The sequence below is a fragment of the Lipophrys pholis genome, assembly GCF_963383615.2.
Source record: "Lipophrys pholis genome assembly, chromosome: 2".
In the NCBI taxonomy this organism is placed as follows: domain Eukaryota; kingdom Metazoa; phylum Chordata; class Actinopteri; order Blenniiformes; family Blenniidae; genus Lipophrys; species Lipophrys pholis.
This window is the reverse complement of record NC_137636.1, coordinates 16239149-16383327: the sequence shown is the minus strand read 5'-3', so window position 1 is coordinate 16383327 and position 144179 is coordinate 16239149. Positions and strand designations below refer to the sequence as shown.

Genomic DNA, 144179 nt, shown 5'->3' with positions numbered 1-144179 from the left:
CTAACTACATAACATACATTTACCAGATGGAACATTGAGATATTTGGTGTTTTTGGAAGCAATAAGGTCTCGATACCTTTAAAAATGTTAATTACTTTTTTCAAGCATCTTGCCTTTTTTATACCCAATGACCTTTCTTGTTATCACTTTGTTACATTAACATTCTATTTCATTAATAGATTATTTTCACAATTCATTTGAATAAAGTGAAACCTATAAAACCACGGCCCTCACTTTGGAGACACCAGTGGAGTAACAGCCAACGGTAATCCATCATGTTATTCAACAGCTTTCAGCAGCCTAGTAGGAACTTGTCCTGCACGGTCAGATAAAGTATTAAATGGCAAATAAAGGTTATGCTGAGTTTACTTGCTCTCCTCTCGCCAGTTGGCGGTTGTCCAGCAGACTCAGGACTGCTCGAGCCTGTTGGTGAGTCCGGCTTGTATAGGCAGAATCTTCCAGGATTGATTACAATACTGTCACAGAATGAGAGATGATGGCTCTAAAGAGCTCTATCTTTAGCTGTGGGTAAGGCCAACACTGCTCCAACCTCCGATTGGCTCTTGAGGGAAGAATGGTGGGTTTAGGAGGACGGGAAGGACAGATGAAGAAAAAAGAAAAAGAGTCTCAACATGGGAAAATACTCACCTATTGTGATGCAAGAGTTATTGTGGCAAGGATATATGAGCATGACACAAGAAAAGTTACCCAAATCATGATGGAATGAAAGTGTATTTGTCGTTGTGAATGCCACTGGTGAGCAATATCTGCCGTGGGTGTGCATTTATCACCAACACAGTGGTAAGGCTGTCAGCGAGGAAGACAAAGCAGAATTCTCCCTAGCCTCCCTCTGTGTGTCCACCTCCCCTCTTGGGCTCTGTTGGTTTAACCCTGGTGGGCAGCAGGCAGGTCTGACAGCACCCAGACACTATCATGAGATTTATGGGGCAGTCTGAGAGTGGAGAGGAGATGACCACTCAGATCTGACCCCCCGCCATCTTATCAGCCACTCATCAAGAAGTAGAGACCACTCAAGATTGATCATTGCTTACTCGTCCAAGCCTGACACAGAGATACCGATGACCATTGTTAGTCATGGTAATTTAAAGAAATGACAGAGATAGTGTAGTAATAGTAGATGTGAAAACCAGTCTATTACATTGTGGTTTGTTACAGCAGCATCGCCATGTCAAGTCTGCTTTTACCATTTGTGCAGGTGTTTGTTGGCGTAACCAGAAAGTTCAATGTTCTACTTCTTGGTCATTTGTTGTAGTGTTGCATCAAAGTGTAGCATATAAAAACATGGTTCCTAATATACTGTTGTTCTGGAATATTACAAACATCAGTCTATACATCTCTGATCAATTTATTCACAGAGCAACTACGAAACCTTACTTGTAAATGTGTGGTGAGATGAAAAATCAGTGACATTGTCAAGCTAAAGTTAATACTTACATCTTTATAAATATGACATTTATTGAACTGCTGTTCATTGAATTGTATTAATTTGAACAGCGGAGAGACTGTGTTAAACTGGATCGGGTGCACTTTCTCCTTCATCCATGGTCAACTGGGATCAGAACCAGCGCCTGTGACCCTAGTCTGGATAAAGTGTGACAGAAAATACATAAATGAATGAAAGGACAGATGGACGCTCCCAATTTTGATGGTGAATATTTATAAGTATACTCAATAAGTAAAAAATAAAAAAATGTTTTACATAGTTTTTAGAAATGGTAAAATCTTACACTATGCACATTTAGTGTAGCTAGACTTTCTCCAATTCTCATTTCTTTCGATCATGCCCTTCTTGCTTAATCATTGATTCACATTTTTTGCTTTTCAGGCTCCAGTTTTTGGGATTTCTGTATCACTACCAAAATATCAGGCAGATTTTGTGGCTATTGGCAGTTTATGAGCACAGCGTGTCATTCTGCTGGGAAATCACCTGCAGTTCTCCTCCACTCCTCCTGCATGTAAATGTTACTAATTAATCATATATACAGAACGATTTGGGAAATAATACTAAACAAATGGCACATTAGAGTGTATCGCTACACTGATTTTAAGTCCTAAAGATCTTAAGTCCTAAAGATCTTCCTAAAGAACAGTCAGGAGTTGGAATTTTCCAAGAGCCCTATAAAGGGCAAGTTTCATTTAACCTTTTTCTGTACTATTTGATGTTTACTTTTGTCCCAGAGTGACTTTAATGTTCACGTATTTGTCAACAGTTTAATTTACTTTGGGTGCCTCTGCAATGTTGTAAATCAAGTTTGTAGTTTTTTCTCTATTCAACTCCATGACAATTCAAGTCTATAAACCAGTAGATGCAACAGTTGTTTTCAGTTCTGTTATTTCAATTTTTTTTTTGTGTGTTTTTCTGTGCTGTCGACAATTCAATTAAAATCTTTCAAAGGGATAAAAACTGCTTTGTTCACGATCTTGATTATGATTGATTAGTGAAACACAAGCCGCAGAGTATTTTAGCCCCTGAGAGTTCATGTTTGATACGTAGCTGTCGTTTTGTTGCAATTTCTACCCTTTAAAAAGCAAAGTTTGTATATTGTTGAACCCATTTGATCCTCGGTTCAAACGATGCATGGAATTGGCCATGCAAAAAAAAGTGTGAAGACTAAACACTGCTTGGGAATGAAAGATTTTATGTTTTATCCAGCAATCTGTAAGAAATGTGTGCCCTGCCCTAATTTGAGGGTCACATTGACGGGGGGGATGAACTATTGGGGCAAGATGCGTTTAGTGCCAAAGTTGAATTACAGTCTTCATCCTGTAGAGGGAGTCCTGCACGAGGCTATGAAATAATACAGAGTTTGACGACCCATAGCACCCCATTCACGCAGAACTCTGAAAGCTACAGTAGCTGTCATTACACCCCTTTAGCCAAAGTCTGGTCCTCATATGAAACCAGTTAAAAAGAAATTCTAAAGAAAAAATATCTGAATACATAACTGAGGTATACGATACACATCATATAAAGTTATAAAGCAGGCCTCAACCTCATGAAGTGAGATCCCGTTAATTCAACCATAGTGGATATTATACATATACCTGGTGATTTCTTTTCCAATTTGAAGAAAAAGAAACATCTTTTTCCACAGAGTTCACCACAGAACATCTTTGAAAACAAGCACGGGGCTGGGTTTAAGGTGATGTAAACACAGATCTATTTCTGTGGCTATGACACACCGTGGTTTCACTGGAAAGGGAACAGCAGCCTAACGTTACAACAAAGGAGGCCACACAGACAGTAGTGGTTAAAGCATCTCTTTAGACCCAGACTTGGACAGACGGATGGATGAAGGGATCGAGGGATAGATCATTGAGGCCAAGTACAATGAATGCACAGAAATGCTATAGGCCTCAAGATCCTAAATTACACTGCAAGCTTATTTCCAAGCAAAAACATAAGTGGATATGGAAAAAAAAAACAATTGCATGCTCCTTCTGCTTTATGCAAGAGTCTTAATGACATGTGATAGAAGGCCTTCCATAGGGTAGTGTGAGGGAGTTACAAGTAAAAAAAAAAAAAAGTAGAATCTGTTATAATTTGTTCTCTTTGTTAAGACTTTTTAACGTCACATCCACTGTAAAGAATTAAAAAGGAAAAAGAACGAAAAACAAATGTGAGCGCTGGAGAGGAAGAAACGAGCCAGATCACTGTGGTAAAGTCACCCTGACACAGAGACACAGAACAGACAAAAAGCTCCCTCTCGTAAACTGCAGTCTTTTGCAATCTGGTTCACCTCGGAATACAGTGACACTCACACCACCACATGCACACACGCTGAATCCTTGTACAGTAAATAGCCAGCGTTTTATTGTGCGTGTGAACACTGAGTCGGGGAGGGGAGTTTTAATCTGTGGGTGTATCTGCGCGTGTGAGCTTATGTTATCAGTAGTAGGGGGTTCTTTGGCCACCACAGTGCAGGGATCGATCAGACAGAAGACAGAGGGCAGACGCCACCCGAGCACTCCTCCTTTCGGTGAGCCTTGGCCCACCCAATTTACGCCATCAATCAATGGATTAGGTGCCAAAAACTGTCTTCCCTAATCCAACAACCTCCCTCTCACCCCAAACACACAAACATATCACATCATATCTTACTCACTTACAATGCTGACCACATTGTAGCGCATCCACAAAGAGCAAAGGTGAGTTGATTGTGTGTTAGATGGTGGGATAAGACAAATATCAATATTAATCTCAATGTAACACATCTACACAAAATCACACAGTAGTACTAGGAGAAAACTATCAGCGTTATGTATGAGCACTTCAAAAAGCAATCGATCAAGTCTGATGTTTTTTTTTATGTCAGGCCACAGACCAGCAACATTTTATCCCTTTTTGTGATACTGTTGGCGATACTTAAACCCATTTCTACAACATTTACACGTCATAGACTATCCTGGAAAGTAAAATTGTGTTGCATCTGTATCAACATTTCTTACCAATCAACAAGACTAATAGGCGTCTTACTGAATTTTTGCAAAAGAGTAAACAACAGTGATGCCACATTACATACATAAAGCAACACAGTCTGGTGATACAGTATAATGTGCAGTGTACAACAACAACAAAAAGAAGGTTGTCCTGAATTAGAAAAACTAAAGTGTTTTAATTCGAGATAGGGACACTTATATATATGCAATGTACTTGTTTAACCAGTATAACCACAGTTTGTCATAGTCGTAAATATTTTCAAGAGAAATGCATGCAGGGGGTCCACTGATTGGGAAGAAGAGAAGCTTTACCAAAGTGAAGAGCCTAGAGACAACAGGGATTTTGTTGTAGCAGATGTGTAAACTAATAGTGATATAGACTCCACATCTATGGCACATTTAACTGCTTCAGCAGCCTCAAGGAGCTTTTACACTGTCAAGTCACATTCTCCAATTCATGCATACACGCACGTACAAACGGCGACAGCTGCTCGACTTCCATCGGGGGCATGGATTCAACATCTTTCGCAAGCAAACTTCAATGGTCAGACGGCTGAAGATTGGGGATCAAACCACCAAAATTAGGTTTGGAAGCTGACAAGCTCTACCAACTGACACATGGATTTTAAAATTCCTGGAACTCTGCATCCTTAGCAACTATCTTATTGTTTTGCACAACAATTTAATCATGTTTTCTGTAACGCTCATTAAGTCAGTTTTGAAGAAACTGGGAGAAAAATGCAAAACTTATCAGATATGGTCACTTGCCCAAAAAAGGGCAGATGATCACACATGCACTCAAATCCATGCTGACATGTGGAACAACACAGGCATGCCATTCTCCTCATCACCTACGTAAATGTGGGGGAGCAGGAAGATGGAGAGCAGATGATGTGAGCAATGTCTGAGTGGCCTTGAAAGGAAGAACATGACTTGTGTAATTTTGTGATCCACACAGATCAGAGGCCAATGCGTTGTTCACTGTGATGCATCCTGTGCTTTTTGGACTATTGAGTTTCAGCTGAGTCAAGAACAGTGTGCTTGGTTTGTGTGTGAGGCAGTATAACGGGGAAGGCTTCCATTCAGAGGGAGTGTACAACCAACAAAGCCAAAGAAACAACAAATGAAAGCTTTGGAGGAGAATGGGGTCTAATAAATCTAAGATCACTTATTCTCCTACGTGTATCTCTGGGGTCTTTGCAATGGCTGTGCACCATTTTTAGAAAGGTGAAAAAATTCCCAGCTCACAGCAGGCACATGCTGACGATGATGAACTGACCACAAAAGCATTATCAGATTCATGAACAGATAAAGGAAATTTTCTTATTTATTTATTTTAAATGTACTTTAACAATTACAGGACACTGATACGCTGATGTCATCACTAGGTACCCCAAAGAAAAATAACTTGGTCATGAAAGCATTAAGCCGCAACATACATACTTACACACAAGCACACAAAAAAGGTTTATGTATCTGGTCCAAAGAAAAAGTGTCATGCAGTAAAAGCATTCCCTGATACAGACGCTGATAAGAGTGACACAAAGCCTCCTGCTATGGTTACAGTATTTTAAAGACTGTCTGAGATCATTCAAGGTAGGACACGGCTACGCTTACTTTTTCCTTCATGTCACCTTTTCAATTTCAAAGCGCAGCTTCTGGTTTATTTCCAGTCTGAGCCGAGTGTGACGCACATTTGAAATGGCTTGGGAAATAATGATAGCTTGGTTGATGTCTCAACAGTGAAGACACCCACATATTGTACAGTAATGGAAGCAGCTTCAACCAGCAATGAGTGCTGACACCGTGCAGAGAAAATGTCAGTGATTGAATACCCCACCAAAAAAACACACACGCCTACACATCTCTTATGTTTGCGCTATATTAACAATTTCTTTGCATTTGTCTTTGACTGAGCTGCTGTAAATTTTCCGAATGTGAATATTAGAGTTTAGACTATTTCACTACAGCCTTTAAAGGAAGATATATCATATTTACAATCTGCCTTGTAATCTCAAATTATTTAAAAGATCATAATTATAGTGTGAATGCACTTGGTGCCCCTAGTGCATATCTGATTCAACAGGCCAGCAGTCTGTCCTCACAGCTAAACAGTGAAGTCATGACCTCTGTTAACAGAGCCTCTTCATTTATCAGCTATGTTGTTATTGCTCTGACACAAAGGGTTAGCAGTTCAGATAATGTAATTTATAAGAGCAAGGTTTAAAAACTTAATAGAAAACTGTTGCATCATCCTGCGTGTGTTCTTGTGTTCTTGTGGTTGCGTGTTTGTGGCTATGACGTACACAAGTGATTGTGTTGAACTGCCACCGCTTGCCTACTTTTATTTTCCCTGCAGGGATTCTGATAGTCCTTCAGATAAGGCCCATCTCCATTTGCAATCACAGCTCCTGAGATTGAGTCTTTTTTCTCTAATAAGTAAATTACCCCTAATACCTTCTGTGCCGTACTTGGCTGCTCTCAGTCTACTTTGACCCTCATGGAAACCAGATGTTGCACCAGCCTGCCAGTACATGCATGCAACATCTAATGTACGGAGGGGGCAACAGACAACCAGCCCTCAAAGGCATTTACATCCATATGGATGCACATCCCTCCAGTCGATGTTCATTGACAGCTGCTCCTCTTTTTCACCCTTTACAGACCAAAATGAACCTTGTAATATAACTTCAGTATTTCCAGTTTTACATCTTTTCTTTCATTCAACACCACTTTCCCCTCCATACGTCTCTTTAGTTTCCTTTCTGTCACCATCCCTCCTGTCTTTTTATAACTGCAGCCAGCTTCATCCCAAAGGACTCATTTCATTCACGCGAAAACAAACACAGATTCTGTATTGAGGTTCGGGTCAAATCCAGTTGGCTAATGGAGATATGAATCGATCGTGGGGCGCAGCAACACAAGTTGAGGAAGGAAGGGGGACAAACCTTTTGTTGATCACTTTCCCCACCTGGAAAACGTATTTATTCCCACTGCTTGTTTGACAGTCCTCAACAGCTGTGTATCGATGGTGTAAACACTGTGATGCTGTTAACTATTGCTAATGATATGTCCTCAGTTTACAGACGCATCCATCATGGGTTGACGATAACTTCTGGTTTTGGACAGTGGAAAGAGAGGGTTAAAAACAGATACCATATGTGGTGCTCAAAGTTTGATCATTACACGAATGCATGTGTGAGAGGCACTTGTGGAAAACGGTGTGTGTGTGTGTGTGTGTGTTGTGGTGGTTGAGGGTGGGAGGGCAGTTTTGTCGATGCTCACACTCACTGGCTTCCATGACTGCTGCTCCATGTATGCCAATGGACGTATCATGTGGTTTCCAAAAATACAGAGTTATGGACACACAAACACTAGACTCCCCCCTCCCCAATACATCTTCCACCTCACACGGAGCACCACCTCCACCCTCGACAAAACAGACAGCCAGACAGTCAGCACAGACACAGCGAGAAAACACAGTCTGACCCTCCATGTGTGCTGTTGTCTGTGACCCGTACCTGTTTCTGTGGGTTTTACAGGCGGCTTCACACCACCATGTCACGCATCGCCACACTGAAGGCCTTCGAACACTAACGCTTTGTGCAGACACAGTAGTGTGTGGGAAGGGAATCCTGCCACACAACACAGTGTGTTCATCTTTATGTACATCTCCATCTTCTCATTTCAAAGACAGTATTGGGCTTGATTGGGTGTGTGTGGGAATAATTTGTAGGGCTATTAGACACTTTAGAAAACACATTCTACTGGTTACATCACAGCATTTTGCATGAATGTTGCCATTAAAAATTTGCATTTTTGTGCATAAAACAAAATAAAATATACCCAGGTTTAAAAGTTATGTTTTCAAAGGTTAAACTTTACACCATCCATCATAATAATAGTTCAATAATAAACTCTATTGAAATGTGTAGTTCCGTATTTAAAAAGACCTAACATAAAACATATATTTTCAGCTAGTTAATTATTTATCTGGTTTAATTACTCTGTGGTATTAATACTAAATTAGCAAAATCTCAAAGTCTTAGTTTTTTTTAAAATGCATTGCAAACAATGACTCTGGGATATTAAAGAAATATTTGTCCCTATACTCATTCAATTGAAGTTAAATATGAATACAAATGTCAGGTGTTCACACATTGTCTGTTTGTTGGTAAATATTATGTTTCATCATTAAAAATCTCAGGGATGTCTAGAACCAGACGTATGTGATCTGTGCTCTCCTGATCACGATCAAGTCTGCAGCTTGTGGAATAACTTGTCACCTGGTGTCAACTTGCTTTTTGTTTATTGTTACCTGTCTGATCTTTTTCTTTCTTTCTACCTGTAACCCCAGCTGGTGCAATCGGAAAGCCACCACCTCCAAATCTGGATCTGTTGGAGGTTTTTTGCTGGTAAAAGGAGTTCTTCTTTCCACTGTAGTCTATCTTTGTTCATGTAAAATTTTATGAGAAGCCTATACCGTGCTACATGAATAACTCTGTGTAGAAATGAATTGTAAATATAGATTTTCAAGTTTTTCTTTTGTCAGTTTGTACATTTTTCACTAGTATGTCAGCGTATGTTTTGATGGACAGATTCAAGTTCTCTGTGTGAGTGTGTTTGTAAGTCTGTGTATGTACGGACATCCTCAGTGGAAGACAGTGATCCATGTAGCAGTGCAGGGCAAATGAGGCCCATCTGGAAACCATTGGCAGAGACTGAAGCCCTGCAGCTACAAGAGCTTCTGCCCACTTTATCCTTTGTTCACAGGGCAAAGTCTCTCTCTCTCTCTCTCTCTCTCTCTCTCTCTCTCTCTCTCTCTCTCTCTCTCTCTCTCTCTCTCTCTCTCTCTCTCTCTCTCTCTCTCTCTCTCTCTCTCTCTCTCTCTCTCTCTCTCTCTCTCTCTCTCTCTCTCTCTCTCTCTCTCTCTAATTTTCCTGTGTCTCTCCATTTGGTCATCTTTTCTTCAGAGGTGCACACAGAAAAATGTAGGCTCTCATGCAGATAGACTTTTGAGGGGACACATGCAGCAGGCCCACATATACAAAGGTTGACTGACATAACATACACACAAACTTGCATCGCTGCTGCTGGCAGCATCTCCTCAAATCTGACCCCAGAGGGAAGTGGTGGACCGAGCTGGAGATCTCTATCACTGCAGCCCAAGAGACATTGAGCTGATTGTGTGTGTGTGTGTGTGTGTGTGTGTGTGTGTGTGTGTGTGTGTGTGTGTGTGTGTGTGTGTGTGTGTGTGTGTGTGTGTGTGTGTGTGTGTGTGTGTGTGTGTGTGTGTGTGTGTGTGTGTGTGTGTGTGTAGAGAACAAGCTGTGTCTCTGGAGAGAGGTGGATATAGTGGAGCCCTGAGGCCACAGGAAATCCATAGAGACAGACAGACTGAGAGAGTGAAGCCTGTCAGAGGAACAGAGGAGACTGAGAAAGACGGAGGGAAAGAAAACCCAAAGATGTTGCTGCAGACAGTGCCAGCCCCCCCCTTTCTCCAAGTAACTGCAAAAATGAAGTAACTTTTTTGCAATTCCCTCCCACAGTGAGACCTGTCTTATTAATGCGCACACAATTGGGATCAGTGACTCAAACATTACTGTGTAGATACAGTAAATTGTTACTTTTCATGATTATTCATGACTTTACTGTGTGGTCAGCCTCTGTCCTGTGTTGCTCTCCTTTCGCTGGTTGATGATAGTTTTCTTTCTTTTTCAGCTGCTCATACGCACATGCATTCAGGTGGCTGTAGTCGAAGCACCGAGCGGCACTGAGCTCTTATGACTCAGGGCTTCTGCCTCACTCCACTCAGACCGGGCCTCAGTTGCTGAGCTATTTAAATCTATTGAAACTTTATTAGGCGAATCAGCCGACCCATGTATGTTTCCCCTTGTCAAAGAGTTGCTTTGTAGAGGAGACCAGCCAGACCCATCCACAGCCCCTCAACATGTCTCAGTGGGAAACAGCTTTCCCTCTCTCCGTGTAGGTTGGTTTTTTTTGTTGTTGCCATATTGTGATTTCATCCAGGCTGCTCCTGCGGCCTTTAACAGTTCACTTACACTTGCTGTGTCGAACCTCCTTGGCTTTGCGTTCCCATCTTGGAAGACCACCCACACACATTCACAGTCATCTGCTGTCTCATTTGCTCCTTTTCCTTATATATGAATGCAAATACACACACACACACACACACACACACACACACACACACACACACACACACACACACACACACACACACACACACACACACACACACACACACACACACACACAAGAATCTTCATTTGTGGATCACCCAGGTTTGGGAAAATATTACATAAAGGAAAAAGGAAAAATCCAAGAAAAAAGAAAGTTGAAGTGTTGCATTCACCCTCCTTTTGTGTTTTTGCTCCTAATTCCACTGGTGGATGTACATTTTGTTTGGTTACTTTTCCACATCTTGGACTCTAAGTCTCACTGAACTTCATTTAGTTTCTAATTGATTAGTATATTTTTGTGGTTAAATGGGGTCTGTCCATCTACACACCTTCTGTCTCATGCCTGGAGTGGCATTACCTGGGGCTCAAATGAAATTAAGTGCGATCTTGATTGCTTGGCAAATCAACACGTACTGCATTTAGGATCTGGCTTTTCAGTCTTGTAATTTCAAATGTAACAAAGAGCATTTATGTCAAATATATTTGTTTATTTGCTTACTTTTGAGGAACCTTCCAGTAAATGCTTGCAGCCAGTCAGTGAAGGTGTAGAACATTTTCTATGATTGTAGTGGTGATAAAAAATACAGGGTTGAGCAGTGTTTCTTCAGAAATAACAAATACCAGAAACTCCACCAGCTATCAACACATTTTGCTGTGGGCGACTTTCACCTCTTTTCAAACTTTTGAAGAAATCGTTGACATTAGTTCAGGAACTTGTTCCATAGTAAAATGCTCATTTAAAAACCTTTTTTTTTTTTAAGGCTTTATGCATTATTTAAAAATCATTTCTTTCATAATAGTATGAAAAAATCTCCTAAGCCTATTCTTGACATCATACATTATTACAAGAGTCAAAATCATGAAATGTTTGAAGACACTAATTATAATAACACAATGTCAAAAAAAAGCAATTTATGGTATTCCTTTCGAATTTATTTAAAGTAGAACATTAAAACATTAAAACATTAGAAACACAAAATTCTTTTTGTCAGCGCATTATGAAAACAATAAAATATAATTAATACTTTTCAGGTGTTCATGAATAAATTCAAAATTATAAGGTTAAGGTTTCCTGTTTCCTCATTTGATAGCTTGTTCTGACACACACACACACACACACACACACACACACACACACACACACACACACACACACACACACACACACACACACACACACACACACACACACACACACACACACACACACACACACACACACACACACACTCAGCCACCCACTGAGGACTGTGGAGCCATGGTGGATATCAGATAGATGGCAGATCCACTTAAGCTCTAAAACGGAGCTTGCAAATTACCATCACCTCCTCCAGTCGTTCACATGCATGCCTACTTTGGTTCAATCCCCCTCTTTCCTCCAACCTCTCGGTGCCTCTCTTCCTCGATCTGACATGTAGACTCTCATGTTACTTTGTGTAGCTTTTGCAAGGTTTACAAGACAGTTAAGTCTGGAGAAAGCCCTGCAACTAAGACGGGAAGACCAAAGCTGAACCTGGAAAAGCTTCTCAGTGACATTGTTTTTACTGGCAGTTGGATGGAGGTCAGAAAATTCACATATTTATATATATATATATATATATATATATATATATATATATATATATATATATATATATACTGTATATATATAATTCATATATATTTATGAATATATATGTATTTTTTTTATATATATTTGTCTGTGTATATATTTATATATATACATATATATCAGATATCTTCAATATAAACATGTCTGATACATGGACATTTATAGTTATCAGCCCTGTCATATATATATATATATATAGAGAGAGAGAGAGAGAGAGAGAGAGAGAGAGAGATAGATATATAGATAGATAGATAGATAGATATGACTATAGCATGATGATACTAGTTTCCACCTATGTTAATTGTTGAAACTATTCTCTTTCGACCCTGTCAAATATTTGTGTGCTAGTGTTTTTTTAGTAGAGAGTGTAGGAGGAGCCTTGCATGTATGTGTGTGCATATGTGTATTTCTTTTTTAATGTGTGTGCGTTTACATGTATGACAGTGACAGAAGGAAGACAGAGAGAGAGCACCTTCTAAGGTAAACTGTTTGACATTCATGTGGACGACGTGATAAACAGGAAACAGAACGACCCCCCGCAGTGTCCCACAGCCACACGCCAGAGCCATACCAAACATCTTCAATATAAACATGTCTGATACATGGACATTTATAGTTATCAGCCCTGTCATAACATCAAAGAAAAGTATGAACCTTGTCTCCTGGCATACAAAAACAGGTTTTGTGACTTTGGTCTTCGATAGCAGCTCACTTTGTAAAGACATTGACGGCTGACTTTGAAGAACTTCCAGAAAATGAATCCATTGTGTTTGTGACCAATGTTATCCGCTATTCAACTGATGCAGACCAATGATCCTCAAATAACCTTTGTACCGGTTAGTAAATGGTTTGGGGTCAAATTAGAAGTTTTGTGAATACAATATAAACTCATGTTGTTATTAAGCATTAAATAAAATTCTATCTAATCTGTTTTCTGTAATAACCCGTCTGTGTTTCACAATCATGTTGTTCAGGCTCACTTTCAGTTTCACTCAGAGGCATCTAAGGCCAAACTATAAAAAGAGAGAGAGGAATATATAACCGGCTCTTCTGGCAGTCATGTGGTAAATATTGTTCCCTGTCTCCTATTTAACCATTTTGGTAATTGGCTTGTGTTAACCCTGTGACCCAGTCACACAGGCCTCAGCTATGTGTGTGTGCCTGAATGAAGGGAGCATCCGGACTGAGTGACTATGTTTTACACAATGTTGTCTAACGAGGAATAATCAGCTCACAATGTTGTACAAATAATCAAAGATTTGTATATGAAATGATCCTTTACCCTTTATTGTGCAAGAAACATTTGGTATCTTCTGGATACCAAATAGTATTTTGATGAGTTTCCCTTAAAGGGTTAAAGGTTCAGAGGCATAAATGAATTGTTTTATATCCGGCAATCATCATTTGTTCTATCATAGTTTTACCTTTGACTACAACACTTTCTTTTCTTTTTTTTTTGCTTGCAACACACAAGAGCGGATGCCATGAAACATCCAAGGTATATTTCTCAATACTGAATTAGCTGTCTTGCCAAGTTGGAGCGAATTAAGTTCAATCAGCTCTGCAGCACTGCAACTACTGAACCACAGTGGTGCTGTGGTTTGATAGAAAACTTTTTTTTTAACTCAGTTTGACTGGATTTCCGACCTGTTTTATGTACACTGTATGAGCGTCTTTGTATGACAGTATCTATATTTGTACCTCGAAAATCCTTCCAGAAGAAAATGGAATTGAGCCTCCAGGATCCTGGTCTGAAATTATTTGAATTTTCCATGTTATGTACACAGGGATTTAGATTATTGTAACTACATGCCATGATTACAAGTAAACATCTACTGTGTGGGCATGTGCGTGTGTGCATGCAGTTATAAAGAGCACGGCAAAGCTGAGGGGCTGCGACTGGGGCTAGTTAGTGCTGCTGAGTGGCAGGAGATACAGAACAAATGAGCAATTAGAGCGCTCCTCTTTAGTGCTGGCAGGCTGATTAGATTGGCTGTGACGCGCTAATTGGGAGAATGTTCTCTGAAAACCTCCTCATCTCTCTTCCTTTGTCTCATCTACTCTTTCTATACAGTCAGGAGTTGTAGTCAAAAAATAAGGTTTATGTAAAATCTGTCGGGTGATGGTTTAGAAGGGATTTTTGGGTGTTTTGTCTATAAAGACAGAATGTGCTACTGCTGTGGATGCAGAACATGCACTCTAAAACATGCAAACATAACAGAAATTTGGATGCTTGAGACAAGAGTGTTAAATGAGTTTTAAATGACTGAGATTGTTTTCAACAGCGGTGGAAAAGTACTGCAAATTTGTACTGAAGCACAAACACTGGTACCTTGCTTAAATTGTTTTCGGTTGCAAGTTAAAGTGCAAAGCACTTTTCTCAGAAACTTTCCAAAGTATAGTATTTAACTACATTATCAATAGGAGGCACTCGATTATATTCGAAGCATATTCAACAAACTCTAAAAACATACACAAAAATACTATTGCAATTTGTTCTGCCAACAAATCTATTTATAAAGTCATTTTCGCTGTTAAATAATATACTTGTATTCTACAAAAAGCAGGTCAAAATGCTTATTTCCAGCCATGGATGTCAATCAATTAAATCTATAAATAAAAACCTTTGTTAGACAGTTTTAAAATTTATATTTAAAGTCAAAATACAAAATGTCTCATATGACTGAAAAAGTGTATTCCTAAGCTCCATATATTTTTTTTTCCATGCCGAAAGACACTCAACATTAGACAAAACCTCAGCACTTCAGCAGATGATGGCTTTAACAGGTCCTCCTCTCACAGTTTATCATTACTGAATTATTCAATGACCGCACTGTTAAAGAGGAGTGAAATCCTACAGCATCTCCCACAGCACTGAACTGGTTGCAGCAGAACAGGAAGGCTGGGTGAACAAGTATTTTTTTTGACGGTTCGTGAAATAGCACTGGTCAGGCCAAGACAATATCACATTGGGCCGGCACTCTCATTGTGTGCTGTTTTTGTCGCCCCCCAATTAGGAATTTCTACTCCCTCATCTGGCTCAATCGCTGTTCGACGTAAAGAACGATCCAAACACAACATCTCTTTGTTTCTACTGGCACTGTACACTCATCAGCTCCGATCTGCAGCTCTCACACATTCTGCGAAGCTAATTTAACACTTCGACCATGTGTCTGAATGTCAGTGATGTTAGTATCAAGCATGTTTTTGTTTACAGATGGTTTATTTTCTTCAACTCTAGTTTCCCCACAGATCTTTTTTTTTTTTTTTTTTTTAAATCAGAAGATAAAATTACACCTACCTCATAAGAAACTGGTGTCATTCAAGTCTCATTAACCCAATAAAAGAGAATACCTTCATCTGCTGAGAGAAGCCAGCCACTGGAGCATCATATCAGAAGAAATCATCAGCCTTCCCCAATATTTACTTTTTCCTTAAAGTTAACCTCGGCAAAGCCAGCCAATCAGTCTACATGGCACACACTTAGAGAGAATGAACCTTTTGCTACAAAACGAAATGCATTTCTACACATTCAAGTGCTGAGTCATTTTCTAGTGCCACGCATGTACACTATATCACCTTGGCATTTGGTAGATGAGCTGTTATGATCCGTTGTGAGGGGAGCAGATCACCGTAGAGAGACACAAGTGGTATCTGCAGCGACAGAGGCCATGAACCCTGAATGTAAACTATAGTCGACATACAGTAATTTGTGTACTGAGACGGGAGAGGACTGAACAAATCATACCCCACTCACAGTCTCTGTTTTTAAGAAATTAAGAAAATCTGCACACTTTAAATCAGAATGAAGAGTACGGACAAATTTTGTATTAATCATCAAATCATTTTCCAGTTATTCAATACTTGTCTGACTTACTTAAAAATCAAAATCATTCATTCATCCAAAAATCACTATCAAATTCTAGAGAACAAAACTAAGAATAAAAAGTATTATAAGTATCATCCTATTAATGCATCAGTCAGAATCTGTGGACATTAGTTAACAAACAGCTGAAAAAAAACCTTTAAAAAGTACAAACTCACAACAAAAATTATAATGACGCAAAAAACCCCAAGTACAGCATGAAGACGAACGTGAGCCATGACTCAATGAAACAAAATACTTAGATCGTGTAATGAACAAATCCTTAAGCATAAGAACTACTATTCTATAAATCCAGTTGTATTTGTACAAATTACCCTGTGAGAAAAAAGAAAAGAAACATCTGAAGCATTTTGCTATCAATGTTTTCCCTGCAGGTAAAAGTATAAACAAAAAAAATCTGGTATTTTGTTGTAATGTTTTATGTCTTATGTGTTGCATTTTATCATATGGAGGGGAAGAAAATTGCACAAGCTAAAAAAAAAATCTCCTGTTATTTTGGGAAAGAGAGAGAAAAGCTACAAAAAAAAAAGAGAAGAGTTTCAACAAAACAGAGGGGACGAAATACACAAATATACAGTGAGATTGGGAAAGCAATGGAGAGAGAGAACAGCACCACTTGACTACTCTCCTGGGTGGTCCCGCTTAAGAGGAGTGTACAGGCAAACAGTTAGAAGTAAACTGTAAACCAGCTCCATTCTACAATAAGCTGAAAGCTTTTGGCACTGGTCACACAAGCATCATGAGAATACAGGACTGACATCTGTAAAAAGACGCGTAGACGATAACTGAAAAACTATTGAACATGACCCGAATGAACATCTTAAGAAATACAATTATGATGAGTCATGACAGTCCAGAAAAAGGACAGAAGTGCAATAATGTCTTTTAAGGTAATGTGGTTGTTTCTTGGAGAAAACCTTATGATGCAGGTCATATAATAGTCTGCAAACTGCTGGCTGTTTCAGGAGATCACACACATGCACGCACACACACACACACACACACACACACACACACACTGAGAGGTACGGCAAAAACGAGGAAATGACACAATTTGCTTGTGATTCCAACTGTCAAACATGAGGATGTTGACCCCAGCTGAAAAGGAGCAGTGTAATCTCATAGCAATCAACTGTATGCTTAAACAGAGCCATGGACCAGGAGTTTACCTTGTCCACGGCAGCAAACAGCACGATGAAGACGAGGGTGCTGGAAGCCAAGTAGCTAGATCTAGGTGGGGGGACTCCGGGGACTTCGTGACAAATACCCCCCTGTGGATGACCCCTTGGGAAACATGCAGTTAAACCGGCTCACAGAAGCAGGAGAGTGAAGCTGGCGAGCAGACATGTAGGCTCTTGTCCTCACTCACCACAGGAAATTAAGGCAAACAATCAGGACCCTATATCCTGTCCATAAGAGCACGCTCTGATCAGAAAAGTTTGCCGCAGAGCGCGTGTGAGGGAAGGATGTTTAAATGTAGATGTGCATGACGAAAACTGTTCAAAAGGATCAACGTGTTCCTGCAAAATCAGTATCTCCGCAGTTAATGTTTCTCAGCGCCATCAAGTAGATAGTCTCCAGGGGATTTGTGGCTGTGAATCAGGAATCAACTTTCATCATTGTGAGGGTTGCAAATACAGTATATGTATCACCAGCACAGTGCCAAATTGTCATCGATCACATCTACCACAAGGATTTATGAAATATATGACACGTAATTCAATTCTATTCTGTATTCTACTTTATTTATTATATATATGTGTAATATAAAAGGCACAAAATTGTATATCTTAATCAGAATGCCTGCATTTCATACTTTATACCCTAAGACAGTACTTTGAAGTAACTTACAAGAAAAATGTGGTTACAATATGCTTAAGACCAACATCAATCTCATTTGTTAATAAATATGTCCTCAGTTTTTATACTTGTTCTTCTTCTTCTTCTAATAGCTCATAAATAGGTAATAACCCTGAATGAGTATATACAAATTTTAACTACGAATGTTTGACAGAATTGTTGAACTGAGGATGCTGAATGCGGCCGAAGGTAGAATCCACAGTGGACAGGAAATCAATAAGCCTCAATGGTTTATTTTGGACTGTGGGAGGAACCCATAACCAGAGAAACCCCAAGCACACACAGAGAGAACATGCAAACTCTACATGGAAAGTTTCCCAAGCCCGCACACAAACCTGGATATTCTCTGTGCGAGACCTGAGAGCTGACCACTGCACCAATTTGGGGCTCCCTTGATACCAGTGATTGATTTACTTTTTGAGAAACAGGACAGAGGACACATGTGGCTCTAAGCTGCCACTGTTGGGGAGAAGAATGATAGAAGAATGGATGATTTAGAAAGGTTGAAAAGTGATTCAAATAAAAAGAGTAAAAAGACAAACTAGAGTTGTTGACTTGTGTAGGAAAGGAGTCTGGAACCCGCAGCGGTAGAGATTCACACAGCTCTCTATCCTCCCCGTGGTGGCTCCCTGAAGCTTGGATAAAATTACATATCACATAGATTGACATGATATTTGATCTTAAACTTTGTTGCAAACTTGACAATCTTTCAAAGCTGTTGTTGGAAGTGACAACTGTGACACTTAAGTTAAACAATGTTCTAATATTTAATTTTAAAAAAAACATGTCACACCTGCACAGCACCTACCTCTTAAATGTCAGCCCTCGGTAAACACACCACAGACAAATTCAAAAAATAGAGAGAGAGATTAATTTAATTAGGAGATATGACTCTGCTTTTCATCCTCATGTGAAGGCAAATTATTAAACATTAAAAATGTCACGTTGACAGGTCTAAACAGCTGAAAGCTTTGATAAAATATGTTTTTTTAATTGCAGGTCTTTACTTTCATAAAGCCAATGTTTGATGTAGAGCACAAAACTAAATATGAAAATGTATATTTTGATGGGGCTTTTGCATCTCTGGATACATTTTATCTGGAGGGACTGAGAGAAAATGTAACAGAACAATTATTCTATGTGACTGAGAAATTAATACTATTGTGTAATAACATGATTAAACTTGATTGATGACTTTTTTTTTTCATAATTGTGCAAAGTTGTGATTTTTTTGTTGAAACAGAGAGGAGCCTCAAAAATGTGGTCCTACTTTGGCCGTAACTATTTAAACAAAATTGCTAATCTTTTTTTTTTAAAACAATTTGGAAACTGAATCACCTGAAAGTCTTTTGCATACCTTTGCCAGATAGAAACATTTCAATAGACTAAACACATTCTTGAGATTCTCACTGCTAAGTGGCAATTTGGCCTCTGGGATCATTTATCCACAAAAATATTGAAAAATCCGGTTTAAATGGGTTCTAACTCTATGGATATCCACCTTTTTCAATATTACCTGATGCAAATCACTTTTTCAGCATCACTGGCACACTTCCACTGGCTCTTGTTGGTCCAGCATCACACTTTAATTTCTGTCCTTGTATCATCTCTTCCTCCTCACCTTCACGTCCGGCCCTCTTAATCTGTCAACTTCCCCTGGCGTGTTCTTCTCCCTCCCTCCCTTCCTCCCTCCTTCACTCTTCCTCCCCCGCCTCCCCCTCAGGGCTTCTCAGATTTCTATGGTCGCTGGTCCAGACAAGCTGGGGATTCTTTCAACGAGCAAATTACAGCCAATTAGGAGCCCAAAGGATAACATTTAGCGTGCAGGGGAAGGCCGAAGCAAGAGGACAGAGGGTAGTGCTGTGGAACACCCACATCCTGAACCGAGAGGGACGAGGAATGTGTGTGTGTGTGTGTGTGTGTGTGTGTGTGTGTGTGTGTGTGTGTGTGTGTGTGTGTGTGTGTGTGTGTGTGTGTGTGTGTGTGTGTGTGTGTGTGTGTGTGTGTGTGTGTGTGTGTGTGTGTGTGTGTGTGCGTGCGTGCGTGCGTGCGTGTGTGCGCATACACATGTAGATTGCGTCCTCATCTCTGCCCCTTCAGTCATTATAAGAACGAGACCATCTAACTAGTTATTTTTGCTCTGCTGGCACAAACACCAGCACATGCACTCGGAGAAAAGCAAAGCATACCCAGAAATCACAGAAGAGGTACAGTCACAATGGGAGTTCCACACACACGTGTTTAAAGTATCACAATGATTCAGTGTATCAGAGTTGTATAGATTGCAGATTTCTTTTGGGGACTTCAGAATCTCCAAACTGACATGACTTTCAGTATGCATATGTGTGCACATGTGTTCATGGGTGTGCATGTGTAAAAAAAAAAAAAAAAAGTTTAAACAGGCAGAGAGAGTAAGTCCACTTCCATCATGGATTTACCATCTGAATCAACTGTGAGAGAAGAGGGAGGAGATTAGATCGAAATTGGATGAAAAGGGAGGAATGGAAAAATGTATCTCAGCATCTTTGCTCCATGGGGTTTGATTTCCGAGAGTATCTCAAATGAGACCAATTTAGCTTGAGGAGTTTTGTGCTGAACGCGCATTTGGTTTGTGTTCTGTTTGAGGTGGGTAGACTAGGTCAACTTCTTCTCACTGATCACTGCTAATAAGATGAGGTTACGCAAAACAATGTCGGGAATATTAACAAATGACTCCAGATGGTTGTGATTAGTATCCACAGAATAACCACATATATACTTTCGAGTCCGTCACAAAACCATATATAAACAATTACTGAGATAGAAATCATACAGTATCATAAAAGACTTCAGAGCTCTGTGCTCTTTTCTACTCTGGGCAGTCACTTCACACATCTGGGGAGCACTCATCTGACAGACTTGATGTGCTCAAACAGCTTCTTTTTTTTTTTTTTTATACATTTGCAGAACTAACACAAGAATTCATCTCATGCACAAGGTGAAGAAAGGAGAAAAAACAAGAGAGGAGGATGCGCGCACAATGAACGGTGCACTCCACAGCTGTGAATAAAACCGGGTCCTGCAAGAGCCAACATCATAATTCCAGGCCTATCATTGTAATCACAGCTCCATCGCAAAATGGATTTTGTCAGGGCACGCCAAGTCCACTAAGAGCTGCTCCGGTTAAACATTAAGCAGCTGGTCCTGCTCCCTCTCTCTCCCTCTCACTCTCTCACTTTTTCTCTCACTTACACTCACACAAACACACACACAGATACATCACATGATATTGTTTGCATATTTGTGAAGGATAAGTATCTTTTGCCAGTTGATGTGAGCACACGTTTGTACATGTGTGTTGTACATTCAGTGTGTGTGTGTGTGTGTGTGTGTGTGTGTGTGTGTGTGTGTGTGTGTGTGTGTGTGTGTGTGTGTGTGTGTGTGTGTGTGTGTGTGTGTGTGTGTGTGTCTGTAAAACCCTGAGTGTGTGCAGCTGAAGTGGAGCCTGGAGCTGGTTTGGATTAGCTCTGTGTCTCGTTCAATCTGACAACGGTGACGTGCACCCCGGTGGCCTGCACTGTTGCAGCAGTGGGAGCATGCGCATCAGGCCGGCGTGTGTGTGAGTGTTTGTGTGTGTACTTGTGTGTGAACTTGTGTTTTTGCTTGTACCTGCCGCCTCACTGCTGGCTGGGAATGCAGGGAATGCCTGGCTCTGACCCCACCCCTTGTCCTGCTTGTCCAGCCCATTCCAGGGGGACACTGATGGGGAGTGATGGGGGCAACCGTAGGGGATGGGGGTAGTGACAGTTCAGTAACACTCACCAGAGCTCGCCGTCCCCTGTCGCAGAGTGGCATCGCCCACCCTCAGTGCCAGAGGGGAGAGTTTATTTTTGTAGCTCCTGCTCTCCCGAGCGCTGGCTACAGAAGACCACCGAGTGTGGGGTCTCTCTGCCTCTGCTTTAAGCCTCTTCTCCTCTGGCCGGAAAGAGATTTATTGGGGAGTTGGGGGTGGATGAAGAAAAAAAGAAATGCTTGTGACCTCCACTTAACTTGAAGTAAACACATGACTGTGGTAGTTTAATCAGAAGAGCACGCTCCTCTCTCACTGTCAGAGCAGCGGGGTTATGGGAGTGTTGTAAACAGGTTGTGCAGTTGGCTGCTTAAGAGATTGGAATCTGAATATGTCTGAATGAAAAAGGCTTTTATGATTTCCTCCAAGTTATGTGAAATGAAACAAAGAAAGGAATATTCCTAAATTCTCAGTTGAATCATAAGTTTAAGATGATGTGACGGCATATAAACTCACGTTTTATCAGCTGATTACAGCTTTGAGGAGTCCAATCCCCCCTTGAAATTATCGCCATCCAAAATCAGACCCAATTCTCCTCCTGGGTAATTAAAACACACACCACCAGTAACCTACATCTGTTTGACATCATATTTATTTTCACAAGTAGGAAGTTTCTACTGCTTGTTTGGCTTGGTCAGGCGAGTACTTTTAGAGGAGCCAAGCCACGTCTCTACTGACTCTCAGAGATGGCGATCAATATTTCCAGGTAGAAAACTAACAGCGTAGTTAACCTGATGAATCATTTAGATCCCCAGACAGGTTCTTGTGGTCCCAAAATTACAATTAAGAAGTAATACATGTCAAGCCTATATAAACTCCCCTTTTTTAGATTTCCTATACTACCAGCACCTTAATATATTCTTCTACCTTTATCCTATTCAGAGTTGGTGCTGGTCTTTTCTTGGGGCAACAGCAGTTATTATATGAAACAAATATTTAGAAGCTTGTCAAAAGGCTGCACAGTAGTGTTTTGTTTAGTACTTTCAGCTCAAAGCGAGAAGATTTGTTTTTCTGTTTGGAGTTAGGAATTTTTTCCTGTGCAATTACAGGTACTGTGGTTTTATTTCCACACTCCAAAAACAAGCATTTGCAGATAACTAGTTAATTACAATACAGTTTCCATTAGGTGAAAATGAGTATGTGAGACTGTCTGAGTCTCTGTGTTTGCCTTCAATTGTCACCTGAGAACAGCTTCAGCACCCTGCTTTCCTGGTGAGACAAACTGGCATAGAAGATTGATGTATGGATTTTGTCAAAAACATTCAAATGTACCTGATAATCATCAATACGCACATACCTACTGTACTATTATTAAATGTATTTGATGAACGACATTCATAAAATCGATGAAATGATTGTATGTATAATATAAAATGTAACGGATCTCCCTGGAATGATGTCTTGCATCTCAGAGTTTTAAAAATCAACATTTTCAGACTACTGTGTGTGACACAATCAAAAGCATAACTTATCTAAAGGTGACAGATCGAGTTTTATATTGCAATTTTATATAATGTGACAGTTGGCATAACTATGCTGCCACAGATTGGGAGTCCTTGCTAAATGAGTTTGATTGCACCAAAATTATGCAATCATACCACAGATTGAACCAGGTTTACCACTGGGACTGCACTGCAAACGTCCCAGTTGTATTTTTCTCCACCCAAAAAAGTCACTGACCTCTGTCCGCTATATTTCAGCACCTTCTGAGTCACAAATGTTATAAAATATTGACTTTCATTCCTTGGTTGCACGTTTCTCCTGTGTTTCATGTCCTGGCCTTCAGTTGACCTCTTCATGTCCTGTTTCTGCTCACTTCCTGAGGTTTTCTTGGTTATGAATTCATTCAGGGTGCAATGTGGATTCTGAGAGATGCCATGTGTGTCTGACAGCCACAGTGACCTTTTTTTTTTCAATTTTATTTTACTTTACTTTTCTTGGTTCTACTGCAACATACATCCAAGACAAGACAATGACAAAGACATCAGTGTAAGATGCCGAAAAGACAATCAAATCGAAATATTTACAAATCCTGTGTGTGTGTGTGTGTGTGTGTGTGTGTGTGTGTGTGTGTGTGTGTGTGTGTGTGTGTGTGTGTGTGTGTGTGTGTGTGTGTGTGTGTGTGTGTGTGTGTGTGTGTGTGTGTGTGTGTGTGTGTGTGTGTGCGTGGAGAATAACTGGAAGGGGTGGGAGAGGAATGAATACTAAAAATAAAGAATATAATGAAACAAATGAAAAAAAAAAGATAATTGATGGCAGAAAGAAAGAAAAACAGATAAAAACAAATCAATTAACCGTGAAAGGTCTACACACAAATGTAATGAAATTAAATAATAATAAACAAAATACTATATCTAGCCCTGGCGTCCAGAGAGAAAGAGGGGCCCAACCGGGCAGGCATAGGAGGATGAGAGGGGGACAGGACAAACACCCCCCAGACCTCCCCTCCTCCCTATTCCACCAGTGACCATTTTACCGTACACTCTGTGGATGTACACATCACTGTACATCACCATAACTGAATAAACAGGCTCCTGCTCCTTTGGGGATCTGGCAGACAGAGATCCAGCCTTTGGACCAGCTCTTCTCACAGGGCAGCGGTTGTGTGAGGCCTAAGATGGGCTTTCCTGTCTAGACCAGTGGAGATAGAGTTAATGAAACGGTCAACGCTGTCTGAAAGCCGTCTGAATGTTGGCAGCGGCATCAATCTTCTACTCGTTCCTGCTGATGCAGCCCATCACACCTCCGCATGCACCTTTGTTTTCTTCTGTTCACCCTCTTCCTCCCTTTTCCTTTCCACTACCTACCTCCGTTTCTTCCACCCTCCATCTTCAAATAGTAATTTGCACTCATTGTCACAGTGGAATTCTTCCTCCCCCGCCAATCCGTTGCTGTCACGCATGCGCTCTTTCTTTCCATGGAGGAGCACCATTTACGAGACAATCCCAGAATAAATGGTGGTCAGCAGTTCAGCATGTTGGCTCATCCAGCTCCGTAAATATGGATGACTGGACCCAGGCAGAAGGAAAATGTGTGTGTGTCTGAAACAGCGGCCGAAGAGCACTGCCAGCAGGAGCACCTGGATGGTGTTAATCACAGCTTAACCTAAACACCACTTCAAAACAACTGCACACGACCAAGTGTGCATGCATGCACACGACCTGTCTCCGTCATGAGTGGGGATAGACACACATTAGCAAAGAGCTGCACGGACACATGGTGATGTAATATACACATTATACCCAAGCAGAAGCATCCGTTATTGTATTTTCTGTAAGTCAGCCAAAAGTGAAATGAAGAGGATTTTGTCCCACCAGCCTGATATGTCTAAAGGTTACTTATACCTAAGATGAGTATTTGATTTTGTGAGGAGCAGATATGCAGCTCACAGCTTATCAATGTCGAGGTCAGTCTGACATCATATTTTATGCATCAATACAGCTTTTGGTAAATACTGCCAAAATGTTTTAATTCAAATCTGGACCAGGCCTTTCTGTGTGGAGTTTCCATGTTCTCCTCGTGCCTGTGCATTTCTTTTTTATCAGTCCCCTTATGATCCCCTGCATTCCACCATCGATTAACAAAAACTCAGTATGTCTTTGTCTTTAAATTTTGTCTATATCATTTTGTGATTATTTACTGTCATACATTTTGTCTTTCACTCACTGCTTAGTTCTCCCAAAATAAAAAGTAAGTATATCAAAACACACTTACCCGTTGATGATTCACTTTTCTGGTTTACATACTGAGGTTTCATTTTGAATACACTCCTACACAGTTCAAACACAGACAAACAATCACACACATACACACGCGGGTACACACGCACACACAAAGGTGACACATTTCAGTACAGCAGCAGGGTTTTTTTGTGTTACTAAAGCTTTTTAAATCAGTCCTGTGGCACTTGGCCATCCACTTATTTATTTCTCCACGACCATAATGGATCATCCACACTGTCACTTAAGATACAGTCAGCACTGTAATAAGTAAACACACACTGTCACACATCAGCCTAACAGCCAACCCTCTCCAGGGCTCTCCAGTGGAGGGGGCCCTCCGTCCAGCAACACTGCCCAGTCTGTGTGTGTGTGTGTCTGTCAGGCAAAGAATAGCATATTACTGTGCTTGCAATTGACAACAACCGTACTTTATTGCCCTGTGTCTGGGCTGAAATAAACACAGTCAGCATGCCACAAGGAGGTTGTGTGTGAGTATGTGTGTGCTTATCAGTCGAAAGAAAAAGACATATTATCTGTTTAAACTCTCAGTGTGAAGCCAGGCCACACAGCAGGCCCGCTGCCTATTTCATTTCAGCATACACAACCCGGGCTCATGCTCATAACTGCAATACTTAACATATTTCTAACTGTGTGACTTTACGTTTCCACTTCTGTTCAAGTCTGTGGAGTGATACCTCAAAGAGGCAGCTGCAGAAAAATAGTGTCGTTTTGGATCATACTAGCTTTACTGGTACTGTAATTGAAAATTACAAAAAAAAAATCACAGTATTTAAAAAAACGTCAGTTGGAAATTGTGAAAACTTAAAATGACTTTTCTGTGTTTCTGTGCTGTCTGCACTGCCTGTCATGCTGACCTGTGCTGCCACGCTGTATATTTTTCATCAGGCTCACCATATGACATTCTACGAACTGTTTGCTTTCCCTCTGGTGTTATAAGCCCACAATCTGGCAGCCACAGTGTCCAAGCCTCAACCACTACAGCCCAGGTCTTGGTTTTCAGGGCAGAGTCTGGTTTCACTGGAAAAGGAAAGGTTGGGTACAAAAAGACAGTTTAGAAGATACATGTCTCTCAAAACTTGGTAAATCCTGCAAGCATCCATGGAAGAAATGTTTCTTTATGTTTCTTTTTTTCCATTGTAAATATTAAACTCTGTTAGAGCTGTCATTATGACGGGGTAAAGCATAAAATGTAAGATCAAGTTAGAATAAGTTCATCAAATGCAGTATTTTGAAAAGCTAGAAATGTTGTGTGCTTTCTTAATTGTTCTTCATGTAAACTGAGTTGTTTTTTTTCCTTGCACTGCAGGGATTTTGTTTTATGCTCCTTTACAGAGAAACTCAGAATGAACCTGTGACCTTTACTATGTGGGAGGCACTGTAGTGGTCCCACTTCTGCTTGGGAGCCAGCTGGAGTTTCTTCACTCCCAGCCCATTAGCATTCTGTACATCCAGCTGTGTCTCCATCAGACAACAGGCCCGATCCACACTATGAGCTCCTCCTATGGCTATACCTTGATTCTCATCCTCATTTGCTGCTAGTAAACTGGGGTCAACAAACTAGTTGATTTCTACACCAGCAAATTCACACACACACACATATATGGACTCACACATGGAGGCGGCTTTGTTCCTGAGGCCCCAGACGTACCCGGTCTCCTCACACATTGATTAACCCTGAGAGTGTTTAGTCATTAGAGCCTGATCTCCAGAAATCAAACCAATATGTGAACCCTGTGATTAGTGTCAAAATTATTACAACGCCTTTCACTCAGAAGCTAAAACTCACTACATTCCTTGTCCTGCTCCCCATATCTCTGGTATGAAATACAAATACTCTCCAATGAGGGAGAGAAGCACATGAGAGATGGAGGGTGGGGGTTATCATGCAGCTACATTTTTTCCATGTCAATTCGGAGAACATGTCACCCTGGTGCTGCTTCGCTCCCACCTTTTTTCTGTGAAACGCACACACACACACACACACACACACACACACACACACACACACACACACACACACACACACACACACACACACACACACACACACACACACACACACACACACAATCAGCAATGAAAATATTTCTCCATCGTCAAATGTCCAGGGGCTGCTCAGGCCACACGATTCTCCCCAGTGGGAGGCAGATCAGAGGAGAGGTCTGCACTCTACCTGTTTTACTGACAGACCTCCCTGAAATCCACCGGCTGTCTTTCACCTGTAAAGGCAAACTCACTGCGAAAATACAAGCCAATAATCCCAGAGGGCGAAGGGCAACAACAACAGAGGCTTTCTCCCAGTGCAGACAGACTCTGGACTGCAGCCAAATAAATGCCTCCTGTATCATTTCAGTCATCCAACAAACCTGAAAGTCAAGGACAGGAAAGTAGGACACATGGTAGGGTTACAGTCTTTCTGGAGAGTGGGGAGGTAACAGGGAGGACTTTCACCACACAGTGTGGGTGATGCAGACACATAGGTGGTAAAATGGCATTACTGGATTGGCTATTTACACTATTTTCCTGTACCATCTCCCACCGCTGACTCAGTGGCAGTACAGACTTTCCTTTTTGTCTAGACAGCTTTCATCAATTTAACAGAGTATCTGACCTTTGTTTGAATATCTGAAATGAAGATGTCCCTCCAGAGACATACATTTCTTGCATGGCGTAGCAATCTAAATTACAGAGTCATAATTGAGATATGATATCATGTATCTCTCCAAGGGGTGGCTGGCATGAAGACAGGGGCCAAAGCAGGAAGTTAGCGATAGGAACAAATTGTTAAGAGGAAGGAAATGTTTAAGTCCACGGGGAAGATAGCTGCTGACTCTGCCATAACACAACTCCTAAAACACTTCATGACTTTGTCAAAGCTGTGTCAACCATGCCAACACTGTTTCAGCAACCTGTGTTCTGACTTTTGTTTTTAGATAGTGAATTATTTGTCTTTCGTTAAAAACAAATAAAGTACTGTTGCTAATCGATTGTATAAAACAATTCCGTATTAGAGAGACACAACCCCATAACCCCTGAACTAATTATAGTATACAGGGTACATGGTACATTTCTCCTGTCTTGAGTTAATGTTCCCAGCACGTGAAAGAGGAAAATGTAACTATTGTGATATTTTTCCATAGTATAATAATAACAGTTAAATACCTGAAGATAGAAACATTTATCTGGAGGTAACATTTAAAACACATGTCCTCAATTTCACAGGTAAATGTACCAAGCTGCTTTAAAAGTAACTTTGTGTTTATTCTTGAAAATATTTCTGTCAGCAAAACCTTTATCCAGAATGTTTTTTTGTGGTACGAGCTTGACATTCAATGAATCAACCCACTGCCAAAGCAATTCATTAATGAAGTTACAAAAACGGGTTTGACGTATTTCATCAAATTATCTTGGAATTGACTGGGGTAAGAATGAGCAGTATGCTTTCTTCCATGGGATTTTTTAAAAGAAATCATATCATGGTAAATATTTTGATCTGAAATGTTGTTTTAAAATGGAATGTTTTCAATCAAATATAATATAACAAATGTAATTGATAATTTCATAATACAATAGGCATTGTTATAAAACTATATTTATCATGGATGCGATAGTCGCAGATATGTGAAAAAGTTACTTCTATACACAATCAATGTATTTGTTCCTCTTTACATCTCACTTCAGAAATTCAGCACCAATTTGAAGACTCCATATATCAAGCAAAAGCTGCAATAACAACTTGTGGATCCTTCCTTCTCCAAGCAACATACTAGTGAACAAACTAATGTGGACAATGTAATACAGTGTGGCAGCTCTAAGTGCACATGTGTGCTGCAGCCCTGCACTGAAAAGGTGAAGCAATGAAGGTCTGGAGCTCTGCTCTCCACAGGTTTAGTCTACATGACCAGAGGAGAACAGGCCCCACATCTGGATTTAACCACCATCAATGCCATCCACACATGAAACCCTGTGCCAAGCCAGCAATATTAGAGGACAGCAGAAGCTTCACAGCTCAATGTGGAAAGATAAAAGCAACATTTTCACTAACCAGGACACGTGATGAATGGCATGTGTTTTAAAAGGGTGTGCATCATCTTCTCAAAGTGGTTTTAATCAATGTAGGTTAAGCCTATCCTAAATGCAGTTTTTTGTTTTGTTTGCCTTATGCCTTATGTAATTCTCATTTACTACAGTGAGTGTGCATAAATGTGTGCGTTTTGTGTGTATAAAGGGCTGCAGTCATATAGGTGAGGACCCTCACCAAGGTGTTAGGGGGTAGTAAACAGATATGGAGCAGAGCAGACTCTTATGGTCTACCTACCAACAGGCCACTCACAGTTCACTACACATTGCACACTGGAGAGCTCTCTGTCTTTATGACTCTGTCAGTCTCTCTCTCTCGCTCGCTCTCTCTCTCTCTGCTTCTCTTTCCTGCTTCGCAATAATACACAGCAAGATGTAACTTTGTTCAGTTTCACCAGTACGTGCACAGAAACAGGATGTTCTTATCACCGATTAAAGGTTTCAAGATGTTACAAAAATCCACACACAGCCAACTTTGTTTTTACAAACATCAGTCCCCTGCCTACATCACTGACAGAAAGAGCAGGAGTCAGCTGATCACGGCGAAGAATTTTCCATTACCTTTACGCTATTCTCTTGGTGAACTACGTGAGCACAGGAGCATCTGAAGTCACATGCAATGGCAAAATTCCAGGAGCTCCATTCGGATGTCCCTTCTTCCTGCTATTCTATATATGTCACCAGGCCTTTTGGACAGGACTCTTATGGGAGCTGTGCTGGCGAGAGATTTGTCTCTCCACGCTCACACACACTTGCCATGTATGGAAATACCTATACACACATACATGTACAAAGAGGGATAAATGTGAAGGATTGGTTGCAGTGTCTGGGTATAACCGGGGGGTGACCAGCTGAGGGTTGTGGTCTGACACCTTTCACCGTCTGTGTCATTGTCAGCCATGGGAAACACTGCAGCCCAGGAGCGCTTCAGCCAGGGAGTGACGTGATGGGGCAGGATGTGTTTCCAGTGGTGAGGTTTAACCATGCATGTGGACATGCTTGAAAAACTTGTGGGGGAAATTCTCAGCACCCCTTGGCCTCTTCATCTCGTAGGTGTCAGGAGCCGTGTGCCTCAGCCGGCCACACAAGCACACATTTACACCAATGCAAGCTTCTTCACTATAATTCTATATATTAATATTTCTAATAAAAAAATCTTTCTACAGCATCTTAAGTTTCACCTGTTAAGCAGGTAAGTAAGTGTAATACACCTTTTTTTATTTGCCATTTATTGTTATTTGGCAACCTACATATTTTAGCATCCAAGATGAGCTGCAAAATGTCCCTTGGTGAGTATATATTAGTTTAATAACCCCAGCTTGAACGATTCATGTTGTTCTGGTGAGGACATTTTAACGTCTCCCCACTGCTCTCTAAATTCAAACCTGTGATAAAAGTATCAGTCATTTACATTCAAAAGCAATCTGGAAATTGAATTGCTCTCACTCTGCTGCACATAGATTTCCTCTGACAAGAATACGAACGGCCTCTGTGCTGAATGGACTGTAACTATCCTTCAGGGTCTCCCTACACTGCCAAATGTTTTTCAATCACAAAATGCACTTTTCAATTTTTCCTCCTTTCTCTCTGTGCCTCTCACACAGTGTTTATTGCTGTCAATCTGTCTTTCTTTCTTTCTCTCATCCCCACTCTCTTCTTTGCCCCTGCAGTCCTCCTTTCTGGCCTCTGATAGAATTAGGGAGTCCTTGAACCATGGTGATCACACTTCCTGAAGCAATTACTATTAAGCAGCAGTCCCCAAACAGAGTAGCATGGAACCTGTTACAGACGTGGGAAGCTGTTTACACGGAGAGCAGTGAGGAGCCTGATAACACACTGTAGGTGCTTATAGAAGACCGGCTTAAGAGGCCGGGTGCGGTGAGTGTGTGTAAAATAGTGGGGGCAGCAGAATTGCCGAGCTGCCGGGTTTTACCCACATGGTTCAAAATGTTAGAAAATATTGGAGTGCAGATAGATCTAACAGATCAAAATCCGAGATCTGGTTACATACACTATGTATTCAGAAAAAAAAAAGAAGAAGTTAAGGGTAACTAGAAGGATGTGTGCTGAATGATGGCGGTGAAAAGAGCACTCACGACGATTCTTTGGACTCAGACACTTTTGGGAGCTGATTTTTTTCTTTTATTTATGCAAGAAGAATGAAAAGCATGTGAACATGAAAACCAGTTCACAGAAGTTCAAAAAGTGTCAGACCTGAAGATTGAGTGGCATCCAGCGGTGAAGTTGAGGACAAACTAAATACATTTCCTTTCCTCCATACCTCCAAGTACGACAACTTAAAACCTCATAATAAATTTTTAGCATACGTGAAAGCGAGGTGGACTTCTTTCATAATGCTAAGAAATCCCAGCACAACATTGATGTGAAACCCATTTTTAAATAATAAAAACACAATTATAAGTTACAGGTGATCTTCTGCGATTTTGAATATTGTTTTCACAATGGATCCCCTTAAATTGTACACACAATCCTATTAACCAAAACATTTTCTTTTCCTCTGTTCTGTTAATGAAGTCACTTCCTCAGCATCATCATTTTATTTAGAACAAATACAAGCTCAAACCAGCTGTTTATTTTTGAAATGGTCTGCGTTCAATCTAATTTGTGCAGGATGGGTGCTGGGAGACCCAGGAATCCCCTACAGCCTTGGAGGAGGAAGAGGAGGAATGTGACCCCCAGAGGTCAGTGGTCCCCTGTCCCAGGTTAGAGGGGCTCCTGCACAAGGGCTCGGCCAGGGTCACAGGTCATCAGGCTCGCTCATTCGACTCTGCCCTGGCGCCTGCCGGCATAGCCCTCAATTTGTAAAGCGGTAGACGGTGACCCCAGAGGGCCTCCGCTGGCTTCCCTGGCCAAACACAGTTCTTAAACACTACCAGCCTCCCCCTGACTCTCTTCTCTTTCGTTGACTCCCCTGTCCCAAAAGCAAGACCTTTAGTCCATCACACACGCAAACACACTCAACACCAATCCATTCTTAATAAGAGGAATTACCCCAGGCAGGGGCAGAAGAGGATGGGGGTTACTAAGGCATCTCCGCCTCATTACTTAGTGGATTTATGTAGGATCATATGCCCTGTGTATAGTGGCACACTTGGGTGCTTAACTCTTTGACCTACACTGTAAATAAGTTAATTAAAAAAATGCAGAGGACAGAGGTGGATTGGAGAATGAAACAGAGAGAACAACACATAATACAAATGTCAGAAGACATAGGTTATTACTACCAAAGTTCTAGGGGAATATTCTCAAACCATACGATTTGCGAAAAAAAAAAAAAAAGGGAGGAAACAATTGCCTTGCAGTCTGATTTGATAAATCGTGCTAACGTCGGCACATTTGCGAGAAAAATAATGCAACGTAAATACAAAAATCCAGTGTCTTATTGTCTGCCTCAGAGTAAGTTGCCAGTTTGTTTCCACAGATGAGAGAGACTGAACTGTTTCTGATAGTGACTGTTACAGAGAGACCAATTATCCTGGCCAATGAGGACAGGCCTCTGACAGCATAATTACAGGCAGCTTTGCCTCTCAGCAACCATATGCCTGGGTATGGCTACCAGTTACCCAGAAGTTGGGAACAGAATTCATGAGGTAAGCACAGTCAGGACATGTGGGTGGGTCTGAAGGTGTCTTAATCCACAAGGACCCAATGTCCTGTCCTGTCCCATACTCTGGGGCCTCTCCATGGGCTGCCGAGAGTCGAAGCTGGGGCCTGATTTGGCCCAGCTGGAGGAAGCGGGCGATCAGAGTTCAGTTGGTGCAGACAGAAGTAAAGTAAACAGCCGTGGTCACTGGGCAGGCCGTTAGCAGGCCTCGGACAGATGAGCAAGGGGCCGGGAAGACCACACACATGCACATACAGCTAGACCACACAGGGGCCGGGGCTCAGAGGCCTACGCACGCAAGCACACGCCCCATCGGCAGGGTTCCCCTGTGGGCAAAAGCATACTGCAGGTCGAGGCGGAGCATTGTGGATCGTAGAGGAACAACAGACTGGCACAGAGCTGGACTGGGACCCTCTGTGAGCCTGGATGAAGCTCCACACAGCCTCAGTATGAGAGAAAACCTGGCAAGTCTGACTGAGTGACTGGAATCGTAATCCGTCTATGCAGCAGTGAGTAAACACAAACAGGAAGACATGCTTAAGTATGCTGTGGTTCTGATGCCAAATCTTGAAGTGCAGTTTGGAGAGGTTGTCCGCCTCCATTTTGGATGCACGCACTCTCTTGTTGGGAAAAACCACACGTACATTGGCTGGGAATTCACATCACGTTGATAAATCAAACGTCAGAGTGACAAATGAGCAAACATCCACAAAAAGTTGCACGTTTGGGTATCACTACAGCCGCATAGCTTTCTGTTTTAACCCATCTCTGCATTTATAACTTTTTATCGTATTATAATTCAATTTATTTTCACATGTGGGACAGAAAACTACATTTCGAAAATCATGTTCTGAAAAGAATCTGTGCAAAGACAAAGATCTCCAAATTTTAAATGTTATGTTTAAATTGCTATTTCTTGTAAAATAAGTGATTTTGTGAAGTGGACAAATAACTTTCAAACAACACACACATGCCAGCCATGAAGAAATTTCATTATCTTGACGATTACATAAAATACCACGCTGTTATGTTTGACCTTCCAACACACTCCTACTGAAATCAAAAGCACAAGGGAAAAAAATTATCATACCTCACAAATCTCTCTCTTACACCCTTGTGAGACGTTTGGCAAACACATTAACACGCGAAGGCTAAACAAAAATAAATATATATATATATACCACAAACACACTCACTTACACACAAACATACACACCCTTTCGCTCTCTCTCTTTCAATCCACATAATCATCAGCTTCTTTCTTTATCTGGACAGTGTCAGAATGACCCATTATGGGCGAGAGAGAGAGAGAGAGAGAGAGAGAGAGAGAGAGAGAGAGAGAGAGTCACCATGACAAAGGGTGGAGTAAGGAGTAATGCTCTCAATCACAATTACTCCCTACTGCCACCAATCATGCCGCCTGCCTCGCATCACCTAACTTCTCGTGCACACACACACACACACACACACACACACACACACACACACACACACACACACACACACACACACACACACACAAATACAAGGTCAGCATTTCCACTGGAAAGACATGATGTACTCAGAGTTCGGCAACAAGTCCAAATCCACCTCCACTGAGGATCTAGTGCAGCTGTCAGAGGGATCAGGCGGGGCAGTGTTGGACTGCACCATCTGCCTGCTTACAACACACAAACACACCCTCCAGCATCGGTAATCCTCAGCACCCTGCCTCCTTCTTCTTTCAACGCTTATCTCCACATTTAATACCACATTTATGATAACGAATGACAGGTAGCTTGGGCTGCGAGCCCTCCTCATCTGGCCTTTATCTCATAATGGAACAAGTTGCATTCTTGGTTCTGGCACAGGGCCTTTGCAAGCCTTGATAAATCCTGATCACAGGGTGGGCAAAGCACTGACTAAAAGTTTTCCTGGCTGTAAAAGAGAATAGTTAAGAAATAATCCTTCTGTTAATTAATCATTTGGACCGCCTGTGTGTCAGAGAGATACAGTGTTATTTGAATTATGCCTGAGAATGGAGCTCAACTAGTCATATTGCTGAGTAACCTTGAGATACATTAAAGAGCAAACCTCAAGATATTCAATGTCGATAAGGAAAGAAAGAACTTCCTCACAAATTGTGGCTGAAAAGGATTTGGAGCAAAGAAGAACCTGATAAGTGTCTGTCTGAGGACTGCAGACAAACTGGACAAGGACATACATACGGGTTCATTGTCTAGACAGGAAGGGGTAGTGGATAAGAAGTAGCTGCAATTTGGGGTCATGGTTGCACTCATGAAAAGAACTTAAAAGAGTCGGCAAAAGTGGAGAAAACAGCGTGGCGAAGCACAAACATGATTTAACCCAATGAGGTTAGGTCAGTGTTTCTGGGTAGTCTGGAGGCACATAGATGAAGTGGAGGCAGAGAGCTTCAGGAGGAGCTGGTGAAGGTCACAGAGCAGTGAAATATAGTTGTCAGGTAGAGGGGGAAGAATAACACAGACTCTGTCCTTCCTGCCCTGCCACAACAGCGTCTGGGTCCCCGCCGGAGGGACACATGGAGGTCATGGCCCGAGCGCAGGTTGAGGTGAAGTTCTCACACATACAAGTGCATTAGGATGGACAGGACCATCAACCAGAGTATGACTGTCATGAGTGAATCATTCCTAAAATAATAATAATAATCATGATCATCATAATGATAATAGCAGATAAAATAAATATTATTATTAAATAACATTTTGGAAAAAAAGATCAATATCTTGGAAATAAAAATGATTATTAAAGAGTTCAGAGAGCTGGCAATTGCACTGAATAACTATTCTAGTTTGATGATGAAATCAGTTTAGAATATCAACAAAAAAAAAGGTGTACGTTTAATAAAAAGTTAACAATATTTTTTCATTATTTCTGTCTTTCTTTCGTAAAAAAAAAAAAAAAAACTTTAAATACGGAATTTAAACGATGTTAATAAAAGCGATTCAGCTTTATTTTAAAACTGTGACTCCTGCTACAAGAACGCATCTGGTTAAAAGTTGAAAGACTTTGGCTCGGATTCCTCTATTGTTCCTCCAGACAGGAGAAGCCCTCAGTTTTCCTTAATGAAACTCTCACGTAGGCCACTTCCCTTTGACCCTGGGCATCTCCAAGCATGTCCTCCGGTTCCTCTTCGGAAAAGGAGGGCCAACTGGCGGGGAAACCTTGCGCGGGGAGTTCAGCTTCTGATCAGGAAAGCTGAGAGAGAGAGAGAGAGAGAGAGAGAGAGAGAGAGAGAGAGAGAGAGAGAGAGAGAGAGAGAGAGAGAGAGAGAGAGAGAGAGAGAGAGAGAGAGAGAGAGAGGTGATTCATTAAATTTTTTATTTTTTTTTTTCAGACGTGCCCATGTTGATCCTTAAACACTGAAACACATTTTCCGTCCTGGCTGCAGCCAAACGCTGTGTCAAAGAAACTGACGGTGCGTAAGAGGGACAGATCCAGTGAGCGCAGGCTGTGACCCCCAAATATCCCATTATCCTAAACTATGACATAATGATTTTTTTTTAAATGTAGTGAAGAATTACATATTTGCATCAACATTTTGTTATATGCTTGGATTAAAAAAAGTATAATCCCATAAATAGAAAATTATTATTTTTATTATTATTATTATCATTATTACGTTTTTCCAAAATACCCAGATATTTTGGTCCATTATTTTGCAGCTTAGCGGTGGTTTGAGAATTATAAGCTTTAAAAAAAAATGTTTTAAATATTTTTTTTAGGTGGTATTCTTCTGTGTCAGTGTTCAAATATATATTGGGAGTCCTGGTTTGTCAGACAGCAGTTGAACGAAGGGACTCAAAATGCACTTTGAGTCTGGCCTGGAGAGGTGGAATATCATCCAACTTTCACTGCTTTCCAGAGGATGGCCGTTTTTTCTTTTCTTTTCTCTTTTTTTTTTTATGTTATTATTACATGTCCACTGCCTGCGACGCTTCGCACGGGTTATGACCAACACATTACGCATGAAACATTAAAGTCTGCTCCTAAAATAGCACCTGCGCAGGAGCCGAGCAGCTCTGTTCTGCAGCGCTATGACCACCGTATCCATGGACGCCTGCGCCCCGGTGTGCTTATTTAGTCCTGAAAAAAAAAGATTGGAAAAACTCGACATGAAATCTAAGACCAAAATAAGTCAGCAAACATAAGTGATAGGGGCATTCAATGGCCGCTGGTGCTGGAAAAGAAAAGTTCTTTATTTTCACAGCCTGAGGCCGCAGAACAGCACTTATCAGTCATTTGTTTTTGCTGATGATTTGTCTGTAAGCTGTGTTTTGGCGACAGAAGGCGAAATCTGTATTACCTTTTTGTTTTCTTTAAATTAATTAAATGGTTTTTAATTTTGACAGTGTGTGTGTGTGGGGAGGGGGGTGTAAATGGATAGCTTAATAAAGGTCTTAACTGGAGATGTTTCTAAGATATTTAGAATTTCACAAACTCAAACAAACAAACAAAAGATTTTTCTCGTTTTGTTCATGTCACTCTGCCCCTGCAATTTTCATATCAACTTTGCAACCATTTAGTTTTAGTGTGTACATCCATTTTGAAAGTCAACTCCAGTCCCCAATTTATTGTTTGGATTTAATTTTATATCAAGAGATAGAAAAAACGTGCCCTGTGTTTGCAGTGATTTTTAAAGGAAGATTAATTACTCAAAAAACTATATAAATAAACCAGAACACATATAGTGCGTTCATATTGAATACAACACTTTAAAAGATGCAGATATTACCTTCTTTATTGAGACCCCCCCCCCCCTTTTTTTTTTTTGCTGCACTGACAATTAAGCGTTTTAATTGTTTTGATTTCGCTGTTAAAATCAGCAGGTTTGTCTGACGCCCACTCAGTAACTGAGCTGTGTGAGATTTACTAATTCAACCCTCTAGATGGCGTTAACATGCTTCCAGGCTCTGCAGTTATTATAGCTGGACTGTAAAGAAAAAGAAAAATAAGAAAATATTATTTAGTTCATATGACTTATCAAATAACTGTTTTGTTTTGTTGTTGTTTTTAGCATCAGTGATGTGTGTCTGACAAAGACAGTAACAAAGACAGTTTTAGATTTATTTTCAGAGCGCACCAAACCTACCCCCCCAACACACACACACACACACACACACACACACACACACACACACACACACACACACACACACACACACACACACACACAGTGACCAGGTCATTGCTCAGACACACACTTTTGCGTGCCTGTTGCCCTTTCACATATTTTCTCATATCTGCTGTGCTAAATGCTCATAATTGTTGCATCAGTCTGTCAGCTGGCGGCACATGATTGGGCTAAATCCATCCTGGGAGGGGGCGGGAGCAACCAGCGTCTCACAGACCTCTTATATCTAATGATTTGGGGTCCAAGGGTCCCAGGCTGCATGGCTGTGTGGTCCTGAGTAGACACAGCAGGCTCAGTGAAAAGCAGCCACCCCCTCTGGGACAGAAACAACATTCATTCTCTGGATCAAATAGAAGCACAACACTCCCACCGACATCACATCTTGCTATGGCACAAAAGAAGTGTTGTGTCAATATCAAACAGACACAAGCATTTAGACAACTTACAAGGTCACTGTCACCAGAATTTAGATGCACCTTCCCCCACTGTTAGATATTTACATTGGAGGTTTTCTGTAACTTTCACAGATTTCAAAATGTCATGTTCCATTTTTGAGAAGAAAACTAAAATTTGACAGGCTTTTATAGATGCTCTCTGAGCTTGTTTTGTCAATTTTGCTATTTTTTTTCCCCCAATAGTCTATATATAGAAAGGGCTTTGGAAGACAATCCTGTGGAATCCAGGGATGGAATAAAAGCCAAGTGGATCTGAGTGATTGCTACTATAAAACATCTCCCAGGCCTTGTAGAGCTTTAAAGGACAAAGAGAGATAGTTGGACAGGCCTTTTCTCAGGCTGCAAACAGGCGTCTGGCTGCCTTCAAAACAGCTCTGTCTCTCTCCCTTTCTCTCCCTCAGAGTCTCAGTTTCTACTTCCTCTGTTTCTCTCTTCAGTGTTTTCCTGCTTGTCATTGTTGTCTTTTTTACTTCCTCCTCCGTCTCTTTATTCAAGCTTCTCTGGTGTCTCAATGTCTTTCCTCCCAGAGAGCAACTAGCATGAGTTTGACAAAACTATTTAAGGAAATAATAGTGCGTGTGTGCGTGTATGTGTGCGTGTACGTGTCTGTGTATTGGCAAGGGTTACGGCAGAAGTCTAGTGAAACAGTAACCAGAGATTGTCCCTGAAGTGTCGAGCGGGGTCACAGAGAATTGGGGGTCTTCTGTGACCCATCACGTTGCAGAGCAGCCGACAGAAAGCTCTTATCACAGCACGCTGTCATTCACAAATCAGCTGCTCCACACAGATACACACACGCTCACACACGGAACACATGCATCCAAAGCAATGATAGACTTCCCCCCCTGAGTTTCTCTATAAACAGCTTTCGACGTCCCACATGTTCTGTACTGAAACCGGAACCATCCAACTCTTCGTTTGTGGTTCGTTCGATTTCCAAATGGAAGAGACAAGCGCACAAAGTCGGACGAGTGTAAATCTGCAGGTAAAGCTTTAAACAAGCAGAAAACAATTCTGAGATGAATGTTGTGATCACAAATTCTGAATTGCTGAAATTGCAAAAACCATAAAAAGTAAACAGTGAACTAAATATGTGCTGGACATCAAGAGCCCTTAAAACGGCACACAAATGATCATTCAGGTCCGTCAAACTTGAATTCATCCACTTTCTTTATACCCATTAGGTGCAGAGAGCAGATAAGTGCTTATGTGTGTTTCTGTGCTTTAATTTAAATCTTCTGTTTGTGTTGCTGCTCCTTTTGTGTGCAAGTCAATGTGAGCGTGGAGACGGTGGGGGGAGCAGCTCAGAATGAAGAGAATTCATGTTAGTCAGCTCTCACAGAGGTCTCAAATGTCTGTTTTCCTGATGTGTGATCCATAAATATTTGAAGTGGAGAGGGCTGAGCTGCGTTGTAGGACAAATCTAATTAACCCAGAACTTCCTAAGGGTTCCTCCGTCTGCAGAGCTGCGTGGGTGTCTTACGTCGCCAATTCCCCTCCTTAAAAGGGTCTGACTCCTCATTTGAGCCACTCAAACCTTGATACATCAATCAGTAACTTCATTTAAAGACCTGTTTTTGGCAAGAGAGGTGAAAGACAATAACTAAGAGGTAGAGATGATAATTCTCTCTACATGTGTTTTATGTTTGAGATCACACCTTTAGAATATGGCTTGATGTGTATCTAAAAGTGGACCTGTTTGAAGTTTGTTGTCTCACCTCAAAGGTATCCTCAGTTCAGTTCAAAACACAAGTTTTCTCAGAAGAGCGACGATGAGTCTACTTAAGATTCAAAAGACTGCAGTTACTTTGTTCTCGATTTACCTAGATGTGGAAGACTCGGACTATTTAAAGATATATGGCTTGATGCAGGGAGGTGCAACACACCCTTTACACTTTCCCCATTAAAATCTTTTTTTCAGTTCCAGGGATTCAAACCAGTGACCATCTGGTTGAAAGCTTGCCGCATTAGGGCCATCACCTCCCCCAGTAGATGGCAGCACTGACTGCAACGACGCAGAAATAAAAGCTAGCTCGCTTTCTGCTTTAGAAATTACTTAAACATTAAAACATTAATCTGAAGGTAAATTTGTGAACTCATGCACACTGAGGTCTGCAGGATTATCCAGCCAATCTTCAGAGATTTCATGTTATTCGATTCGTTTTTTGTTACAAAGGGTTCATTAAATTTCAGCATTTTTTTTAAATATACATTGTTGCACTGAAACAAGAATAAAAAGAGTGAATTTTTGTTATTGAAAAGTTATCTATGTGATGTTTTTTACTGCCAGGCACCAGTGAGATCAAAAGTATGTGTCCAATGAACTAAAATAGGTCTGACATGTTTGACTGAAATCGTGATGTGGGCTCACGCTGAGGTCTGTGAGTTTCCTTAAACAAACACAATATGGTGATATATGTATCAAATGAAAAAAATACAGTGCAGAAGAAGCAACTTCATGCACCACACTTGCATCTTGACACAGCTGCCTATACGATGACAGTCTGTATTTAGAGAGTGTTGTCACTGTGGTGAGACAGGAAAGAAAGACAGAGACAAGTGTATGACCAAAAAGACAGCCCTTTTTCTGTTTTTCTGTCCTGTTTTTCATCAGACTGTCCATATAAAGTTAAAATTACGACTTTTGGCATTGTCTCAAGCACAGTCTGTGTGTTTAGTACACAACTACAGTAGCCTATGATTCAGTGCATTATACATCTCTTCCCTCTCTGTTCTCAATCTGACCCTGGCAGGAAACACTGTGCCTCCGAAGTACTAAAGTGCTGCAGATCCCGAGATAGTCTGCCATCCTTTTAGCCAGATGAGACGTGAGGCCTCTTCTCCTTAAAACCAGCATTGGAACGCCCAATTGAAAAGACGGCTTGGGTGAGGATGTAGGGAATGAAAAGCGGTGCATGGATCTCATTCCTGAGGCCTGGGGTTGCTGATTTCATTAGAGTGCACCACACTATTAGAGCCGCCTCAGTTTGCTTAGCACTAGCTCCGAGCCTCACATTTCCATAATGCAGCAGGGGATTCAGTTTCACACAAGAAGACCACGTTCAAAACGTTTCCGCCGTCAACCGTTTGCTTAAGTTATTATAGATTTTCCCCAAAAACACAAAGGGAAAAGTAGCCAACGTTTCGATCAAAGTTAAGTTATAAGCGATGTCGGCTCATATGGTGTACTGTGACAGAAAAGGCTAGAGTAGTCCTTTTTTCCCTTGAATTTTCATGTTGGAAGCCAGATGAAGAGTTGAAATAAGGTGAATGAAGGTGCTTTTTAACTCTGCCATAACAGGTTTGATGCCATAAAAAAATAAAAAAAATCACCAGACCGACTGCTGGAATATGGCCTCATCAACAACCAATGAGGAGTGTTTGGCTGTGCTTTCTCTGTGCTGCCAGGAATTATTAGACACACAGACGGAGGGCTAACGCCTGCTCCAGATGTTCCAGCACAAGCAGCAAGAGGGAATTGGATGAGACCTTGAATTAAAAAGCATCACATGCTGAGAATATAGTACACTTCCCCTTGTGTTCCTTAGAAGTGCTATTCCATTTCACTGCATACCACCAACAGTGTACCACTGAGGCAGGATAATGAGGAGGGCCAATTAGGAGCTGTTGGACAGGAGAAGAAGTTTCAGAACAATAAGGCCTTTATCATGATTTCTCAGTAGCATCAGAACAGCCAGTGCTTGTTCAAGGCTAAAGCTGCCTGTGGAATACAGTCACCAATGAAATATTTCTGATTGCAATATTTGTAAGTAAGAAAAATGTGCAAAAATCTGATTTGAAGACTCAAACAGTTTTCTTCTTTATCTATATAACCATTTTTTCAGTTGTGTTTCATTTTTTCCAGTATGGATCTTAATTAGAACCCTGTGGCCCCCATGATAGTTACTAAGTCACAACATGGTGTCGTGTACAGTTTTGACGTTCTGTCAGAAAAAAATACTTTACCCTTTTTACTCAGCTACTTATCCATAAAATATACACAAAACATACACCATCGCGCAGATCAGCTGCTCCCAGACGAAAATGAAAGAGATTGCGGGGTACGACCCGGAGAGGTGAGCAGTTTGTCGAAGGGCTGACACAAAGAGACAGGCAAACCACACACACAGTTACACTAACAGCCAATGTAGAATCACCAATTAACTCAACAAACATGTTTGAAGATTGGGAGAGTAAGCCAGAATCAAACCAGGGCCTTCTGGGTGAGGCGAGAGCGCTCAACATTAAACACCCATACTTATTATTATTAGGATGTAGATCAAATGGATCTGACAAGATACCATTATGGTAATGTGTTTTTAAATATATGTCAAGCGAAGCTGCCATGTTTGAGAGTGAACCGTATGTGATCAACTCTAAACCTAAAAGTTCAACTGTGCTCCAAGTAGTACATTTCAGTTGAAGAGCAGATTTCCTGTATCAGAATTGAAGTTATGGTGATGAGCAGTAAGTTCGGTTTCTTTAAAGGTTGCACCAAGAGGCTTTCACACTGAAAGTAAAAGCGACTGCAAGACACTTGTTAAGATCTAGATATTTTATGATGGTTCTATGATTGAATATTTTCTGCATTATGTGATTACATTTATACAATTTAAAGAAACATAGAGTTTGGAGGCTTTGTATTCGTAAGAGTAATTGTTATTTTTACCCTGTATGCATTGTTTCTCTGATTTCCTATTTTGTTTAATCTGATCTACGCATCGTCCCCCTTTTTATGTTTTCGTCGAGCCGTGCCCCTTGTTTACATGATGAACTTTAAACAAAGGAGATTTAAGAAAGTATTCTGACCTTGCTACGATATTAACTTTTCATTTAGTGGATTTCAAAAGCAAAACTGTATGAAATGTGCGCCACTGCTTGTCTTATAGGTGTATGCCTTTTGTACTACGTAATAACAAAACCTTTTGAGTACAAAATGACTCAAATGGAAGCGCACAATAATCTTTTTTTTTTTTTTTAAAGCTGTGAGTCTAATGAAAGGCTACTTCACAAAACAAATGAGACATCACAAAGAGTTGTTTAGTCTCAGTGGTTGTTTAGTGCAGACCACTTCAGGCTCTGAATGGCACACACAAAGAAATTTGGTTTGCTTGAATGTTTCTTCTACTTGTGGCAGCAGTCAAGCCCGTCATGTAAAGTACCATGATGGCGTGAGTCAGTATTAGTTATCGATGTCATGTGTGTCTTCAAGAATGAGAGATCGCATGGAGAGATTTGAAAGCCAAAGCAAAGAAATAATATGAGCTTCCACACTGGATTTCACACTATGACAGACTTTCCTCTGTTTCCCATTTCAGACGGAAAGCTTTGGTAACTGATTCATCAGTTAGCTTAATTAATACACTCCTGAAGAAAATGGTCTATCTCCAGTGGAGCTGTGTTTAAGTTAATTCGTCAGATAAAATAAGATGAAAAGCGTCACATATGAACCGGATGAGCTGACAAGCATCAAAGAATGTCTTTGTAGATAGTATAATTATTTAACTAGTTGTTGAAAAAAACCAAACCCTAATGGACAGAAAAGAAACTTATGTGTGGGGTTTTAGGCATTGTAATAACAGCATCCCTGTTCCCCCTTTTCCCTCATTTGTTCTTATCTAGGCTGTTGCGGTTGATGGTGAGACCGTGTTAGATCATGGAGGGAAACAGAGAACATGCATGCCGTGTCGTCAAGTCAGATAAGAGACTACTCAGAGTGAACGTCTCTGTTTAAGTGCAAGTTTATGTGTGTATCTGTGTGTGTGTGTGTGTGTGTGTGTGTGTGTGTGTGTGTGTGTGTGTGTGTGTGTGTGTGTGTGTGTGTGTGTGTGTGTGTGTGTGTGTGTGTGTGTGTGTGTGTGTGTGTGTGTGTGTGTGTGTGTGTGTGGCGTAGAAGAGTCTGGGTCTCTGATTGCCTTTGCCAGGCTTCCCACATTAAAGTGGTCTCTGCCTGAGGGAAGAGATTCCTGACTACATGGCAAAATGGCGAGGGGTGGGGAATACGGCAAAAGGGAGATATGGGAGAAGGGAGTAAAGTGGGAGGGTGGGGGCATTTAGGTGAAAAGGAGCTGCCAAAACAACTCCCAGGCTTCATCTGGCCTGCGTCCAACTGTCGGACACACACTTGTTCACTCTCTCTCGCTCTCTTTCTTTCTCTCATACAAACACACAAATACACACAGCTTCTCCCCCACCACATGTTCTTAAGTGTGGACCGCACAGGGGGTCGCCCCCTAACCCCCTGGCCCCATATCCCGTTCCTCTCTTCCCCCTCTCAGCTTTAATTGAGAAGACAAATGGATCTTTCAGAGCCCACTACTACGCCACCATACATCAGTCATGACAATGTTAGCTTTATAACAGTGGGCTTGCCATGAGCCGAACCATATGTTTGGCTCACGCCACACGCACGAGCAAACACCTCAATACCATGTTAATGGTGCCCCTGTAATTACCTGTTGTTTTATTATTAAAGGTAATTTAGAGCCTAATGGAATTCATTCAACATTGTGCATCGGTCCCACTCAGACGGCAGTCTGAGGAAACTGATTTTTTCATACGGGATATCAAGGAAGTCTTTTATTTCCTGGAAAATATTATTTGGCAGGATGAAACATTTTGCTGGGAGTTAACATCGTCTATTGTAGCTCTCTCTCTCTCTCTCTCTCTAGTTTGCATGTTCTCCTTGTGCATTTGTGTTTTTTGTAGGTGTGATGGTTTCTTCCCACAGTCCGAAAACATACATTTGAACTTTGATTGGTCCCTTTGAAACTGCCCAGACGTATGTGTGTGTCTTTCAGTATTGTCCCGTGATGGACCTGATCAGCTGTAACGCTCCATGATCTTCAGTTCACCTGACCCAACTTAAGATGAGTGGACAGATGAGTCTAAAGCTCTCGACTCAAAAATTAAAACCACTGAATGAATTTCAAATCGACTTTCATCAGACCAAACGCTATATGATTGCATGTAAATGAATAAACTTACTTATAAAACTGCATGTAAGGCCTCCTTGATATCCACACAAACCAACGGTTAAACAATATTATTAAACAAATAGTAATTATACCTTCAAGAGGCAAACATTTATTTTACAAAAGAGACCTTCAATTTATAAAATAAAAAAGCAAGGAAATGTCATGATTGAAACCATTAACTTCCTTTAGTAAATTAAAACTCCATCTCATTGTCAGCCTAAATAACTTAAAAGTGTCGTAATTGTGGTCAGAACAGTCAGAATCTATCTCGCAAGCAAAATATGTACTTATATTTGTTTAGGGCAAGCACAGGCAGAAAAACACCGCTGAGTGTTAAAGCCACTTATTACTGGAATCTAAAGAGACTGGTGAAAATGAAAGGAGAGACAAATAAAGAGAGAGAATTTGACACATTTTCTTTTTGAGATTTCCTCTAGGAGCAATGTAGAGTGTACTATATGTACTCAACTCTAGTGCTCGTGTAAGTTTTTTTTACATGTCAAACAACTTCAGTTGGAATCCGAATGAATGCAGCTGTGATTCAAACTTAGGCTGATGCTTAAAAACATAAGATATGTCATTAACGGTAAATACAGCATATCATACCATGGATATCCTGGGTCATGAACAAATCATACTGTATGTCACAATATCTTTGTGACATATTGTCTCACCCTGATGTGACTCTCACTCCTGGCGCATTGATGTCGTCAGTTCAGGCAAAACTTAACCAGAATCCCGACAATTCCTAGCAGGTGAGCGGCTGAAGGGGCCTGTGAATGTCGAGTTATTATCAGAGACTGCCGGTTTAGAAGCTGCCATCTGTCAAGCCTTCACCTTATAACATACCAGTTACATCTGTGGACCGGCAGCAGACAGGAAGAGAGCTGAAAAGGTGTATGTGTAAAAAAGATTAAGTAACATGGCGAGAGCAGAGCACCAGAGTGAGACTGTAAATACCGACTGCAGGTGACTGATCCATACTGACACGGTTGTCTTAGTTGTGCCTCAGACTTTGAAAAGTCAGGGTGACATTGAGATAGAAGATATTATACCATCTTTGCTCAGTGGAAAACAAAAACATTGTTATATTGATATATTTACATATATATTTACAGTAAAAAAAATTGAAGAAATCCCAACTTTCTTTGAAAGAAATTTTATTTTTGAGACAGGAAGTCCTGGATGGATGGTTGGAAGCATCAGCAGCCTTGAACTTTTCTCTGTAACTTCGAATCATCATCCATACAGATTAAAATACAATGACAAAGTACAGGTATTTGTAGGAAGTGAAAGTATAGCGACTGAAAATTTTACTTAGATACAAATTATTAACACCAGAATGACAAAATGTTATCGCAACTGATAGTATATTAAAAGCTGAGTTCAATTAATGTGCAGTTGTTTTTTTTCTGTAGTTCAAGGACAGCAAGAATCCTCTGTAGCGTGAAGTGAGTGGGCAGAAAGAGGCCACCGAGCCCTGATTTATTGAAGGCCAGACACAGAGCTATGTGAATGTGATAACTTTGGACCACAGTATAGCTATAAACGAATATGATGGATTGTACAACTCCAGTTCATTTTAAAGAAAAGCAGACACTCCTTAGACACGTGAGAAAATGTCACACAGACATTCACAAACTGAGAATCTGCCTCAAGATTTATTAGTGCATCATGACAGTGTCAGTGTAAGGTCACTCATATGACACGTACGCATCAGTTCCTCTTTTCTTTTCATTTTCTCCAGACAGACGCAGTTTGTTTTCAGTCCGTTAAGCCGGATTTCCATTTATGTGTCTATCAACCCATCACTGTACCTTCTCGTTCATGCCGTAGCCTTAATATGTGAGTCAATGTTTTTTTTTTTTGTTTTTTTTAAATACATCTCTTTGTTTCCCAACACAGGAAGCCAGTGTGGTACCCTGGGATCATCTGAGGTTGTGTGATCCTCACTGCTCTTCTTCCTGGTAAATGCTCCCATGGCTTTTCATGCCTTGCATCCAGCATGCCTATCCCCTGACTGGACTTACTCTCATGTGGAGCCAAAAACACCAAAATAAAACCTCCCCTCCCTTCATCTGTGGACTCTCACAGTGCTTTCTAGTGTCTTATAACTACCAACATGCGACGCATATCTGAGAGTGACAGCTCTTATGGTTTTACACGACACACTGCTGCACTTGAATCCTAATTTTTTTTTTTTTTAGCAAGTTAAAAAGTCTTGTGTTTGATTATTTGTTATTTTTTTCAGTGAAAACAATATTTCTTTCATTCGTTGTGCGCCTCAGTATTTCACTACCCCCTCTCTCTCTCGCCCTCTCTCTTTCCCAGCAGCATGTGAACATTCGCCAGGGTTTTTATCAGAGGGCTTCCAGCAGAGGTCCCGCATGCCTTCCCAGGAGAGGAGGCTACAGGAAGTCGTAGGATGATAAAACTGGGCTATTACTTGGCCAGTGTAGGACCCCAGGGTTCATCCCCCCTCCTAATCACACTCTATGACTAAAGACTACATGAAGTCTGAATACATCTCAGATTCATTATGTTCAAACTATTGCTATTGATATTATCTGTCTTTTCATTCACTGCTAGCATTAATAACATCCTGAGATGTGGAATTCAGATTGTTGCGTGGAGGCGAGACAAAAATAGCTGAAGCAGAGTGCAGAGTACTAATGCACCGATATATGAGTGAGATAAGAGCGCCAGATTCATCCAACTTTAAAAAAAAAAAAAAAATAGAAAAAAGGAAGGAGACTTTTGAAACATAGTTGAATCATTTGAGGAGAACATTAAAAATTCCTCAGCATTAGGTTATTAATCACCCCTCTGCCAGGCCCCGAGTGGGTGCAAGGAGGACACAAGAATAAAAACAGCTGCCTCTGAGGTGACGTCACAGCCTTGAACATGGCTGATGTAGCCGCTAAGAATAGTTCACACAACCATGCAGTTCAACAGTAGTGCTGGAACGACGAGAATTAATTGGCAGTGATGGTCTTATAGATGTGATGACAGCTGATAGAGGGAGCAGCTGGAAGTGACAGAAACACTAGACCTCAGCACCATGTAGCAAGCAGAGAGAGCAGAATAGAAACCATCAACAGGAGAGACAGTCTGAGGCTTACAGCAGACCATGGCTTTGTTAATGTTACAAGTTTGGATTCTCGGGATTTAGATTACTCCTTTTCTCTGACAGGCATAGTGTACTTTATCTTTGTAATTGCACATCACTACAGATATTACGACACCAATTTGTTTAGCCGGAAGGACAAAAGACATCCCAGAAAATATGGTAATCTCTCCATCTTCTCCCGCTTTACCCTTCCCAGTTGACCTTGGGTGAAGGCAGACCACACCCTGAGCATGTTGCCAGTCCTTCACAGGGCGAACACAGAAAGACAGACTGTCACACAGACACAATTTGAAGGATATCAAATAACCTCAAATACATGTCTTTGGACTGTGGGAGAAAACTGCAGTACCTAGAGAAAACTCACACATGTCCAAAGAGAATATACAAACCTCACAAACAAGAGTCTCCAGAAATTACAGGGAGCTTAAGGCTTTATGGAAAGAAACCCCACTGAATATTTTTTATAATCTATAGCAGAGTGGGGAATATGTCCTTTTCTTTCATTTGAAGGCTGTTTCTTTAGCATGTTTGTCAGTGTAAGTTTCACTGTTTTAAGGTATAATGTTAACGTATCATCTTTACATCATTGAGAAAAAAAAACTTGAATTACTGTGAAAGTATGATCTCCTAATCATAAGGCCTACATAAGAAAGTCGACAGTCCTTCTAAAATCCAAGTACTTTCATAATATATTTTATTATTGTCCTTTGAAATGGACTGAGTTACAGCATGAATTTCAATATTTCAATTTTTCATCTACGTTGCACCTGCTGCTCCCTCACAAAAATCCTTCATTAAAATATGTCTGAGTCATTTTTCTTAAAATGTCCAGTTGTATAAAATGATTTAGTGTTTGTAGTGAAGTTATTTCAGTCTTGCTTAAAAAAAAAAACTGGGTCTATAAAATGTGCCTGGTTGGTTCCGACATTCCTTTGCCAATCCAGAGAGGAACAGCCAAACGACCCTGATGCTCCTGGGACCCCATCTCCTTCCACAGGCCCTTCTCTCTCATCAACCAGCACATCAACCCTGCTAGTTTCCTTATCTGTTCACCACTTAATTACTCCACACTGCAGACACCCAGATGAGCAGCCTGGAGGTTACACCGTGCTGTAGCTGGGAGGAGGCGGAGGCCGCTGATGACCTTTGAACCCCACATGCACAGTGATAAAGACTGCAGGGTGGGTTGTGGTGTCTTAGAGGTTCAACGAGTGTAACCCTTTGTTTAGTATGCATCCAAATGTTTACAGAAATTATGTAACTTCACTATTGTGGTGCTGTGAAATCTGTGGTGAAACACAAATGACACCATTGCATGTGTGAGTCATGACTATGGTTTGGGAAAAAAAAAAGAGGTTCTGGTAGTCACTTTATACGTTGATAATACATGCTGTAAATGCATATTGTTTTAATCTGATCTTTTATTGGATATCATAATTAAAGACGTTAAATACATCAATTCAAAATGCATTTGCACACAACACTCCGTAATTATTTAGTTCACATACTTGCCCCCCCCCCCCCCCCCATTAAAAATATAAAAAAAAAAAAAATCATGACACGCAACAAAGAACATTGCTCTACTTGTGGTTGCTCACTTCTTCTCTGGCCCAATCAGGAGGTCTGCAAGAGCTGGCCCACTAAACAGATGGAAACAGAGGTGGGTCTGAGCACTGAGAGAATGTGAGCGCAGTGAATGAAGAGGGGAGGACTGCACAGAGAGCTACCATCTCTTGTCATGACTGCATTGCTGTAAGATGTTTCCCTCCTTTTAAGGCAGCAATGATGCTCTCCTTTGTTCTGCAGCTTCCGCGAGAAATGTTACGGGTTTATTCAGGCATTACATTCTCATACCAAAGAGACTAAATTTCAGAAAATGGCAAAGGAGTATTTGAGGGAACCAGCAACATGATTGACATCATGGAAACATTGCCGAACATACTGTTCATATGCAAATCATTTGTTTCGATTTAGGTACCAACTTGTTTATCCCCAGAAAAAGCTCCTGATTTAGATTGCGGTGAGTAAACCAATTACATAAGTTACTCAACTTAAAATTATGAAGATTTATCTGTGCTTACAGTGTAATATGAACCTATTTACATTCATTGTGCCCTCGTGTTGTTATGAGATGAACAAAGGAAGAGGTGCTATTATATAACAAGCAAAGAAAAGAAAAAAAAAGTCCCATTTTGCATTGCCAGAACGGCCAGTTGGTCCCCTTGCGGACCCTTTGGGCCTGCAGTACCTCTGGTGGCTCGGTTGGTGTGTTACATATTGGTTGAAAGACACTGAACGCCACGCCGCCCGAAATTCTGTGCGAGCGAGCAAGCGAGATATTATGTAAGCACCGTAAGTAAAATTATTCTATTTCACAGGGGACAATTACTCAACATTTCATCAGTAGAGTAAAAGTAACCTGTCTGACAGTCTAAACATAGCTCACGTTGACTATTAGTGAGTGAACAATCCAACGCTTGATGAATTCTGCTTCTCCATGATAGGAAGAGTCGACATTGAGGGATCAAAAAGCGACGTCACTATGAACGCCTAGAAGTTGTTTCAGCCTTGTAACCCTGATGCCCTAAATTTGCAATTTCAGTAAATCTTCTTCACTTTCCACAATGAAATTGCTGAATTTTTTAGGTCATTTCCCAGGGTTTAACATCGATTTGAACATCCTTAAAATGTTGTTTTACTCCTGCCGTAAACAAAGAGGCTACAAAATAAATGCGTCTTATGAGACTGTTCAATTGAACAAGCTTATTAGATTTTTATAATCCTCAATATGTTTTTCAAAAAGTCTCCTAAAAATAAGAGATCTCCCCAATATGATCTTCATTTATCTAAATTGTGTAATCCTGAATGGCCACTCTATAAGTCTGTGACACTTGTAGAGAGTTTCCCTGTTCGTCTGTTGCACTTGTTCTTTTTCAGCACCTCTAACACAAGCAGTCAGAACACATTTTGTCACTCTGCCATGTTATCTAACATCTACTGGTATAAACTTATCTCCCTGTCAGCACCGGCTGCTTCATGCGAGCTATCACACCCTGAGACAAGGCCTCCGACCTGTCCATCCATCACAGCAGAAACACTCGGTGACAGCAGGGGGTGTTTGCGTGTTTGTCAGCAATTAGAAAGGAGGCGTTGAAACTGAAATCAGCTGTGTGTGACACGAGCTGAACTGTCAGTCAGATTACCTGACTCTGGTAGGGAAATGCTGACATTGGGCGAGTTAAAGCTTTTTTACATGGTCATGCTATGCAGTGTGATTTAAGATGAGAACTGTTCCGCCGCTCAATGTGCTCGTCCATTCAAGCTGAAGTGACACGGAAGTTTAACATGGCACGTGTTCAGGTGGAGCCGGAGCAAAGAGAGTCAGTGATCAAGAATACTACCTTGTTCGAGCACATGCAGGATTGCGCCACAAGACGTTCAGACAAAGGAAGGTCTTTCCACTGTGCCCCGCTCTGCCAGCCTGACTGCCATCAATAGAGAACGATTTAAGAAGGACTTTGTAGGTTTGTGTACATGTGCATGTCTGCATGTGGGTCACATGTGCATGTGCGTAGAAATCCGACTGCAGCGGTGTTCTCTCCTCTCTCTTTTTCTTCATGTGTGTTCCACGTGTTGCAGCCACATTTCTGCAAATATTTATCCCGGGTGTAAAACACTCTTGATCTCTCTCCCCTGTTTACTCTCCTGTTCTTTCTCTTAGCAGACTCTCACACTGACCTTTTTTCATCATGACTTGGGAGTGACAGGAGGGAGGGGACAAACAGTCAGGGGGCAGAAAGAGAGCAAGTGAGTACAGAGTGAGGTCAGGGGAGGGATGGGGGGAAAGAGAGAGAGAGGGAGAGAGAGGGAGAGAGAGAGAGATTTCAGTGTGATGGATGACTTGTCATCTAATAGAAATCAAAAGCCCAATCTAGCAAGCCCTCTACTAGCAAAAGCACACAATGCAGTCGTGCGAGGAGGCCCATCGGGTTAATTGTGGAGTAATTTGACATCTGTTGATGTCTGAAAAAAGTGTTCGCTACTACTGACAGGGAGAGCCAGAAAAAGCGAGAGGGAGATGGTGGTGGTGTAATGATCCCTTCTTGATTTCTAAATGAAGCACATGCTGCTGACCAACCCGAGCACACACGCCTCCGTAATGAGAACAAAAACACGCAGATCCAGTTACAGGACCAAGTATCGCATTTGTGGTCTTTGTCATCAGCTAAGCTGCATTCACAGCGGCTTGATCAATGGGGTTTGTGTAATGATATTTAACCTGAAACATGAAGTAATGTGTTGCTAAAACTAATGAGCTTTGTCGCTGGGTGGCCTTATGTGCGCGCACACACACACACACACGTGCACACACATGCGCACATGCAGTCTTCACCGCCTTTATTCATTTGTGTTTCATTTATTTTGTGTCACGATAAAAATGATGAAAATGCACTTTGAAGTTATGCTGCCTTGAAACCGCAAATTTATAATCCTGATTTAGAATAAAAGCCCCTGCCCAGGATCAGTACTGGAAAACAATGTGAGTCCCAGCAGACCATGAGAAGCAAAACATCAGTCACCTACTTTATGTATTTTGAGAATTCCTGTCATCAGATAGTTGGGACATTTCTATTACACCAACTGTTAAATCATCAAAATCTTAGTGAGATAGACAGCATCCCTTCTTTCAAGACTGCATTAGAGAAGCTAATTCATGGATTATTTTTCAATAAAAGGCATTTGAGAGCTGCTACCGGGGTGCTAACATGTCTCCAGCTGTGATGAGTCCTTCAACTCTACCTCTACATTTCTTCCAGTGTAAAGGGCTGCTGTTCTCTGCATGTGGAAGGGAAACAGAGCTGGTTGGTGGATTCCTCCGCAATGTTTTGGCAAAAGCTATGGAAGAGGCCTTAGGATCATTAGTAAGACTGGCATGAGAGGTTGAAGGATATCTGCTAACACTCTGCCCATTATTCAGCAAGAATGAAGACAGCTTTCGCATGACTCCAATCACAGCAGCAGTATTATTCTCCTTAAATGGCAGCTGTCAAAATAGGTCTTTTCACACAAAGTAGCCCGGCAGCACAGGCACGCTCCAAGCCTCTGCCCATAAACGAATAGCAGACCGTTGTGTGCTGCAGACCTCTGTACCTTCTCTTACACCCTGTGCGCAAACTTGTAAAAGATCTCCCAGACAGACCTTGAACTTTTTTAACGGTGAACATCTTTTTCAAGCAATGCTAAATGGCTACAAGACAAACCAGAATTGGAAAAAAAAAAAAAAAAAAAAAACTCGACAGTGGACCAGGGCAACATGGAAAATTGTTGAATGAAGACTTTGAGGCTCCGCTGAAGGATGAGGGAAGACAAAAAAAAAACCATAGTGAAGCTGTCCTCTCTGTGCACTAGTGCATGACATCACAGCACTCCCAGCTTCCATTAGGGGCTAATAAATGAAGGGCTAACGAGGCAGAGTGGGTGGGAAATATGGGAGGGGGTGAGGGTGGGGGTGAGGGTGGGGGTGGCACCTCTAGCCTCTGTCAACCCCTTCAGGAACACTTGAACAAGAGGTGGGAGTGGAGAGAGGTTTGTGGCAATGCAAGAGTGGAATGAAGCTAAAAAAAAACTCTCGGCCCATTAGAGAAATCAGGCCGGGACTCTAAAAACACCCTGAGAGCAGAGAGGCCGAGTGGCCCTGGTGTAAACATACGGTGGGTGGCAGCCCCCGAGCACTCTGACAGCCAACAGCGGCCATGATGGATCTGTGGAGTTATCTCATTTTCCACTGTTTTAATTAGAGGCCGGGCTGTGAGCCTCGGCAGCTGGCTCTGCTGTACTGACTCCTGCTGCCTGACACAGAAAAATGTCCGCCAACACCAGTGCCAAGTTCAGCCTGACCAGAGAAAAAGAAAAAAAAAAAAAAAAAAAACAATTCTGGTAAGTGATCAGGTTGTGACTTAATCAATATTACTCACGACAGGTTTTGTAGCTTCTTGTTCGTTGTTTTTGAGACCGACGTTTGATTTCCCTACTCCATTTAAATGAGAGACAGAGCCACGTGCATAATTTGGAGGAGAGAAAAAAAAAAACACCTATATTTACAGGTAATTAGAGCCATGAATCTTAAATGACAATGATAGGATGAGTTGAGGTATCAGGTAGCCGTCCACAAAATAAGCCGGTCTAAGAATTACGGTGCACCCTGTTATTAGGTGGCACTCTGAAACCTGTAATCCAGCAAAGCACCACAGTGATGCTTTAAGATGGGATCAGAGACAAAAGACAAAAAAAAAGAGAGAAGAAAAAGACAACAAAAAACTACCTCACACAGTCACAGAGGGGAAAATGTGAAGATTATATCTGCCTCATAATTAGAGGCAGTTCTGCAATGACCACAGAGTCTGTCTGGTAGAATTGGAAGTCTTCAAGGTCTTCAGAAGAATATTAGAAAAGCCATTTGCTCTCATCGAAAGTTAAAGTAAATTCAGATCCACCTGAACGGTTTTGTAAAACTGCTCTGAAGCTGAAGTGAATTTATCTGGTGAGGTAATCGAGCAAACATTTCTTTATATAGTCGTTAGTTACAGTCGTTCTGTCATTTTGACTCTAAATTTCAGGTTTACAGACACACAGCAAATTAAAGAGAATGCTCATCACTGAACACATATTACTAAATACTGTTCACGTGAGATCAGTAAGTTATCTGACAAAATATTTTAAACAGAACAGAAATTCATGTAGAAAAAGGTTGTTTATTTTCTGAGGCTTTTGATCCATATTTTCTCAGCACTTTACTTCGAGCTTCATAAATATCATGACCGAGTCTGTTTTAAAAGCTGAACATGTGATGACCTGACACACTGTACAAACTGTATATATGTTTTATTATACTTGACATAAACTTAAGCTTCCTATATACTTTACACATCAAATCAGCAAGGTAGTTTCAAATGAATTGTGTCAATCAAGTCAGAAAGACGTAGACATGAAAAGAAAGCGCAAGTATGTTTATATTTCAAGAATAGTTAAAGCTGCTGTCACTTACTTGTGAGCAAATAAGTTATCTGAGGACATTTCACTGTAAGACCTGTACAACAAGCTGGTATATAGGTTCCTCTTCCTCTTTAGGCAATATGGAAATGAAAGCAGTATTACTGAGCAGTGGAAATGCAGAAAATAAAATCATGTCATTGTTGTTTATACTGGACCCTCCCCCTCGAACTGAAAGCATGAGTGTGCGGGTCTGTGTGTGTTCCACTGTTTTCACTGTTCAGGCTGTGTTATTGTGAGTTGGCCTCAAAGGAAATTTTGAAATTCAGCCCCATAAGAGACCAATTTAGAGTTACTTTCCTGTCAAGTATCATTGTGTTCTGCGTTCATATGCGAAATTCACATGGAAATTTGCAGGCGATAACAAGTAGGTATTCCATTATGAAAAAAAAATTTCGGTAAATATTTCATTTCAATGTATTCCATATTCTAAACTAAAGGCTTCTCGAAACAAAAATATATTGTCTAAAACATAAATCTGCACTTTAGGTCTACAAAATCGCTACAATGCTTTCAATGAATGGGGCCTCCATCTTCTTCTCTGGAGTTGTTCATGCGTTACACACGGTTTTGTTGTCGATGCCGATCAATATTTGACAGAGGCAACCATGATGATCAATTGTTGCTATGAGATATGAAGTTGTGGAGATATGAAACTGAGATGATTGTGAAGAACAGTGAAGATAATCTCATCCCTTTTAACAGACAATAATTTGATGATGTAATTGTCACACACACACACACACACACACACACACACACACACACACACACACACACACACACACACACACACACACACACACACACACACACACACACACACACACACACACACACACACACACACACACACACACACACACACACACACAGATGGTTTATGACCTCTACTACAGTATGTGTTGGCCTTTCTCCTGACACTGCTTAAAAACCTGTCTCCTGCTTCTGACACAAAAGTCTTTTTTTTTCCTCTCTTAAACACAGAAGGTCAATATCTCACGCCTGCCTTATCTCTACCTCTTCCCGGTCACTGACTTCTATGCTGCTGCTCTAAGCCTTGCACTGTTCCTCTCTCTCTCTCTCTCTCTCTCTCTCCTGTCTGTTATGCCTGTTTAGAACGAACAGCAGCCTCAATTGCAGAATGGCAGGGTGTTATGACAGCACGCTACTGTTAACTGTGTTTGGTTTGGGAGGACAGAGGAACACACACATACAGACATACTGTACTGCGCACACATACACGAGGACATTGACATCTTCATCTGCAGTGCTGCCATTGAACATGAGCATGCACACGCACAGAGAGACACACACACTCATGTATGTCTGGCATTAGCTTCTCCAGATGGAGCTCATCCCCTCGCTGCCTGAAGTCATATTTTGACTGTTTACGCAAAATTTCTCTATAGCTGGCCATTGCTAAGCCTACTTGGCTCTGCAGATACATTCAGAAACATGTTTGAAGTGGGAGTCGTATAGCATGTGCTGCATGTGCCTGTGCAGAACCACTGCAGCATTGAGCAATTCAGGTGAAGGATAACTGTTTTGTTTTTTATGTTTCAATAAGCATCAATGCAACGTGTCTATGAGGCCACTAACTTGTGAACTGGTTGACCGCTGCAGGTGGGTGTCATTCTCCAAAGTGCATCCTCTTCAGGACATTTGTTTGTACACAGGATGAATTAGTGTTAGCTGGAGCAGGATGTTTGTGACCTGGACATGTGTGAGAATGCACATCGCTGAGTGGGTGGTTGGCGGGCCATCACGGTAAAAGTGCATTTGCATCCAGACACACCAGCCATAAAAGTTTGTAATGCCCTTAAAAGTCGTGTTATCCCTCTGGATTAAAGGCTTTCGTTGAAAATCTTGAAATCTGTCATTGTGTCAAATTACATGTCTCTTGGGGTCATGTAGTGTGCAGTATACCATGGCTGCTGTTGAGAAAGGAGCATAAACACATTTGAATCTCAGAAAATAGTGGAAAAATGAAATGGTCGACAGAGCGGAGCCTCATTGCACTATTGTCTTCCCCTTCTTCACATTCACATTTTCCACATTTAGCATGGCCTGCTTTGATGCATGCAGAAGGAATGCAGGGTGAGTAATCACAGAGCGAGCCGGAGGAGGAAGGAGAGTGGTGCTTTACACTGATGAACTGAGGAGGTGATGGAGACAATTAAAGAGGCCACAGGGTGAGAAAGGATGGCTATTTTAGAAGAAAGAAAGGGAGGATAGTACTGTGGAGCAGAAATGAGAGGCATAAAAGAAAGAGAGAGGGGCCTCTCCAGTCCTCGTTACGTCGTGTGTGATCAGTCGGTTTGATTTGGATTAATGCTTTAATTGGAGAACACACATCGACCGTTAACATCTGTATCCCATAGGAGCAGAGTGGCCGCCAAGACAAACCAGCGCTACGTCACACTGACAGATTCCCCCCAGTAACAAGAGCACTCCGTGTGAGAGAGACACCGGTTTAATGGCCAAATTGTTCAAGCTTAAGAAGCTGGAGCTCCAGGTCATTAAAGTGGCGCAACATTATATTCAAATTCGCGCACACACGCATGCGACACACACACACACACACACACACACAAAGAGCATCTCGGTAGAAGAGCAATGAGCTGCAGGATTACAGGAATACATCTGGCTTTCCCGTATTTCCACACTGCCCATCCTGCCCTGTGCTTCCAATAGAAAATGACGCTCGATCACTGAGCAGTGTTTGCATTTCTTTGGGCTCAAATTAACAGGCTCAACTAGAAGGTCAACCTTATACAGTCACGGTTCACATGGCGCAAGGGTTTCAAACATACAAACAGTTAGTGGCCAAAAGTGAAGGTTCAAACAAGCCTTTGGCCGTATAGTAGGAAAATACACTGGGGGAAAAAGTGCATGTTTGTGACTCTGAATAACCAAAAAAAACTCTTCTTCCTAATTAGTCCACTCGTTGGTCTTAACAGCACAAGCATGGTCTCTTCTTTTGTCAGTTTGATTGAATTGTTTCGGATTGACGAATCACATTGTCCCATTCATATAAACACTCAAAGTGATGAGATTGATGTCTGGCTTCTCAAGTACCAACAATCATCCATTGCAGTCAGTGGATGAATCCTCTAATCCCTTAAACTGTGTCACTGGGTGTTTGTGACATGCACGATGATTCCGTGTCTACCAAATAATATTTCTGAGGCATCCCATTGTGATTCAATGCAACAGACATGTGTACAAAGCTTTGGCAGCGAAAAGCAGTTCGATGTGCCACTTATACCCGATTGGAACAGAAATAAGATTCAAATAAATCTTTGTTGCACTCCTAATTAATAAGGTAGGACCAATCTAATCAGATGGCATTCATACAATAGGAAAATATGCATCTTTGTTGTTTTTTTTTTTGGGGGGGGGGGGGGGGGGTTACTTATGTAACTGAACAGCATTTTGTAACAATGCCAATCAAAGCATTTAGTTTTCAAAAAACAACACACAATCTTCAAGCAGTTTGTCAAAAGGTAACAACTGACTTGAATAATGTGGCTGCACATCTATTAAGGGAACTGGAAGAATCATTCTCTATCATTCTACACAAACTATAACATCTATACAGTGACATTGTGAAATTACAGTGAAAGACTTTTTTTCACTATTAGTATAAAATGAGAACCAGGATGACACGTCGAAGAGCTTGATTAAAAAATAGGCACTTTTTATACACTCTATTGGTTAATTGCTATTGCATTACTGAAAAATGTTGTATTATGTCTATCCATACAACTTCAGTTCAGGATTGTGTGTTGGGAAATCAATTATAGCATCCACGAGCATAAAATTCATGAGCACACACATTCTTACAGACAATTGTGAGAAAGTGTTTTCATCACCACACAGCGTCATTCTTAGAGCCGGACCGCAGCAGAACAATGTAAGGCTACACACCCTGTCTGTGTGACTCACTGACCTGCGGGACCCCTGGGCCCCGGAGTTTCTCTCCTCCTCAGACTGGGTCTTGTACTACACCACTCCAGCTCTGACCCCCATTCATTTGGGACCGACCCTTCTTATCAGGTCTGCCAGTTTAGGCCGTTGCGCGCGCGCGCACACACACACACACACACACACACACACACACACACACACACACACACACACACACACACACACACACACACACACACACACACACACACACACACACACACACAGCTCCTCCTCTCCTCTCCTCCCCTCCCCACCTCTGTTCTCCACCCTCTAATACATACATACTGTACATCAAATCTTTCTTGTTTCTTTCTTCTACATTTGCACACACATATGAAACCAGATGCTTTGGGAACGTGTTGCCAAGTGGATCCTGATGAAGAGTATAAAGAAAACAGTCATATGTCAGAAGACCAAGAAATCTGACTTTGAGTGATTACTGGAGCAAAACAGCTTAGTGAAGGGACACAGCATCCAGACAGCAATCCCTCCAGTGCACGCACGCACACGCGCACACACACACACACACACACACACACACACACACACACACACACACACACACACACACACACACACACACACACACACACACACACACACACACACACACACACACACACACACACACACACACACACACACACACACACACACACACTTTCCATTTGTTTAGGTAAAACTCAGTGAATAGAACTCAGCAAAGGAGAAAACGGTAACTTCAAAATCAAGAAGAAAACAGAAACATTATAAAAACTTGTTACGAACAAACGAGTAGGTTATGTTTATCAATGCAGATGGCAAGTTGACAAGTTTTGGTTTATTTTGAAAAGAAAACTTCCAATGATCTGTTCTGTCCGAACGGCAATCTAACAAAACAAAGAGGAAAATCCTCAACGGCGGGAATGAAAATTTAAGATCTTTGGCACTTTAATGACTGTCTTGAAAGCATGTTGACAAGTTTCACATCAACAGATCTCGCTGTCCGTGAACCACTGGGATTTGAGGCTGTTTTAGACAACATCATATGATAACTGTGAAAAAAAATAAAACATTGTGCCATCACAAGCCAGCCCTGGTAAAATGAGACTTCAGATCCCAGAACTGAATTGGATGAGTTCCACTGTGACTTCACATTTAGTATTAAGAAAAACTCCAGCAATGTAGCTCTATAGAGGACAAAATATTTGACTAATAACCGGAGGGAATGATATTTGGAAAGGGGAGTGAATGGGGTTCGGAGTTGATATTTTTCCAGCATGTCTCATTCTTCGTCATTTTTCGGGAGAGATGATGCAAGCATGGAACACGTGGAGCAAACTATAGATTTTATTCAAGTACAATTTAGATCTGAATGATTGAATGTAAAGAAGGTAATTCACAATTATAAAATAAAATGTAGTGTGAAAAGCGCAACAGCTACGTCTTTATATAAGGATGTGTCAGACTTTTAATTATCAAACTCCATTACAGCAGGCCTTCTGCAAGCCGTCCTATTGTCCACAGAACCCAACAGCTGTTTGCAATATCTTCTATTTTTATGTTATTTTATGTTTGACTTATTTCTGTCTGGTCTGGTCGTGAAGTTGTAAATGTTATTCCCCGCCAACAGTAAAAATAATTTAGCTGAAATGATTTGGATAGACTAGAGTTGGAGCATATCAGCGTGACCTGCTTGTATTTCTCAGAGAAAGTGGTGCGTATGTCTGCTTTCTGATTAAATCCATTGTTAATTAAGAATGCTTGTCTGTGCTGGAATAACATGGAGAGATTTCATGGGGGGGGGACTACTGGTGAGAAGAAGAAGTCTGTATTTTAAGTCTCTGTTAGCCTGTCCAGCAGCGGTGACCCCTCATCAGTCACCAGCAGAAAAACAAAAAGATCAGCAGGCTGAGGAGCATAAACAAGGGGTGGGCCAAATTACGGGTGCTAAAATGTGGCAAAGAAAGGTGGTTTCACTGTGCCTATTTACTGTCTAAAAATAAAGCATTGCCAACCGAAAGGACTGCATGCCCATAGATAAATCTGTGCCAGTATTTTTTTCATACATATATAAAGCATCTACTCTTAACTTGTGAAGTGTAATGAGCGTCCTGAAACACTCAATTACAGATTCTCTACTAACGAAGTAAACAAAGTCTCAACGCAGCTCAAAACAAAGCGCTTGATGAGGCGTTTTGTATCCAGGTAATACTGTATTTCTCTGAAGCTACGGGGGTGGAAGGTGTTGACAGCGTTAGTGTTTTCCCCAGAGAGAGTAGCACTGGTGTTTTCCCATATTTACGTCAGTATTTACGCATGTGTGTACAGGTCCTTTGAGAGGTTTACATATTGGGGGTAATAGGATAACTCTGGCCTCTACTCGCAGAGAAACAGGTGCTTATCTTGTCAGAGCTGTTGTGCTAAGCCAACCTTTGACCCCTGGTTAAGAGCCAATTGAGAAATTAAAACAAGAAATTTGCACGCCTCCGCCCCCTGTCTGCTCTCGGCTCCTCTCTCTTACTTATGTTCTGGCCGGCACGAAAATGCCTGCGAGAGGTAAAGGTCAGCCAGATGATGAATCATTTTGCAGCTATTTCCCTGTATCCTTTACTACTCCTCTGTAGTGGGTTTCGCAAGTGAGCGCAAAATGACTTGAGGGATGAATTAAAAAAATAAAGAAAATCATGAAAATTGTCAGATGCGAGTCTGTTTGGAGTTTCTGCTGGGTGGAGCTGGGGGGGGGTTAAGTGAGAGGGAGTGGATGGGGAAAAGCTCACCACTGTGTGGGGTCTTCCTCGCGTGCGTTCACCACCGAGGTATGGGTTATTGATTTTCAGGCATGAAGCAGGAATATTGTCCAGGGCTTTACTTTGCTCTGCAATGTTGCCAAACTCTTTGCAGCACGCCTCCTCCGATTACACACCTCACTCTGACAGAGAGCCTGATGTTGTCTCTTCATTAAATGTAACTGCAAACTGCAATACAACCACAAGTGAGAAGTGAGCAATGGTGCTCGTAACAGTAAGGCCATGCCAGTCCACTTTCACAATTAAAATAACCGGAGTAATTACAGATGATCTTCTTGTTATGGCACGTTCTGAATTATCTCACGATTTATCTCCTCTCAAGCCAAATACAATCCAAATGTGCTCTTAATTATTTCACAGATAAGGTAGTGCTAAAAGTCTTTCAGCAGTTGCAAGATTATTTTATTATTATTATTTCTTATTTTCCACAGCTCCCCATGTAACCCATTATGTCCAGGGTTCAATTTGTTGGGGAATGAATTACATCTCCCCTCGCAGTGATAAAAGCTACTTCACGAAACACATTATGTAAATATAGTTCAGAAGCTGTCATCTGTCAGTTATTGAGCGTGTAACTCCTGGGTTTTCCTGTAAACGAACATTCACGCCACACTTGTACCTCAAGCCAGATTTTACACATCATATGATATTAATCTCAACTAGACAAAGGAAATACATGACATATATTGACAGGCGCTGGTTAGAGGCTATTTTTCCTATCTTGCTTTTTGGATCATCTGCATCTTTAAGTTAGCTGAATCGTTCACAAAAACATTCAGTTAAAAACATTTGTGTTTTATTCAGACTGCTTTTTTGTCTCAAACATAATCAAGCAAACTCTTCCATAATTAAAATCATGCAAAATACTTTTTTTTTTTTTATCAATAACTGACAAGCCATCGTTGTGTTATTTTCACACATTATTTATTACAGGAGGTACAGGATGAAACAAAACGCTTATGTCGTCCTGCTCCTTCTTTGAAAGCATTTACACTGAAATACTCAATAGAAAGAATCTTTGTTTTCACAAAATCCTTCAATGCAGTTGAATTTTCTCATGTAATAAATATCCTACTTACAATTTCCACCTTCTACAGTTCATCTAATATCTTCAGATTTTTAATCTGACCTCTTGGTCATCGGAAAACATCCACCTTCTTGTTTTGAAACAAATTGCACCTTGATAATGTTGAATACAAGTGAGAGTGGGGATGGAGGAATCTATCCCCCTTTGTGTTGAATTATGTTTACTTCAGGAAGGGATCAAATGTAACACCTGCATGTTGATTAAATATCCTAGCAGCTTACTGTATGAAATATCTCCCCCTTGCATAAAGCAGGAATGTCACATCCAGTAAAATCCACAGGATTAACTAAACTCCCTCGAACAAAGATTTGTCTCAACTCCAGTCGTGAATTTTAGGTTGGATGCCAGATTTTAAATATTGTCACAATCCTTGTCAACAGTTGACGCACAGGCTGACTTGCGAGTGATGCCACTTAATCAGAATCAGAATCAGAACGTTAAAGACATAATTCCTGTTATTTATGAAAACATTAACTTGTAAAGATGTGTTTTTAAAATTAAGTAATATTTATAGTCTGTTCAGAAACCTTTTCCACTCCCATTAACAATCCCACCTTGATCATGGTGAATAAATTCAACCCACAGAGGAGATCAAAATATCTGTTGGGTTCAAACACTCCTGCTGTGCAAATAACACGTGTTCTCTCCTCTGATTTGACATCAACAGTAAAATTCAGACATTTGATAGGATTTTAACAAATGTAAGTTTACACACAGTTTACACTGAGGTAGACCACGACCAGCTGACTTAGTTTACATTTGATATTAAATTGCGTTTCCATAGAATTATTCACTTCAACTCAATCTCATGTTTTCACACATGCCTTCTGCTTTCACACCGGTAACGTTTATGTACTTTAAATATGTAAGATTGAATTTACTCACCAAACAAACAAAAGAACGCGGCCTCGATGTTGAGTTTTTAGGTGGTACAAACCCTTTGGTCACCTGGATATCATGTGCGCTGAGGACCCCAATAAGGTGCCCATAGTGCCTGAATGTTACAGATGCTTCAACCTTCAGTATGCCATTATACCAACACATCTGTGAATGAGCAACAACATAACAACGATACATCATAGCAAAATAACAATGAACTGGTGAGTAAGAGTTTTTTTTGTTTTTTTTTACCAATGTTGTGCTGTCTGTCCTACATAAATATAACTCAGTGTGAGTATTTGTTGTACTGTAATTTTGTAGATTCAGTTGAAAGTCTCGGTCAAAGCTTGTGATGAAGTAGCTTTAACCTATCACATAAACACTACTTCACACATTTGCACTCAACTGAGATCCTTTCATATTCCTGCCGAGTTATTTCAACGACTATACGTGTATATATTAAAGTGTTTTAGTGGTGACAATTCTCAAGTCACAGCGTGAATAACTGGCCTGAGGTTATGTGGAGTTTGCATGTTTTCACTGTTTGCGTGGGTTTATTGGTGTCTCAAACTTTCCTGTAGGTGTGTGTGTGTATGTCTCTGTGTTCTTTCACGCGTCGCCAGTGTGTACCCTCATAAACAATCAGATGGAATTCACACCTTCTAAACCAGAGTTGGATCAAAAAGCTGCAAGATGGATTGATATAGCTAATTAAACACCATAATACAGGGACGGACAAATTTGATCATGGCGAGGGCCACAAAGATTCCAGCCTTTGTAGTGGAGGTATAAATAGTATGAATTAATGATATTTGAGGATTGGAACAACTAATGTAATGTGAACATGGCTATATGTTATGGTTATTGAATCAAAATGAAAACAGTTGATCGTGTCCACCTTGAAATGCATTCCGTTTACAATATTGAGGGATAACTGCATTAATATTGGGTTAATCATTGTGAGGGTCACATAATCAATCCTCCCTATGGAGCCAAACAATGACCTAATAGGAACAGACGACACAGCAGTCGTGCCTCAAATTTGAATCAGCTTGCATTCAGGTGATATTTTTGTATTAGGCAAAGCAAGGCAAGGCAAATTTATATCTATAGCACCTTTCAAGCATAAGGCAATTCACAGTGTTTTAAAAGGAAATAAAGGAAATACATTAAACCTAGACCATTAGGAATCTTAATCTTAAGTGATAATGAAAAAACTGTAATTAAACGTGATTAAGAAAGACATAAAAAGGAGAATATATAAAGTTTTATTAAGATAAATGTCATAAAATAAGTAAAATATATTGTTTATTGGAAAGCCTGAGCAAATATTGACGTTTTAAGACTTGATTTTATAAAGAAGAGTGTGTCAGCAGTCCTCAGGTGTTCAGGAAGTTTGTTTCACAGGTGAGGTGCATAAGAACTAAAAGCTGCTTCACCTTGCTTCACTGAGTAAACACAGTGACCACAGTGAAATAAAGGCTAATGAACAGTTAATATTTAGTAAATAATCTTCCTACCATCATTAGCAGCACCGATAAGTTATGGTTTTTGAAAGCTTTTTCATGTGCCTCAAATAATGGGAATGGCGTTTCTGTTTTTCAAGTAATCAGGCTGAGAGGCTGCGAGTGACTGGTAGGAGAGCTCAGTTTCATTAACTTTAGTCTGTCACCATATCTCCCACAGCAAATATAAAACATGCTTAGAGACATAAGCATGCACACACAGGCACTCTGACATGAACTCTCCTCTGCACACATAAACACAGATGCATAAACAAGCAGTTGAATAGCTGAAGGAAATCCTCAGTCTCACCAAAACAGACATATGATACTTGGAGAGAACACAAGTACGTATATGAGCCTGGGCCTGAGCAGCAAACAATGAGTTGTAACTCAAATTCTGAACGCGGCACGTTTCATGCCGAAGACACACCAGTTTAAAGATTGTACATGAAATATTCAAACTAGCTATTACAAGATATATAAAATAATAAAGACGTCCACTTCATGAAAAGCCTCTTCACACGGACATGAAAGTTAAACAGATGAAATGACCCAGTTTTCTTGCCACTCAAAGGACGTGATGAAACATACGTGAGATGTGCCATGCGGTAAATACAGAGGCCAGGAATAACAGCATGAGGTGAAAAAATAGCTTTCATATTCATATATTCACACACATTTTGGTCTCAGCTACTGACTGCTCTAAGTTTCCTCAAAAAGAGCCAGAATAAGAGGCGAGCAGCAGCCTGATTGACACTCGCAGCCTCTCCCGGGACTCAGTCCAGGCTACTGCATCAGGAAATTGAGAAATATAGTTTACTTATAGATTTCAGTTGTGGCTCAATGTATGATATAAATTTGAAAAAAAAAAAAAAGAGGTCACATTTACTTCCTGCTGTACATAAACGGGGTTATCATGACATAACAAGATTATCTGGAGTACAAAAAAAACATAACCGTCATTTTTAAGAAAATTATATAAAACAAATAAACATCAAAATCCATTCAGCTTCCTGTTACGGCATGACACAGATGCAGAGTTTGAATTGATGAATGAAAAATGATCAAACTTCTTATCCGTACAAGTAAATTCTGATTGACTGATGAAACGGCAGTAGCTGTGCCTCCCACAGACAGAAGCGGTCGACGGTCTGCGTCTGAGTGGACCTCAGCCTGTGTGTCTCCCCAATAATCTTCAGGTGGTGGAGTGTGGCGGGGGAGCAGCCTGAGGGCTCAGGGCAGATCTGGGATCGACGTTGATAATGAGCAGGGGGATAAAGTAGAGTTATAGAGGTCTTATCACCCTGAGCCCCCGGGTCACACAGTTCTGCTCGTGGCCATAGAGCACTTAGTCATTCCAAAAACTAACACGTTTACTAAGTAAACAAGTATTTGACCGAGAATATATGAGCCTGCAGTGGAAAGGCTTTTCTAACTAAGTTATTTTGTACGACGTAATCATGTCAAAGTTTGGATTTCACTGTAAATTTGTGGGACAGGGTGGCTCAACTTCTGCTCACAACAACAGCCCAGGTATGGTATCGGTGTTGGGTGTGACAGACTGAGGATGTGAGCTGTACGGAGGTCAAGCAGGGAGACGGAGCAGTGGGGGGTCTGTCAGACCTCAGGCTGTAATTTGTTGAAGTGCATCAGACGGGAGTTGACCAGAATCTGAATAAATCACTTTGGTGGCACCAGTGACAAAAACCTTGATAATGCCTCAGCGTTATCTGAGGGGACATTTCAGTGCCTCTAATTACATTCAGCTAATAGGTTTTACCTTTTGAACCAAAACACTGTGATTTTTATTACAAATTCAAAACAAGAAAAAAAAAAAATTATCAGAATGGCGTGAAGTAAAACATCCTGTTCATTTTTTCAGAACAATCTTAATCACCTGGTTAAAAAATATATATATAAAATTTTTCTAAACTATTTATTTTCAATATATCAATATAGAATATTTATAATTTTTGAGGCTTGACTCTTATTGGGCAAGTGAACAGATTTTTTTATATCTTCTAAATAGTAAATTCAAGAATTTCATAATTATTGAAACTAGTATTACGTCTTGTAGTATTTATTTGAAACACATAAATAGTGTTTGTCAATTTTACTTTACCTATTCCCAGACAGTGCGCCCTATTGAGGCATTTATATAAAAATATGGTTTTAAAAATCTGAAAAACTGTGCTTGAACATCTACTCTACAGAATCTTACTACAGAATGGCAGTGTCTATTTTCAATAATGCACCCAATCTGTCAACTAACTCAAAATTATTGTTGTTTTTTTTTTTTTTTTTAATTCGGCAATCTTTAAGATGGTAAAGCCTATTAGGAGAATCTGTTACTGAGGAATGGTAAATTATGGATGATTTGGTCAGGTTTACATGGATTTAAAGTCTTAAAGCAAAAATATGTCATTCGGGGTTTGAATATACAAATATTATTGTGAGTTCCCCATGAAGGGGTAATATAAGGGAACATGTTTAAAAAGACGCTGACTTTGCTCACATGTTGTATTTGTGTAGAGATATATACAACAAGTTGTGCTTGTATATTCAATCAGAGTCAATCTTAATTATAGTTTCAGTGTCACCTACCAATGCCCTTTCAAATGATCCTGATGCAGAGAAGCTTTTCAATGCAATGGATGTTATAAAATGCTGTAGCGCTTTACACTAAATGTATGATTGTGCACAGTACTATACAGAAATCCATGCAAAGTCAATATTAGCAACACGTATTTCTGATGATCAATCTGTTCTCTTCAACAGTAAGCTTTATAGAAATGTGTAAGGTCTTTGCTATAAATGAGCCGTGTTAGGCAATACAAACTTGAATTTGTGTTGGGAAGGTGGGGGATAGCGGGTCAGTGCAAGTTGTAGGAGTATCACAGAAAATACAAGCCAGGATGAGTCAAGCAAGGATTGTGTTCCCATTACCATTCTCACTGCAGGCCAACCGCAGACACTGCAGCTGATGAAAAGATTGATTGGAGGAGGTTAAAAAGTAATTTGATACGGGCCGGGTTTGGATTAATGACGTGCTGCAGGATCAAAATGATCAGCAGCAGCGGGCCGGCAAGCAACCAAGAGGGTGACAAGGAACAGGGCTGCTCCCCTCTAATCACTATTGTTCTACTTGGTAAATCTCTACCACCCACTGGAAAAGAAAAATCGAGTATTTTTCACATAAAATGTTGGCACAAATCTGCGAGTCCAGCAGCAGTAGTCCATCAGCATCTCCATGGCAACAGTGTTGAAAACAGGAGCAGGCCTCCACTTGTCCCCTCATGTCAGTATGTATCCCATTATGGTTGTACTGCGCGGACAGAGGAGCTCTGCCTGCTCACCACAGCTTTATTTATTTTACTGTCTTTCATCTGCGAACCACCACCAATCTGCATCAGAGGGAAATCCACTCTGTGTATCCCATAGGTGTCATTTAGGATTGATTCCCTGGAATTAGCAAACGTCAAAGTAGAACCATGTGGCCGCGCTGTCCGTCCTGCTGTCTGTCCTTACCGACACCTGTGATAAGGCTTTCTGGCCTCAAAGAAAAGGACCAGGACTGCTGTACATTAATTATGCCCCACGGGGATAAATGACAGTTTACAGATTGAGTGTCTGTAACTATCTGTTAAATAATTAGGACAAGGGTGATTTCAAAGCAAGTACTATCTTATTCTATGATAAAGGCACAAGAGTCTCAGCAGGATTACCGGTAAGTTTTTTTTAGATTAGATTGGATATACCTTTAGTCCCACAAGTGAGAAATTGCATCCTGGCTATACCTTTATTTATACTTTACACTCACAGAAAGGCTTTTTTTTTTTTAATCACTACTATATAAGCTTAGTTGGGTTAACAAATATATATTTTGGTCTCTGCTGAAAGGCAAATGAAAGATGTTTTCTTTAAATGTGAGCTAACGATCCTTTAAAGAATATTTTGTAGTTTTTTAGATTGAAACCATGTAAATCTAAAACGTTATAAACCATGGAGGTCAGAAAGAAACAAAAACAGCATTTACGATAGTCACATTTTGCACAGTGGCTCTCGACTGAGCATATTTTATATCTGGTTATAAATACAACGTCACAATATTGTACTTTTGGAAAGAAATTGGATTTCTTTAAAACAACTTAATACCACTGAAATAAACAAGGAGACCACCAGAAGCTTCAACTCTGCTGCATTTGCTTCAACATGTTATGAATGCCACCGCAGAATAACATGTAGTTCAACACAATGTCCTGAAGTGTTACTAAAATTTGGTCTATATCAAAACTCAAAGATGCATCTAATGTCAGGAAAAACTTTTTCCTACAATGTTTTTTTTTTCTCTCTTTTTTGTTAATCTGCCTGTTTTATATCTGAGAACAATTTGCAATGAGAGAGTGAGCAGAAGAAATCTAGATGCAGGCACGACAGCCAGCAGATAAAACATGCAAATTTATTGATGCAATAAATATTGATCATGTTTTAAATATATTGGAAAAAGTTTCTTACAGTGTAATATTGAACAGAATACAACAGAAAGTAAAAATATTAAAACAATCACTCCACAGGGCAAACCAGAATCACATCTAAACTAATTTGGACATTTGGAAGAAAAATACACAAAAATACATTTCACATTCCCGTGATACATTTCTAAATATAGATGTTCAATATGCAAATTAAATTTTTCACACTGCTGGGTGTGCACAACACACTGAACTGTGTGCGTTACAGATGCTCATCGCTATGCACATTGCAATCTGAGAGTAATGTGATCCAGTGACGCCAGAGAGAACCTATAACACATGCACACGAAGAACGTGATCACATTTTCACCTTTGGGTCAATTAATTTATCAGCTATACACAATATAACGAAAACCTCATTATTTTTGTTCAGACTTTGTAAACACCATTGTATGGCATCACTTGTGTTTCTGCTCGCGTGAATTTACATTTTCATTAGATTGCTTCACCCAGTCAAAGCCATTCATCTAGTTGAAGGAGCGAGCCGGACGGAGTTGACTGATCCTACATGAAACATCTGCCACCTGACTGAATCAAATTGCCCAAAGCAACGACTCCAACTTTGGCTTTTAAAAGAGCTGTTTCGCCCTAATACATGGCCCATTACCAAATGGCCATCCATCACATTAACCCTGCCTCTCGAGTGCCGCCAGTGTCTCAGTGAGTACAGTGCCATAGTGCTCTCTGTCTCCAGTCAGGACACACTCAGCAGCGTGTCCACTTTGCCATGACTGTGTTTACCTCAGAAATACACAGACGCAGGCCGCTGCAGGCTCTATTAGCGAAGCGAGAACACACTGCTGCTGATACACAGAACATGGACTGATTGACCCTCTTGTGTCACGTACAGGATTGTACCTCAAGTGTCATTTTTTTGGCCATATTCACAGTAAAGCAGTGGCGTAGAATAATGTGTAAAAAAAACACAAAACTATTTCCATGCAGTCCCCACTGCCCATCTCTCTAAATGTGATTCCACTGATGAAGATGAAATCCTAAAGGTTGCCGCTTAATGTTCCAGAGAGGATGAAAATGCAACAATCAGCACGCTCAGGGCACATAAAAACACAGACAACTGTATTTTTAAAAAAATCACAAAAAATAAACAGGTTCACCAAACCTTTAATTAGCACAAAGCTGTGTGCTTCAGCTGGAATTAAGGAGCTTCATGCCCGACTGTGGTGAGCCTGATTACTTAATAATATGGTGATAAATGCAACTATCAATCAAACACCCTGACAGGACTTACAATTCAGGAGAGATTGGCCAAAATAAGAGCTGCTGACTCTCTCATTGTGGTGATGTCTCTGGGGGTGTGTAAAAGGATACTCACTGTAGGCAGCAATGAAGATACTTGCACCAATGATTGAAAGAAATGAAGTGTCACTTTTATTTACCGAACCGAGCTGCAGTAACTACAGCTGTGTCTCAAACAACAGCCGTGTTGAAATCTAAAGTTTCTCAGCATGACACTGTGTATGAAACAGCGGTGCAGGCCACAGTAAACACATCTCACTGCACATCGAACATAGAGTCAGACGAAACATGAAGCTCACGGGTTGAGAAACGGCACAGAGAGGCATGACAACATCTGACCAGAAACAGTTAAATCAGTTTGTGATATTTTAAAGAACGTCACACGATAAAAAGATCATTTTCACTAATAAAAGCTGGGTTTTCATTGAAAATTGTAAAATGACAACAATTTCATGCACAGACAGCTTCCCTACTTCAATAGGTATTCCAGCTGCGCTCCCATCAACTAAAATGTGTCTAGTGAAGCAAACGATTACTATTTCTTTAGTGAGGGCCGGAAATTCTATCTAATGACCAGCAAGAGGTCTTGGGAAGGTGACATAATAGGACGTGATAGACATTTTAAGAATGACATTGGGATACAATCTTTTTGGTCAAATAAAAACAATTAATTATTTCTATGTGAGGCAATGGGAGCCTGTAAGAGGAAGGGTGCAAAGATATCCAGAACTTAATATATAAAATTATTTTCAATAAAGAGTATACACATGCATACAGGATTGCAGTTATTTGACTTCTGCCAGTTTGCTTTCATAACATTCACTTGGCACATACTGATAAAATAAACTGTCGTAATCCCACATAAACCATTACAATTTGTTTTCTTGCTCGGGCAACCTGTGGTGAACTGTGATGGACACTATGTCAGACAAATGTCCGATCTTTAACTGACCAATAAATATTTGTGAAAGAAATACAATAAGAATATTAAAGTGCTACAAAAATATTTGGGAAATGTTATTGTTAAGTGCAAACGTCTCCAACCTTTTTTTCTTGTTTGTTTCCTCATCAACTATTAAAGGATGAAAACTGAAGATGTACGAAACCGGGATTCGGTGTGTTGAACACTTTATTTTTCCACCGCTGGAGCTTAATTCATACATTTCTGGACATTTTTATTTTTTTTTTATAAAATACGAGGAGATATCATTGCTGTATGGTGAAAGTATTGAAACTCGTGTTTAAATTAATTCATTTCTCTCATTTTAGCTGGACAATCTAAGTTTCTGAAAAGTTTTTCGATCAACTACACGAAATGAACTGTGATGGAATTGCAAACAGGGTTTCTTAGAGCAACATATTTGTGCAGAAGCAGGTGATCGTGACGTGTGTTATTTGCCTTGATGAGGAAACCACTTGAAGTGATCAACACCGTATCCAAGATATAAAACTGCAATATATCAAATTGTTCTGACCTTCAGATCACAAACATTCTGCAGAGTGAATGACCATGTTTATCCATTAAGAACACAAATAATCAGAAGGGCTTGCAGCAGACACTCACACCGCCACCCCCCGGTCTCGACCTCTTGTTTTGGCCTTTTGCACTTTTCTGTTGGCTGATGGTTTTTGCAGCAGAGATGACGTGAAGCGAATCCTGGCTGTGCGAGGTAAATCACTACAGTACATGGGGACTGCAGCTATTCTCTCTCACCTCGCCACTTTTAGCAGACCGTGGCTGATTTCCTTCCTTGCGTGACTCCAGAGTGTAAACACACAGCCAGAGTGACTCATCACTATTTCTCACTTCCATGGTCTGATATAAACACATGAAAGGGTCAGGGGTCATTCTCGGGTGGTGAGTGGGTGGGTGGGGGGCCAGTATGTCTCTCCGTTAGACATCTTCCATTCTCCAAAGTATTCACAGCTTCCTGTGGCCAAAGCCGCACGTCTGCCCACTCTAGCCTGGAGGAAGGAGAAAGAGAAACAGAGTTAGGAATAAGGAGAAAGAAGTACAGACAACTTGGGTGATAGATTACCTTCTCTGCAATGTTGCTCTTCAGCAAAATGGAAAGAATGTGGTTGAGAAGAGCCTGTATCTCTTTCCCTCTCGACGGGAGAAGGAAAAGAGTGATGGCTGCAGACAAGATGGTGCGAGGGGAGCGCATGGGCTTAATTGTGCGCCATAAATTAACTTGACGCTGTTTCATCAGCTGGCAAATCAATTTATAATAATTCTTTAAATGCCCTTTTCAATTTGTCTTTTGGCCCTATTAGCATTGTGTCGAAATGAGATGTCTAAGAAAGCCCTGATCAGCACTTTGTCCTCTTCAGAGCTGCATTATTGCAGGGTAGGTAGGCTGGAAGGGAGGGATAGCCACTTCCTTTTAGGCCCCAATGAGAAGGGCCAAATACAGTCCAACATCAATCACTTTGCACTCCACAGCTTTCTGAGAACCATTGTTACAGAGCAGGCCAGCGGAAAGAGGCCAGGAGCAGGTGGAAATAAAAGGCACTTTGACAACTATAGGGTTAGAATCCACCCAGATCGTCACAACATTTACACAAGCCAAAGAGAGAAAGGCCTGGCAGACAGCATCTGTTTACACACACACACACACACACACACACACACACACACACACACACACACACACACACACACACACACACACACACACACACACACACACACACACACACACACACACACACAGAAAACAAATGGACACATGCATGCTCTGAGTAAGTAACCTAACATATATTAAAATAGAGCTGCTACTGTAGGAAAAAAAAAACTGTTGCTATTTTTTATATATATATTTTTTTTTGTTCAAATGGCATTAAAATGAACTTTTTGGGAGATTGAAAGTTTGTAATTCCTTTTGCAGGAGGAGACCTTATTAGATTACAGGATGAAAATGAGCAGGAATATAAACAGATGTTTCTTGAACAGATAAAATCAGTCTTCCAATTGCTGCTTGTTTTTCTTCATCAATAAATTGACAGAAAGTGCCCCAAATGTCACTCTCATCTCTCTCATCAACATAATTCGATCAAATCCAAACACACAGACGCCTTGGCCACACAACAGTGAATAAACAAGTGGAATTTACTCTTCACAATGACATTTCGAAAACAAAGGATTTCTGAAGGAGATTATTGTCTTGAATACATAGTAAATAATAATAAAAAAAAGGGGCGACTCATTTTTTATTTTTTTTTTGTTGATTTGGACAAAAATTAAACAGCCAGCAAGTAAAACAGAGGTGTAACTGGTTGCAGGTTTGAAACATTCATTGTGAGGCATCAATATTTCCTGATCTGATATCACTCTATTGTCAAATATTGCAGAAATAAATGTGACTTATGATGAGCAGATGTTGCTTTCAGCTCACTGCCTTGCAGCTTTGTGACTTGACAGAAGGTGGAATATCAATTAATTGAAGTTAGATCGACACCAAAAAACGGTGACATTTTAAAACGCATTGTTTATTGATCAAAACAATTTCCTCACAAAATAAAAACTAAAGCATTCAGTACGGTTTGGTGTCTCTGAACCTTCTTGCACTGTATCAATTACAGTCGTGTACATTTGGTTTATGCACACTTTATTTTTTTCATTGCTTGATTTCTTGCATCACATGCATTCCTGTTGCTTTGCTTATTGTTGTGGAATGTGAACTTTTAGAAGCGAAAAGATGGCTGCATGCATGGTTTCTAACAACAAAACAACATATTGACTAGGAATGGTTGAAATGCTGTGAAATACACAAATCCTTCTTTGACTGCTCGCTCCTCCACGGATTACACAACACTGAAATTCTGTCTCCCTTTCAGCCTCTCTGGGTCCTCTTATTTCTTTCCCTGGCACTGCCCACCGCAGCCACCGCACCTCCCCCACAGCTGTACTTCTCTCCACTCGTCTCTTCACTTGGGATCATAGCTTAAACCTGGCAGGATCTCTGTCACACGATGCCCATGCGTGTGATGCTTCGCTGGGACCCCCCTCCACTCAGGAAATGCTCTCGGCCTTTTTCCCACCCTAGTGTTCCGCTGTGGAGAGCTGGGCATTACAACCGAATCCAGTTACCATCCCAAAGCATTCCTGACTGATTCCAACCACTGCCTGGCTATGGGTTCCCACAGACAACGAGGATATGCCCTAATTTCAAATCTACTGGAGCACTGAGTATCAAGTTGTGAACTACCAGTGCTGTTTATGGCAGAACAGAGGGGTTTGAGCTCTACAATAGGCAATTACTATGTCCACTCATCCCCCTCCCCTCCATTCAATTTGTGGTCTGTCTGTAGGTGGATTCAGTTTTGTGCAGATTAAAAATAGTCAACCTATTCCAGACAAAAACTGAGAGGGACGTGGAGCACACATTGCACCAATGATATCTCCCATTGTGGCGTGCTGTTTGGGAATTCTTAATTGCTTTTTCCGAAGCAGCTTGCCACAGGAAAATCCCCCTTCAGAGTAAAGAAAAAAAGGGTTGGTGGGCTGTGCGTAAACACTATAGATATTATGTAAACACATATGTATAAACCCATGTCGCCCCATGTGCACCCATCAAACTGCCATCAGGGCAATATCAAAGGAACAAACCTGCACCAGAGCCAGTTTGTGGCCTGTGTCTGTCCGCCCTCTGTCTTTTGTGTTCTCCACAGTGGTTTCTGCTTCAGCTCTCATTATTGATGTCTCTCCCTGCATTAGACAGACAATGATGGACTGGGCCTGGGAGGTGTGTGGGCCTGCAGGGTGGGGCACCACACACCCACTCGCTGCTCACTGCATGGGACCGATTGCTACAGGAGAAGCCAAAGGACAGCAGAGAGGAAGAGTGAAGCCAAGAACCAAGAGAAATCATCATCATCATCATCATCATCATCATCATCATCATCATCATCATCATCATCATCATCATCATCATCATCATCATCATCATCCACCCTTGTAGGCCTGATTAATATGATTAATGTCCAGACAGTGCAGAAATACATATTGACAGGAAGAACAGAACCACTAAAATAGGCCTAAAAGAGAAATGCTGCAAATTAGTTTAATGCATTAAAGGAAAGGTATTGCACAGGAGTTTACAGTTTTGTTGCAATTTTAGATGATATCCCAATCGTCAAGAACAAATAAGGGTTTCACATTATTCAATAAATGTTCAATATTATAATTATAGCAAAATACATTTTTATGTTGCTATTCAACACTAGAAAATTTCTTTAAACATATTTTGCACGTAGATTTGAAGACTAAAAATATACATTGAGATATAAAACTAAAGGAAACTCACAATATATTTTTTTTATAAATTTGAAAAAGAATAGCATGGCTTGGTTTTCATAAAACCATTACTAACAAACCATTATCAAGCTTAAATTTCTTTCGGAAATTTATTACAATATTGCTAAAAAACTCAAAGAAAATATACAAAGAAAATCTCAAATAAAACTTTTCATTGTAAACATTTACAATATCATTATTGCTTTTATTAATTTTGGTAGCAAAACAAAGAAATGTATTTCGAACTTACATGAATTAAAAAAAAATAATACACTGAACTCAAGTATCAAATTCTTTTAGCTTTGACCCTGTCATCCTGCTGTTTGTGATATGTTCAAACTATTATTTGTCTATTTTTTGTTGTGTAGAACCCTCATTTAAAAAAAATAGATAAATAAATAAAAATATTGGCCTATGCCAGTTTGCTGTGAACAGATATTTAAGATTATGAAACATTGTCCCTGCAAGTGCTAACCACATTTGGGCAGTTAGGAATCTGTAAAAACGAGGGGAAAATACTGAACCTGCCAAATCCAAACGCACTGCTGTCCTGCAAGTCAAATTATGTGGTAGTGTCTGTGATCACAGAATAAACCAGAAAAAAATTTACATGTGTCTTTATTCCCCTTCTTCATTGTCTGAATGGAATGCTTCAACTCGAAGATGTCATAAAAGAAGACGGTTTTTAAAACAGCAACTACTCGGCTTCAGCACGAGACAAACAAGTGAATGCGTCAGTAAGAAGAGTGGGGATCTTGTGAGTTCCATCTTTAACCAGACAGTATGGCACGCCAGGGACTGTTGCGGGAAGGCGTGTGAAGTGTTGCTGAGGAGGCCCAGTTTCTCACAATAAAAATGTTTGTGCCAGTGACTCATGTGTTTTGGCACGATGGGCTCCTTATCTGCGTTAGTTGTGAACTAAAAATGTCACAGTATCCCAAAGTCCAACACACAAACGTCCAAGAACTATTGGACCTCCCGCTGTAAGTCTTATCTTTTTCCAGTGAGCTCTGATTTGATGGATTTCACTTACAACAATGTGAAAACATGAATCCAATTGCATTTGAAGCCCGCAGCATGAAATCGTGATCACCCTCGACCCTCGGCTGTCACTTGCAGCCACTGGGTGGTTGCATCGCTCTCTCGTGCTGCAGGTGTGAGGCAGAGAGACAGGTGGGTGTGTGTCTGTGTAGGAAATGTCACATTATAATTAACAGGGCGAAAAACAACGGCTGAGAAAACACAAATACCGTGAGGTAATAGAGGTGAGGTTGTTTTAGGGTTATAGGTTCGAATCCCACAGTTTGGACGATGAATTAGTTAAATGCAAACTATTTCCCAAAGGGATCGATACAGTGTGAAATTATTAATAATCAATCTGTCTTGATGTATGGATGATAATTTCAGTCGAATACAACGTGAAACATTTATTTTCATTGAAATATTTCCAAATAAAATAAAAGCTCAAGGCTTTATTGCGTTTGTTATTCTATAATCTGCCTTTAATCATTAATAGAGTGGTCATCATTGAACGGGTTTGTATTGAACTGTTGGTGACATAAATGTGTAGTGTGTCCTCTTACGTTTAATACAGATGTGCTGCCATGAAATGAGACAAATCTTTTTTCTTTTTTTTTTACATTACATTGAACGCCTTTTTGTTTAACGTTGACTGTGCGTCGTGACGCGTGGACCCCAAATTTGTATTGACTGGTTTCGGCTTCGCTAAAACTTGAGATCAGTGCCATGACACCTCAGTTGGAGGTTCCGATTTTCAGACCAGGTACAAGATTAATATGATTTGTATGAACAGAGACAAATAATAATTCTTATTAAATGAGTTTAGCTAATGCAATTAGAAAAATGTGGCTTTTCGTTGCGCCTTCATTCCCCAAACAACAAGCCGAGCCATGGATATTTCGTGAGGATTCTTTTCAAGTCATAAAGCGCACCTTTGCTGCAGCTGATTGTTGGAGACGGTGCGGTGCGCATCAAACGGCACCACTTCAGATCCGCGCAAAGACCCAACGCGCGCAATCAGCGGTCTGCTAGCAATCCCGTCCGTTCCCGATCACATAAACACCACTTAAACGAAAATATACAGGGCCACCTACAGCGCAGGGAAAGTGATGAGGGGTTGCCCACCTCGACATTACACTGTTTTCAATTAAAGTGACAATGCTGAGTGAACTATAGGCGACATCGCTGAGGAAAAGAGCTGGAAAAGCAACGAGGATGCCTGTGGAAAGAAATCTTTTTTGAAGGATTTTGAGCTTTAAAATGTTGGTGTACACTAAGAAATGTATCTTTGATTAATATATGTTAACTATCATATTTGAGGAATTAATATTTAGATGAAACAAGTTATAATTTGGCAAATAATGTCAACACCATCCAGGGTTTAATCATTAATTCAAGTTTCGTTGTAAATACCAGATAAACATTTATGGGTTTTTTTTCTTCCAGAAATATTTTCATTTTGATCATTTTTGAGGAAAACCCTACAACTTGCTTTTTGTTTCTGAGTATCCTTATTACATTTACATATAATTCCACCAAAATACGAACAAATATTACAAGGAGAGCAGAACCCCCATAATTTGACAAAATTTACTTTTCGATTTAAATTCCAAAGTATTGTGATGAGGAAATGAATTTCTCTATCACTGAATAAGGTTAATTGTTTTCAATTTATTAAGATAGTTTCTGTAACTTATTGCATACTCAGATATTCAGGATTTTGCTTTGTTTGAATCAAAGTATCTCTCTCTCGCTCTCATTCATCTACCTATCATTTATCTATCTATCTATCTATCTATCTATCTATCTCTAGATCTATATATCTATCTATCACTGTGTATTGTTGTATACAACAAGATAGATCTTTCTGATTCTATAAATTCTAACAAGTGTTATTTTCATCTTTTTGCAGATGTCGCATGTCTCTTATCAACAACAATAAAAGACTATTGTGATGTGTCGTTATTCAAAAGGCACATTTTGAGCGAGAAATGTTAACTGCCATGCTCCGGTGATTTCCGTGCGAGTATTAATCATATAACTAATATTCTTTGTTGAGAAAATGTTGTTAAAGGTTTTGTTCAGGTTCGAGTGGTCATGCTGTCGCACTGTCCTCTAAACAAAACTAACCTTCTTTCACCTATGAACTGACCTATTATTCGAAGACGACACTATAAAATAAAAGAGAAATGTTTTATCCAGATATGATAATCCACATGTACAATATGATGCTGGGTGGACCTGCCCTTGGTAACATTCACGCTGTTGGTGTGAGGTCACATGTAATTACAGCGGGCCTGCAAATGACCACTAGTCATTCAGTTTCTGTTGGCAAAGAAAAATAATATTGGAATCCATCATGAAGTGGCTTGTTTGCATGATATATCGCGATGGAAGAAGATTGAACATATTAGTATAAAGGGTACCAATACGATTGAAGGGTGTCATGAGATATGGGTTACCAAAATAGTATTACAAGAAGAAGATACTGACAAACATCTACTTTCATAAGATGAGCTCTCGTGAAACAATATAAGTTGAGATAATTGAAGCGATAAAGAAAAAGCCTATTCAACTGAATATTCTGTACACATGCTGCAGAGAATTTGATCAATGAAAATTGGTTAAAATGCACAAAATAACTACGAGAAGGCCCGGAAAGGCAGCCAGGAGTGCGCACTCTGCGGTGTACCTCCACCTAAGTGGCCGAGCATTCCTGAGGATGCAGCGCTGTCAAATATTTCATGATGGGACGTCATGGAAAAGTGCATGACTTCGTCAGTGATGGAGCAACAGGGAAGCGCTGACCTCGGGTCTCACGACTCTGCGATGATGAACATTATCAGGCAACAAAGGCTTAATTGCCTATCTTCTCTTGAATTGCAGTTAAAATGTTTCAAAATGTGACTTCATCCATCACAAAGAAAAAAAAACATAGATGTACTTTTATGTACAGTACATGTATGTACAGTATATTAATAAGAGACCATCTATACTACCCACCCTGGTTATTATAGAATCACAAAATAGCACAATAAAGGTTCAAATGATGTGAATAAAAACATCATGTTGTATTTTACTGGTTTTACTTTTTTGCAAAAGAGGAGTGAAGCAGGGAGTGACGCATCCCCGTCCAATTCCAGAGCTTTGCGTAAATATTACGAAGGTTCAGTTGGATGAGGCAACGCAACAAAAAAAAAAGTACCAACATATATAAACAGAGTTTATGGCTATAGATAACAAAGAAAGAATATTATGGCACGAGCCCGAGAGAGGGAAAAAAAAGCTTTAATGGAATGAAGTCATCAGCGGTAATTAAATGCAGTGGGTAGAGAGGACGGGAGCGCGCCTGCCCCTGGTGCGCGCTGGGTGGTCCGCTACACTGATAAATGTGTGGCACTCACTCCACGCGACTGGCCGTGCAGGCACCGGTTAAAACAATACATACATTCATTTACCAATGGTTTCTAAATCTCTCCCGAACGGCAAAAAACAACCGTGTCACATTTGGGTGGACAAATAAAATTTGTCAATCATTTGTTTTTCTGACTTCCTCTCTGGCAAACCTCTTCAGACTAAAAATCCATGCTTCCACATAGTGCCACAGATTGTTTCATCCATTTAGAAACTCCAACAAATGAGTAAATATTACAATACATTATTGAAAAAAAAAGATGTAAACTTCTACCATTTAACTTGTGTTAATTCTATAGAAACAAAATCGAATTAACTCAGAATTTAACATTCTTCCATTTTTGCGCACAGTTTAACACTTGCATCTCAGTTTAAATCATTTACCCCAGTAGGATTTTTCCACATGTGTAAAAACAGCCGTCAGGAGTGTCCCTTGGAAACTATAACGCCAGCAGAGATCATAAGCAAGCGCCCATCCACCCGAACCTCTTGGATTTGCAAAAGGTTACGCGCTGCAGCTCTTGAGCTCTCAGGGGAACAATAAGCAATACTGTCAACAGTTTTAGGCTATATGGACTGATCAGCTTCCAGTAGCTCTTTGTCTTATAGCTGTGTGAAAAGGCGGTGAAGCGAGCTTTTTAAAAAGTAACTAATAAACTAAGACAGAATAAGAAAAAGAAAAGAGAGTTGTGCGTCTTGTTCTAAGACAAGCAAAAATACAGCTGCACATTTGGATTTGTTTTTTTAAAATGACTTGTTAAGTCACTAAACATATTAAAGTCGTGGATTATTTTTTTTTTAATTGAGGCACTGAGTACATAAATTGATAATAAATGAAATTAGAAAGCGTCAAAATCACTTACTTGAAGTCCTGGACCTTTGGATGTTTCACTTGCAGCAGGAGTCGAGCTCAAGTCCCCGTCCGAGTTTCTGTGCTCACAGCTCGGCAGAGCTTCCACCTCACTCCTCCCGCGTCCCTGCGTAAATATTTTGACTGCATTACACAAACAATATTCATGTGTAACAAAGTCCAACATCTACAGAAGACGCTGCGAACACACGGACATATCGCATCAGATTGACTATTAGCTGATCTAACGGGGCTTTGGCTTGATTTTTTTTATTTTTTTTTTTATTTAAAGAAGGCCAGGAAAAATGTTTACATTTTGCTGTATAAACATCCTGCCCATGTCCCTGTCTATCTTTTACAGAAATCAGAAGGGTGGTTTTGAATATGAGGGGCATGTTCTCTGGTAAATGCTTTTCGTAAATTTTAAATGTTTTATAAAGTATTTAATGACTTTATTGGCTATAAACAAATGACCTCCGAGGCGCCGTGCTTGCGGAGCATACTGCCTTCAAATGACTGCATGGTATTTGCATTGCATGTTTATGGGTGTACTTTCACAGTGATTACCCCAAAACATGTAGTGTATAAAAAGTATATAAATATTTTAAAACAGGAGAGTGACATAGTGACACAATAGTTATAGTGTTCTTAGTATCACTAATATATTATCACTCAGCGCATTACACTTTTTTTTTTTAAGTATTCCTAAAGTATAAAATAACACATGGGTCACTGAAGGTTATATACGGGAATATATTTCTTATTTCAGTGCAAAGAAAGAGAAAAAAGAAAAGTCTCCAGGAGTGAACGCACACAGATGTGCATGCTCACAGCCCACCACTGGAGTAGGAGGGAACTGGGCGGGTCCCAACATGAGGATGACCAAGACATCCAGCTTCCAATGCGCCGATGGCAACAGATAAGTAAAAAGTGAGCTCCTCGGACGCACGACAACACACCAACTGAAGTGGAAAGCTGCTCCTGTTCTGCTCCTTATCCTATTTTGGACGCTGTGTACAAGGTGACCCGGCCTCAGACTGCCACAGGACGCACAGGAAAAGCAAGAAGTCTCAAGAATCAAGAGAGTCCGCCTTTGCGTCGAGCCCTAAATTCTTTCTTTCTTTTTGATGACAACGACTGAGTAACCGACTTTACAGCATTTATAGGTGGAAAGCCGACGTTTTCGTTGCCATCCTGAAGATTAAACACAACATCTAATGACGGCAGAGGTCCAGCAGCCCCCAGCGCAGACTCCTGCCCAGAGCAGTCCGATGTCTGCTCCGGAGAAGCCGCACGGACAAACGGTGGTGATGGAAACCGCCTCCTCCACGACCAAAACCAAAAAGACTAACGCGGGGATCCGACGACCAGAGAAACCTCCTTACTCCTACATAGCTTTGATAGTCATGGCTATCCAGAGCTCTCCGACCAAACGCCTGACGCTCAGTGAAATCTACCAGTTTCTGCAGAGCCGCTTCCCGTTTTTCCGGGGCTCGTATCAGGGATGGAAGAACTCCGTGCGTCACAACTTGTCCCTGAACGAGTGCTTCATCAAGCTCCCCAAAGGCCTCGGCCGACCGGGAAAGGGCCACTACTGGACTATCGACCCGGCCAGTGAGTTTATGTTCGAGGAAGGCTCCTTCAGAAGGAGACCGAGGGGCTTCCGGCGCAAGTGCCAGGCGCTGAAGCCCATGTACAGCATGATGAACGGCCTGGGATTCAACCACATCCCCGAGTCCTACAACTTCCAGGGGAGCAGCGGGGGTCTGTCCTGTGCGCCCAACAGCCTGTCTCTGGATAGTGGGATTGGGATGATGAATGGACACTTGGCAGGTAACATGGAGGGGATGGGTCTGTCCGGCCACTCCATGTCACACTTGTCGACCAACAGTGGACATTCCTACATGGGAAGTTGTACAGGATCCACTGGGAGTGATTATCCCCACCATGATAATTCCGCCTCCCCTCTGCTGACCAGCGGGGGAGTCATGGAGCCTCACCCGGTCTACTCGAGCTCAGCCTCGGCCTGGGCTCCTGCTCCCTCCGCGTCACTGAATAACGGGGCTTCTTACATTAAGCAGCAGCCTCTGTCTCCTTGTAATCCCGGAGCGAACCCTCTGCAGCCCAGTTTGCCCACACACTCATTAGACCAGTCGTACCTGCACCAGAACGGCCACAGCACCACAGACCTACAAGGTAAGCGCTGTCCTGCCATTTCTAATCCCACAGGTTAATGTTAGTGGAAAACCACAGCTCGTCTTAGAATAAAGCCTATGATTTAAAAGACAACAAAAAAACTATTAAAGTCAGGCAAAACAGATATATTTAATTCTTTACAAACTGAATCATAACGGGTTTAACAATAATTTCCTTATATGTTCAAGTAAGTTTCGCAATGAGATTTTCATGGTGCTGTGCCAAATGTGGGCCTGATGAAAGTTTTGGCCATGAAGTACATGTGCCTTTGGATTGCACTGTATTTGCTCCACAATCAATAACTCAGTCTTAACTTTATTGTTCAACACTGAAGAATTGGAAGTAGAGGCACTACGGAAAATGATGCAATTTTAAATTCATTCGTATACCTTCAGGGGAAATTCAGTTCTGCAACTGTTTCGCTCTGTATTTTTTTTTTTTATAGCACTCTAAATAAAAGCCACGCAGTATCAGGATTTGTAAACTCTTAATGTTTCCTGGAAGTAGTGAAAAAAAAAAAGGAGACACAGGAGGGCAGGGAGAGTCTGCCGGGACAGTTTAGAGTCATGCCAATCTCTGGGTAAGAAAAACAAGCGCGGTTAGTTCCAGCCTGCCTTGCCCCGCGGCTCCCGGTCCTCCGGGACTGGCGTGCAAGAGGGCCACTGTCAATTAGCCCTGCAAACCCGCCTCCACTTTGACAGGCCTCATAGTGCCTGCTAAAGGGACGCCACGCAAATATGCATTTGATTTAGTCAAAACACAGTCCAGATCTAAATCTAGAATATGACGCTTTTGACTATAATTCAAAAACGTTAGATCTCCCATTAATATAATAGAGAAAAGCCTCATTGTCAGTGGTATTATAGCAACATTTTTACGCGCACGTCTTGTCTTAAGGGCTTCTTTGTGCGTAAATCAGGGACCATTCATACTTAGGCTAATTAGAAGAGTAGCAGACATTTGCGCTAAATTATTCATAATACTGCGAAGTTTGGAAAATATTTGCTGTTGTATTAACTACAGCTTTTATTTATTTTTCCTGTTAATACGAAATATTGTATATTTGAAGTCTTCGCAGTTGAAATGGAGAATTTCTGTGACGTTTGAAAACTGAAAATTGTCTCGATTCTCCCTGTGCAGGTATTCCTCGGTACCATTCCCAGTCTCCCAGCATGTGCGACCGAAAAGAGTTCGTGTTTTCGTTCAACGCCATGACATCGTCAGCCATGCACTCTCCGAGCAGCGGCTCGTACTACCACCAGCAGCATGTCTCCTACCAGGACATCAAGCCCTGCGTGATGTGATCCTGTCCCAGGGAGCTGTCACGGACTTGAGCCATGCAACACAAGGAACTGAAGCAAACACACACGAGAAAAGCACCACTGAAAGACAAAAAACTAAAGAAAACAAAACAAAAAAAAAGATAGAACGAAAAGAAAAGAAGGCATTGCCCCATGCAGCCCTGGAGCGAGCCGAGTGCTTCCAGTAGAACGGACTACTTTCTCTGTACTGTTTTACGCAGCGACAACCACACGGAGACAGGCCAATTACAAACCGCATAATAATAATAATAATAATAGCGATAATAATATATAATACAAACCTTTTTTTTTTCTCCATACCATCATCATCGTCGATCAGCAGGGTGAAGGGAGGGTGTAAGAAACCCTGCTGCTGTTTGGTACTTAGTCCTGCAGAGCGGATGACTACCACTTCACACTTATGCTCTTGTTTATTCATCTATGTAAAAAAATATATATGTATATGCACACTTCAATTTTCTCCGTCTAAAGTTTTTTACCTTACTTTTCTTTGATAAATTAGACTGAGGTTCTTTTTACGGACTTACATACCAACATTGCATTTTGAAATGAAGAATTGTGGATATTGCAGATATATGCTGTAAATCCATATACTGTATACTGTGTAAAAACGATGACGGCACTTTTTAAATAGCCTATAAGCGCAAGTTTTTATTTATTCTCTAGGCCTCTATTTTAATTTCAGGCGAATTGGCCAAGGAGTGACGTGCTTTATTGGCAATATTTGTCAGATCGCTTATTATTTGTTTTTAAATGAAACAATGAGGATATATTGTAAGCACTGTTATGTCGTATTGTGTCAAATATATGTAGACCTTGTACTTTCAGCACTGTCTGTATACTTATATGTTGGTAGGAAATTTAGCAAGGTGTCCATTACCTAGGGCCAACCTTTTGGAAAAGCAATTGTAAGAAATAAAACGCTGTTAATGCCCGCAATTCCACAAAACTAAATATATTTGGATTTCATCACAAGCCCATATGCTCTCGAGATTTTGTGGGGCTACTGCAGGCCTACATTCCATTACATTGGAAATATATGCAGATTTTTGAGGATTCGGGTAACTTTATTGTGTATTTATCAAATTAATCAACTAAAACGGTAACAACTGAAATTAAAAAATAAATAAAAATCAATCTTTCTTGGGCATTACTCACGTTAAAAAATACAGGAATATCAATTAACTTTCTGTTGCATAGTACAACACTTTCACCAGTCAGCAAGTTCCCATGTAAAATGACATATGAACGAATCTGCGTTTTCCACGAAACGTCGCATAATCGAGGTTATTGTGAAATTGACGATTAAAAAAGTTCTTCTCAACTGAGCCTCTTCGCAATGAGGCATAACTAATCACAGGTCGAAATCTCACCCGCGTCTGGTTACAATGGCTTGTCCATTGTTCTGGTTGTTGTCCAGTTGTTGTGGAGCATGTCTGCTGAATGTTTGGGTGCGAATAAAAGGAACAGGGCTGATTTAAATGTGCTTGTATACCTCCAACAACGACTGATTCCAGGGTGTAGACAATAGGTATAAACTACCATAACACACACACAAAACAGAGCTTGTAAGATGTATAAAAAAAAAAAGTTTGGTTTTACTTTTTATATTTGTTTTCACACAAAAAAAGATATTCGCCTTGTTAAATAGGCCATGTCAAGATCACCAGACTCACCATGTCCAGCAAAGAGAAACATGCATGAAGTCCTACAGGTTTTATGACTCGATCAAATCTTAACATTGTGCCAAATTTATTTGAACAGTCTTGGAATTGCTGTCAGTGCTTCTCACTTAAACTTACAAAGTTTTGTTTAAAAAAAAAAAAAAAAAAGATTTAAAAGATTATGGTTTCACAATTTAAGATCAATGATTGTAGTTTAGCGACTGTAAAACTAAGAAAGGTTGTACAATAAGTTTTTACTTTCTCAGTTGAGTTTTAACAGAAGTGCATGTTGTGTGGAAAACAACAGGTGCTTCTAATGCAGAAAGGGACCTGGTGGTGCTGTCCAGTTCATCTCAATTACTTTGATGCATAAATCTCATACTTTAGACAAAGTAACAGGATTGTAATTTAAGATGACTAGTTCATTTTACTTTAAAGTGCTGCTGTGGTTATTGGTGTGCAGATATAAATCTTTACAGGAAGACGTGATTTGCTGGCTTTTGCGTAGCTCTGCAATCTCCCAGCATGACCACCATCTGAACCCCAGTAAAATTAGCATGCCATCGAGCACAGGAGGCAGTGGGCTCAACAGCAGTGGAACAGCACATTAACACACCGATGACATTTGCCGAGGTTCAGTGCTCTGCCGGGGCTGAGGGAGAGAGAGACGGAGCTCCACAGCTGTTCCCTGGCCAGGCCTGGATGACAGCTCCATAAAAAGCCAGAGGCATGCACTGTGAGGAAAGACATGCCGTGTGCTTGTGACTCAATGCAACCCCGACTTCAGGGAAAAGAGGACATGTTTCTGGCAACGCAGGCTGACAAGGGGCTGATCACTTATCGGGCCATCTTTGTGTAGAAACACAGAAAAGCATTAAAAACAGACGTTACATGGACCAGGTGAATGCTGTTGGATATTCAGGTCTGGATAAGTGACTAACATGTTTCTGATGCTATTTTTTCCCCATTAAAAAAATAGCACGTTTCCTATTATAAAAACCCGAGTGTTTACACAATCGCTCAAAAATACAGCACCACTAATAAGCCAGCCAAACAAAATTGATCCCAGCATAGATTATATATGCACCTTACATCAGTCGCTTATCAGTTTAATATTAGGTTGAAATTATATGATAAAATTCAGCTTAATATAATTCAATTACAGTTTTATCAAAATCTAAGTAATTGTTCAGAATGTCATTTAAAAATTCTAATTTCTTTTTTCCACGTTGCAAAACAATTTTAAAGTTCATTATTCTTCAAAATTTATTAAACTCAAAGTCACATGTGATACAGTATTTTGCAGAAAAATTTTCACTTATACAGGCAAGACCTTTAGTAATGAATTTGAAACTAGAATGTGAAACAACCTTCGTATTGTCGTTGTTTGCGATACGTTCACATTGACCTAACTACACAGAAAGCAATGGAAAAACAGAAAGCCACCTCCATCCAAGAAACAAAATTTGTATATCTTACAAAAAAAACTAACAACTATGCAAGCCTTAATGTATTATTCTGTGTATAAAAAAAAAAAAAAGGTTACACATTAATGGTCTGCATCTATGTTCAGACTTTTAATAAAACCATGTGTTTTTCTTTTTTAAGAGATATCCTAAATCTAGGATTATGTAAAATGAGAACTTGTACCAGTTGGTCAAAGTAATTTTGACCCATGAGTAACATCCATTCCTCATGCTGGCAATGAAATTGACATTAAAACATGAAAGGGTGAAAATATGTGTTCAGGAAAAAGAAAATGTGAATCCCATAACATTTCTGTAACCTATGTATCGACATGACAGTTCAAAATTCACACTTCATGCTAAGAAAAATGACGAGGACGTATGATTTCAGTACCTAACTAGCCACAAGGTGGTGCCATCTGCAACCAAACCTAACCACTTCGTCTTTGGCTCAAGAGTTCAGGTAATTGTTTGCTAGAAAAATAAATAAACGCACGAAATCTGCTTGTCAAAAAATAGTAAGATACTTTCTAAACATGCCTACAAAATCATAAATATGAATCTGTATTCAGTCAACGTGTTAAAGGTAAATATTTAGTGTGCTTCAAAAAATTCCTTAAAAGGCACCTTAAAGGTAGACGAGGGCATCAGGACACACAGACCAGGAGGTCTCTGTAAAAAAAAAAAAAAAACAACCAAGTAAGGCACATGTGTCATGTATTGTTGAGAAAATACACCTTTGTGGAAGAAACGTATTTGATGTTAGGGTTTCTCCTATTTTTGGAAACTAATTAGGTACTTCCTCTGTCGGATTATATAACTAAATTCATTTTATAATAAACTCAAGAGTATATATCGATACACATACGTAAGGTATGTGCCAACAACACATTATGGCTTGTGTATTACATACTGACGTTACTCCTCAGTCTTCTCAATGGTGTCACTCTGACTATCTGGCTCTGCCTCTTTGGACTTTGGAGCTGGGGGAGGTCTTGGTCTTCTATTAAACTGTCCAGGCTTTTTGCCTCCCCGTTGGCTCTTGGCCAGCTCAGCCTGCAGACTCTGCCCGTTCAGAGAGAGGCCCTGCAGAGCCTCCAGGGCATGGTCTGCCCCCTGAGGGTCACTGTAGTCCAGGAAGGCCCTGCGTTGAGCGCCATGCCAGGTGAGCCTCAGTGGAACCACCTCCCTTTCTCTGAGGGCAGTTTTCAGCTCACTCACCCGCAGCCCAGCAGGTATCCCCCCCAGGTAAACGGTGGTCACACTCACAGGGAGTTTATGCTGCAGAGCAGCCTCACCTCCGCCCTCTTGTGGCGCCTGCTCCCTTGTGTTCCCTGTACTTTTATCCCTAACCATCTTTCTGCCTTCTCCTTCATTACCTCCCTTCCCATCACCTCTGCTTTCCTTCCTCACTCGAGCCGGGCGCTGTCTGGTTTTTTGCTCCGTCTCTCCTCTCCTCTCCTGTTGGAGTTCCTGTCTGGTTTCTCCCCCGGCATCCTGCTGACTGTTTTGCCTCGGCCTTCGTCTGGTTTGTCTTTTTGGTTGACTGGTCTGTGCACCGGGCTCTGCTACACCGGGCTCTGCTGCAACAGGCGCTGCACCCAGTGTTACATCCTTTCCAGCCTCCTCCTCCAAGGCTCGCAGTTTTTTCAGGATGGGGATCTTCTCCAGTTTTTCTGTATCCAGCTGAAGACATAAAACTGAACTCAGTTAGGCTGAAAGGTAACAGGTGTAACACACAGAGATAAAACATCCCTTCCAGGGTGCCCATACAGTAGGTATAAAGAGAAAGTTCACAACTGACTTGGTGTTATTCCATTCTGCTCACAGTGAATGGATACACACTACCTTTAAAGCAGCAGGATATTTCACTTCCCCAGCAGTTAAAAATAAAGACTGCTTTCTTGATTTGTTGGTACTTCAAGTGACTTGGCAGGCTTTGATGCTGAACAGGCCTGTAAAGGATATACGGGCCTATTGTTGTTAGGCTGGCCTGCTTGACCCGTCGTTCCCCTGCAGAGCCAAGGTGGCTGGGCAGAGGAGCCTTTGATGATCCGATGCGGCCTTCCTGTCTGTGAGGTCACTGGGTCCTGTTTACTTATAAGTGCGTCTCAAGGAACCAAGAGGTTGCACCCAAACTGGCCACATGATAAGAATAACGGGCTTATCATGTCTAATTAAAGACAAATTATCAAGAGGAAAAATATGATATCACTTTGTCAGAGTCAATAAATCAGAAACCAATGTCAAGAAAAAAGAAAATGACACACACACACACACACACACACACACACACACACACACACACACACACACACACACACACACACACACACACACACACACACACACACACACACACACACACACACACACACACACACACACACACACACACACACACACACACACACACACACACACACACACACACGCATTTGTTCAGTATATAATGTTGAACACCAAAGGTATGGTGAGATTGTTTTTTTTTTTTAAAGAGGTCCAAATACCTATAGGTATTAATTACAGCATAAATGCAACATAAGCTACAGCTTTGGCATGTATAGTAGAACTACATATAAAGAAGTTTATTGGCTATATCATCATTTTGAAGGTAAAATAGTTGGAAAGTGGGCAATAATGAAGCACTTTAATCTCACTGTGAGAATATAATTCTGAATCTGGACCCCTTCTGTGCAGAGATCGCATGTTCTCTACTTGTGTGGTGTGTTATTCCCTGATACTGCGAGTGTGTGTGACTGCCTCTCAGTGTTTGTTCTGCGAGTGACCTGTCCGATCGGGGCTACAGTATCCTCCGTTCAGCTATAGTTCGCCAGAATTGGCTGCAGCCTCATGCAAAACCAGAATAAGGTAAAGTGTTATAAAAGATAGAGGGGCAAACAACTCTAATTCGATCAAAAGGTTGCAGACTGCTTGTATCCACACGGATCATTGAGAAGGTGTAGTTCTAATGCCAGTCCACTAGAGGGTAGTATTGCACCATACATTTCAAGCGCCTTAAAACCTGCACTTTTCTGCAGTCTTACTCTGCAAATAATTAAATGACCTCAAGAAAAGTCCAACACTGCTAACAAACAGTGTTATGGAGAAATAAAGAAATATATATATAACAGTGTTGACAACAACTCAAATGTGACTTTTTTTTATCTCATAAAACTAAAAACGTTAAACCTTAAACCTCGAGGACAGTGATAAAATATACAAAAACAGACGGAGGAGAGAAAATTCTTAATTTTCAGGTTTTTCCACAGCACGTCAAGCACAGGTGTTACTAATGAAATTAAATGCGTCTTTTCTATGCAACTGTCCCAGTGAATCATGGCACTGTGACAATGAAACAGCGATGCACAAAAGCAGGGAGCTGGATGTAAGGCAGCCGAATGGTGATCAGCCATGAATTATCTCTATTTACACCTGTATGTTTGCACGGTGCAAAATAACAACCATCACTCCACTTTGTATTTCTACATTTATCTGCTCCAAATCAGAGGCTGAACTGTTATTTAAATGACTAATACCATTTTTACAATTTCAAAAACATAAATGTCTATTTTTCATTTCAAAAGTAGTTTTTCATCATAAATCAATCTGCTGACATTTTTTTCAGATTACTTGGACAACTATAGTTATCCAACCACATCTTGAAAATCAGTTTAAAAAAATTCAACAAGTTGATAAACATAAAATTCCAGAAAGTTCAAACACACATGGGCAGTTAGTGAGTTTGAAACACAATTTTCTGTATTCCCTAAAATCATCTTGTCAAAATGTTCCATGTTTATTTCTTAACATCTATACATCTATGCTAAGAAAAAAAAAGTTTCAAAGTAGAAGGTCTTGGCTTCGACTTTAAGACCTAAACCTTTAAAACATTCTCTTCCATTATTCATAAAGTTAATCCAAATCACTCATTTATGATGTATCAAGGGAATAGCTGATTTTGGAATTGAATAGTTTACAAAGTATAAGACAGACCTCCTCCAGGGGGCGCCAGAGAGCACCAGCCACAGGCTAAGACACTAACAAATTGTGATACAGTGAACAAGCCTAAAACTATAATTATTTTGTAATTACAATATTGTAATATATTGTTTTTAACTAGAAAAAGAAAAGTTTGTTTTTATGACTATGGTTCATAGTAGTCATCAAAAAAAACATGTCATAATGTGAAAAATATCTCAAATCTGGCATTCAATCAAAATCTCCGACTCAGTGTGAGACAAATGTGAAGACTGAGAATCTTAGAGGCAGAGGGGTCGTAATGAGGTTCAAGCTCTCCGTTAAGGAAGCTCATTCTCCCACACATCAAAAATGTTTATTGCTAGATAACAGTTTGGGTTTTGTCCACCATTTGAACATCTGTTGGAACTTAAAAGCAAATTGGCCTATATTGAATTGATAGATTATGTCTTTTTGCATGCATCTAATCGGACTGTTGACAACTTGGATAAAGAGAGACGATGACCTGTGAAGCAAATGTTGCTGTTGGATGTAAATTACAGATATTGCAGTTCATGCTTTGCTTCCTGGGAAACCCCTGAGTGATAACTTGTGAATATAAATCAGCATAACACACATTTAGGGAATGTTATTTTATAGTTACCTTAATCCAAATGATCCCCTGTGGTTTAGCTGTCTGACAGTTTGTCTTGATAACCCTCGTAGGTGTGAGGATGTAGTCGACAGTCAGGTCGTGACTTCCCATTAGATCCTCGGAAATGTCAACCACCTGAAATAATCAAAATCAGTTTTTTCAAGCTGGTCATCCTTTTAATAGTTTTAAGTTTTTTCTTTAACGGAGCGAGTCTGAACCGTCCTTCCTAAAACATGCACTATGTTCAGTTCATGAGTGAAAAGACCAACCTGGCAGTCATGGACGACAGTGACGACCACAGTGGACTCATTCACAGCTCCCATTGAGGCCATCATGGCGTACTCCATGTCAGCGAAGCCCTCTCCCTTTCCAATCCGAAAGCCTTGAGGAGGTCAAGAGCATGGGAGGATTACAAAGACAAACCGTTGAAGACTCGGTTTAAGTATATGAATCATAGGCAAACAAAGAAATAGTCAAATCTGAAAGCTCCACTTTATTATTAACAGACTGATTTGTGTGTTATTTTTACTGTATAAAAACTTCACTCACTATCAGAGAAAAATATGCTTTAAACGTCAACAAAATCAAGAGTACCCGACATTGGTACGGACTGATGACAAATCGGATGCCATCAGGGGTGAGTCTCAACTATCAAACTACCAATATGGACGAGAAAACGAACCGCGAGTCACAATTCCATATAGAAAAGTGACCCGGGGGTCATTTTTTCCATGGGGTCACAATTCTATACGACACCTGTGTAAATTCTTCACGGATGCAGTGGATCTGCACACTGGTGTCAAAAGTGAAGGAAGTTTCGCAGATACACTCGTTTTCATTGTCGTGTAAACGCAGCCTTAGTGTCTCAATGTCAGATCGTCATTGTACCTCTGTGTCGCGACGTCTCGCGTCTTTCCCCGTGTCCACAATGCTCTCTCGTGTTTGGACTTCTGATCGTGCTTTGGATTACTCTCATATACTCTCCACAGGAAACCTTTGCCTTAGTTTCAAATTTTATTCCAAAAAAACTCTTTGAACTTCAAATACTGTGCAGGAGTCGGCTTTTGGGTTCGTCACTTAATGCGTGACAGATACTACCTCGATATGGTGACATTTGACTCACCTTTCTCTGATACTGCCACAGAGCCAACCACCACCAGGTCCACCTTCACCTTCGAATCAAGGCCAACGGGCACACTGAAGTCTTTCACACCCTAAAGGAGGTTGGAGGGTTCGGAGACAAAGATGAAAAAGTAATCGTAATAGCTGTTTATGGGGAAAAAGTCTGTGTGAAAATTATGATCAAGAAAAACTTAATAAATCTGCAGATTCAAACCTGAGCGGAGGCACACACACGTAGCTGTTCCTTGTTGGCCCCTTGAGGAGGAGTAATCTTGTTAAAAAGGCCGGTGCGAAGACGAGGAGTTGGAACCAGTAAAGTTTTGCCTGCCTGCAAAGATGTTCACAACAGTGTGCAAGCAAACATTAAGAACTATGTGTAAAATGTAAAAAGTAGATTCATGATGAGCAAGAACATGGCACTGAAATGACTAAAATGAATTTTCAGGAAATGAATAAAACACTTTTGCGTTCACATTCCCTGTTTGATGCTGACCAAAGTTCTCTTTAGGGACTTTCTAGGAAAGTCCATTTCGTTTGGGGAAATGTGAACACACCCCGAACTCCGTTCTGGATTTTTCAAGCGGAATCTGGTCACCTTCGAAACGGACTTTCGAACGGACGAGGTGAGAGTTGTGGGGACGTGACGTGGAGCGCAATGCATTTTGGGTGCGCAAATCTGAAAAAGACGCGGAAAACAAAGTGGGAGTCCTGTAACATTTGTTTTCTTCTGAAAAATGGCTCGTGCACAGACGTGGAGTAGCGAGGAAGTGGTTCCTTTACAAGCGATCTTTGTAGCGCGTGGGGTGAGAGGGCGGGGGAGGATGTGATGTGCGCAACGCATTCTGGGTATTAAACAAACAGCCAACCCCGCGAATCAGAAGAAGCAGACGCAGAAAGAAAAAGTTGGAAAATATCTAGCGGGCAGACGTGGAGTAAAGAGGAAGAAGTAAAGAGGAGGAAGTAGTCAAAAAGGCGCTTGTTGACATCTGGTCCGAAGACTATATATCGCGGTTGTTTGTTAGCCACAGGCTAACTAGCCTAGCCACTATGGGCTAAAGCGACGGGGCTTCTGGTTTCGGTCCAGACCAATCAATGAGCCATGTTTCCCCTTTACTTCCTCTCTGGTCAGTGTTCGTGACAGCGCCCCCAAACTACCAGCTGTTGGAATTGTGTGACATCTTACAGATGGTTTGGTCCAGTCTCAAAACGGAATGTGAACACCACCCGAATCAATTTTAGAACTGTTCTGTGTTATACATTAATTCTGGACAAAAATCAAGAGGGACAAAAAAGTTATGTTAAGAAAAGGCATTCCCAGACATCTAGATTTGTTTGGCGACTGCACCCACATACAACGGCTCTCTGGTGCTTCCAAGAGGAGGCACAACAAACAACGTGAAAACCCACTATCAGAGGATCTATGATTTCTACATTCATGCTGAAATGGGACTAAACATGCAATGTGAATTGAAGATTTTTTTTTTCTAAGGGTGTCTGGTTCTCTGTGCATTTGTCCACAGTGGAGTGCTACCTGCAGCACAGCCAGTCGGGCACCTTCCAGAGGTTTATCAGGATCCACCTTCACCTCAGCTGTCTGGCTGAACATCTGCAGCTCTGACACCTTGGAACAAGCTCCAAAAGCCCCCTAAAGACAAAGGAGGGTACATGGTAACATATTTTTTTAAGTCAACTTACGTCAAGGGTGACAAAGCGCGCCTGCTGCTGGGGTCTGTCTGGGTTTACTTTGACTGTCTGGCTGCCCTTGAACTCCGGCAGGTCGGCAAGCCTGTTGCATGCTTGACTTGCACCCTGGTCAGTGTGCACACAGGAAAAGAAACACATGGATGCACGGCACAGCCATTAATCATTCATTTGTTAACATGAATCAAAAGTTGCTGAGAAAACCTGATTGCTATATTGTTATTCCTTTACTTGTACTATGTCTAAACTTAAGCAACATGTTTCCATATATACCAATTAAAGCTGACTCTAAGTATCTTCTGTTAATTTTATTTGAAAATGTTGGTGGATTTTTTCCAAATTCATGTTAACCCAGTCCTGGTCCAACACACCAGACAAAAATGATTAGGAATTCTTAAGGTTTACAGAATATTGATGCAATCCAGTCAGTGCAAGCAGGTGGCCTGATGCAAGCTAAACACAGATGACTCAACTGAATACCTGAATAATCAGCTTAGGGTTGTGGCTCCAAAACAGAGAAATTTGCCACTTGCAGCTAAATTTAGAACCAAGACAGAACCACATATCTACTGTTAGTTGGTAACTGTGCATAGCAAATGTCTATTCAGAAACAGAATTTGGAGAAGATATTACACTGTTTGTTTATTTCAGTTTTTCTACTGTTGCGTCAGTAGAATTATCTCTGAGTCGGAAGCTGTTTACCTAGTATAACCACCAAGATATAATGTGACAATCATGATAAGTTACTCAGCCCTGGTCTATAGGTCCTCTTATACTACATAAAGTTAATTTGATGCAAATTGATAGGAGATCTAAAACTTCTGTAGAAGCTCAAAAAGAATGTATTCAACCGAATCAGGCGTGTTGGAGCTTAGTTGTTGAAAACAATCATATTGATCCCTGGGGACCAGGACTGGAAAACGGTGATTCATTTTTCCATCTTCAATCCATCCGTTTGATCTGAGCTGAGGTTGCAATTCTTAAATGGCTTGTCTGAGTCTTTTTGATGAAGCTAGAGTGTAACCCTTCATTGGGCAAGGGACTATATTTGGTAACTTTTGGGTTTCTTAGTGGCCTCTTTGCACCCATTGATGTTTTGACCCCTTTGCTCCAGCAAAACATCAATTCCTTCCAGTTGGTTCTCCTGAATGAACCATCTGAACTGAATTATAAGTCAACGATGAACATCTGTATGAAGAAAGCAATGGACACATAAAACGAGTGTAAAATTTCAAACATGTGCCTAATGCTTTCATCCATGTATCCATCCATATTCTATCCAGCTTATATTCAGAGCAGGGTCAGATTACGCTGGGGCCAATTCCCAGCTCACTGTGGCTGAGGGCAGGATACACCCTGGACAGGTCTCCAGTCCATCACAGGGCAAAGACAAAGACAGACAACCACAAACACTCACATTCACACTTAGGGGCTATTTAGGGGCAATGAAATATGTATGTTTTTAGACTGTTGGAGGAAACCCAACCACAGGGAGTACATGCAAACTCCACACTGGATAGCCAGGCCAGAATTTGAATCCATGAACTTCTAGCTGTAAGGCCAGAGCTCCACCCGTTGTCCCAGTACTTTCAGCAAGTCATAATCAGGATACTTTGTGCAATTGACAGCGTATATAGTAGAATGGTGGCACTCAATAGCAAGTACCAAATCATTTAGAAGAATCAAGTGAGAAGTGTATAAAATAAAAAGACATTTAAAGCTAGAAATGGTGAAACGTGTCATTTTTGGTCCGTGTAATTTTGGTTATCACGTGTAAATGGCACAAAGAGGTGTTTTGCACTGAAATATCATAGGTGATTAAAGTTAAACAATTAAGAGCACGCAAAACACATTTTTGCACGAATCTTTCCATTCACTTGAATCGGGTTTCACGGAGCAAAGAGAGAAATGATCCAAAGCCTGCAGGGCGCTGACACATTGTTGGGATTCTGGCTTTAACCTGCCTTGAAATTGGGGATTCTGTTGTGAACAGGCCTCGGAAAGTTGGCCAGGTTCTTCTCTTCTATGTAGTCCCAAATTTTCTGCCGGATGTCCCACTTCGTCGCCCCTGGAAAGTAAAGGAGAGGTGTAAGACATCTTTTTCTATACGAGTGCCGAGTGTTGCGGACGGACCAACATGCAAACGTTCAACGTCCCCTGCGTCGCCTGAGTTCAGTCTACATTCAATTTACTGACCAAACGAGACGTCATGAACATTAAACGTACCTGGATTTATTTTTATGACCGGCTCCATGGTGTAATTCGAGGTATAAACAGGTTTAATCGTAGTTTTACGCAAAAAAGTGACGCACGTGAGCTCCGTAACACAATACTGAGGAACAGCTGCTTGTCAATGTTTAGCACTGCTACGGCGGCTCGCGAAGGACATCCGGTTAAAGCGCGTAATCCGTCGCTGTCCCCCAGGCTTCCGTAGCACAACAAACGTAGCATGTTTGTTTGTAGTAATACTCAGATTTCACAAGCTTCTATTGCACGTGTTTTTTCGTTTGTTAGTTTTTTGTTTTTTTACGACGATCTGCTTGGTTCTGTTCTGTGACTGGACCTCTCTGAAATAGTTTAGTTGAATTTAACATCAGTATCGTTCAAAAGTGAAACGTCATTTTAATTACGCAAACTCACAGTATGATCATCTAGAAACAACTACAACTTGAAATGTTTCAGGGCAAAGTTGGACAGGTACATTAAAATTCTAATATATTTTTACAAAACCTGAAAAAGTTTACATTTGCAAAGACAAAACAGTACATATTTCTAACAATGACTCTTGGTGCAAAATAGACTGCAATCTCGAAAAACTATGTCCTCTCTTTATAAATTCAAAAATGACTTGACAGTCCTGTTTTATGCTGTCTAAATCTGCAGGAAGATCTGAAATCTTGCAAATATTTGAGCTGCCCAGCCTGATGATGGCTTCGCTGAAGTTCATATCACCAACTATCACCAGTGTAGGAAACTACCATTTCAAAGATTGCTGTGGATTTAAAACCACCAGGAAGAGGTTGTGGCTTCAGTCTGGGTCTTGTATGGCAGCTGGTTGTCTTCAATGACAGTAAAAACACAGTATATGTTTCAATTTGTAAATGTGTCTGCAGAAAAAACAGCCCATCTTTAGAAGCTCAGGTTGCTCTATAAGTGGACACTATGTACTAAACTCACAAAGCATGCTTTGTGTGAGTGCCGTTAACCAGAGAATTTGTGTGGTGGGATGAGTTGACAGCATGTAGTGTACAGATGCTGGGAATCAGACGTCAGCTCTGAGAACCAAGCAGATGTTGGCGGAAGTTCAGTTTGAAAAAGCAAAGAAAAGGGATTGTCGAAGAGTTGATGGATGTTCCAATTGTTGGTCCTTATGGATATTTACAAATATCGGTCCTACAGCACTGCACAATGGTAGTTAGCAGTCCTGCCTCATAGCAAGTGTGTCTACCATCCGAGTCCGGCTGGGCCAAGAGGCCTCTGTGCTTGGAGCTTGCATGTTCTCACTGCTTGGGTTTTTTGTCTGGGTCCTCTGATTTCCGCCCACAGTCCAAAAACCTGCATTGGGGCTAACTAGTGAAATGCTTGAATTGCCAGAATGTGTGAATGAAAACAGTGCAGGGAGAATATGCCAACTCACAAAAAGACCCCAAAGCTGGACTTAAAATGTTGTTATTATCACTGTAATGTGAGAAACCTAACCATAAAACCACTGTGCACCCCCCCCCCCCCCCCACCACCACCACCACCCCCCCGCCCCAGCAGAATAGTTTATCCTCAGCCAAGAGGTAGTGATGCCCTGACTTGAGATTACCTGAGTGATAATCAATAAGCTTATTGAAATTGGTTTTTTTTATAAAACTTTCTAGCAATCTGTCAAATAATTGCAGACCAAGCTGACTGTGTAGCAGACAAAAGTCACCAAACTTGATAACTTTCATCTGATATTTGTTGCCCTGTTACAACCCAGTGTGTAGCTGATAGTTACACCTGATTTATTTGAGTGTTTCGACATCAGTAAAGTCGTTCTGTAATCTTTGCCTGTTCTCTGGACCATTTGTGTTGTAGAAATCATTCTTTTACTACTACAGAAGGGTTTCAATCACTTTGGTTTACTTTTACAGATGCAGGTAAAGAGGACGTACTATCACCCCATTCTGCTGGTGCTCTACTGTTTTCCTCTGGGTTTTTGGGACATGAAAACACCACCACACCACTCCCTGAAAATATCAGGTCCTGCCACTAGAGGGGGGGCTCTACTAGCACCGTGTTCATCCCAGGAGAAAGAAGCACCATTTCATGCCTTTCAGGAGGTCTGAAATCCATCCCTGTATCTCTTTCAGTCAAAGGTCTTGCCACTTTGCAATTTCTAAGTTGATTATACTTGGAATTATGTGGCCGTTTGTCAGGTTTTGCAATTTACTATTTAAAAAATCGACAAATAGTGAAGCAACACAGACACACATGCACAATCATTCACACTGGGGCACCCATTTAGCAGTCTGACACACACACACACACACACACACACACACACACACACACACACACACACACACACACACACACACACACACACACACACACACATACAGAGACATTCTCCCCCTCCATTGGTCCACAACTCTCCCTGACACCCCATTATCTCTCTCTCTCTCTCTCTCTCTCTCTCTCTCTCTGGGCAGGCAGCCAGCTCAGTCCCCCTCCCCTCTTTCTCTTTCTCTCTTGCTCTGGATCTCTCTCTGTGTATTCTGTACATACCAAGCCAAGCCTGCACAATGCTGCGTTCACTAAAGCAAGTGGCTTAGAAATGTGCTGCGATGTCGCTGTTCCCAGACCTCCCTCTCTGTGGCGGAGGCAGTGCAGCTCTCACACAGCTCTGATGGCAGAGAGGAGGGCAGGTGGACCGAGCCAGAGGATCAACCAACATCACCAGTTTGGGAAATCTAGAACAGCAGCAGACAAAAAGGAGAAACACAGTCACTTCACTGCTTAGGGCCATCCACTCCACCCCTAACCCTCTTACATGCGCGCACACACACATACACATACAGACACACGCGCGCGCGCGCGCGCGCACACACACACACACACAGTCCCATTGCCTCTCCCTTCTTTACTCCCCATTTGTTTCTTCCACTCTCCGATGCTGGCGTGGTGAACAGCAGGACACTCGACTGAGCTGCATGGAGGCACAGGGAGGGGCAGGGAGCCCAGGTAAGAGCCATTTTCTATTCTTTCTTTTTCATATGTCTGAGCATTGATCACAGCTGTTGTAGAGTGTGTGTGTATTTTAGTTTTTTTTAAATTTTCTTTTTACAATAAAGGAGTTATCCTGAACATAATTTTCCTGCCTCCTCTCTACATATATTTATGGTTTTTCCAACTGGGGATTTGCTAAGTGACTGAAACCATAATGTCCCTCATTGTTTGGTGTATCTTTTTAAGAGTTATTTATTTTAGATATTTTAAATATATAACTATATCATTCTGTGATTGTTCTTCTCACCAGGCATCTAGTTGTGGTGGGTACATAGCTGCATTCAAGCTTCATGTTTAATTCAAGTGAAGACCTTTTATCTGCACTGTTGAGGTCAATCGTGCAAAAGCTTGACTACAACCTATAGAACAATATAGTGGATGCAAATGGCCTTTATGTAAAGGCTGTACAGAGCTTATGCTGCATGGCACCTCAAACAATGTTTCAGTGCCACTGAACTGTATTCTCATGAAAACAGATCATGGTTAAGCTATGGGGGGGGGGGGTATCTGTTATATACTCACACGTCCACATTTCGGTTGATCGGGTTTGATTTGGTAAACAAAGATATTTTTTCATGCTCAAAGTCAGCCGAAGCAGTATTTGGTAGCGAGTCGCTATATTGCATTGTTTGCCTTTGAGCCTGTGCACTGCATTCAACTACTATTGAAATGTTGCATTCCTTCTCTATTGTATTGGCTCAACTAGTGGCTCTTCAGCTACTATAATTTGCAATTTCAGCAGATGCTGGTCGTATTTACAGTACTTATAGCTTTTCCTGCAGTATTAGTGATGTGGCCTGCCTTTGCATGCTGATGACCAGTATTACTTGCACTTGGTAAATTCAGAGATAGTTTTCTCGATAAGTAGAAATCGAATTACAATAAAGACCAGGACTGGGCCAAATACGGATGTGTTTCAGCAGTAAGGTTGTGAGAGGAGATGAAACTGTGGTCACCCCTATTCTAGGGTGTGAGAATTTCAATTATTGCAAAAAAGGAAGAAAAATAATAGACAAGAGAGTATTTCTGGAGTTTATAATTTCTCATCTTATTTTTATTTTCATCATCCCTGGTGCACAGTGATGGCGTGCCCTCTCAACATAAGTTAACACAGGAGATTTGCTTTTATTAGAAGAAATAACATATCAAATGAATACATCCTTAAAATCTTAACTTTTGATGGAGTTTTTATAAAGTCTAAGCAGCCGGAAACTTCTTATCTACCTCAGTGTTTCCCTTCAGACGCTTGTGAGAGTACATCAGCTCTCTGTAACCTTCAGCATGCTTGTTATTCCCAAACTCACCCTCACAATTCGACTTTAATGCTTATGATAGTTTTAAGATTGTTATATTTCAGTGCTCTATCACTGATCTCACTATTGCGATCATTGCTGCTATCTGGTGTTCAGTTCTGGGGCGAGGTGTGACTGAGACCGTGTAACCCCCAGTGGGAAAAAATAGGAACAGCAATTACTTTTATTGAAAAATCGCTGTTACCATCTTTATTTTTAACACTTTTCAAGGTCATCTTGCAGGATGCATTTAATCTTTGGTTTAGGCCGGCAAGCTGCATCTTTGAGATCATGCAGTCCCCGCTGTAGAGAATGCTGCGAAATAAATCTCAGATAGGATAGAAGACAGACAGAACTCATCAAGCAAAATGACCTTGAGAAAAAGGCTTTAAGAGAACATGTGAGGCTCTCAAACCTTCAGGGGTTTAGGAGACTAAGATGCTGATTTTGACTCCACTTTTGACAACGGTACACTACATCGTTGTTGTCTTATCGTTTGTTTTCTGAGTCTCGCTCCATCTGCCTGCCTGTCGAGGGTGAGCTGATTCACCAGCAGTCACAGCTGACAGCTCAAGATGGGGTCAGCCACATTCGGAAAAGGCTACATTTATGATAACATGCTGTCTTTTGCCAGCTGTAACCTAATTGTCATTATTTACACGTTTCTTCGCCGCTCGCTCAGCAGGTGGTGGCTCGATCAGGCCATCTGTGTAAACCTGTCTTCTTCCACACTTGGATAACTCTGTGACTTTCTGAAAGTCTTTTTCTCTGTCCTTGATTAACATTGTGACAAAGAGGCGGACTCATCTGCCTCTAAAATGCAAAGTAAGTGAGGATATACAAAGACGCACAAAAGCACATGTGACATCAACACTTTTGGATTCCGTTTCTATGTAATATCCATCCATCCATCCATCCATCCATCCATCCATCCAGGGGCAGGATACACCCTGGACACGTCACCAGTCCATCACAGAGCAAACATACAGAGACAGGCAACCACACACACTCACATTCACATTTAGGGTCACCAATTAACCTCACATGCATGTTTTTGGACTGTGAGAGGAAACCAGAGTACCTGAGGGAAACCCATGCACACACGGGGAGAAGGCGCAAACTCCAAGGCCCCGGCTGGTAGTTGAATCTGGACCTTTTGCTGTGAGGCGACAATGCTAACTACTACTCCACTGTGCATACCAAGCCTTTACCAAGCGTTTATCTCCACATAGTATTGTAGATGTTATGTAATATCTACATCTCATAAAGAATGTAGGCCTATACATGGATGACTAACACACTGAAATGTGCTTTTTAAATTCACTGCGACTTCAAAAGCAACGTCTGATAATCAGAGATGGATATAGTACTGGAGATTTGTACTCGAGTACAAGCACTAGTTCATTTCCTAAATCCTCCTGTTACTAGTGACTGTACAGTTGGTATGAAAAACATAACTCCAAAAATACAAAGTAGTCCTCCTCCCATCCATGTCTTCCATTAAAGGAAATGGAATGCGTTAAACTATGCCCATTTTAATCCATCCTCTATAACGCTCTTTTCACTTCATGGCTGCAGTTTGCTGAGCCGTCCACAGCTGTCTATGGGAGAAAGCAGGCTACATCTTGGACAGGTCATCAGTCCATCACAGGGCAAACAAAGAGCCAGACACATACACCCCTACAGGCAAGTTAAAACACTAGTTTGAGTTATTTAGAATAATCGGTATACCAGCCGTGCCGCCTACTGCGATCAATGACTCTTTAACCCAGATTTACCCAGATGAAATATATACATTCAAATCATGTTTTTCAACCAAACAGTAAAGTTTTTTTTGGTTTTTTTTGAAAAAGAGACATTTGGTGTTATAGATATATAACAAGGTATAAAGCAGGAATGTTCACGGTTAAATACTTAATTGGCATTTAAATTACAGATCAAAAGGTTTGAAAAATGATTCAAATAATGAGCACACTCAGCAGTATTTTAGAATTTTCTAGTTTTAAAGAGTAAGTACATTTAATTACATGGTAAGCTGTACTAGGGTATAAGGAAAATCATATACCTGAAAAAGGTTCTTTCATGCATCCAAAAATATTTCTTGATGACAATGAGTACTTGTAATGGGTTACTTCCATCTTGCTAATGACGGATAAATGAATTGAAACAGTGAAAACGTGCTGTAGACAGCGATGGGAATTGGAACTCATAGCTGTTGGTGGACAGTCAAAATATTGAACAAACATTTCATTATAACAGCAGATGTAAAGCGATCGTCTTTCGGTTTGTGTGGCTCCTCACTGGGGAAATCAATCAATAGCAGGCAATGAGCTCTGTGCTTTTCAGTGTGTAACCAGAATCCATTATGTTCAGCCTTCGCCTCAGCTGTGGTACAATGTTCATCTGAAAGTAGAAATTCAACAGTCTGTGAACATACTGCAAGTATAAATGTATCAGCCATCTGGTGAGGCTCATCGGGAAGCTGCGTATTCTCCCACACTATAGTGCTTCAGCCCTGCATGATATCATGTAATAAGTTCTCTCTGCCATAATGTCTGCTAAACATTGCACTTTGCTCACAACTCAGTTTCACACATCAAAATGTACTTTTTTTTTAGTTACTGGCTATAGCCAAGGAAGCTCACCGACCTTCTAAAGGGAAGCACACATAACTTCTGGATGCCCTGTCCATGTTTCAGTAAGACTCCATTCAGATTGCAGTGTGTTTCCAGCTGTGTTAAACAGCTAACATCGATCAGGTTTACTAAGTCAGTTTAAACATACTCCCATACATGAAGGGACGCTATCTTAAGCATCTTCTATTTTCAGACTTTGTTGATACCCACTGTGAAGTATTCTGAATAGATGTTTGGGATGTCTTTCAGCTGCTTGACTGAAAACCACAAGCAGCCATTTCAATGTCATTTTTGAAAATAGAAATACAAAAACATAAACAGTGCAGTTCCCTGCAAGAGTTTCCACATGCGCAAAACCTGCACAACAGTGTATCACTACAGAAATATGTATTTAACCATAACTAAAACTTTCATCAATCCAACCTCCCCATACAAAAAGGCTTTAGGTGTGTGTGTATATGGTGATTGTAGGTCTTTCTGTATTAGCCCTGTAATGGGCTCATCTATTCAATTCAATTCAACTTTATTTGTATAGCACCAAATACAACACAGCCATTTGTAGGTGCTTTTAACAGAGAAAAACCCAACCAGGTGTACCCCACTTTTCTCTCAGTGTGGGCCGGGACAACCTCCAGTGGGTCTGAAATGGAATGAAAACTGCTCACTGACCAAAGATAAACTTCTTTAATGAGTATATGTTGAATGGATGTATCATGTAATAAAATGATTAATGTTTGTGAGATGATGGGGGTTTCATTTTGTTCTGGTGTCTGCAAAACGCATAATACAGGTTTGATCATTTCCCCCTGAGATTATGAAAGTATTTTGATACAAGGAGGATTATCACTGAACATCAGTGATGAACAAACTGCGAGTTCTTTCATTTTGGGAAATCTCTATAATCCTTTCATTTCTCTCTCTCTTTCTCTCTTAAACAGAGCAATAATACATTGGATATGATAGAGCAATGAGTTTCCATATCTGATGTAACTTTCTATTAGCAATCTAAAATTGTATGATCAGTATCTTTGCTTTTCATCGTGTTTGCTCATTGTCTGTCCATTTGTGATGACAGAGCCCAACAAAGACATCCAGAAGCTGCTGAAGCCCTCCAGCTCAGGAGACCTGTCTAAGGAGCTGTTCCAGCACTCACCCGGGGAGGAGGAGGGCAGCCTGTCGGGGCACACTGCGAGCCTGCTGCACATCAGTGAGAAGAGACGTGAGTACTGGCGAGAAGGTGAAGAGAGGGAGACGTTAAGGATGTGAAATGGTGATGAATATTTATTGGCAGTGAGGAAGTGTTAATGGCTGATTATAGGTGGGAAATGCCTCGAGCAAGAGACTTGGATCAATAGCAAGAGATTTCACTGAGGAACGAGATAAGGAAAGAGGATTTCCTATTGTGTTAGGAGAGTCGTATCAGTAATCAGTGCTTGGTTGATTTAGGAGGATTTGCTCTCACATAACAAATAACCGCTTAAATCTTACTGACACATTTACATCCCATATAACTTTGTATATATTTATGCATTACAGTACGGGTTTTCTGAATACCATTGAATACTCGCTGCCTATTAAAGGTATTCTGGTGCCATATTCTCAAAGATCTCTGCTCCACGGTCGACTGAAAGGTCTCATTGTGCATCCGTCCCCTACAGAGGCTTCCCTGTACGTGCCAGACTCCCTGGGCACAGGAGCACAGAAACGGGGCTGCACGGGTGACAAGGCAGCTTTTATATGCTTTGCTAACTGAACACTTTTTCAGCGAGACAGCTCATTCGGAGGAAATGTCTTTCTATGATTCATTGTGAACACCTAACTGGCCATGTACCTGATTTGTCATAATAGTATGTGGAAATAGACGTAAAGGATTACAGTCAATTCTGAGGCAAGGTGTCCTTTAAAACATAGTACACAGCGTCAACAAAGCCAAATTCAGCTTTCATCGTTATGACAAAGAAACAACTTCCCCCCCTGTTGTGTCTGAAAAACAGACTGCAGTAGCTTCTGAACCAGTTGTAACTTCAGTTTTTAGATCAAGACTGGAGCAAACGACCTACCATAAGAATAAATGCATTTTAATTTCCCCGAAAAGAGCAAGCTGTCATTTGCTTTGCAGAAACTGAACATCAGAAAAAGTGCAACATGCTGTGCTGTTAGAGGCAAAGATGAATGCAAACTTTTTTTTTTAAACCGTAAACAAACTGTGTTTGAGGTAGATGGGAGGGAGGAAATCATCCATTAAAAATGTATGGTGACTCAGTTCATGCTCTTGGCATTTGCCTTCATCAGGAATCTCAGGCCGTATTTTCTTTACTTCTGAATTTCTTCCCGTTTCTTCAAAACTAACAAGTTTACCTCATCGAATAAACTGTTGAACTTACTGCTGAATAGACTATGACGACTGGACATTATACAACAGATTTCATTACTTATAAATATTATCTAGCTAATTGTTTTTATTAAAACGAACATAAAAAATCACAAAAATCCATACCGGAGTAACACAATTCAGTTTCAATGCATTTCAATGAGTGCCCTGTAAAGCAATCTGGAGGTCTCACAGAAGTAGAATTCAAACTTATTGTTTCTTCCGTCCCCTTGTCTGGCAATGAGCATAATGCAGCGATGTGAAACATATGGCCTGCCAGAGAGTTCAGCCTGGCCAGATGGAAAAAAAATAATGCAATATTGTTCTAAATGTGTCCACTGGGGTTCATAATGTTCTGATAACTCTCTAATTGCCACCAAAATAACATAAGCATAAAATACATACTGTGAGGGGGAGTTAACAAAAGCATGCACACTGCTCAGGCTACCTGAGAACTGACAGGCTTTTGCCAACGTCAGTTTGAAGAGAAACAAGGAGGATTTCAGATTATACATCTTTATACTGACATGTTTGTTGGCTCATAACTTTTGTTTAAAAAAAAAAGGTCTGGATGTATTTGTTCTTGCTTGCACTAAAGCAAAGTGAAACATTTAGAGTTTTGTTAATCTAAAAATTCTGCTATCATGTCACTGGCCTGTGAATTGAAATCTATCTGCTATAATGAATTGGAAAAATGTGCTTACCAAGTGGTGTTGAACTAATACATTTCCATTAAAGCACAACTTTGCTGTGTGCAGTTTGTTACATAAAAATTAGTATATAACTATACCTATATAACAGGTGTTAAAAATTAAATATAAAATAACATGGCCAGGTTAAAAAGTAGAGTAACACTTATAAATTATTTTAGCTGAAAATAATTCACTCAAACTAACACAACTATACTAACGCAAAAATACAGTGTCGTCAATTCCTCAATTTATTTGCTTTGCTTGTTGATGTTCCTCGGAAGATAAGCCTTGTCTCAAGGATATTCTCCCCATCAGAGCCGAGCCATCATTGCAATCTGCTCAGTCTGAACTGATGACCTCAGAGCTCAGAAAGGCCAGAGAAGGAAGGGATTATGCAGATTTAACATGCAAGGCGCATCCTTCCTGTTCCCTTATCGCAAATTCAAGCCCATTTTACCCATTCTTCCCACTTATTCCTCAATTGTTGTTGATGACCAAATGAAAATAACTCATCTGTTTGCTGAAAGAAGATCAAAGAGAAAAAACCTCTTCTACAATATGCAGTTGTCACCTCATGCTGGCTGGCGGTATTAAACTACACTACTTCTCTCAGAAAGCTTTAATTCAAACCCATTCACTCCAAAGACATAAAGCTGGCTGAAACATTGAGCGCATGCTTAAGACAAAACACAAAGATATGACTTCATGGTGTGCATAAACATTCTGCAGAAAAGGTGGTTGTCCTCCCAATTTGCTTCAGGCACAAAAACCCCCTTAATTTTCCCAGCATGAATTCTCAGTTGTCAGTCGTCCCCTCGTCTCAGAGCTTCACTGATTGGCTTTTGCGACGAAGGCGGCTGTTTCGGGGCGTCTGCCTGGGATTGAAAATGCATTGATCAATTATTTAAGGAGAAAGGGTGTGGAAGGGAGAGAGAGAGCGAGAGAGAGAGAGAGAGAGGGAGGGAGGGATGGTTAAAAAAAAATAAGTGCAGCGAAATGGGAAAAACCTTGCAACCAAGTGAAGATAATGGCAGAACATGGAGGGAGGGAGCGTTTTGTTTCACATAATGCCTCAGTCTCATCTACTTTCTCTCTCCTCCAGTCACCCTTTATTGTTTTGCATTTAGCTTCTTACCTCCCATCATCTTGCTTCTCCCTCTTTTCTCTTCGCCTCCTCCCCCACAGTTTCCTCAGTTTCACTGCCTCCAGTTTCTTCTTTCCTCCCAAAAGGGGGATCAAGAACACTGATAAGAGCAAGAAGCTCCCGCTGCAGAAAATATTGTTTATAGCCACAGTCATGAAGCAATCTGAAAGGAGTGAAAATAACAAGGAGCGGGTTTAAAATTAGAGTTCACAAATCAATAATTGCTTAATGCGTTAATTCTCCATTGAATATTATCAACATCCTTGCAAAGAGGAAAACTTTTCCAAAGCTTTGGATGTGAAGCAACTGAGACTGTGGTGAATGGTGAACCTTTGGACAGTGGCTTAACCTTTTGATGAAGTACCACATCTTCAGACTTCAAATTATACTTTTGCGAACTGAAATGATAATTTTTTTGGCATGCTGCCTTTATTTTTCATTCCTTGTCGCATTTCTGCTGTTGATATATTCGAAACATGGCACAACGACCGGACACTGCCTCAGCATGATAAAGAGTCTTCTATAAATCAATGTCTGCCCCCATCAGGAGGATGATACGGGGAATTAAATGTAGCAGTAGACAAAGAGCAGTGGGATCTCTGCTCCTTCAGCCTTAAACAGCCTGCAGAACAGCGTGCAAACAGCACAGCGCAATAACAGCTTTCAACCTGTCGTGCAACCCGTCATTTTCGACACTTAGTCGCGCCCACAAGCAGCCGATGATGTGATTCAAGCTTCTCTTTGTGTGACAGGTTGGTATCCACTGATTCAAGCATGCATCCATCTGCCTCAGAGTCGTCTCCAGACCTGCTTTGTGCTATAAAGGCTGATTTATGCAGCCCAATTAGACTGAATTGTTTCCTAACTAGTTTTTTTTTTTTTTTTTTTTTGCTGAGGCAAGCAGTCGTTCTCGGACCCTAAGTCTTACATGTTCTTTGAATAAATCCATGTGTACTCACAGTCTATGAAATGTCATCTTTGTGGACTACCTGATTGCAATGCAGGCTCACTGGCGCACACGGCATGAGAATCTGACCTTGAAGTGTGCAGCAGTGGTGTAGCAGCGTCCTGCCTGCTACAGAATCACAAGCTTGTCTCAAAATGAACAGGTGCAACACACCCGGGAGAAAAATGGAGATCGCTGTGCATTAAAGAACTGGCTCTTTTCATCTCCAATGAGCTCCTGTTTCAATTCTTCAGTCGGCGCCTGTTCCGACACACAGGCGTCACACTGAAACCGAGACGGTCACCAGCTACAGCAGAGGTAGATTCAAGAAAGTCTTCCAGTGTGTTGAATATTTCTGAAGGAGAGAGTACTCCGCAAGAGATGTACTGACAAGAGAGGATGAGGGAGTAAAAATGAAATTGATTTTACTACAGCACTGCAAGAGCCAGCTATTGATCTGATTAGGAGCACAAAAGAGATTCATGAACAGTGAACTTGACCCACTGAAAATATATATGCAGTTTATCTCTCACTTCTTTCAAAGAAACCCCGTCAGCAAAAACTAGTGGACATTTTAAGTCTCACAGCTTTCCTCCGGACTAAGCTGTGTTTTCTCTCTTTGTCTCACAGAACCACTCAGTAGTGTGTCTTCATTAGAGGTGCACTTTGACCTCCTGGATCTGACCGAGCTGACTGACATGTCTGACCAGGAACTGGCAGAAGTTTTTGCGGATTCCGATGAAGAAAACCACAATGAATCTCCTGCAGGTAAAACGAGCGCGACACTCAAACATAAATAACCTGAAACACTCTTGAGTTGAAGGAAAAATATCAAAACAACCCATGCATGTTCCAAATATGCATTATGCAGTGACACACCGGTGATTCAATTGAAAATAGTTGACTTTATAAATACAGGGCCTAAATACCTCGTCTCTCCAGCCCAACAATCGTTTTGTCGTGACTTGTCAGACATGTGATGTTCCAGTCTTCAGCTTATAAATATGCTAGCATGTTTATTTATTTATTTTAACAGTATAATGTTTGAAACATTTTGCCCTGTTTTTCTACTGATTCTTTGATTTAATCGGTGAGTTAAGAAGAAAGTAACAAGCACTTTGAAAGGAGGAAGTTGATAATGTCTGTGATCTCATCCTTTTATTTCTGTTGTGGGGACATGCGCCTCTTTACGTCTACATTATGAAGACGTGTCATCTATTTTAAGGGGAAACAAAACGTGTCTTTTATGGTATGACAACTTTTAAGATCGCTGGTCATGAACTCATTGTCATGTAGCGCCTTCATCAAATCTTCATCAACATTTTTTCTTACTTTATCAAATCTAAACTGCACATAAACTGAAATTGGAACTTAAAGATGTTTTTATTTTTTACTTTGTAATTTTATTTAATTTTTTTAAGGGAAATCACTCAGATCATGAAAACATTTAGATTAAAACCTTTAAATTGCAGTGGCGAACGAACAAAAGCAAACCGCGTTGCTCTGAGCCGGGACTGCACCATTCCCATCACATTGTAGACAAAGTATTGAAACCCAGGAGGAAGGGGCAGCACTAAATTTTTGTGATGTTATAATAATGGCCTGTGAGCTTCACCCTGTGTGCGAGCAGTGAACTTGCTCCACATGCCCACAGAGCCTTGTACCACCTCATTATTTAGGGGTCTAGTTTGGTGGTTTTGCATATTCATGGGGCACATTGTGTATTAAAGATATATTTTCATTTCCACTTTCCAATAAAAGTTGTGCCACATGTTTTAGATGTGTCTTATATATATATAAATACAGGACGTTGCTGTAAATTATATTCGGCTTCATATGTCACATATTTGATCAACTTAGTCACATTGTCGCATGCAGCATTAGTATCCTAAGGTTCCTGTTTAGACACTGACTTATTTACTCTGAGGTGGATTGTCTGACACGTCTCATCAATCAAAAAAAGACAACTCGGAGACAGAGCTAAAGTTTAAAGCGTTGTTTTGAGACTTCACAACAGGATCTTCAGCTTCTCGGTGCTCTGCTACGTTCGCCATCAGATTGCTCTGAGAAGTTGATGCAAACATTCAACATTCAATGTCAAAAATATATATCAAGCTCAGACTGATTATTGTAATAGATTAATTCAAGAGACATGTTTTCATGTGCATAAATCATGAATGAAAATAGCTGGACCATCTGTAAACACAGCAGCTTGCTGTTTTCAACAATAAGAAATCTCATTCTGCTGCACCTTTCTTCAACATGTGCCTTGTGTCCATGTCTACCCTTGACGAAGGTCAGGATCCTCTCATTGCTCTTGTTAGTATTAATTTGGATTGATGGATTTATTTACCTCCAGGAAGTTTTGTGTGCTAAAGTTGTATTCCTCCTCAATGCTGTTCTTTTGTCAATTCAAGGGGTATTATTAAAATAAGTGTAGTGTAGCATCATCTTGCAAACCCTGTTCTTTACACCCAGAAGAGAGATGTTCTGTTGTCTCCAACAGATGTGTGTGCGTGTGTTTCCACGTGAAAACAAGCAAGAGAAATGGAGAGAGTGACTTATTGTGTAAATCTCCGCCGTGAGCACCAGCTGTTCTGTTTCATCTAGATTCCCTCAAATATCCTTCATCACTGAGCCCAGCAGCAATTTTGGAATATTTATTGCCCAAAGTCATGATAAACTTCTAAGGTTCCTTAAGATTCTAAGGTGAGCAATAATACAGGCTGTATGATAAATGTACATGTATAATAAATGTCCTTGAAGTTATCAGTGACTTCAGGGTGAGACGTAAGTTGAATTATTTTCTGGAAGAGTTTGCTTTGCAAATGTGGGTCAGGTAGCATTGGGGGGTTATGCTGTGTGGATTTGGCTCCGTGAGAAAATGCTGAGTGCACATATAAATGAAGAAAAGGTTAAAAGAAGGAGAAGCGAAGAGCTGAGGATGGGCAAGCGAGTTCATGCTAAATGTGGCTTCCTAAATAATTCACTTTACTCTGCTGGAAACAGGCTGATCCTTCAAAAGCCATAAATACTTATTCACTTGAATCTAGCACATAATTCATAAATGTCTGTTTCATTTGTTTGCTTTAGTCTCCCTTGTTTTCCCCCTTTGTTCATCTAAATGTCTCACTTGTAGTTTTAACTATCGAAAGCTTAAATACTTATTGTTTAACTTTGACATTTAAATCATCATTGAAGAGAATACTCAGCACTAGTTCACAGCAATAGTCCAGAATAGCTCAAACCTTGTGGTAATTAGTGTTGAATTCAAGGTCTCTCTCCAGTGCTTCTCCACAGACACTGAACAAAAGGCCAACGTCCAGGAGGCTTCCTCTGTTTTCCTATTCAGAAGAACCCGATGAACCATAACGTTCACCCACATCCCTGCAGAACTACAAGAGGCACAGCCTGAATCTTTTATTGTCCCTGAAACAATCGCATGTGATGATGTTACAGACTCGTGCGATTGTGTTTCTGGTACTGTGAGTTTCTTCTCATTGCAGTAGTAGGAGTTGCCTTTGAGCATGTCATTTGTTTTGAAGAGGAAAAAACTGGTTGACGTAAAAGAATGAAGTGAAGCAGAGAACCAGGGAGAGAACCTGATAGCCATTGTCCATTTGTGATTTGTTTCTGAAGCTGCCTTAGCTCACGTTAGCCTACTCCCACTTTGCCCATTTTGTATTTGCAGCCCATAGATAAACATTGTCTACCTTAAAAAGACCTTGCTTTTTATCTTCCGATCATCATTTCGTTCATTAATCCATTTCATTCAAGAACAGCTCTGAGTTCTGAATGACTGCTGCATCGTCATGCATGAGCGCATATAACTGTACCATGGTACTTCATGTTATGTTGGTCAGTAATGACTGATTAATCATTTGACTTCCTACTAATGGGAATCTTTAAGTTGCGGGATGATGAGTCCTGTTTCACAGAGTAGAAGCATCATTGCACTCCCCCCAGCCCCCCGACTGTCATGTCACACACACTTTGTTTCACGCCAAGCGGTAGTTAATGTTGGAATGCTGGATACCCTCATCTCTTTAGTGCTGACAGTTACTACAGAGGATAAGAGTGACGATTCAAGGAAGTTGTGGGTTGTTGTCTTCTTTGTTGTTTAAATAAACCCGCAAAGTAACGCCACTTCTTTTTAAAAAAAGTGAATCATAACTATTTAAGTCCTCACTTTGAGGAACTTACCCAGCATTATATCTGTGTGAATTTCCAGCTTGGCTCACCAGCTTTAGAGTTGTTTCAAGCTTTTTATGACAACATGTATATTTATACTTGTTGAACACTCACCCTGGTTCACAAACAGTAGCCAAGCTGTATGAGGCACAAGCGAAACAATAGTTTTTTTTAAAAGGGTGGAAAGAGGCATGTTTTCCTTCAAGCTACATGCACACATATGAACACAAACTTGATGTTTATAGCAACCGTTTTCCTCTTCATCACAGATTGTCTGCAGTGGGAGCCAGTGTTTCAGAAACATTATGTTATGTAGAGTCTAATGGCTGCGAGCCAGCTGCACAGTTAGAGTCCAGTACAGTCCCCCTGTAGTGAAGGGTACTCTGTGGGTGATGGCAAGAGAGCTCGAACCATCTATTTATGTAGTAAACAGGCTCCGTGTGCAAACAAAAATGTATGTCTCCACATCTTTCTTGAAAAAAGGCCGACAGATTGCCCTTAAATAAACGTCAGAACATGACACGTCAAAAACTGTGAATAGAAGCACTCGAGGAGATGTGTCTCGCGTAGATAATTACACCGCTTAAAAACAGTGTGCACACCTCTCAGACAGACATTTATACAACCCCTCACACACAACCAGCAGTCATCAGCAGATGCTGCAGCAGACTCCCTTTCTGATGCTGAGGAGACTATCGCCCCTCATTAAGATTGAGTGGAAACACCATCAATCATCTGAGATCAATGCCTCTTCCTCCCCCTGCTTCGCCCTCTCTCTTTGTCTTCCCGTCTCTAATGTATGTCTTTAGGGAGATATATAAGCCAGGTACTGAGTAGGACATTCACTTGGAGACCTAACGTCAGGCTTATATGTACAATAAAAAAGACTTTCCATCAGTCGTCTCCTCTGTTGCTTTGTCTTCTGACAGGGTCGACATCGCCACCAAGTGGCCACACACAGCAACGACCACCAAAAAAAAAAAAAAAATAGTTGCATTACTACCGCAAGAAATAAGTTGTTTAAAGAAAAATCTCAGTGTATTGCCTTGTATTAACTTGTATGTGTATATATATATAGTCCTATCTTATCTTAACCATCATGTCCATTCATACCTCAATCCATTCATATTCTATACAACTTTTAGACTCTCACATGACTGACGCCCAAAGTCAATTTGGTGACACAGTCTCACCTAATATGCATATGTTTGGTCTGTCATTGAAAACTGCTTCATCCGCATGAGAGCTGTGGAAAGTCAAGCCTATCCTTCCTGACATTAGGTAGGACAGCTCATCAGTCCATCACAGGACTAACACAAAGAGACAGACTCACCTAATTCAGTCATAAAATAACATAATTACCTTATCGTTGGATTGTGGGAGAAAGCCTGGGGGGGAAATATACAGCACATGAAGAACATGCAAAATAACAACATATTTAAGGGTGTACCGGTATGACCTGTAATGTCATTTAACAAATAATCTGAGCCTAGCAGAAATTCCTGGAATGTGCAGTTATTGTGTGTACGAGCTGGACTAAAGACTTCCATGGCTGGAGGAGAGTCCCCCGGCTAGCTCAGTTGGTAGAGCATGAGACTCACAATCTCAGGGTAGTGGGTTCGTGTCCCACGCCGGGCGCCACCTTCCCGTGGACCCACCACCTGCAGGAAGGTTCTAAAATGGTGCAATGTGATCTGGGTGACGGTGCTCAGACTGTCACCCCCACAACCTGGAAACGGATAAGCGGAAGAAAATGAATGGCTGGAGGAGAAGCAGACAGCAACTGAATGTTTCTGTTGCTCCTCCGGGTTTGAGGTCTGGTTAGTCACAACTTTGAATTCAGTAGACTTAGAGCTGCGCTGTCCTACTCTAATAAACTTTAAGGAGATTATATTTTTAGCTATAATTAGAAGGAAACATGGCAGGTGAGCTGTATAACTTAACTCTTTTCACATTGCATCACATTCAAAATAGGCTGACAATCAGTTTTGACAGTTGATAGGGTACTGAGGGTTAAATTGATTTGGTGTTTTACTGGCTAATTACTACACGGTCTCAACTTCTCTCGAATTGGCATTGAATTTGATGTCTTGAGTTGTGTGTTTGGTTGACAGGGTCTCACCATCCTATGCTGCCCAGAGGGGGCTACATGCGCTCCCCCTCATGGACGCGCTGCAGCAAAGTGGAGCCGCCGCGAGAGAGGAAGCACCACAGTGACTCAGACACCGCAGAGCCCTTAATGAAGCTGGAAAGGCCAAAGCAACCGTGACGTCTGACATGAAAGAGCCGCGCCACAGAGAGAGAAACCCCAGAGCCAGACACACAGCCCCAGAGTGGTAACACAACACGGACCAAGAGGCCTCCATCTGCCACCGTGCACTCACAAAAAGCTTCATGGTGCTGAAGTTCAGGATGAACTCTGGACACTGTGCTCTGCACTCTAAAGATGCTGAGATGTGCAATATACAGACAAACACTCCTTCTCTCCCGAGTCCTCTTTATCCCCCCCCCCCACACACACACACACACACACACACACACACACGCACACAGTGTTTTTCATGCGATGGGTTCTTGGTGAACTTTGAGCTGCCAAAAGATTTTGAATTTCATGTTTTGTTGGATGACCGACAGGGTTTGAGGATAACTGCACCTTCCTTCTCGCAGCCTCTCAGGATGGGCCTGCAGCACAGTCCGACTCGCACCAAACATTGGTAGATCTTCCATGCGATGACATAAATCCGCAGAGTTGCTTAAAAAAAGAAGCAAAAAAAACATTTTCAACACACTTATTAAATCTTGTTGTGTTGCCTAAATAATGGGACAGGGTTTTCTGTTGCTTCTAAATGAAGTAACATAAATATAGTTTCAGGGAGGCTCAGCTTGATCTATCACACCTCCATCTTAATGAAGAATGTGTTGTTGTGTTCAATGCCTAAATAAAAAAACAAAACATTGCACTTGTTTCACTGAATTGTATCAACAATGCCCTCCAGAATTATTGGCATGTGGTGCAGATGACTCAAAAGATAAACAGACCAAGTAGCAGCTAAATGCAATAAACTCATTCACAATGCACGTCTACTTTACAGATTTCTACAAACAAACACCTTCTTTTCCGCACATGATTAAAATCATAGCTGCTGTTCGGATAATCACAGTGAAAATGTTTGTTGTCAAACTCCGCTGAGACACAAATGAACTAGATGGGCAATACTTGAAGCAGTTTGGAAATGAGGCTGAAATCACACAGCAGTCTGGTGGATTTGCACGAATGCCAAAAACAACAAAGTGCCAACAATTTTGTGATCATGTTTCAAGATCTTCTTTTGTGATCATCTTTCAGGAGATGACTTTTACCTTCTGATGCAATATTTCCGATGCTTGTCACCGAGGGGATTAGCTGGTTACTTGATTTATTTGTCATAGGGGACACTTGTCTATGCCTGGAGTGCCAATAATTCTGAATGCTGTGACACGATGGATCAAAAGTGACACTGGGATGGGAGCAGAATAAAGAAAATGAAAAACAATGGATTATTTGTGATCATTAGTTTTTTTTGTTATAAGAGGAAAGTTGGTGAGCAACAATACATCAGACTGAATTCATACTTTAAATGTGTGATAGGTTCAAACATGTCTAAGTAATTCCTATTAAATACATTCTGCATTTATGCATTAAATAAATTAATCTACTTTTTGAGGAAATATTGAAATTATTTCACCTTATTTTTTCACACAAATTTCACCATTACTTTTTATAGGATGAAAATTTTTTTTTATTTCTATACGATCACATTCTCAAAATGTCAATGGACTCGACAGATATGAAAGCAAATCTCTTCCCTTTTTCAGATGTGAAAAGCTGTAATGTTACACAGTGTAAATCACAGCTTGTCAATGATATTGTTCTATTCAGGTTAGTTTAATATGATAACCGAAAGTACACCCTGTAGCATGTACAGGGTTTATCAGCCGTACGTTATGATAACCGAGTCCACTGAAAGACTACAGTGGGTTCAAAATGAGAAACATTGTTTATTGTACAACGGTACAAAGGAAGATTAAAAACAGTCAAAAAGTGCAGTCAAGGTGAAAGATCTGAGACACAATAGAGAAGAGAAGAAAAAAAAAAAGGCTTTTCTCCCTTTCAGGGAAAACACACAGTACACTTATAGGCACCAAGAGAATAGACGTATGGCTGACATCTATTCTACGACAAACATCCCGATTATATAGTTGTTTCTTTCATGGGAATGTCATCCAAGCACCAAACTCTGAAATTCAATTGGATTGAAAAGCCACAAAAAAAAAAAATAATAAAAAACGTTTACAACAGCACAGCATGTTGCTTCAGAAGAGAAGTGACATCTATAAAAACATTTTTTTTTTTTAGTTTGAGCTCAGTAATTCTCCTGTCCATGTCCCCTACATATTTGTGACATTGTTCAGGGCGATTGCACTTTAGGATTGCATCAAAAGTGAGGAAGCAGGAGGGTAGAAGGCACTTCCAGTAGATATATAAGCTACAAACTGTATTTTCATGTAAAAACTCCAATATATACAATATAAACCACAATAAATTGCACATTCCAGGAAGACCTGGATAATAAATCATCATTTATCTGCAGAATGTCAGTGGAATATGTTGCCTTGAGGCAACATATGCATATTAAAGGTAGACGGCTGATTTGTTTTGCCGTTTCTGTGGGTATTTCTCATCTCCAATGTTTTTGTTCCAGTCCTTTAGCCCTTTGGGTAGTGAGGCGTCCTCTTCCGGTTCCCCCAACCCTTCGACCAATTCTTCATAAGAGGACTTTTCCTGAAAGGGACGAGGTCCAAGCAGCTCCACCATGTCACCTCGGTCCAGAATCTCTTTTTCTAAAAGACGTTTTGCCACCTGCAGTGAACCACAAGCAACACTTAGACACAGTTTTCGATATCTCTCAGTAAAAAAAATTCTAATTTACATTTTCTTTATATTTCTCATATAAATATATAATGGACATGGTCAGAAAGGCATTTTGAAAAGACTTCATTGGTAAACTGTATTTTTGTATTAAATATGTTGGATGTAGGCTGATATCCAGGCAGGCAGGTACTGCTGTACTCGCCTGCCTAAGTCCTTATTCGGCATGTCTTCTTTTCAGTGGACATGCTAAAAGCATTTTGTATTGATTGTATAAGTCACACGTGTTACAAACTTAAGAATACTATAAACCTTTATTTGGATTGTGATATTTAAAGATTCAATTTACATCCAGTATAAATGTAACTATGTACCACAGTTGTTTTCAACCTATTTACAGCCAGTGGCAATCGGGAAATTATCAGTATTATCAAGTTTAAATCAGGTCTGTAGCTATGACTGGCTTGGTCTATATATATATATATATATATATATATATATATATAACATACAGTAAGTCGAAGATTAGCTGACTTAAGATTAAAGATTTGACCCCCTAAGTGGCAACAGGCTTCGATTAGAATAGATTGGATGATATTCTAGACGGGGTCTGGTAATGGTCCAAGTCGGTCTGAATTGTGTCTGAACTGGATGTGGACCATGTCTTGGCTGGAAAAACGCCTTGCTTGGGTGCATCGATGAATTAAAAATAAGTCAAATTTAAAATGGGAAAGCACCAGAGCTTGAGAACAGCTATATATGTACTATGTATTTACCAGTACCATGTATTGTGTGCTGCCCTCTCCCCTCCCCTTGTTTTGTTTGCTGTCAGTTGTAATTTTTTGTATTGTTTTTTTGTTGTTGTTGATATTAATTAAAATATTAAAAAATATATCAAATCTACCTTTTCTATAATACTCAGGTTATAACACATGCAGCGGAGCAGCAGCAACAGTTTCAGCTACAGGCAGTTGCATTTTTCTCAGACGACGATCCTCCTTTCATGGGTAGCATTTGAGTTGGGCGTTATAAATTTGAATAATTTAATTTACAAGAAAGTGACGAAGTCGCACCTTCTCCACCATTTCTTTCCTGTCGTTGACGAGCTGAATTGTTCGTTGGAAGGCACCATCGATGAGCAGGCGGACCTCCTGGTCTATGAGCTGGGCTGTGGATTCACTGTATGGTTTCTCGGTTACTACACTTCCCTGCTGAGGGAGGTCAAAAGAAATCTGACCCACCGCCTCATTCATGCCAAACTGGACAACCTAAAATATGAAGAGAAATCACAGCTGTAAAAGGGAGCCAGATTGCAAAAATAAAAGAGTGAAAATCAGAAATGATAGTTTAACCAAATTGACTCTCGTCTTGGTAAAGGTCACAGCTTTGAGTCAGTGCCGCCAGTTTACACAGAGCTTGTTTGATTACCTGTGCATAGGCAGACTGTGTGACTTTTCTCAGGTCGTCTTGAGCGCCAGTCGTGATTCGGCTAAAGAAAACTTGCTCTGCCACTCGGCCTCCCAACATCATGCACATCCTGTCAAACAGCTGATCCTGGGTGAACAGGTACTGTTCCTTTGGTAGATACTGTGCGTAGCCCAAACCCTTCCCTCGAGGGACGATGGACACCTGGTGGGTACACGACAATCAATCTCACTGCTGAGTTTGCACAGTCAGCATCATGAAAAAAGAAAAGGAATTCAGACTAAAGAGGTGGGAAAGAGTACCTTCAATAGTGGGTCTGCGTGTTCAAGGAACCAGCCGACGACGGCATGCCCAGCTTCATGATATGCCACGGTTGTCTTTTCTGGCAGCTGTAGTACCTGAGTCTTCTTTTCTAAACCTAAAAAACAACAGGGTGTTTAACAAAACTGCTCAATATGTGATATGCACAGGAGAAAGATATTGTTCAATTGATTTGTTTCATGAAAACCCCACTGTGAGTACAGCATACGAACAACCTCCCTTTATGGCTTCACAAAGTAATCACAGCTACATCCTGGAGGAAAGGTCTGCATTACTCATTTCTCATTAGAGAAACACAACATAAAATTACTATTTTAGGTTCACAGATGTAGATTAGAAGAGAGCCACGCGAAAAATATCCCATTAACACCGAAATTCCTTTTGGATCGCTGCTGATGATTTCTGAAAACTTCAAAATACCAACAGCAAAGAATTGGATCTTTGCAGGACGACCATCCGAGCACAGACCAGGTTCACAAGAGCTTGTCAGTACCATCAAACAGTTATTTTGAACAACTGCCAGATATTGAATGTTGAAGTCGGAAAACCTCATTCACTCATTGCACTTTTTTTTTTTTTTTAACAAATCCAGAAACTAATTTCAGGGCATCAACCTACAGTAATAGCAGTACTTTTATGGCAGTCTTATCTTTTGTAACATGTATAGGCACTGACAATCGCACTTCATTTGATAACTAAATGTGGTGGTTAAACTTACCTCCAATAACTCTTTCGATCGCCTGCTCAAAGTGTTTATTAGTGATACACTGGTTGAGGTGACGAGCAGCTATCAGTGCAGCTTCATTACACACATTGGCAATATCAGCCCCTGAGAAGAAGCAGAGATCAAACACATTTGTTAGATCACACTGTATAGACAAAACCATTGGCAACACATGCAAAATTCAAACTACATGAATTGCGTTGTAATTTGCCAATTCAGAGTGCGCACACATGGGCGCGTATCTCCTCCTCTTACCAGTAAAACCTGGAGTCAGTGCGGCGAGTTTCCTGGCCAGAGCATCTACGGCTATGCTGGAGTCTAACTTCAAAGGTCGTAAGTGCACTTTAAAGATGGATGCCCTGCCTTTTATATCTGGTGGTCCTGCAAAAGAGAAAAGCAAACATGTTGACGATTATTCCATTAAGGTTGGGACTTGCTGGACTGTAGCCTATCATATCCAACAGAAGGAAGATGACAGGCTTCAATGTGGGAAGATCTCAGGTCATTACAGAGCAACCACAGAGAGACAATCACACATTCACACCTGCAGCCAACTTAGAGTCACATAATAGCCCAACATGCAAGTCTTTTGGGAGAAAGCCCAGAGAGAACATGCAAACTCCACAGCTTTTTTAGGCATGCACTTATGGCACATAGCTGATTTTAGATTAACCACTGACCAAATAGTTAATACCATACACACATGTTTCGAAGCCAAGTACTGCAAGAACTGGTTTAAAGTAGTTGCTGACAGTAGTAGTTGAACTTGACAGTGGTTTTTTTTAGGTTAGAGGTTAGATTGTTGTTTGTTGTCACAGAGAATACCAAATCCTCATTAAGTCAGTAACACACATATTTAGGCAGACAAGGCAGTAGTGGTTGGCACTCTGGTTGGATTCCGTGCTTCTGTCGGCCTTCCTTTTTAGACTTTCTCCAGGTGTTCATTAACAAGTGAGTGTGTTTGACTGTTTTCATTCCCGTTTCTCCCTGGTGATGGACTGGACCTATCCAGGGTCAAATCTGTCTTTCAACCACTTTAAATTGGGGTTGGCTCCAGATCCCCTCAACTCTACAAATACTACTACAAAAAAAAAAGATGGATGGATGGATGGATGGATGGATGAATGGATGGATGGATGGATGGATGTAGAAGGAATGCTTAAGACAGACTGTTTTATTACATCAGTCTACAAAAACAGGCCAATTCTGAGGTTTACAGAAGCACAATTAATCTCTTGTATCTTAAACCCAAACTCACTTTTTTTTCCCCACAAAAGTATTAACATTACGACATAACAAGTTATGCAACTAATTACTACGCCTGTTTTCAAGCAACTGCTTCTGACCGTTAACTGTTTGGATAGGACAACAAACAGCAAAAGGGGACAGAGAAGCTAATTGTGTTAGTCGATCATGTGGGCCTCCAGTTATCTAATCTCTCACACTGAAAAATGAACAGCCGTCTCAATTTGACCCTGTTTTCTTTGTCGGAGAGTAATCTACCTCTCAACCTGCAGTGCTGGTGTCAGACAAATTAGATCTGAGCAGCCAGAACAAAGATCAAGTAATTCAAGCAAACATGAAAGGAAGTTGGAACCAGCGCGCACATTTAATGACATCGCAAGAAGACAAGCAGAGGAAAATGGGTGAAAATAGACCGGCTTCAAACAATGTCCTTATGGAAACAACACATTGAGTGTAACACAGGAGTCTGAGCCCCTCAAATACGTGCTGATGTTTTACCTATGTATATATGTCGATCAAAGCGTCCAGGCCGCAGCAGAGCAGGATCCAGGATGTCAATTCGATTGGTTCCAGCCAAAACAATTATGTTTGTGCTACTGTTGAATCCTGCGGTGACAAAAATATGCAACACACAACGAGTTTATGAAACATTACGTCTTGAATGAAAAAAACAAAAAAACAAAACAAGGCTAAACCACCAAAAGAGACGGTACAACTGCTCACCGTCCATTTCCACAAGCAACTGGTTGAGAGTGTTTTCCTGCTCGCTTTGGTCACCGCTGTTACCTCGACCTCTCTTCCTGCCGACTGCATCGATCTCGTCAATGAAAAGGATGCAAGGCGCATTTTTTCTGGCTCTGGCAAATGTATCCCTTATCTAATAAAGGACAAAGAGAAAGCGGGAAATAAGGTCTTTTCAGAAATAACTGCAGCTCAAGTCACAGAATTTCTCTGCTGCGCAAATGACAGAACCAATGCCGCCGTCAACCGTCCAACTAATGAATGTGTTTACAGATGAGGCCAAACAGGAGCATGAGCTGCATGTGACACATCATATAACATCAGGAATCTTGAAGATCATTCAGCTCAGTCCTCACCCTTGCTGGGCCCACACCAACAAACATTTCCTGGAACTCTGAGCCATTGACTGTGATGAAGGGGACGTTGGCCTCTCCCGCTGTGGCCTTTGCCAACAAGGTCTTCCCTGTTCCAGGTGGACCAGATAACACAGCTCCCTGGAAGCAAAAGGGTTAGTTACACAAGGCGAATGTATTCAACCTTGAGCTTCCAAAGGCGTTTTTCAAAGTAAGAGGGATATGTTTATTAACATGTATTTACACTAAGTGGTACTATTGATCATTTTGATACAATACAAATAAAACTGAATTGAATTGAATTGAACTAAAGGACCATCAAGTATCTTTAATTTTTTTTTTTTTTTAAATGAGCCTTTCACACACCTTGGGAATCTTGGCGCCCAGTTCATGATACTGACGAGGATTCTTCAGGAAGTTCACAAACTCTAAGATCTCAAGTTTGGCCTCTTCACAGCCTGCAACATCTTTGAAACGCACATTGATGTTGTCTGTAATTATCTTGGCTTTGGATTCACTCATGCTGAATGGGTTTGCTTTGCCTCTGCTGACATTCCTTCCTGCCATTTGCCCATGCCGCATGGTATAAACTAAAACCCCGACCAAGAGTATGGCTGGGAGAACAGTAAAAAAGAGCGTCCTGTTGGTAAGAAAGAGGAAACCAATTAGACCAGAAGCCACATGCGCAAATGTATGGATATGCAGAGAACAGTATGTGAGTCAAGTTGAATAAATAGTAAAGTTGTATTTTCTCACCCATCACTTTCACTGCTGTAGAAAACTGGCACTTTGTTTGTGGAGTCGATGCCCAGGTCCTGCTGAGCCATCTCCAGGTTACGCTCAAATGATTCCACGCTGCCGATGTTGAACCAGAAATAGCCCTGAAAAATGAAGACAAGAAAATAAGCAATTTCATATGCTTATGTAAAATCCGTTATTATGTAACTGGCCTCCAAGGGACTGCAGCCCCGGCCGTGGAGACATGCAAACATCATTGGGGAATACGCACGACAAAAACGGAAATGAGAGGTGAGACACCGATCCAACATTAGATCATGGGCTCTTGTTCCGTGAATAGTTGAATGTGTGGTGTAAACACTATATGTTAGTCTCGTTTGTTGGAAAATAATAAACATACAAATATTATAGTATTGGTGGTGAAGCTTTCAAAGTTCAGAAAGAGGTTTGGGTTGCAAGAGGAAGTCAAGTGAAAGGGAGGAAAAACAGCAACACATCAACTGCATCCAATATGTAAAGAAGCAAATCTCTCCTCTCAGTCGAGTTTTAGAATTGTTGGTAAATTATGTTTGTACAGGCTTAAGTTGAAAGAATTCCAGCTAAGTCTTGGATTATGATTCAAGCTACGGAAACAAACAGGACACTTGTGGTAACAAACAGGCAGAATTTACACATAAACATTCTAGTTTTCTCAACTTTAATCACAAGTTCTCATCCGGGATCACTGCTCCATTCAAACATCATAGAATCTGGTTATTAAAAGACTTCGAACTCTTCTCCACGACCGGTTGCAGCACAATTTAATAATGAGCCTAAACGTTACTATTGCCTGCCTATTACTGTCTTTATATGAATGCTATGTCACGATAAGTAAACAAGGTAGCTCGCCCTCACTGCTGCGTTACAGTCATTCGCCAGTCAGTGTCGCCTTATCTCCCTGCCCTCAGTCGACACAATTCATTTATTAAAACGTGGGAAAAATCCGACCCTCAGGTGGGGTGGTTTAGGTCTTATGTTTGACATCCCTGCTTTAAGTGTGTATGTCGAGCCTCAACGTCCCATCACCCACCAGGTTCACTCCTTCTCCGACCTTGGACAACGTTTGATAGATTCTGATCACTGCTGACCAAAAACACATTCACTGTAGCTGCAGTAGGAATCAGTAAAAACATCATATTTTCTCATTATAAAACCCCCTACTAACATGGTGAATGGACAATCAGCTGTAATAACGGTGGTAATAATGCTAAAGTTGATTTTAGAACATTATTTGCACCATGATGACTCCAGGGTGTAAACCTGCATGTCTTTAAGGAAATATGTGAGTAACTTCAGGGACAACTGTCATGATTGAGAGTCATGTCGACACTGACCTCCACAGTAACTATACAAGAGCGTTATTGTTATACTGACCACATCTGATGTGCTCACTCCATGAGCTGGAAACACTTTGACATACTGCTTGTTGACAACCTCCAAATGGCCCACCTGTGTGAGGAGCGCAGAAAATTATGTGGCGAAGAGCCCACAAACACAAAGGACGGAGACAGAAGACAGGACCGAATCAACCGTCTCACCAAGCCTCTGTTCAAGTAGAGATGCAGGAACTCCTTCCAGGAGATCTGAATCCCCGTCTCTCTGAAGTTAAAAAACAAAAAAGCCGCAGCCATTCCTGCTGCGCCCAGAGCGAGGTTCCAGGCTGTTTTTGCATCAAGCTGAAAATCCTCCTGTTTTCAAAGAGAGAGGAGAATCGGTTACTATGAGAAAATCATCCCTCTGTGCTCACCTTGGAGCAGTTGTGGGATAGTTCTCAAAGCAACGTGTGGTCCCTTTCAACAGACTCGTGTGTAGGACACAGTGGTGACGCCTGGTGCAATAACTGCATACCGCACAGGATTTATGCAGCCTTCAGCTTCAGATGTTTCACAAATTCCCCCCGCGCAATATGGTTTTGATGCCACGGCTGCTTTGCGATCAGTAAAGCAGTGGGTTGCATCACTGACCTCTCTGATTAAAATATAGCTGTTGGGTCATAAATGCCACTTTTACTAATTCAAAGTGTGCACAGATGGAAATATTACAAACAGCATGTGTGTGTTTTCTGCAGTATTTCAGTTTGTGCTTTTAACAACCGCGTGTGACAAAGTCTGGCAACAGTAACCTTCTGTACATGAGTCCCACCTGAAAGCGTGTCCACCAGTCGGATTGCTGATCGCTCCCTCCTCTTCCTCCTCGGCTGCCTTCATCATCTGCGTCCCGGGCTTCAGTTTCCAGAGACTCTTGCTCTTTGGCGGTTTCCTCTGAACATCAACAAACAAACGATGGAGCGCTCCGGCAGAGATGACAAAACAAGATTTTCAACATTTACTGGGACGCATTCCTCACCTTCGACAGTTTTGTTGATGCCCGTAGTTTCTTCACTCTTTGGGAAAAACTTGTCAAAACCTGAAGTATTACAGCAACAAACACAGAGAGGAAGTGATTATGTGACACACACTGACCTTTAAGATTAGGGTCAAAATGTGCACTGATTTCTTTTAATTAGACTCAATATGAGCATTAGGAGGCGCCCGACCTTTTGGTGGCTTGTTGGAGCTGAGAAACCGATTGAGAGCAAAACTGTGTTGATATAATCCTCCACATCGCCGTTGGATAAGTGAAGTCCTCTGAAATAAAGATGTTGCGTAATAAATGTGTTAACAATGAAGGCAGGACCAAAAATAACCTGTAAAAAAAAAAAAAAAAAAAAAAGCATGCGATATGTTATGTCATGGATGTTACATCTAACTGATGTGTGAAGCCATAAATCAGTTTGAAGACAGCTGGACGAAGTGGAGCAGTTTTTATTTTAACTTTTCTTACGCTATTATATGAAATCTACTTTGCTTCAAATAACATTATGATTAATGGGATTACTGAAATCCCATTACGGGGATCTGCTCGACATTCAACTAAATGACATAAAGGAATCAAACCAATTACAGTTAACCCAGTTGTACCTGACACCAAACAGCTGCTCTGATGCTTGTATCTATTCAGTTACATGTTGGCTACCATGTGCTTTGCAAAGTCATGTCTATCCATGAATGATTTATGGGTACAAACAAAAGGCGCACCAGTCTGTCATTCAACTTGTGGAATAAGAGTTTATCTGCACACATACAACGTAGCTTTAATAATGGATGCAATCAAAGCTGATGAAGCATTTATTCCATTACTCTTGATCTATTTTTTTTTCCACATTTCTTTTTAAGTTATTACTCTGTGCAAGATGACTTCACCCCAGATTGGCCGATTGGTGCAACTGTGCATGCAGGGGTTGAGCTTGAACAAAAGAACCCCTGATTGTATAACATATCTTTATTTGTATCTCTGCTTGGTAGCTTGAACAGGTGCTGTGCCACTTTTCCAGCCCTACATAACATTTCCATCCAGAACACTGTGTTCCGCGGGGAGTCTATAGAGGAACACAATGTTCACGTGTGCTGCAACTGCACATACGATCAAAATCATGCAAACGTCAGCTTACTGCGAGAAACAAAACCCTGATCACACGACTTTACCACAAGAACGCTCCAATGTTCTCGTGCATGTCGCGACATGCTTCGTATTTATATTATTATAAATGAGAGAAATGAATGAATAAGCTCGCAAGTCTGTGGCACAGACACGCCCCCCTCCAGAAGAACACGATGAACTGAGGAAACTGACATATAAACCACATTATAAAACGGACATAGCCGACCGTGAGAGGACAAACAACACAGGAAGGATAAATAAACAGAGCAGCACAGTGTTTGTTTTTAGGGGTTTAAAGGGTTTGCTGCTGCACGCACGGAGCAAAACTGGAGTTCCCACCACAGACCTCCAACTCCGTTGCAAGTCTCTTAACTCCTGCAAACAACAGTTAACCGATGCATGTGTCACAAAGAAATCCCTGGGAAGTTTGTTATGACATCGTTTTGAAGATGCCATAACAAGTTTACGTAATAACGACGAAACAAAGACGGCGTGTCGTGTACCTTCAGCGCGGCGCAGTTGCGATATGTGGCCGAAATGGTGCTGAAGTCTCGACTCCACGTCCGGACCGATTGCACTCGGTTCCGAAACGGTCCGAAGCTGACGGAGAGGAGAGCCATCTTCCCGGTGACTGTCATGCAGCTGCACTGTGGACGGAATGAGTGTCTGCGGGGCAGGCGGCCACCCGGCTGCACCGCGAACCCCCTGCACCCAAAACAACAGGCAAGGCGTGTTCTCGCGAGATTTACGCAACCGACCCAATCCAGCACGGATGACTTATTATTTCATAACAGCTTTTGTAATTCGATGGGAAATTAACAAAAAAAATAATAATAATGACAGTGAAACGTGTAGGATTTTACGCAACTATTTTTGTGCTTTTAAATAGAATATAAAACTGTTGATTTCCGTCTCAAAAGTGAAATAATATGCTTGAATATAGCTCTACGGGTGACATCCCCAAGGATTTTCAATGGATCAGGGGTGGCAAAAATAAGGCTCACTCCCCACCCCTTCCCCAAAAAACAAAAAAACATACAACAACAAACCAGAAAAAAAACATTAAAGTAACTGATCTAGGAACACTCTGGCCACATGAGAATGTCCCAGATTATTGATTCCAGGTTAGAAAAAAAAGAATAGTACAGAATAGAGAAGAATACAATAGAAATACTTGATTACTAAACTATGGTCCTCCAGGGAGCTGATATGGGCAAAGGATCTTGCTCAGGAGAAGCCACAGTGGTGACCCATCAGCCGTGGGATTCGAACCTGCGAATTCCCAATCCACTTCTCTAACGTCCAGGTCACCACTGTATAGTTTGCATGTTCTTCCTGTGTGAATTTAGGCGTCCAGATGCAGAAGTTCATTGGACCTGACTCAGGCCAGAGGAGCATCTGATGCAAGTTCTGCAGACTTCAATGGGATAATTATCAATAATCCTGAAAGCCGAAGGTTCAGTCAAACCAATGGATGCCAAACACACAGAGTACCGTATATGCTGAGAGATGTTTATTGATGTTATTTTTTGCAGTATGCAGAGGGGTTGACTTTAATTGTATTTCATGACTTTATTCATGCACTACTCATGTTTTAAAACAAAGCATGGCTTACACCATTACCATGTATGACTGACTACTAGTTTGAAAAAATATATATAGTACATCATGCTGAAAGATAACACAGCCATAACTCGTTATTTTAAAACAAATATTAAAATAAAAATGTACACTTTGCCAAAGTTTCCACATGACACATTTATCATCTCTGAACAAAATGTGCTGTAGGTGCATTAAGACTGAAACTATTCACGAATGTATTAAGACATTTGGATCACAGCTGTAAGTAACCTGACAATCTTAGGCACACTATGCTCATGAGTATCCCTGTCTATTTGCTACACTGCACTAAAGAAGACAAACACACCATACTGCACTAACGCTCTTCACAGTTTGGAATGAAAATAGAAAGTACATTTAACTACTTCAATATTCCTGCCCTGTGACAGACTGGCGACCTGTCCAGGGTGCATCCTGCCCTCGCCCACAGTAGGCTGGGATCGGTTTCAGCGCCCCGCGACCCTGAACTGGATAAGCGCATGCATAAGATGCATGGATGGGATTATTCCTACGCTCGTCAAGTTAAACAGTTCTTGTACCGTTAACATATACTGTGATTACATCTCGGTTGCCAGTATATTTCCTAACCATGCTTTTAATCACCAAATGATTGGAATAATTCAGTAATTGGACTGATCTCAAAACAGGCTTAATCTGTATGGCAGGGTACAAAGATGATGGAGAGAAACAAAAAGAAAAACATACCGGTAATAAATAAAGATCTGACAGAGGAAGTAGGAAAGGAAAGAGAAGGCTACTGTATTGTTATAATATTCAGTTTGATATAGTTTACCTGATTAAACACTATGCTTTGCGTCAATGATGCTTCCAAACAACAGTACAGTTAAACTTTGATGACATTAAGAAAAAACGTTACTTTCAATGTGAAACAAATGATATAAAGCAAATATCTGGTTACTAAAATGTAGTGATTTTATCATTGCAAGAAGCAGGCATTATAATAGCTATGAAACAGTAGTAATCTTTCTCTTCCATTAGTTAAACCTTGTACTAAATGGCAACCTTATTGTTTAGCATTTTGCAATTTTGGCAGTAAAGTTTAATGTGTTTGAGGCTTGTAACAGTTATTAAACAGTCCCTGCATGCATAACCACCTGATGAGGTGGATTTCCTCTCAAGGACATTTATTCGTACATCTACACAAATGCACACACAACAACACACAAACACGCACGCACACACACACATATACACACACGTATACACAGTGTTCAGTACATCTGATTTCAGTACGAATGCAAACGTTTTGATAAAAAATAGAAATGTATATACATATATTAATTTCCAGAGAGGTTTCTAAATACCCTGCTTCATAATGTAGAGCACAGGGAATATACACTAAAGCATGAACACAAAAATGAGAAGCTAGTTTGAACACTTGGATCTTGATCATGAGGCAAAGTGCAACATCCAAAAACATCCGTTTTTTTTTTTTTTTTTTCCTTTTCTTTTCTGTAGAGTTATGCTTCCTTCACATCTCAGATCTCGTCCTGCTTACGCTCGGTCATTCTGGCACACCGTGGACAAGTTGTGGAGTTGTCATAGTAACAATCTCTGAAGACACACAAACATTTTTCTTTTTTTTTAAATGCATTAAAATAATAGTCCTTTTTAACAAACTTACAAATATTTAACAAAAGTGTTTTCATGTAACATTTTATTCTGCAACTTTGAAATTCTGTTTGCTTTCTGCATTTTACTTCAACAGTAAAATTAGGTGAGAATGAATTTTTTTTACTGTATTGGCGCATTTGCTGGTGGTGACTGACTAACCTGTGGAAAACAGCCGAGCAGTCGTGGCAAACGGAGGTGTGGCTGTCAAAGGGGAACAGGATGTCTCCCTCCTTACAGAGCTCGCACACAAATCCTTTGGCCTGACACCGCTGCACAAAACACACAAAAAGAGAGTAGAAGAGGAAAAACTGAGTCTCAGGAAAATGTCTTGTTTCTGAATCTTATAATAATGTGCTATGGGGGTAAAAACAGGAATTAGTATTTTTTTTTGGTGCCACCTCGCAGTCTAGCTTGATGTGCTTAGCAAACGTGGTGTGGATCTCTGTGAGCGAGCAGCTGAGTCTGCCGCTGGAGATGTCAATCAGATCCTGCAGTGAGTACATGTCGTCGTTCTCCACAAAGTGCTGCCGATCTTGGAGCTGGGGGACGCGAGCATAAAAAAATAAACAGATTTGACACATGCAGAAAACCTGAATACGACCAGAGTGTGTGGCTTTATTGTGAAGATATTTAAAACATATTTAAAAAAAAATAAAAACATTCCAACTGACATGACTGGTTCTTTAAACAGAAAACTTCCTTAATTCAGCCACATGGGGGTGCTGTTGTAACATTAATCACAATGACCAGCATTAAAACTGTACAACGCAAAATCTTTTAATTCAAGTCAAAGAGCTTCTAAAAAAACCTCCAACACAACATGAGCTATCGGTGTCAAGCATTTTGCACACACACAAGATAAGCACAAGTATGTTTTATTTCCTTTTTTATTGTGCCTTTACTTCTCTGTTGTAAACTGTTACCAACCTGCAGTAGGAGACGAGCTTCCATTGCCTCTTTGCAGGTAATAAAATAAGGTTTCATCAGCAGAATGTCTTGACGAAGTTTCTGTGAATCAAACACGATTCATTTATTATTTTGTCTCACCGTCAGTCTCTGACACAAAAGTCTATTTTTGTGTCAGAGGGGTTTAACCCTCAGAGGTACAAAGGGAAAATGCAAAAGCAAGTTTCTTGTTACAGGACACAGCAGACTGAGGAAAAACATTAAAATATGAATATTTTGAGATTACACCATCATGTGTAGTCTTTAGCATTCTTTTGAAAGAGGGAAGCTGATTACCCTGATCTCCACCAGCTCCTCCACAAAGTTAAACAGCAGCGGATTGATTTCTTTCAGTCTCAACACGGGCCGTGGCATCATCAGTGCGAGGTAGCGCATCGAGGAGCGACACACCTAGAGCAGAAACATACTGTGAGCGCAGACAACGGCTGAATGTGCCTCCTCAAACCTCTACTACTGATTTCATAACGAGACAGGGACGCGGCTGGACCTGAACAAGTTGGCGCTCATCATGCGACATGATTCAGAACCCTCTTGACATGGTTTTAAGGTCAGAGCCGCTTCGGTTGTTATGAACTAATGTTTCCATAAGACACGAGAATATAATTTAATCCTACTGAGCTTGAACATGTAGTGAACTGATTTCATTGATGGATGGTCCACAAGTTTATTAGATGCTTCCCTGATGCAATTGAGAGCTGGTTTGAAACTTATCAGTGACCTTTACTAAAATAATACTGACGGCTTCAGCAAATACAGAAAACACTCAAGCATTGTACTAGTCTCTCAGAACATGGGAGAAGCAGTGAGAGAATTTTCTTTTTTCTCATGCCAATACTGGGTTTTTTTTGTGTGGCTGCTGAAGGTACCTTGCGTGGTTCAAACTCCCAGTTGTGAATGACGCGAGCTGGGATGATGGCTATGTCATTCCAGTGGCACGTGCTGCAGTAATACTGGCCTGTATAGTCGCACTGTCTGGCCTCGCTGGGTATGCCCCCTGCAAAATAAATCAGCCACAGTACAGTCAGAACAAAGAGGAACGGCATGGACATGTCACCAAAGTCCGACTCCATCGCTCACAGCTCAGCTCAGTTAGGAATGTGTGTTATACCAGTGGGATAAAAGCTAAGAGCCGCTGGTCTTGAGCAAAGACGAGGGTCTGCAACAGAAGTCTGCGATTTTACTTTTTTCTTCATTTTTGAGTAAAACGTTGATAAGAGCCGGAGTTCAGTACTCACTCAGTGACACGGGTGCACGACACTCGGCACAGCGGTAGTCTTGCCGATCGAGTCCTATTTCAGGGCAGATGCTGAGTTCGTACTCCGACTGATGGCTGACTTTAGACCTGACACAGGGCTTGGTGATGAGATTCATACACTTACTATGGCAACGGTAATAGCATCCTGAAGCAAGAAAGAGATCATAGAGTGAAGAAGCTGGAAACAATGTAAGTTCTAACAAGCAGTGAGATTATTATGACTGAGGCTCTAATGAACTCAGAGGGAAGTATGTTTTCATACAGCAGTATGAATGTAAAGCTTTGGGAGGTATGAATTCATGCTCACACTATGGAGTGGTGCATTACATATTAAGGCCAGACACAGTTTTAGTGTTTTCCTTCTCTATGAATCAATTTATAACTTTGGTCTTACCTGTGCAAGTATACCAAGTCTGGATAAGGCCCCAGATGATTGTGCTACACTTGTCACAAGTCTGTTTCACACTTTTGCTCTTTTCTTTGGAGAAGCGATGCTCCAGCAAAACTCTCAAATTGGGCTCATCCTCCTCGGGGTCCTTTTAACAAACAAGTACAAAAACTAAATTCACAAACTTCATCTCCAAGTGGTAAAGACAGCAACCGACATTAAAAAGCATGGATATTACTTTCATATATCATTAGTGTTGATGTAAGTACTTTGCTGAAACTTTGACATGATACGAATCTAGGTGAGAAAAATAAAAGCATACAGTATCTTAATGCTTTTTGTGCAGATCATATGATCATTCTGACGCATTAAAACATCATGATTAGCTAAACAAAACAGGCCTGTTCAACTGCATCAGATGACAATACAGCTCCCTTAGTGCATGACATGAATAGAACCGTGAAATTGCTAACATTGTGTCTGATTCATCTCATAAGGGGAAACGGCAAAGACTGCTACAGTCAAGAGTAATGAAGGTGTTCGAGATGTGTTGTTGGTACACTCCACCTCGGAAAAATAAAAATAAAAACCTCAGAAGGATTTCCTGCACTCTTCTCAATAATCTCTCTTCCACAGATCTGCTCTATCTATCTTTTAATTGCCACGATGACTTATAGAAGTCTACTTTTCAAGAGTGACCCCCTCCCCCCAGCCTCGTTCCTGGGACCTCCTTGGGGTGAGAATGGGTGTTTCTGCCCATGTTTGTCTTATCATAATTTTGTGACCAATCAGAGGTCGCAGGCTTCCTTATAGGCAGTCTGGGTGCACCAAAGTAGTTTGGGAATCATGGATCTCAACTACTGTTTTTTTAGAGTATAAATGTAGCCTAATGTATCACTAGTTTTTTTTATAGCCTTTATTAAGCCAGGAGAACCACATTGAGATTAATAATCTCTTTTACAAGTGTGTCCTGGAGAGCTGGGGGGGCCGGGGGTCTTGCTCAGGGACCCCCACTGCATGTTTTTTGGGCTGTGGGGGAAACCGCAGTACCCGGCAAAAACAAACACACACACACACACACACACACACACACACACACACACACACACACACACACACACACACACACACACACACACACACACACACACACACACACACACACACACACACACACACACACACACACACACACACACACACACACACACACACACACAGGGATAACATGCAAACTCCACACAGAAAGACCCTCTATGTGAACACATGACCTTGCTGTGAGGCGAGAGCGCTAACCACTGCAGCAATTGTGCGGCCAAAACAAAGCTTAAAAAAGTCTAAGTAAATAAAAGACTCTAGTCAACAAAATAGATCAACACATATTTTCAAAGCAGCAACGATCACAATATTTTGTTATCTACTTCCTCCTTCACTCCTCAGTTCAAACCTTAAGTTCCTGCAGTTTGAGCCGCAGGTGGATGAGTTTCACTACGGTGTCCTTCTGTCGCTCTGAATGTTCTGGCAGCTCCAAAATCAGCTTCTTACATTCCTCTATGGCCAGTTTCAGCTGTTCAATGTCCGACGCCACAAAAGAGCCCTGCAACAGCAAGTCTCAACAAATCAGGAAGTAGAGGGACAAGTGTGGCAGGTGGCCACGACAAAAACGTGTGATAAAGCAGAACAACTACACGACTTACCATTGGCCTGGAGAAATGGTCCTCAGCTAAGCCGAGGTCCATGGTTCGGTCCAAACTGTGAGTTCTGCCCCCAGAGAACAGCTCAGGCCTCGCCTCTGAAAAGTGCATGACACAGCATGAAGCACTCCTCTTCTTCTAACCGTACACACTGTGTTCTGGCCAGTCATGCATGGTAATGTCTTACACATGACTGCAGGGTCACTCAAGATACTGCCTCACTCTTCGAATCATCCCACCAAAGCCTCAATGAAGGACAAGAGCTCAGAATAACATGAGACGTCACAGATCGTTACGTTCTCCGCTCAGGTAATGTGTAACAAAGCAGCCTGACAAGTCACGTCTTCAGAGGGTAATTAAAGCTGCCGCACAGGGTTGAATGAACCTTGAAGTGCTGAGAAAACTTTCACTTCTATGTGTCTGCACCAAAAAAGTGATTACATCAAATGTCTGATAAATATACTGTAGGTGAGGTAACTTTTGCCACAGCGTTGCTGTTGGCCTCCAATAAAAGAAAGGATTACTTGGTTGTGTTGAGGCACTTTGAGAATTAAAAGGATGACGATTTTGTGACTGGCAGAAAAAATAACCTTTTTGAGAGTAATTTTGCTTTGTTAACGGTTAACATGGGCCTGTCCTAACTTTGAAGATTCGGTTTTACCAAGAAATTCAAACAGATTGATTTGCACTGCAGACAAAGTGCAAATCAATCTACAGCGAAAAGAACTCAAAATCAACACTTGAACTCTGAAACTGTAGCTTCTGATATCAAGAGTCAATTCTGCAAGAAGAGAAAAATCTACTAAACTGGAAACTGCTAACATGGCTTTAGTTTAATCTTTAAAATGATGCATGACTGACTTTGCTACACGGATATTTTGATCATGTCATCCCTCATTACTGAAAAAGTGCAGACAAAGACACACACAGCTGCTCTTACCTACATACACGTCAGAGGACAACATGATGAATTGAGCTTCTCAGTGACAGCAGACAGAGGACGATACAGTCATTGACGACATCAGTATAATCTACAAAACTGTGTCAATCGTATGTGTAAAAGGCTCAAATCAAACTCCAACTACTTGATTCCCCAATCCTGAAATACAGGAAGTGAGTGAAGTACTGCTTACACCTCTGCTTCTCAATTCCTCTGGTGCAGATACAGCATTTCCTACTTCCCTTACCATTAACATTGGGTAACCGTCCAGAGGCTCTGCTCTCCATGTATAAAGATTTATTTTGCTTTATATTCAAATTGTTCAACTCAAGTAAAAACAATCATCCCGCCATGGGGTCATGGAGATGTTAATGTTCTGTAGTGACTAAGATATCCGCATTTAGCATTTTCAGCATGTTTATATCTGCAGCTTCAATGACATTTAGAAAAAAGCAGAAACACTGAGCACAGGTACCTCCTCCCTCTGCAGCACTCATTTGTTTTTAAAGTGTCAATAAAATCTATAGGACACATTTGCAACAGCAAAACCAGAAGATTTGGGGTCCTTTTTTCTCAAGCAAAGAATTAAAGAGCATCTAAGTATTTCAGCTAACTCTGCCCAGGCTCGGGCTAAAAACAAACCTGTGGACAAAACCATCAAGATTATCTGAAGAGTGGCTATATTCCACAAACTCCAGTGGCAAAAAACATTCATTTCATCTGGCTTTTCACTTTGTTGACATGTCAAAGAACAAAGTCACACATTACAGTAAGAAATTGAAGCAACAGAAGACCGGTGAAATTTATGATTTTAGATTTCTTGCTGGCGATAGTTGTTTTATGACTGTCATTGAGATGACGATCTTCACCGTGTTGTTGGGGCATCTTTCCTCCGTGAAGGCCATCTTCTTCCTCTCCACGGTCGAAGGGATTGAGGCGGGTTTGGCGAAAAAGTGTAAGCTTCTCATCATACTCCATTTTGTCGGCTACATCTGATGAGGACAAAACAAGCTAGAATCACATCACTTGTAAAATTCCATTTTTGTTTATATGTACTAAGTGAGGGAGGACGACAATGGATTTCATAATGGAAACTAGTGGACTGAAGTATCCCCGGGATGAATGCTTGTATTGTGCCGTACATTTCCCGTCAGACCTCAGTCCAAGTGATCTGTGTTCAGAAAACTGTCGAAAGAAATAACAAGACAATCAAAGGACTTAAAAGATCGATGAGGTCCAGAAAAATAAATTTACACACTGAATGTTTGATGCAATTCAGTGCTTTGCTTAAATGTTGACTGAAAAGAAATCAATATGAGTATTTGCTGCTCGAGGTCAGATTCATATATTTGCTATGTATTCACTAAAATGTTAACAGTCTAGAAAGATATGCAACAATTCAACACAGTTTTGAGCTTTGGAAACATACATGCAATTAAAAGCACTTTACCTGTGTTGTTTTTGTCTACATTAGTCTTCTATATTGAGATGTTTGTCTTTTTTATGTTTTCATTTTGTTTTGTTCTTTTTACATGTTCAAAATAAAGATCAATCTATCAATTAAAAGACTTGGGGTGGATGGGAGAGGCAATGCAGTTCAAGAAAGGAGGGCTCGTCCCAGTACACTTAAAAAATGTTTAACAAAATCAGACTCAACTTACTAAGATAGTGTGACTTTCAATCCATTCAATCAATCAGGCACTTCCTGATGGTATTATCCTGTGCCTTTCAAAGTCCACACACCATTATGAAGTAACACCAACTGTGACCTTAAACCTTTGTCTATGAAACCCCAGCTGGCCAACTCATGGTCATTTCATTAGACTTCATAAAGCTGCTGCAATAACACTTAAGTAATATCGACCAACTGGACATGTAATATCATACTCACTTTGATGGTTGAATAATTTTATACACTAGGGAGTTGGCAAAACTTATTGGCAAGACCATCATTTTTGTTAATGCCATTTTATTTCACTTAAATACAATAAGAAGTATAAATCAATGTTTCTGGTTTGAGGATGTTCTCGAAGTAAACCGGCATTAAAACAGTTATTCCGGTGTCATTGAGTCCCATTACCCAAATGAGATGGCTAGTTAATGGTAATCCTGTGATACAACTGATGATTGGTATTATTATTCGTGCATTTTGAAACACATTTGTAAACACAGAGCGGTCGATAGCGTGTCCTCGCGCTGACCAGCCTGACCTCGCCTCAGCGGTTCCAACCAATCAGAGCAGCTGTTTACAGTCCTCTAACAAGCGCTAACCTCGATTATATTTCACGGATTAAACAAGCACAACGTGGAATAAATAATAACAACACTGTCACAGGTGAATAAATTAGAAACAAACTGATGTTAGCACCTCGACGTCAACGCTCAGCTACAGCTAGCTAGCTAACACGCCAGTGCATCATTGTTTTGATGCTAACGTTGGCTAACTTATCGCCCGGAGCTTACCCCGTTAATGGCCGTATCTTATGTGGAACCAGGCGGCTGTGAGGTGAATGTAGTGGTCGGCACCTGTGGAGAAAACGAGCAGCAGAAAGTAACTGTCTTGTTTTCTGTCATGAGCAATTTCGCAGGAAAAACTCAAGTCAGAGCTTATCAAAACAGCTAATTCCGGTTAAAGTTTTCAAAATAAGGGTAACTTGTTTTGTTATGTTTCTGGCGACATATTTTTATGTAGTATGAGGCGATAAAAAGAGAGTTCAGACAGTGTTTTAAACTCTATGTGTATAAGAGCAACAGAACAAAACTAATCACCTGGCCAATTATGGTTGTACGCGCGATAGCCAGCACGTTATTTACATGGACTTGGTTACATGCATTTACTTTGAAAATATACCAATTTTATCCTAAGTTTCCTGTCATGCGAGTAGAAATTTAGCTCATGTGCCATTGGAGAACATCTTCAGAGCATTGTCTGCAGGTCTTCACCAATAATACCCCCATAGCTCTCACCCTGTAGCGATACTGTCATCAGTCAATCACTAGTAAACAATATGTGCATATAAAAGTTGCACATTACTGCTTTATTGTCCCTGTTGATCATTTATGTCCTTGGCTTTACTTTAGCTTCTATTTTATTCTTGTTTTGCCAATTTATTTGATTTTCTGATATTATATTACATTTCCTTCCTTATCAAAGTCCTTTTATGGACTCAGTTTTTACTGTAGAAAAAAATTTACTTCTGAAATTGTAGGCAATCACACAAAGGAAGTAAGTCAGACTCTTGCTTTAGAGCTGATATGGACTGATGCAAACAATAAACAGCGTTCTTTCAAAGCACAGACAAGGCTTCATGTCATGTGGATAAATCAGATTAATCAGATAATTGCATAAAAATTCTTTAATTGCGTGCCATAATATGCTTTGGAATTGAGAATTACTTCTGTGATTTTCAGAAACTGTTAAATTTCAACACTATGATCAGAAAAATAAAGCATGTTTTGCATCAGTCAGCCAATTTTCAAGCTTTTAAGCATGACACTGCCATGTGATTCAACTGTTTTGCTCTGTTATATCAATTACACTGGTAATAACACAGAACTAAACTGTTTATAAGACTCAAAACAGCAAACCCAATGTGTTGATAGATCATAGAAATACATACTGTCATTTTGTCGGATGTGGATCTACAGTGTGAATGTCATGCAATGAATCAGTTCTGGCCAATAGGTTTGTGTGGTGAATAGCCTTTTTATGATTTGTTTATTATTGATGAGTGGATCGTGAGTGCCAAGTCACTTCCTAAGGCAACTATCAAGTCACCTGATTACTGGTGAAACATTTCTAAAATAACCTGAAGGGCTCAGGAAGGACTGGGAATATGTGTAAATAGGTCAAATTAAGGATAAAAAGCTGTGACTTTTTCAATTTGCAGCAATCTATATGTCCATTGTATAAAATCCCAAAATATCTTTTGAAGACAGTGTCACAACTGTTTTCTATCATTTTTAGGAACGGATGTTTCACAGAAAAAGCATGGTAAGAGTCAATGTGGTTTAACATAATTTACAATAATTTGACGGAAAGCATTGAGGCCATGTGAGGAAAATGCCCAAGATAGCATCAGAAGCCTTACACAGACAAATGAATACACATATGCAGATGTAAATCAGGAAGCATAAAACACACCAGAGGCTCAGTTTTACCATCAAACCACTCAGTTTATTTCTAATGAGTCAACCTTCAGGACTATACATGGTGATGAAAATGTCATCGCTCAGGGGAGAAAGGCTGTGTAAAGGCTTGTGTCTTCATATATATAAAGAAGTCTTCTGTTTACTGTTGTTCTGTTATTAAAAGTTTCATTTCAGAAAGGCATGTGACCCACTTCAAGACAACAACACAGAGGGTTCCCTTTAAATCCATTTTAATGATGCCTGCATCAAACAGCTGTAACAAGTTATAACAACACAAATTATGATTTGATGAGGTAGGTGTTGGTTGGGTTTTCGCTCAAAGCGTCAATCAACAAGTTTTTTCTCAATGAGGATTTTTCAAAAGAGAGACGTGGGAGCACAGTAAACATGTTTTTATTGTGTCTAGGACTGTTGTCCCCGACATACATGACATCAGAGTTACATACATTTAGTCTACTAGTGGAATTTAATGAGCAACATGACTCATGTCCATGGAAAATGTATTATTTTGTCCGCTCAAACTGGAACCATGTTTATGGTTTTCATTAAAATAAATAAAGATTTCATTCTTAATGCTTTCTCCTGGTCAAGTTAGGGGATTGTATTATGGACATACACTGGCTACACACTGGTATGATATTTCAGTTTCTGTTTTAGTCTTATTTTCCATAAATCATGAAAGAAGTTATATGTATGCGTGCGTGCGTGCGTGCGTGTGTGTGTGTGTGTGTGTGTGTGTACACACATATAATAAAATGTTATTTTAGGGATAATCACAACTGACAGTTGTTTGAAGATACCTTGACACTTGATATCCACCACAACACTGGACTTCATTCATTATATATACACTTTTTTAAATATGCTCATCTATGATAGTAATCTGGATTTTTCCCATCTTAAATTTATAGATCTCATTTTAGTCTTCTGGGTGTGTGAAAATGCGTTTAAAAGTGCCCCAGCCTGAGGGGAAGTGCCTCGGTGTCTGATCATTTGGATAACTCTGGGTCTTTACATGAGTGTGTTTGTTGTCTGGACAGCTGCTGTGGAGGTTCTTCTTCCTTTCAAACAGAGATGTGTTGTGCTGCTAAAAAAGGAAAGAGTCATAACCTTAACCACAACTATAAACATGCTGTGCCTTGCTATCAATACAGTTTTTGTCCTATTTCGGGCCTATCAGCATTACATTCCGGTGGCATTATCATATCAGTTTCATTATTTATTGAGCATGTTATTTATGGCATTGACAGTTACACTGAACAAAAATATAAACACATCGCTTTTTCTTTTGCTTTTCAATAGCTCAATGAACTGCTCAGAGAACTGATTCTTTTTCTATGTGTATATTTGAGGGCTATTTCTCTCAATTATTGTTCAAAAATGTGTCTAAATCTGTGTTAGTGAGCACTTCTCCTTTGAGATAATCCAACCACCTCACAAGTGCCATCTCAAGATGCAAATTAGACAGCAGGATTATTGCACGGCTATGTCTTAGGCTGGACACAATAAAAGCAAGAACATGCTAAAATGTGCAGTTCTACTGTATTGGTGGGGGGCACTTATATATATATATATACACACACACACACACACACACACACACACACACACACACACACACACACACACACACACACACACACACACACCAAAATACCAGTTTGCTAGTTGTGAGGAAAAAGAGTGAGAGATGTTGAATGAAAACAATATTTTCTGGAGTGTTTTTTTATGTGCTGTCATGGTTAAGCTCTCAACTTACAGTGAGAATTCCTCAAATCTGGTTTGGCCCCTTTCTGGCTTTGCATATCCCCCCAGTGCACATTTTGGTTTCCTCCCATAGTCCAAAAACATGAACTTAAACATGCACTTGAGGGTATTCGGTGACTCTCACATGCCTGTGGGTGTCAGTGGGAGTGTGTGGCTGTGTGTCTCTGTGTTTGCCCGGTGAGGGACCGGTGTCTGTTCAGGTATACTGCGCCTTCTCCAAAGACTAAATCCAGTTCCCTGCTATCCTTAATGGGGTTAAGCAAAAAATAAGGCAAAAGGACCATTTTCTGTTATCTATTTAAAAACTGCATTAACAAATCTTGTGTACATTTTATCATAAAATTAAAGGAATGGAGCAGTCTATTAGGTCTTTTAATTACTTTCAGAAGGATTGGATGGTGATTCGTATGCGCTCAAACTGGAAATCCCCCAAACCCCGGACAACTGAACTTGATCATGGGTTTGAAAGTGAAGCATTTCAAAAGATAGTTCTGTTGTAT

At 40.7% G+C, this 144179-nt stretch overlaps 5 protein-coding genes and 1 long non-coding RNA gene across 9 annotated transcripts; 2 read left to right on the top strand and 4 right to left on the bottom strand.

Moving 5' to 3' along the window:
• Positions 1-73193: 73193 nt before the first annotated feature.
• Positions 73194-82932, bottom strand: LOC308106846. The gene is made up of 3 exons (XR_013935173.1): positions 82684-82932; positions 76700-76899; positions 73194-74052 (listed from the first exon to the last, which is right to left on the bottom strand). It is a non-coding gene; the product is annotated as an uncharacterized lncRNA (long non-coding RNA).
• A 655-nt stretch (positions 82933-83587) lies between these two features.
• foxf1 (forkhead box F1) lies at positions 83588-87161 on the top strand. Its single transcript, XM_080458771.1, has 2 exons — positions 83588-84866; positions 86007-87161. Exons 1-2 carry the CDS (start codon positions 83888-83890, stop codon positions 86168-86170), a joined length of 1143 nt encoding a protein of 380 aa, XP_080314897.1. The 5' UTR covers positions 83588-83887; the 3' UTR covers positions 86171-87161.
• A 1943-nt stretch (positions 87162-89104) lies between these two features.
• mthfsd (methenyltetrahydrofolate synthetase domain containing) lies at positions 89105-99121 on the bottom strand. Of its 2 annotated transcripts, none has more exons than XM_080490644.1 (8): positions 98983-99121; positions 98721-98824; positions 96751-96864; positions 95270-95383; positions 95057-95147; positions 94203-94315; positions 93943-94068; positions 89105-91004 (listed from the first exon to the last, which is right to left on the bottom strand). In XM_080490644.1, the coding sequence occupies exons 1-8, from the start codon at positions 99008-99010 to the stop codon at positions 90237-90239; spliced, it is 1458 nt and encodes a 485-aa protein (XP_080346770.1). In that variant the 5' UTR covers positions 99011-99121; the 3' UTR covers positions 89105-90236. The 2 variants fall into 2 exon arrangements, with proteins under 2 accessions (XP_080346770.1, XP_080346769.1); XM_080490643.1 differs by lacking the exon at positions 96751-96864 and adding an exon at positions 96587-96700.
• Positions 99122-101626: 2505 nt separating this feature from the next.
• On the top strand, positions 101627-118799 carry dbndd1 (dysbindin domain containing 1). The gene is made up of 4 exons (XM_080458393.1): positions 101627-101970; positions 107019-107162; positions 111727-111864; positions 117402-118799. The coding sequence occupies exons 1-4, from the start codon at positions 101940-101942 to the stop codon at positions 117554-117556; spliced, it is 468 nt and encodes a 155-aa protein (XP_080314519.1). The 5' UTR covers positions 101627-101939; the 3' UTR covers positions 117557-118799.
• Positions 118800-119312: 513 nt separating this feature from the next.
• LOC308106559 (mitochondrial inner membrane m-AAA protease component AFG3L1-like) lies at positions 119313-129977 on the bottom strand. The gene is made up of 17 exons (XM_080458378.1): positions 129766-129977; positions 128319-128409; positions 128129-128188; positions 127925-128043; positions 127321-127470; positions 127157-127231; positions 125762-125886; positions 125372-125645; positions 125009-125146; positions 124635-124788; positions 124410-124517; positions 122922-123047; positions 122661-122771; positions 121924-122039; positions 121625-121825; positions 121270-121464; positions 119313-120187 (listed from the first exon to the last, which is right to left on the bottom strand). The coding sequence occupies exons 1-17, from the start codon at positions 129898-129900 to the stop codon at positions 119960-119962; spliced, it is 2406 nt and encodes an 801-aa protein (XP_080314504.1). The 5' UTR covers positions 129901-129977; the 3' UTR covers positions 119313-119959.
• Positions 129978-130754: 777 nt separating this feature from the next.
• Positions 130755-140387, bottom strand: def8 (differentially expressed in FDCP 8 homolog). 3 transcript variants are annotated; one of them, XM_080458577.1, is made up of 13 exons: positions 140224-140377; positions 138903-138945; positions 138630-138752; positions 136824-136918; positions 136574-136723; positions 135133-135274; positions 134719-134883; positions 134350-134477; positions 133760-133873; positions 133445-133525; positions 132916-133056; positions 132677-132786; positions 130755-132457 (listed from the first exon to the last, which is right to left on the bottom strand). In XM_080458577.1, exons 3-13 carry the CDS (start codon positions 138736-138738, stop codon positions 132382-132384), a joined length of 1311 nt encoding a protein of 436 aa, XP_080314703.1. In that variant the 5' UTR covers positions 138739-138752; positions 138903-138945; positions 140224-140377; the 3' UTR covers positions 130755-132381. The 3 variants fall into 3 exon arrangements, with proteins under 3 accessions (XP_080314703.1, XP_080314702.1, XP_080314704.1); XM_080458576.1 differs by lacking the exon at positions 138903-138945 and having other exon boundaries at positions 140224-140387; XM_080458578.1 differs by lacking the exons at positions 138630-138752; positions 138903-138945; positions 140224-140377 and adding an exon at positions 137761-137921.
• Between the last annotated feature and the right edge of the window lie 3792 nt (positions 140388-144179).

Bases quoted from the DNA above. Each gene is read 5' to 3' on its own strand.
- LOC308106559 (XM_080458378.1), bottom strand. From the start codon at position 129,900: ATGACAGTCACCGGGAAGATGGCTCTCCTCTCCGTCAGCTTCGGACCG. The intron at 128,410-129,765 runs GTACACGACACG...TCTTTATTTCAG, and splicing joins GCAACTGCGCCGCGCTGAAG to AGGACTTCACTTATCCAACG. The intron at 122,772-122,921 runs GTAAGAGGAGGA...GCTTCTTCTCAG, and splicing joins ACTGACTCCAGGTTTTACTG to GGGCTGATATTGCCAATGTG.
- foxf1 (XM_080458771.1), top strand. From the start codon at position 83,888: ATGACGGCAGAGGTCCAGCAGCCCCCAGCGCAGACTCCTGCCCAGAGC. The intron at 84,867-86,006 runs GTAAGCGCTGTC...CTCCCTGTGCAG, and splicing joins CAGCACCACAGACCTACAAG to GTATTCCTCGGTACCATTCC.
- mthfsd (XM_080490644.1), bottom strand. From the start codon at position 99,010: ATGGAGCCGGTCATAAAAATAAATCCAG. The intron at 96,865-98,720 runs GCAGGTTAAAGC...CACACTGACCAG, and splicing joins ACAGAATCCCCAATTTCAAG to GGTGCAAGTCAAGCATGCAA. The intron at 94,316-95,056 runs GTGAGTCAAATG...GACCTCCTCAAG, and splicing joins TGTGGCAGTATCAGAGAAAG to GCTTTCGGATTGGAAAGGGA.
- def8 (XM_080458576.1), bottom strand. From the start codon at position 138,738: ATGGAGTATGATGAGAAGCTTACACTTTTTCGCCAAACCCGCCTCAAT. The intron at 136,724-136,823 runs GTAAGTCGTGTA...TTGCTGTTGCAG, and splicing joins ACCATTTCTCCAGGCCAATG to GGCTCTTTTGTGGCGTCGGA. The intron at 132,458-132,676 runs GTTAGTCAGTCA...GTGTGTCTTCAG, and splicing joins TGCTCGGCTGTTTTCCACAG to AGATTGTTACTATGACAACT.
- dbndd1 (XM_080458393.1), top strand. From the start codon at position 101,940: ATGGAGGCACAGGGAGGGGCAGGGAGCCCAG. The intron at 101,971-107,018 runs GTAAGAGCCATT...TTGTGATGACAG, and splicing joins GGGAGGGGCAGGGAGCCCAG to AGCCCAACAAAGACATCCAG. The intron at 107,163-111,726 runs GTGAGTACTGGC...TTTGTCTCACAG, and splicing joins GCACATCAGTGAGAAGAGAC to AACCACTCAGTAGTGTGTCT.